The following is a 144,179-nucleotide window of genomic DNA, read 5'->3' as shown; positions in this document are numbered from 1 at the left end:
AGAGTCTGCAGTTATGACTTTAAGAAACACCTATGTGAACTATGAATATTTTCTCTCCAGATGTTATAATAGTTTCATTTGCAACTCTTCAGCTTAAAAACAATAGAAAGGCTTGGGGCACCTGGGTGGCTCAGTTGGTTAAGCATGGGACTCTTGCTATCAGCTCAGGTCATGCATGATCTCATGATCATGATCTCATGGTCATGAGATCAAGCCCTGCACTGGACTCCTTGCTGGGTGTGGAGCCTGCTTAAGATTCTCTCTCTTCTTCTATCTCTTCCCCCACCCCTCAAACACACACACACACACACACACACACACACACACACAAATAAAAAGCCTTCTCATAACCTTAAGATTCTGGATAATTTGTTTAGCAGAAGTATACAACAGAATAGCTTTTGAAGCATAGAAGCTATATCAAAGAGCACCTTAGGGATATACATTTAACCAATATCCTCTTAGTTTTAAGGAAATAAAAAAATTTAAGAACAGGTTGTGCTAAGAATCTAGGGTCTTAGGAATAATAATTAAATGACCACCCTAAAAATATTCTTTAGAATATATTCCCAAATTTCCAACTGTTTACATGTTTAACAAAGTTGTTCATTATAAAAATAAAGTATATAGTATGTCATTCAGAGTTACTAAATACTCCATGTAAATCAATTCAATAAACGAGAAAATAAAATTACAAAAATAACTTTCAATGAGAGAAGGGTGTGAATACATGCATAATTCAATTATATATTGATAAACCAAATATGTGTCTCTCAAAAATGAATCACAAAATGTTTCTAATTACTGCTACATGTTATGCTAATTGTCAAAATTTTTATAGTGTGGTATAAATGACTATGTCTCCGTTATGTCAAAACAGTTTCTGGCAAAATAAAGTATTTAGTAATCAGCTTTTTTTTTCTTTCATTATTCACCAGTCAATATGGGTAAGTAATCCCCACTCATGTGTTACTTAATGAAAAATAATCCTGCTGTTGCTTTATACACTATAGTTTTTAAGATATCAATTAAAAGGAAAAAAAAAGAAACACCTAAATTGTTTTTCTGTCTTTCCAGTGATTAGTTGTGAACATTGATGGCATCTATTGGGTAGAAGAAGTGCCACAAGCTACATAATTAATTCTATTCTAGATTACCTAAAGATGTCATTTTGTTTGAAAGGGCACATTTTAGTTTTCTCTTGTTTCATAAATGCATTCTGCTGTTCTAAATAATGTAATAGCACAGTGTTTATTTTTATATATAATACAGAGTATGCATTTATTTTTAAAAACAAAAAAAATATATAAGATTTATTTCAAAATAAGCATGTCTGAGAATTGTTGGGAAATGAAATAAGTTGCAAAAATACTGAGAATTAACCTTATCATTTACAAATTAATGTCAATTTTAGATTCAGATATTGCATACCTTCATATACAAAGAAGCTTGCAGAACCTTGATGAAAAATAACATGTGATGTATACAGGAAGTACACAGGTTATTAAATTTCTGTTTGCTTTCCTTCTGCTAATCCATCTTTCATTAGGGGGGTCTCAGCCATGAACATAGAAGGGTAAAGAGAGAATTAGTTTTCCTCTACTACCGGTTCTTGATCCTAATGTCTTCCATACAATGATGGATTAATATTACTAGATTCTTATATTCTGTAATTACTCTTGATCTGATTGTCTTGGGCCAAAGTGGTAATAACATACTGTCATATATCACAGATACCCAGAAAAACAGTAACTCCAGGAAATGGCTCACATGATCGCCTCCAAATACCAGCTCCAGCTAATGATGAAAGATTAGTGGGGGCAGTAATTGCAGTTACCAGGAAAAGCACAGAAAACAAGGTTGTTATTTAGATTTAGGTCATTGCCTTCTCCACTGAAGAGAGTCTCTAGACAGTCCGTCATCTTTCTCTTCCTGGCACAGAGAGGGAGACACCCTTATAAACGGGGATTTCCCTCATAAATGTAAATGTCTCTTACAAAAGAGTAACTTCTAAGTTTTCAGAGCTTTTTCTATGTCTGCTGTTCCTTAAAAATAATCAGCCTAAAATAATCCTTATGCCAAGGAGGCATATTTTGAGATGGCAAATTCTACTCCTCTCCATACTCCAGGAATACATAGAAATTTGAAAAGATTTCACTATTATATAATAAGACAAAAGAATAGTTGTAGTGAAATTATAGAAGTAATTATTATTTTACAAATTACAAATTGTTTTTTTACAAATGCATCATAAAGTTTTGATACAGTTATTAATATTTGAGTATTTGAGACTGTAACAATGACATTAATGTTGAAACATCTTTTATAAAAACCATTCACAATTGCCTTAATTTAAAAAATTCTGTCTATATTTTTGAAGATATGCAAAGCCAATGGAAAAATTATAGTTCTGAATTTCAATGCAAAGTCTTTTTACTGGGTTGAACCATATTCTCCAAAAATTCATATTCATCTGGAAACTAAAATGTGACTTATTTGGAAATAAAATATTTGTAGGTACAATTAGTTAATATGATCTTAAGTCCAATTAGGGTGATATAACTAGAATCCTTATTATAAGACCATGTGAAGACACAGACAGGTATAGAGATAGAAACCTATGTGATAGAGTCAAAAATTGGAATGTTGTGCTTATAAAACAAAGGGTGTCAGGAATTTCCAGAAACTACCAAAAGCTATGAAGAAACAAGGAAGGATTCTTTCCTAGAGCATAAGGAGTGAGCATGACTCTGTCAACACCTTGATTTTATTCTCATACCCTCCAAAACTCTAAGATAATAAGTTTCCATTATAAACCCCCCAATTTGTGGTAATTTGTTATGATAACCCCAGGAAATTCATGCAGTCTTCAAATAATATTAAGAAACTATGAACTATCTCTTAAATAAATTGGATGAAAAAGGTAAAATATATCAACCTCACCACCTAAAATAATAGCAATACAACATGACGATGATACTGATTAAACTCAGCAACTTACTACTTAACAGCACTATGTAATACTGGTTTTGAAAATGAAGATTCATTGCAAAATTACGACATCTGTGTGCATTTTAACTAAGAATTCTCTTCTTCTACTCCCAGTTTGTTAAATTTTTATCATGAACGAGTGCTGGATGTTGTCAAGTGTTTTTTTCAGAATCTATTATTTTATCACCATCTGTTTATTGTCCCTCTGTATTGTTAGGGTCGTGAATTTCATTGACCTTTAAAATTGATAAATCTCATAAACTCTATTCTAAAATAAATGAGGCTCAGTAGAATAGACAATGTATCATTGCATTTATTTATATTCCCCAAACGGGTAAAACTAATGTAAACTATTATAAGTCCAAGTGTGATGACTACTTTTGGAGAGAAGGAGGCTGGAGAGGCTCCTAGTTCTCCCTCCTGACTTGTGTTCTCATGATTTGTGTTCCTTCCTGAATATATATTATAGTTCAAAAAATAAAATAATTATGCTTAGATAAATATGGATTAAGCCCCCCAATTAAGCTTTGGGGAAGAGTCAGTAATTCTCACTGAAAATACATAGGTGTTATATTTTATGATGCTTTACATATGTTAAAAATGCATAACCTTATTCATTCCCAAACTGAATATTAATGACAAGAAATAAATGGCCTAATAGTATTTAACTTTGATTTTTAGGACATGATTAATATTGGTACTTGTTGGGGCACCTGGGTGGCTCAGTTGGTTAAGTGTCTGACTTTGACTCAGGTCATGATCTCACTGTTCCTTGGTTCAAGCGTCTGTGCTAACAGGGTGGATCTTGCTTTGGATTCTCTGTCTCACTCTTTCTCTGCCCCTTCCTCCCTCTCAAAAATAAATCAATAAACATTTAAAAACTATATTAATAAAATTGTCATTTCAAAAAAAAATTATTCCTTGACATTACAAAGATTACCAACATGATTTCTCTAGATCTACTTTTGGGAATATTTACATGAATTTTAACTGAAATTAATCAAATTAATCAATAGTAAAATGTTTAGCCATTCAATGAATAAAGGTTCCTAAACTTTTTGAAGAAAAAAATCAATCAAAATGGTTAAGATATGTGAAGTGGTATGGTCCTGGCTTTCCCCTTACCTCTAGCTGTGTGGTGTTAGGAATATTGCATGATCTCTCTGATCTTCTGTTTCCTCATATTTAAAATTAGGGTAATATTAATGGATATTTCATTCTGTCATAGCGACAACTCAATGAGATAATCCATGAAAAACAACAACAGCAGCAAATAGCCTGCCTGATCGAGAATGTAAAATGGATAAAAAATAAACGGAACATTTATTTTTGGTTGTATGTCCTCTATCCACATTGTGATATTATGAGTATAACAATGGTAATTTCATAAGGGACCATCGATAAACATATATCTCAAATAAAATTTCCTCTCAATAAGTAGTTTGATTGCCCTCATCTTAGAGAATATGAGAGGACAAAGACAATCTCGATGCAGAGGAAATAAAAGAAATAATTATCACTGATTTTTGGTCTCAAAAATGTTTTATAGAATTCTAACAGGCTTTTTGATTTCTAAAAGTCTTTCCATTCTATTAATACCATGGCACCATCAACAAATACCGAAAGTACAAAGTGAATAATCATCACTTTACTTTCATAAATAGGCATTAACCTAGTTCTTCAGAATATGAGACTAGCTTAAAACCTTGATTTGAACATTAGGTAGATTTGAATTTCTTATTTTAATCTGTTAAAAGCATCCTTCTAAATTCACATAAAGAGGAAGATAAAATATTACGGATTTGGAGTGCTGGTCGCTATGATAATCATACCAAGGAACAAGGATCATTATTTGATGTACTTTTTAAAAGTGTTTCATAATCAAGGTGGCTAAATATGTCTTAATTTGGCAGAGTGAAAGCTTGGTAGATATGGATTAATGAGCTGCATACAGCATTGTTAGTTTAGTAGCTGGAACTAAAAGACTCACACCTATTTCCAAGAGCAGAAATGATTCTATTAAGAACAACAATCAGGGGGCACATGGGTGGCTCAGTCAATTAAGCATCTTTGACTTTGGCTCAGGTCACGCACTCAGTTTGTGAGTTTGAGCCCTGTGCATCAGCCTCTGTGCTGACAGCTCAGAGCCAGGAGCCTTCTTCAGATTCTGTGTCTCCCTCTCTCTCTGCCCCTCCTCTTCGCATGCTCTCTCTCTCTCTCTCTCTCTCTCTCAAAAATAAACATTAAAAACATTTTAAAAAACCGGTTCTGGGAAGATGGCGGCGTAGGAGGACGCTGAGCTCACTGCGTCCTGCTGATCACTTCGATTCCACCCACACCTGCCTAAATAACCCAGAAAATCGCCAGAAGACTAGCAGAACGGATTCTCTGGAGCCAAGTGTAGAAGAGAGTTCCACGGAAGATGGTAGGAAGGGCAGAGAGGCAGTGAGCACTACACGGACTTGCAGGAGGGAGCCGGGGGGAGGGGCGGCGGCCAGCCAAGCAGAGCCCCCAAGTCTGGCTTGCAAAAGCGGAGGAGCCAGACGGACTGTGTTCGGACAGCAACGGGTCTTGACATCTGGAAGGTTATAAGCTAACAGCTCTGCTCAGAGAGTGGGAAGGCTGGAGGACAACAGGAGGGAGAGTTGTTGAGCCCCGGACGACAGAGCACAGCTTGGCGGGGGGGGGGGGGGGGGGGGGGGGGGGGGGGGGAAAGGCACTCACCAGCGCCATCTCCCTCGCCCATCCCCCAGCCAAAATCCCAAAGGGAACCAGTTCCTGCCAGGGAACTGGCTTGCACCGCACAAACACCCAACACTGTGCTTCTGCAGATCCATCCTTCCAGCGGGTCTGACTCCCTCCCGGTGCCTCAGGGCCACTCCCACAGCGCAGGATCACCAAAGGATAAGCCAGCTGAGCCTGCCCCTCCTTCCCCCATGCACCTTGCCGATCCACCCCAGCTAATACAAGAGATCCCCAGCACCACAAGCCTGGCAGTGTGCAAGCAGCCCAGACGGGCCATGCCACCCCGCAGTGAATCCCACCCCTAGGACAGGGGAAGACAAGGTACACACCAGTCTGACTGTTGCCCCAGCGGTGGGCTGGGGGCAGACATCAGGTCTGACTGCGGCCCCGCCCACCAACGCAAGTTATTCAAGACAGCACAGGGGAAGTGCCCTGCAGTTCCGCACCACTCCAGGGACTATCCAAAATGACAAAACGGAAGAATTCCCCTCAAAAAAACGTCCAGAAAATAACGGCAGCTATGGAACTGATCAAAAGCGATTTAAACAATATAACAGAAAGTGAATTTAGAATAATAGTCATAAAATTAATCGCTGGGCTTGAAAACAGTATAAAGGACAGCAGAGAATCTATTGCTACAGACATCAAGAGACTAAGGAACAGCCAGGAGGAGCTAAAAAATGCTATTAATGAGTTGCAAAATAAAATAGAGATGGCCACAGCTCAGATTGAAGAGGCAGAGGAGAGAATAGGTGAACTAGAAGACAAAGTTATGGAAAAAGAAGAAGCTGAGAAAAAGAGAGATAAAAAAATCCAAGAGTATGAGGGGAAAATTAGAAGACTAAGTGATACACTAAAGAGAAATAATCTACGCATAATTGGTATTCCAGAGGAGGAAGAGAGAGGGAAAGGCGCTGAAGGTGTACTTGAAGAAATAATAGCTGAGAACTTCCCTGATCTGGGGAAGGAAAAAGGCATTGAAATCCAAGAGGCACAGAGAACTCCCTTCAGACATAACTTGAATCAATCTTCTGCACGACATATCATAGTGAAACTGGCAAAATACAAGGATAAAGAGAAAATTCTGAAAGCAGCTAGGGATAAACGTGCTCTAACATATAAAGGGAGACCTATAAGGCTCGTGACCGATCTCTCTACTGAAACTTGGCAGGCCAGAAAGGAATGGCAGGAGATCTTCAATGTGATGAACAGAAAAAAATTGCAGTTGAGAATCCTTTATCCAGCAAGTCTGTCATTTAGAATAGAAGGAGAGATAAAGGTCTTCCCAAACAAACAAAAACTGAAGGAATTCGTCACCACTAAACCAGCCCTACAAGAGATCCTAAGGGGGATCCTGTGAGACAAAGTACCAGAGACATCGTTACAAGCATGAAACCTACGGACATCACAATGACTCTAAACCCATATCTTTCTATAATAACACTGAACATAAATGGACTAAATGCGCCAACCAAAAGACATAGGGTATCAGAATGGATAAAAAAACAAGACCCATCTATTTGCTGTCTACAAGAGACTCATTTTAGACCTGAGGACACCTTCAGATTGAAAGTGAGGGGATGGAGAACTATTTATCATGCCACTGGAAGTCAAAAGAAAGCTGGAGTAGCCATACTTATATCAGACAAACTAGACTTTAAATTAAAGGCTGTAACAAGAGATGAAGAAGGGCATTATATAATAATGACAGGGTCTATCCATCAAGAAGAGCTAACAATTATAAATGTCTATGCACCGAATACGGGAGCCCCTAAATATATAAAACAATTACTCACAAACATAAGCAACCTAATTGACAAGAATGTGGTAATTGCAGGGGACTTTAACACCCCACTCACAGCAATGGATAGATCATCTAGACACGTTCAATAAAGAAACAAGGGCCTTGAATGATACATTGGATCAGATGGATTTGACAGATATATTTAGAACTCTGCATCCCAAAGCAACAGAATATACTTTCTTCTCGAGTGCACATGGAACATTCTCCAAGATAGATCACATACTGGGTCACAAAACAGACCTTCATAAGTATACAAGAATTGAGATCATACCATGCATACTTTCAGACCACAATGCTATGAAGCTTGAAATCAACCACAGGAAGAAGTCTGGAAAACCTCCAAAAGCATGGAGGTTAAAGAACACCATACTAAAGGATGAATGGGTCAACCAGGCAATTAGAGAAGAAATTTAAAAATATATGGAAACAAATGAAAATGAAAATACAACAATCCAAACGCTTTGGGATGCAGCAAAGGCAGTCCTGAGAGGAAAATACATTGCAATCCAGGCCTATCTCAAGAAACAAGAAAAATCCCAAATACAAAATCTAACAGCACACCTAAAGGAAATAGAGGCAGAGCAGCAAAGACACCCCAAACCCAGAAGAAGAAGAGAAATAATAAAGATCAGAGCAGAAATAAACAATATAGAATCTAAAAAAACTGTAGAGCAGATCAACGAAACCAAGAGTTGGTTTTTTGAAAAAATAAACAAAATTGATCATCCTCTAGTCAGCCTTCTCAAAAAGAAAGGGAGATGACCCAAATAGATAAAATCATGAATGAAAATGGAATTATTACAACCAATCCCTCAGAGATACAAGCAATTATCAGGGAATACTATGAAAAATTATATGCCAACAAACTGGACAACCTGGAAGAAATGGACAAATTCCTAAACACCCACACACTTCCAAAACTCAAACAGGAGGAAATAGAAAGTTTGAACAGACCCATAACCAGCAAATAAATTGAATCAGTTATCAAAAATCCCCCAACAAATAGGAGTCCAGGACCAGGTGGCTTCCCTGGGGAATTCTACCAGACATTTAAAGCAGAGATAATACCTATCCTTCTCAAGCTATTCCAAAAAATAGAAAAGGAAGGAAAACTTCCAGACTCATTCTATGAAGCCAGTATTACTGTGATTCCTAAACCAGACAGAGACCCAGTAAAAAAAGAGAACTATAGGCCAATATCCCTGATGAATATGGATGCAAAAATTCTCAATAAGATACTAGCAAATCGAATTCAACAGCATATAAAAAGAATTATTCACCATGATCAAGTGGGATTCATTCCTGGGATGCAGGGCTGGTTCAACATTCACAAATCAATCAATGTGATACATCAGATTAATAAAAGAAAAGAGAAGAACCATATGATCCTGTCAATCGATGCAGAAAAAGCATTTGACAAAATTCAGCATCATTTCTTAATAAAAACCCTCGAGAAAGTTGGGGTAGAAGGAACATACTTAAACATCATAAAAGCCATTTATGAAAAGCCCACAGCTAATATCATCCTCAATGGGGAAAAACTGAGAGCTCTCCCCCTGAGATCAGGAACACCACAGGATGTCCACTCTCACCGCTGTTGTTTAACATAGTGTTGGAAGTTCTAGCATCAGCAATTAGACAACAAAAGGAAATCAAAGGCATCAAAATTGGCAAAGATGAAGTCAAGCTTTCCATTTTTGCAGATGACATGATATTATACATGGAAAATCCGATAGACTCCACCAAAAGTCTACTAGAACTGATACATGAATTCAGCAAAGTTGCAGGATACAAAATCAATGTACAGAAATCAGTTGCATTCTTATACACTCATAATGAAGCAACAGAAAGACAAATAAAGAAACTGATCCCATTCACAATTGCACCAAGAAGCATAAAATACCTAGGGATAAATCTAACCAAAGATGTACAAGATCTGTATGCTGAAAACTATAGAAAGCTTATGAAGGAAATTGAAGAAGACATAAAGAAATGGAAAAACATTCCGTGCTCATGGGTTGGAAGAATAAATACTGTTAAAATGTCAATACTACCCAAAGCTATCTACACATTCAATGCAATCCCAATCAAAATTGCACCAGCATTCTTCTCGAAGCTAGAACAAGCAATCCTAAAATTCACATGGAACCACAAAAGGCCCCGAATAGCCAAAGTAATTTTGAAGAAGAAGACCAAAGCAGGAGGCATCACAATCCCAGACTTTAGCTTCTACTACAAAACTGTCATCATCAAGACAGCATGGTATTGGCATAAAAACAGACACATAGACCAATGGAATAGAATAGAAACCCCAGAACTAGACCCACAAACGTATGGCCAACTCATCTTTGACAAACCAGAAAAGAACATCCAATGGAAAAAAGACAGTCTCTTTAACAAATGGTGCTGGGAGAACTGGACAGCAACATGCAGAAGATTGAAACTAGACCACTTTCTTACACCATTCACAAAAATTGACTCAAAATGGATAAAGGACTTAAATGTGAAACAGGAAACCATCAAAACCCTAGAGGAGAAAGCAGGAAAAGACCTCTGACCTCAGCTGCAGCAATTTCTTACTTGACACATCCCCAAAGGCAAGGGAATTAAAAGCAAAATGAACTATTGGGACCTCATGAAGATAAAAAGTTTCTGCACAGCAAAGGAAACAACCAACAAAACTAAAAGGCAACCAACGGAGTGGGAAAAGATATTTGCAAATGACATATCAGACAAAGGGCTAGTATCCAAAATCTATAAAGAGCTCACCAAACTCCACACCCGAAAAACAAATAATCAGTGAAGAAATGGGCAGAAAACATGAATAGACACTTCTAAAGAAGACATCCGGATGGCCAACAGGCACATGAAAAGATGCTCAACGTCGCTCCTCATCAGGGAAATACAAATCAAAACCACACTCAGATATCACCTCACGCCAGTCATAGTGGCCAAAATGAACAAATCAGGAGACTATAGATGCTGGAGAGGATGTGGAGAAATGGGAACCCTCTTGCACTGTTGGTGGGAATGCAAATTGGTGCAGCCACTCTGGAAAACAGTGTGGAGGTTCCTCAAAAAATTAAAAATAGACCTACCCTATGACCCAGCAATAGCACTGCTAGGAATTTACCCAAGGGATACAGGAGTACTGATGCATAGGGGCACTTGTACCCCAATGTTTATAGCAGCACTCTCAACAATAGCCAAATTATGGAAAGAGCCTAAATGTCCATCAACTGATGAATGGATAAAGAAATTGTGGTTTATATACACAATGGAGTACTATGTGGCAATGAGAAAGAATGAAATATGGCCCTTTGTAGCAACATGGATGGAACTGGAGAGTCTTATACTAAATGAAATAAGCCATACAGAGAAAGACAGATACCATATGTTTTCACTCTTATGTGGATCCTGAGAAACTTAACAGAAACCCATGGGGGAGGGGAAGGAAAAAAAAAAGAAAAAAAAGAGGTTAGAGTGGGAGAGAGCCAAAGCATAGGAGACTCTTAAAAACTGAGAACAAACTGAGGGTTGATGGGGGGTGGGAGGGAGGGGAGGGTAGGTGATGGGCATTAAAGAGGGCATCTTTTGGGATGAGCACTGGGTGTTGTATGGAAACTAATTTGACAATAAATTTCATATAATAAAAAATAAATAAATAAAATTTTTTAAAAAGAGTATATTGATAATGATGAAAAATAATAAAATGAAAAAAAGGGTAATAAAATAAACAAGTGAAAAAAGCTCATAATTGGGGAAACTAACTTTATTAAACCAATTTTATAGTAACAACAATAAAATCATGCAAAATTAAAAAAACAACAATCAGGAATTTTAGTACTTTTCCTAATGAATTTGTTATACCTATTTAAAACTATGATGTTTTTTATTTCAGTAAGATCTACTGACAACAATGCATCAGTTTGGATGATTATATAATTAATACTAAATTTCAATGAATAATTTATGAAATGTTTTTAACTTTGGTCTAATTAGTCTCATTAAGCAGCAGTTGGACAGAATCTTGAAGTTACTGAATTGCTCTAAGTTAAGAAAAATACCTTAAAAGAAAATTCCCTTCTATTAGTTGATGAATTTGTGGCAAAGATTGGTAAGAAAAGTACACTGACTAGAAGTTTTATTTTAAAGACGTAAAAAATATATAAAGATTTCTAAATACAATACAAAGATTTTATCATATCTTTTTTCACTGATATTTCCCAATTTTTAGCATTTAATGACATTTTTCATATACAAACAAATGCACACACATACGATATCATCAGTTGGTCTTTTTCTGAATCATTTGACAGCAAGTTGTTAATACTTTAGTGTTTTCCCCCAAAACAAAGACATTCTCCTAATCGTCCTCATGTAATCTTCCAATTGGGGAAATCAGTGTTGATACATACTAGTATCCAATCCACAGACCGCATATGTGTTTTTCACTGGTCCCAACAAGATATTTTCCTTTATGGTTCAGTATACCATAAAGTACAGATTATATTTAATTGTCCTTTCTCTCATTTTCCTCAAAATGGAATTGTCCCTCAGTTTTTTTCAATTTTCCTGTACCCATTATTTAAAGAATGCACACCTATTCTCTATATCAAATCTTTCAACTTGGATCCATCCAATGTTTCTTCAATACAAGAGTTCTGATGAAGCCATGCTTCTTTTGCAAGAATATCACCAAAATTATGCTGTCCCTGATGCATCATATCCATGGACACTGGTGACCTATCTCATCAGAAGTGGTGTTAACCTTGAGTATTCAGAGGCACTTGAGTGGTTCAGTCAGTTAAGCATCTGATCCTTGATCTTAACTCAGGTCATGATCTCACGGTGTGTGAGATCTAGCCCCTTTGTGCTGATGTCACAGAGCCCACTTGGGATTTTCTCTCTGCCTCTCTCTCTGCCATTCCCTCAAAATAAATAAACTTAAAAATAAACAAATAAAAAAAATCTTGAGCACCTGGACATATTGGTGTTCTTCAGGTCTTTTCACTAAAATGTTACCATTTTCCCTTTTGAAACTGAATATTATTATTGTGGGGGAAATATCCTAATATTAAACCAATTTCCTGTTCTTCAGTTCCTCATCAAACCACCCACGCACCTTGGCCTCTATTGACAACTATCATCTAAATCAATAATCACTGAGATAATTGCCAAATGGAGATTTTCTATTTCAGTCATTTTTATACATATTTCTTTCAATTGGTATTTTGCTAAAGAATCTTCCTTTAAATTTATTATGGGCTGAATTGTGTTATCCTAAAATTTCTTGTTGAAATCTTAAGCTTCAATATTTCAGAAGGTGATATTATGTGTGGATAGGATATTTAAAGAGCTAACTAAGTTAAAATGAGTTCATATAGGTGAGTCCTAATCCAATGTTACTGAGATTATATCAATATATAGATACTGTGTATACACACACACACACACACACACACATACACATACTACAGATAGTATATATATGTGTATATATATATGTATATATATATACATATATATATACACACTCATATATATATATATACATACTCATTGAGTATACATATATATATATATATATACACACACACACACACACACACACACACCAATATTATACAGACATTTCACACAGGGAAAATTAAAGATCAAGGGAGAAGACAGCCATCTACAAGCCACCAAAGAGAGAGGCCTCAAAAGAGACCAACCTTTCCAATACATTAATCTCGTACTTGTAGCTTCTAGAATTATGAGAAAATAAGTGTTTGTGATTTAAACCACCCAGTCTGTAATACTTTGTTATGGCAGCCCTGGCCAACTATGAAATCATTGATTCTTATTTTATCCAATGGAATTAAATCGATTAGTATCATTATTTATTCTGATGCTTAACTGAAACCAGTTCCCTTTCAAGGCAGTTCCCTTTCAAATGAGTTTTGACATGTCTCTACTGTTGCTTAAACATTTCCTTTAATTTTCATTTCTACTCCAGTCCTCCAGATTACTTTATAATCTAGATAAAAAAAAAAAACTTGTTTATCCACTGGACTACAAAATCTTTTTAATTTGTCCCTTGAAAAATAGGCACCATTGATGCTAAAGAGGCTTAAATGGCATGGCCCCTTCTCTGTCGATTTCTAAGTAATAGTAAGTGAGATGTGCCTTTCTTTCTTAAACCCAATCTCTCAAACACTTACCTATTCTTTTTTTTTAATGTTTATTTATTTTTGTGAGACAGAGAGTGAACGAGGGAGGGGCAGAGAGAGAGGGAGACAGAGGATCTGAAGTGGGCTCTGTGCTGAACAGCAGAGAGCCCGATGCGGGTTTGAACTCACAAACCATGAGATCATGTCCAGAGCTGAAACCAAGAGTTGGACATTTAACTGACTGAGCCACCGAGGCACCCCAGATGCTTACCTATTCTAATTATCATTAAACTAATGTTCATTGAGTGCCTACTATGTTAAAGAAATGATGGCAGGAACAGTAAAATATTATTACTTATCTCAAGTTGCTCACAGTTTTGTGGAGAGAATTGAAATAGAGTCCCAAGATTTGCGGGAAGAAACAAATACAGAAAAATAAGCAATGCTAAATGCTGCAGGGAAAATAAGTGGTATTAAAAACTTAGACATGTCCTTGAGGATAATTTCCATAGTCTGTCTATGGTTTTCATATATCATGTTTTATTTTTGCTTCCTGTCTGTGTCTTTCAGTCTTCCATTGAATTAATAAAACTTTTGTTCTATTTTTTCCTCCTTTCCTTGTTTGACATTGTGGCAAAGAGAGCTGTTGTGCTGGCCTTGTGCTGCAGTAACTGTTCTCTTCCATAGTAATATATCCTCCGATGTTTAGATAAGTGAACAGTCACCCAAAGACCACAGTGCAAGTCTATGTTACTGAGCCATTGGACTAAAGTCTTGCCAAGGAGACTGAAGCTAAAGCATCTTGTGCAGGCTTCCTTCAAAGGCAAATGAAGTGCCCTGTGCCCCATCTCTTTATTTTTCCTTCCCTAATTCTTGCTGGATGGACTATAGTGTACATTTGGAAGTGGACCCAATACCTGAGGCCATAGGGTGAATTGAAAATCCTGGATATGGAGGACAAGAGAGAAGGGAATTAGTTCCCTGGGGAAGGAGTAGAACAGATCCATCAAAGAGCTCTGAACTGTCTAACTGTAGACATTCATATGAGAAAAAGAAATATCATCCTTGCTTAAACCATTGCTATTTTGAGTTTCTTTTACTCTCAGCCAAAACTAATCATGGTAACACATTTTAAAGAACATATGAACATATCTCTCAAAGCAAGCCACCTCACTGTGATTTTACTTCCTTCTATCACTCCCACCCCATACTCTACGTCTAGCTACTAGATCAGTAGAAAAACATGTATTCTTTTAAATGTTTATTTGTACAAAAATGAGCTAATTTATTTGTTTAACATTATGTGTGTGTTTAGTCTATTTTCTTTCTTTCGGTTCTATCTATTCATCTTTAAGGAAGTACATTTTCTAGAGACTTTCAGGGAGAGTCTGGTGGAGTTAAATTTGTTAAGTATTTTACTGACTGTTTTAGTCATCATTCAACTTGTGGGGTACAAAACAATTTGGAGGTGGAATTTACACAATCATGTTTTCCTTTAAAATTTTTTTAGAGGGGCACCTGGGTGGCTCAGTCGGTTGGGCATCCGACTTCGGCTCAAGTCATGATCTGGTCCGTGAGTTCGAGCTCCGTGTCCGGCTCTGGGCTGACAGCTCAGAGCCCGGAGCCTGTTTCGAATTCTGTGTCTCTCTCTCTCTCTGCCCCTCCCCTGCTCATGCTCTGTCTCTCTCTGTCTCAAAAATAAATAAATGTTAAAAAAATTAAAAAAAATAAAATAAAAATTTTTTAGAATCTGCTCATTGTTTTCTTAATATTGATGAAACTAATTGTGAAGTCAGTCTGATTCTTATTGCTCTGTAGGTAACTTACGTCTTCACTCTGCTATAGGATTTTCTATCTTGAAACAAATTATCACAATGTTTCAAAATAGGCAGGTTTTTTCTTATAATCTGAGGATCCTTTCCTTCTTAACATTGTAGGACACTCCCAGCTTTCATGTCTTCCATACCTGCATTGTTATCTTTATATTTATTCTCTACTCCAAAATTCTGCCAGAAAGAGGTTAGCACCTCTGTATCTCGTCTTACCACTTTTCTTCTCCTATTTACTTTGCATTTTATCCCAGGATGCTACATGCTGAGGAAATTCCTCCATCTAATTTTCCACATCATTAATTTTTGTTCAGCTATATGCATTCTACTACTTAACCCACGTATTGATTTTTTTAATTCAGTAATTATATTTTTCATTTCCAAGATCTCCAATAAATTCTTCTATTAACTGCCAATTCTTTACATTGTAGATGCGGCACCCTAACTTAAATCTCTGAATGAATTCATCGCACTTACTTTCAATATCCATTTTTCTTTGGGCCTGAAAATTTGTTGCCTCTGATGGTCCTGGCACACACCTCAATGATTTGGTAGGTATTTGCTCAGAGCTCATTTTTGCAGTTGAGAATACCCACAAGAGTGTGTGCTGTCATTCCTTGTGATTTCCACTTGGTGAACAGGAATAAATACTTCTGGTTCGTGTGTTCAGGTCTTTGAGAGTAAGAAATGGATAAGATGTCTGATAGGATTCAATCTCAAAAGCTATTCTTTGGTCTTAATATCTCACAACATTTTCAACCATGCAGGGACAGTTTTTTCCACAAAATTGGAAAAAAAAACCACTTCTACTATTTATGGACTATTTATACTCCAAGTGCAAACAGCCCTTCTCTCAATCAAACATATCTTTTTATATATTTATAAACCACTCCTGTTAGGTAACTTTCAGAACGCTTTCACTGAGACCTCACAGAAACTCATAGACTGGATTGTGTGGAGAGTGATTAACTTTTGAAGAAGGGATGGTTAAATTTCATGACAAATTGATTTCTTTTCTTATGACAATTTAGCTACTGGATGAAGTGTAATGTTTTGTCGAACACTCCACATAAAACAAAAAACAAAACAAAACAAAAACAGGCAAACTTAAAAATGTGCTAATCACCTAATATCCCCCAAATGAAATCAAACTCCTACAACATTAGTACTTTAACACGCTATAAAATTTCCTCTCACATTGCAAGTACGAGGAAATTTCAAAACACCGATGAACTAAAGATTATTCGCTAACATCAACAGCTGTTCTTAGGGAAGAACATGGATACATATATATATTTTATCAGTATACACACTGGCCTTCATGTCTCTGACATGTTTTGATGAGCAGGTAGAATTAATGCCACATACTTCTACAGTAATATTACAGTTTGTAAATAGTCCTTCCTTCCTCATTGCACATACACAGACTTGACATTTTATCTATTTATGATTTTCTGTGCTTCATCTTGCATTCTTTCTCTCCTTTTCCAGTGAGATGAAAATAATGAATAATGAATGATGAATGAATGAAATGAATAATTTCATTTTTTAAATGTTTATGTATAAATTCACAGAAAGCAAAATGTACACCATATATATACACACATATATATACACATATATATATACATACACACACACACACACACACACACACACACAGGCTTTGATGAGTTTTGACAAGTATATAAGTCAAAGTAACCAGCACCACCTCTCCTTTACCCCAGATAGTTCTCTCATGCATCTTTTATTGTCAGTGGGCTGCACCCCAATAGTCACTATTCTGATACCTACCACCGGAGTGAGTTTTATCTGCCATAGCCTTATGTAAATGGCATCACAGAGAGTGTATTTTTCCTGTGCCTGGTAGTTTTGCTAAGAATACTGATTTGAGATTAATTCACATTTTGCATATAATAGTCATTGATTCTCATTTATTGCTTAATGATATAACAACACAATTTTTTACTCATTCATGTATTGATGGACATTTGTTTTGCTTTGTTTTGTTTTTTTGTTTTTTTTTTCCCAATTTTGGGTATTACAGATATAGCCACTATGAATTTCACATAGAAGTTTTTGTGCAGATGCGTGTTCTTTTCTCTTGGGTAAATATACTGGAGAATTACTGATCAAATAAGTGTATGTAACTGTATAAGAAATTGCCAAACTGCCTTCCAAAATGACTATTTTACTTGATTCTCCCTCCAGCTTAATAACATTAAACATCATTTCATGTGTTTGTGGTCCATCAGGATCTCTCCTTTCCTACATTATCTACTCAAATATTTTGTCCATGTTTATATATTATTTGTTTTACATTTTTATTATTTAATTGTAAGAATTCTTTATAGATTCTGGATTGAAATCCTTGGTCAGATATATATCTTGTGATATTTTCCCCATGTACGTGGCTTAGCTCTTCATAATTCTAATGTTGCCTTTTTAAGGTATATTTTTAATAATGTCTAATTCATATTGTGTTGTTATTCTTTGCCTACTCCAAGTCTCAAAGGTTTAATCTTTTGTTTTCTTCTAATTTTTTAAAATAGTTTTAACTTTTAAATTCTGATCTACGATCCATTCCAAATTAATTTTTCTCTGCAGTGTAAGGAAGAGTTCATGTTTACTTTGTTTTTGATATGCATTTTCAAATGTTCCAAAATCATATGCTATAAAATCTACTATCCATTACTCATTTTCTCTATTATTCATCTACCTGTATGTGATCTCCACCTTGTTTTGACTGCTGGAGCTATACAGTTAGCTTTGAAATCAGATTAGTGCAAGTTCCCCTCCACCCTTTTTCTTTTCAGATTGTTTTGGCTGCCAAATCACTTATTTCTGTTAGTGACTTTTCTGTAGATTCTTAGTATTATTGTCTTTTGTTTATAAAAACAACTTTACTTTCTTTTTCCTAACCTTTATGACTTTATGCTTTTTTGCTAGCCTTAGTTGTTGGTTAGGATGTCTACTACAAGACTGACTAAAGTCAAGACATTAGACATCTCTGCCTGGTTTTGGATCTTTGGAGAATAATGTTCAATATTTCACTCTTAAATATAACATTAGCTGTAGGTTTTTCATAGATGGTCTTTATCAGATCAACTAAGATCCTTTCATTATTAATGTAATGAGACTTTGTATCATGAATTAATGTAAACTTTGTTAAACACATTTTTCTATGCCCACTGAGATTATATCATTTTTTCCTGTTAACATATTCAATTACATTGATTTTTGAATAGGAAATAAGTCCTGTCTTGCTGGGATAAACCGCTTTGGTCATTTTAATAAATATTTTTATGTGATACATATACTTTCTCTATATATTTCTTTATATAACCTATATACTTCTCTCTGTGTGATTTCTCTCTATATGTTTTTAATACATATAATTTCTGGATTCAAGTCACTAAAATTTTGCAAGTTTTTACATCAAGATTAATAAGAAAGTTTAGTCTGTGCTAGAAAAATTCATCTGTAATTAGCTGTGTTCTTTTTTTATAATAGCCTTGTCAAGTTTTAGTATCAAAGATATCCTAGCCTCATAAATAATTTAAAAAGTGGTTTTTTTTTCTTTTCTATTCTGAAAAAAAAATTGTTAGACTGGCATTTTTTTCTCCATTAAAATTTGATAGAGTCAACTAGCAAACTTAACTTTGCATGGGCTATTTTAGTGGGAAGATTTTTGATAATACATTCAGTTTTTCTAATAAGTATATGGCTATTCAAATATTCTAATTATCCCATATAAGGTTTGGCAAGTTGCACCTTTTAAGAAAGTAGTCTATTTTATATAAATTGTTAGATTATTGTCACAAGCTATACTTAATATTTCCTTATTATGTTGCCAATATCTAAATACTTTCTCATGGTGTCCTTTCTATAATCCCTGATTTTGATAATATGTGTTAATCTATTTTATTGGTTAACATGGCTACAGATTTTTCATTTTTCTTAATCATTTTAAAGACCCACTTTTTACTTGTTTACATTATTATTTTTTTCAAATGACTTGATTTCTTCTTTTTTTAAATAAAGACTTTCATTTACTTCTGTTGGGCTTGTCATCCTTTTTTAACTTCTTTAGGTGTAACCTCAAAACATTAACTTTTAAACAGTTCCTCTTTTCTAATAGTATTATTTTATTTTATTTTTTTAATGTATTTATTTTTGAGACAGAGAGCGAGCATGAATGGGGGAAGGGCAGAGAGAGAGGGAGACACAGAATCGGAAGCAGGCTCCAGGCTCTGAGCTGTCAGCACAGAGACCGACGCGGGGCTCGAACTCACGGACCGTGAGATCATGACCTGAGCTGAAGTCGGACGCTTAACCGACGGAGCCACCCAGGCGGCCCTAATATAATTATTTAAAGACATACTCTGTTTTAGATACCTTCCACAAATTCGGGTATGTTGTGTGTTCATTGTCATGAGATTAAAACATTTTCATTTTATCTTTGCAGTTTCTACTCACACCCACAGTTTATTTAGAAATGTTTTTCTTAAAGTCAAAATATTTGGTTATTTTGACATAACTTTTGTTTCTATTTTAATTCCACTGTAGACAGAAAATCTATTCTGTATGGCTTAAATCCTTTTAAATTATTGAGATTGTTTTATGGCCTAGCACATAGTAAATACTTACAGTTAGGGTTTGCCATATTTCTCTAACTCAATGGGACTTGAATTCCACAATGCATTGAAGTGAGCAGGAGCTGAGATGTCTGGTCTACTCTCTCAGCTTTGTAGTGGTTCTTTCCCTCTCTGATTCTTTGAGAACTTGCTCACCCACACACAATTCTTGGATCAGCCACAAATTTGGGAGTTTTTGTTTAAGGTTATGGAGATTGTCTTTCTGTGGTTCCCTCATTGCTGGATTATCTCTATTCAATTCTCTCCAAATCAGTGCTCCTAAACGCCATTCTCTGACTCATTACACCAAAAAAAAGACTCCAAATTTCTGCTTTATTTCTAGCCACTTTGTACCACAGAAACTTGGGGTGCCGTCAGAGCAAAGGTTTTGTAATCATAAATCACCCCATGTGATACTCTCCTTTCAAGGATCTAATTACATTCTGCCTGCTTGTAATCTGTTGTTCATTCTACTTAAAGCCTCTGAAAGGCTTTCAGTTTATTGTTTATAATTTGTTTGGAGTTCACAATGATTATTTGAGGTAAGATTAGTGTGGTAAATACCACTTGGCCTTTATGGAAGCCAAAACTTCCAAACTGAAAGTATCTTCTACTTGTCTAAATAATAAGGATTACAAGTTTTGAGCAATGATAACCTTCATTTTCATTCACTACAAAATGTTTTTAGGGGTGCCTGGGTGACTCAGTAGGTTAAGCATCCAACTCTTGACTTCAGCTCAGGTCTTGATCTCAGAGTCGTGAGTTCAAGCCCTGTGTTGGGCTCCATGCCGGGCATGGAGCCAACTTTAAAAAAAAAAAAATGTTTTTAAACCTACTTGAAGATTATTTGGCCTTTACAATTCTTATAGGTTTTTCCTTTATATCACTTCTCAAATGTCCTAGGTGAAATAGAAAGTCCTCTGAAATGTGTGTGTGTGTGTGTGTGTGTGTGTGTGTGTGTTAATCTTTGTGATTCTCTTATTTGGTAAGTGCATTAAACCCATGTAGAAATATTAGTGTAACTGTGGAAAATCTTATCAAGCAAATACTACGAGTTAGATATCCCATGGATACGTAAGGAGTGGAAATCTGTTTGAAATCTCTATGCAGTTCTTGTGGTAGATGACAGAAAATGACAGTGTTTTGAGAAACCAACTTGCAGGTCAGGAATAATATTTTGCATTGGAAAATAACAAAATCTCACTCATGGAACGTTAATGACACTTTCTTAGGTAAGAAATATCCAAAACAATGTCCTTAAATCAACAGTTAAAGCTTTTTTTTTAAAGCATAGCAAGACTACTTTCAAAATTGAAAGACTACATATATGGCAGATACTTTACTAAGTTACAGCATCCAGTTAGAGATTTAGCAAACTTGATTTATTTTTTTCAAGGTGGGGCCATCTTGTAGAATAATAAAATAATTTATTTCATGACATCCACAGAAATAAGTCTAGATTTTAGGGTTTAATTAATAAATTTAAGCTTACATGATTTCATTTTCTGTAGGTTTACCTTTTGCTGTTTTGATTATGACGGTGAACTGTTTTCTGCATGATGCAATAAAATATAGAATTCAGATGAATACTCATTCAAAAGTATAATAAGATTTCTAACTAATAACTAGAACATAGCAATAAAGGTCAAACATTTACTATCAAAAATGAAACTTTTAAATTTCATATATTGGAAAAAAAATGAAACTTTTACTCAAAATCTCTGTTCTTGATAATTCCTAGTCCAGGTGGGAGGTCTATGTTAATTAAAATTTTGATGTTTCATATCTCTGAATGATCACTACAATTAAAAATGCAGATAGGAAATAAAGATAGGAATAAAAATTTGAAAATGAGATGTCATCTAGACCACTAAGCAATCACAAAGACAGTTAATAATCAGTTTTCTGGAGATCAGAAACCAGTATGGTTCATGGGAAATTAAGAAACTTTTTGTTTTATATTCTCAATATGCTTGAATTTATATACTGAAATCTAGAGCACAAACCATCCACTACTTTGTTCTAAAAGAACAATCTGACAAATTTATATTTAAAAAGTGAGACAAAAATAACTTTTGTTTTTCATTGCAACATTTAGCAATTCGGCCATAGTTCAGATCCTTACTAACACAGTATTAACTAAAAGTGGATTTACTATGAAACTAATATAGTATAAGCTTCAGTTTTTACAGGATGGGCTCTTACAATGTGTTCACATGTTCATCTAATTTGCAAAACTTTCAAATGTGAGTTAATTTATTTGCAATAGATTAACACTATCGTCTTTTTCTACTTTGACCTCTCTCTTTATCAGTCATCCTCTCAGATTGGTGTTAGGCTACAGGACACTTCAGGCATCAGGCTTAAAGTGATGTTGAATAGGGGATAAATTTGATTTTAGATTAGGGTGAGTATTTCCTCTTATATAAAAGTGAAGATAATAATGCTTTTCATTGCTACATTATCACTCATTGGAAGAAATAATTTATATATAAATACATATATAGTATATATATATTATAATTATAATAGTATATATTTTATATTATATATTTACTATATATATAATATATATTAACATTGCATGATTGATGATTGCTATATATTCCTTTACAAACAACCAGTGAAATAATATTATAAAATTACAAGTATTACTACAAAGAATTATATTTCTAAAACAATAATATACTATTTATTGACATGTATTCATGTATTAATTATAAAATGATGGCATTGATTTGCCTCAGCTTCAGAATGTTTTAAGGAACGAAAATGGCCAAGAAAAATCAAACCATGGACCACCTAATATTCCTTAACATAAAGCATTATCATCCTTGATATTACTGTGGTCTTCTTACCCCTCCAAATTAGCAACATGATTTATGCACTCTTTTAGATTATATTAGTTGCTACTTCCAGACTCAAAATGGAGGCTGAAGTAGTTGAAAAATAATACTGAGTACTAAAAATACTGTTTGAAAACCTGAGATTTTTTTTTTCAAAATGGGTCAGCAAACACAATTCACCTTTTAGTACAAATGAGTGTTGGAACTGTTCCCACTTGAGTGACATTAGCATTATCTTTGACTGTGATGATAATTAGATCTGTGTTCTATCCTGAGGTCCTACATCTGGTAAATTATTTTCTTGACTGAGTTAGATTCCAGTGTCAGCAAGGACAACAGAAGGCATTCCATGCCTCAGGGAATCTCATCTGGCCACTTCTCTTTGACCTGTGAACTCCTACACAGTAGTGTCTTGTACTTGCACCAAGCTGCCCAACTGTGTTTTAGATCCATTTGTGACCTTTACTAAGTCATTGAATATGAATAAGAAGTTAACAGGGGCTCTCATATTTATAGATATGTAACCGGTTCATTGCATAAGTGACTGAGATCATTTATACAAGCGTTCATTAAACTATATTTGAGAATATCTCAATTCTTGAGATTGAGAAGGGATAAATTTAAATATGATTATTAAGAGTAAATAAAATGACAGAAAGAGTTATCTAACTCTATATTCATATAATAGACTATTTACAGAAAATATAAGGTTTTCTATGGCTCCTCTATACCTCCAGAAGTTTGCCAATATTATAGTGAGATCCAGAGGAATTGATTATTTATCCATGATCTTGGCAACATCCTTGGGAAGGACAAATAATCAGCTCCTCTGGATCTTATTGTAATATTGACAAATGTTTGTTTTATTTTTTTAATTGAAAATGAGTGGAGGATATCTTTCTATTATCTATCTATCCTCTATCTATTGAATATAATACAAACTATGGTTTCCAGAATTCCTCAATAGGCTTTCAACACAATAATTTGTTCATAGATATGCCACGACCAGTAATATCTGAACAAAGGATTCACTTAATACAAGAGGCTGCCACTGAATGGTCCCATGATAGAGTATGAAATGGAGAATCCAACTGCTAAGTATAATGGACATTGGATTGGTTCTCTTAAAAATATTACTCAGGGGCACCTCGGTGGCTCGGTCGATTAAGCATGGGATTCTGGCTCAGGTCACCATCTCACAGCTCATCGATTCAAGCCCTGTATTGGGCTCTGTGCTGACAGCTCAGAGCCTAGAGCCTGCTTCGGATTCTGTGTCTCCCTCTCCCTCTGCCCCTTCCCTGCTCACACTCTCTCTCTCTGTCTCTCTCTGTCAAAAATAAACAATTTTTTTTTAATTTTTGCAAAATTTTTTTAAATTTTGCAAATCCTTTGCAAAAACAGACACTTTATTTGGATAGCCAACATTTCTTTCTCATGTTCAGTACCTCCTCCAGAATTAATCCACATTTTGGAGTCAAAAACAAGTTGTAGTATTTATAACACATAAAAGTCATGTCTAACTAATAAATTTCTTGAGTCATGAAGCATTTGGGGCCATTTCTATGATGAAAAGCCCGAATGAAATGTTAATTAGAAAGAGATAAAATACTTCTTTTGCTAAGACCCCCAAATACAAAGTTAGGTAAACAATATATGACTAAAACAAAAAGAATATATTAGAAAATATAAAAATAAAACATATTGTTTTAAAAAGATACCTGTCTATGTGATTCTTCCTGCTACATTATAGAAAGCCCCCACTAGCAATGCTGTGATTAATTCAATTCACAAAATATTTTTGAACATTTTCTATCAGCAGGTAGTCTGCTAAGTAAATTTGAAGTATGATTATAAAGTAATTACTATAAATTATATCAAAAAAATCTTTAGTCAGACCCTTAACCATTTGAAGCATGGAGGCAAGTTCAGGTTAGTCATCTTGGAGACAAAGATCTTTTAAAAAATGGGGCTAGGCGCCTGGGTGGCTCAGTCGGTTAAGCGTATGACTTCAGCTCAGGTCACGATCTCACGGTCCATGGGTTCGAGCCCCGTGTCGGGCTCTGGGCTGATGGCTCAGAGCCTGGAGCCTGCTTCCAATTCTGTGTCTCCCTCTCTCTCTGCCCTCCCCCCGTTCATGCTCTGTCTCTCTCTGTCTCAAAAATAAATAAACGTTAAAAAAAAATTAAAAAATGGGGCTAACAAAGGATAAAAAAAAAAAGATAACAGACATCAGAATAGAAGTATAGGCTACAATTTTGTATGTATTTTTTTCTATTTGATAATTTTGAAACCAAAGAAAGTGCAGAGTGGCTGCTGGAAAACTTGTTTATTATTGGCCAAGCAATGCTGAAAACACATGTTTCAAATATTGCACATGTGGTTCCATAATAAAGGAACTAACCCAATTTCTGACAATTAAGAAAATTCAAATTGTATTATTCCTCCACAGAAATAATCAGGTATGATGGGAAAACAAAAATGAAAGGATGAAATAGTCTAATACAATTTAAAATGGTTTCTGTACTTTGTGGTCCATGGACAATGGATTGAAGATTTCCTGGAGGTGTTACCTTTTCTCTGCATGAACTTTGGGAATTAAGGGGGGGGGCGCTGATGAACAAAATCTTACAGATACTATTTAATGAATAATAATTTATGCTTTGTTGCATCATTTTTTTAGCAATTGAAAAATTACTTTTACCATAACAGTAGCATTAACATTGGGTAACATCCAGAAAGCATCTCTTAACCATTGACGTTCTTATTCCTCTAGATTAAATCAACAAGCAGAATCTAAATAGTTTGTTTCTTAGAACATTAGAAGATAAAATAATAAATATGGATGAAACATTTTTGGAAACATTACAAAACAAAGGGTTTGGTTGATTCATGTTTTAGTTGTAATCAGCAGTTGATTGGGGCAGGTTGCAAACTAGCTAAGTGGACAGATGGATTCTATCCACCTTCTACTAAGTCCTTTGTTGTCCTTGTACTTTTCATGGGCAATCACAAGCAATTTCTCCTTGAATGGTATTGTTCAAACCAGATAATAATCTCTCTAGTCTACTCCATCTGGATATCATCTTTTATTCTCTTAGAAATAGACAACACCATTTTTATTAAAATCTTCACTAAGTTTCACCAGAACAAGTCTGTCATGATATAATGTCTATGATATAGTAGAATCTAAGTTTGTCCTAATAGTACAGAAGAAATATGGGCTTTATATGCCAACCGGATGGAGACCAAGTCACCTGACAACCACTAAACATGTGTATTAAAATGACCTAAAAAAGAGTCCAGGTCATGAGTAACTTTTGATTGCTCAATAATAGCCCTATGCAACAGTGGTATCTCCACATCTTATATAATTATACTAATTTTGTCTTTGGGGCCCAAAGCATGACCCAAGATTGGAGCAAACTTGGAATAACAAGCTGTTTAACCAAGATTTATGACAGGACCTACGAAAGAAAATACTATATTGGGCACATAACCTATATGGTTCCTCTAGTCCACCACTACGGTATGCAATGATCAACTTCTCTGGATTAATCTTTCTTTTATAGACATATAATAAGATCTTGCTCTATATACAGAAATTTATAAAATGTCTTCTGACTTAAGGCCATAAGTTTCCAGTGAATATAGATCTACAACAACTAGGATTCTCATATAATTGCATTACTCTCTTCTTCCAAGCTAATATCACAAATTCATGGAGCCTGAGGCCCCCTCATATCTGCTAGGAATAAAATATAGCCCTACCAGCTACTTATATCACATAATTATTGCTGGCCTTTTTTAAAACACCCAGTGCTCATCCCAATCAGTGCCCTCCTCAACGCCCATCACCCATTTTCCCCTCTCCACCACCTGATTGCTGTCCTTTTATAACATAAGCAAGATAGGAAAAAATCTCATAAAAGTCAATAACCCTGACAAAACTATTGACAAAGGGACAGGATATATCCTGCCCGATGACTCTCCATATAATCTCCCTACATTGAAGATCTCCCATATGTTCGAATATCCATTAGTTGATTTACTTTAATTTAGTGTACTTGTCATTTACATTATAAAGTAGTATCTGATTTTCTCCTAAAAAATAGATAATTCAAGTAGACATTCTGAAAGATAAATGAAATTTGCATTATGAGATGCTGAAAATCTAAAGCTATGTGAGAGGTAAATTACAAGCCTTAAACCTCCTTGCTATAGAAGAAAATTCTCTCAGTACAGTTAACCATGCTTGTCATATATTTGCCCTGGAATGACCATGCTACCCTGCAGCAGAGAATGAGAACCATTATATCAAAAGAGAGGGATTATAGCAGCTGTTCTGTGACCTCCGGGATAATCAGATAAGCTGCTCCCATTTAACTCTAGGGGACAAAGGGATGAAGTGTCCTAGAATTAAACTGAAAAGAATCTTAATATCAGGCCTGTCATCTAGGACAGAAGACCCACTTTGTCATATATGATCTTCCTCTGGGGGTGGGGGGGCGGCAAGGGACAAGTAACATAAAGTCACATTATTGAAATTTGTATTAAAATAAAAACAAAGGAGAAAAAGTTCAAGATGCATAGTTTAGTTTTGAATCCAAGATGCTGTTGATTATAAGATACAATGAGACTACCAAGATAACAAAGCAAAACCTTAAAGGTGCCTCTTAAAGGCAATGAACTATGGAAGCCAGAATGGCTGTGTCTTGCTAGAAATCTGTGGTCAGTTATAACATTCAATTAAAACTTGTGTTCATCAGGTCCCTTCTGCATTCATGAAAACAGAAGAGTGAACTGATGTTTTTTCCTACATTAGACAAGAGAGTCCTGAATATAATGAAAATAGGGACTCACTCACCTGACATCATAGGTCTGACTTTTCTGAAGGAATCTGTTACCGTAATCCAGTTTGGACATCTTGCATAAATAGCAACTGACTCATATAGAAAGCATGACACTTGAAGTATTTAAGACACAATATACTATTCAATAAATGATACTTATTCAATCACAAATATTTGGAGAAAAAAGTAGCTCTTTATACGTACAAATTAGTTAGATATTTACTATTGATATAAACGGGAATGGACATTATAAAACAAAAAATTATGACTTTTTATATTCTCTTATGGGATTAAAGTATAGCACAAATTCATTTTACTGTGTTTTCTGTATTTTTCATTTTATGTTGGATAAAAACAAATGTTTCAAGAAAAGTAGCAAAATTAGTCACACTTCAGACGTCTATAGCCCCAATACAAAAGAATAATTTTTTCTTTAATCAAATAAAGAGAAGACTGTAGGAGTATATAAGAAGTCTTTTGACTTTCTACCTCTGTATAAAAAAAAGATGCTTCATAGTATTTATACATCTGCAGGGGTGGTGTCTCTGAGTGAATTCCTAAGCAAAAACTAATGAGTGTTGAATTATCTGTCAGATGGAGAGAATCATACTGATTATTTCATATAACCAAAACTATCAGACTGAAGTTTTTAAAGCTGAAAATAATATAATTATATAGTTCTCTACTGAAGACTATTCAAAACTTATTTTACATTTCAATCAATTATATAGTTTAGGAAAATCTTTCACTGCTCTTTCACAACATTTTTTAGCTTAAAAAATTGTATTATGTAAAAAAATGCGAAGAATGACCCACATGAATGGGTCTCTGGATTACAGTCTGTTGCTTTCTAGAGTGGTCAGGATCTCGATACATTTGCTACTTATTTTGTCTAAAATATATGTTTCAAATTACATACTGTGGTCACTCCAATACTTGAACCATTTTCATTTTTATAATAAAAAAAGAATTTTTACAATTAAATAATTTCTAATAAAATTATAAAAGCAATTGTTTTATCGATTCATTTTTAATCTACATAAAATATAAAATACCTAAAAGAAGATGAAATATATATTCAAAATGATATTTAATTTTTCATATTTTCTTCTCTTGTATATTTTTCCTGAGATGAGTTATTATTTTGACTCTAGAAAGGACAAGAGAAGTCTTCGTCACCAGGATATGTCTTCTCTAAACTTAGTAGCAACCTACCTGCATTGTTGCCAAAACCATTACATATCTCAATCAAGGTACTTCTTCTTAAAAATCATATAATTACCTGTTATTCTAGATATTAAAGTTTCTTGGAGATTTTTTTTTTTTTTTGGAGAAACATCACTGTCTAGACCCCACACTACCAAAGTCTGGACCTCAGCACAAACTGTATCCTGAGTCTCTGGCCAGCCATTAAATTCCATGAAGTTTAAATAAAGTATATAATGTAAGCAAAGGCTTCAATAATTAAATGGAACTATGTTACAGTATGTTTTGAAAATGACAACTTATTTTACTGTTCGCCTATAGATTTAGAAATCTCTGACTTCCAGTTTTAGTAAAATATAAGCAAAATGGCTGTTGAGAGCTAATACTTCTGGGTGTTTGCTATGTAAATGATGGTCTTCAAAACTCCTTACCTGCCCTCCCCCCAAACACTAGGAGACGGATACCAGTATTATGCCTGTTTAATGTAACAGAAATGAAGAATGCCTCCAAGAGAGCACAGCTGATTAATTACTAGAGCCAAGGCAGTATGGCTGCACTGTAGGCACCATGCTCTTAGGCAGGGTACTAGAGCTGATTTTTCAAGGAAGACAGCAGAATAATTTATGTGAAGTCCTGGAAAACTGGGCTTGTATATTCTTTTTTCTCCAATTGTAATGATATAAAATATACAACATTAACTAGTATTTGCTAATATAGTTATGTCACTTATGTTACTTAGTGTCACAAAATCAGATATTTATTAAAATGTGTAATGAATCTAGCTAAATGCCTTTTCAATACAAGTGCTTACCAGAGAAATATTTTGGTTGTTCAGTTCACAGGTTCCCTTCAGAATTAGACAATGTGTATTTCCCCAGATAAGAAAAGCTTTGTAATTCTCCACTTCAGTAATTTTCTCCTGAGCTGCAACTATGTCCAGTCTAAGAATAGAGTGGTTAAGCCAAATTAGTCATTCTAAGTGTGACTTTTTGTTACTTGATTCTGAAAGGTGTGTAGAATCAACTGAAAAGAGAGTAATTAGGAGAATTACCAAATTCTTCATCTGCTATGTTCCTAATGGATTCATACATCTTCCTTCTCCAATTTTCCCTTCAACTCTTACTTTATTTTTCTATACATCAGTATATAAGAACTCCCTCTCTTTAAATTGCTTGGGATATTTGCACACAGGTAAATAACGTCCATACAGTGTTGTTTACTTTCTTGAAATGTCATCACATATTGCAGAAATGCTTCCGGCAAGGCATATTATTTCTGAAACTATTTAGAAGAAAACTGATGTGATGAATCAAATATAATAAGTGGCTTCACACGTTGTGTGATATAATTATTTCAAATTAGAAGAATTATAAATTGGGTACATTGGTTTTCAGTTGAGCAAGAATATTCTTTTATTCTTCAATCAAGCAAGTAATATACTATAATTAAATAATGTAATAACATAAATGTTTCAATTTCCAAATAGAGAGGAAGAGAATGTAAAATTTGCCTGAAAGCTAAATGGGCATTCATATTCCAAGAAACTGTCACATACTACCCACTGTCTGAGTGGTAGGAAATAGTGTCTTGTCTCTTTCCCTCTGAGGAGTAGTTTGGATTCAAAGAACACCACCATTTTGCACATATTTCCCTTCTTTCCATCTTGATTCTTTGGCTGTTTCCTGCAGGAAACCAGGGATTATATCAGTGAGGTCATCCTATTAAATCACATTAAATAGAACAGTGGTTTTACCATTAATAATGATTACTGATATGTTTGATTCCATGGACTTCATGTTCAATAAAACAACGTGTCTCCAGTTAAACTAAATGTAACAAGTGGTCATTAGCATAATTTTTAAAAAACAAATAAAAATATATACTGTGTAATCAGAGCACCTGATATTTTCCTACAGAATGCATAGGTCTGTTTCTTCTGACAAGACTGCTATCTCCTTATAAGCAGGGACCATGTTCTTGGCCACTATATGCTCAATAAACACTTGGCAAATTAATGAATTGGTATTAATAACTTTGCTCTCCTATCATTGTGTATTCTTTCTCCCAAGTCCTTTTTTCTGGACAGAATATGTATTTTTAAAGGAGGGCTCTTACTGAGTAAAAAGACAGTGCCCACAGCAGATAGAACAGTTCCTACCAATGTGCTAGTTAAACTGAACAAGTTACTAGACTAAGTCTCCCTTTTATACCTAAAAGATGGAGAAAAAAAATATTTATTAAATAGGATTACAAATACCATTAAAATAAATAGCACTGGAAAATAGTGTGACATAATAGACATCCAGTGAATGTTAACAGTCTTCTGAAGTGTTTCTTGTTTTTCCTTCATTAAAAAAAAATTGCTTAAGAGATTATTTTTCATAATACGCTGGTCACTGATAACACTCCAGACATTCTAAAAGTAAGCTCAATGTTTATAAAGTACACATGGCCTTTGTCTAGTATTATGGACAGAGTATGTGTGCTCCCAAAATTCCCACGTGGAAATCTTAGCCCCAACTTGATGATATTTCGAGATGGGGCCTTGAAAGATGGTTATGTCCTGAGGAGGATGCCCTCATGAATGGGGATGAGTGTGCATATAAGAGAACCCAGAAAGTTCCCTCCCCTCTGTCATTTGGAGAGACTGAGAATAAGGCCATTTATGAACTGGGAAATGAGCCCTCACCAGACACAGAAACTGCCGGCACCTTGATCTTTGACTGCCCCGTCTCTAGAACTGTAAGAAATATTTGTCATTAAGCCACCCAGGCCATAGCATTTTGAGTGTGTGTGTGTGTAGCAGCCCAAATATATTGATAATGTAGCTTCTGTCATGCCTTCCCAACAGCATTGTCTTTTGTTTTCAAGATAATAAGGACTTTATTTATTTATTTTTTATTTAAATTCCAGTTAGTTAACATACTGTGTAGTATCAGTTTCAGGTGTAGAATTCAGTGATTCATCACTTACATACAACATCTAGCTGTCTTCTTAGGAACTGTTCTTACTAAGAAACTCTAGATTGCTTTAATATTAAACACTTCCCCTTACTAGGCTTATTTATGTATACTAAATATTCCTATTACACATGCACCACGGATGTGCTGTATTCTGTAGTAAACAAACCCTATACATGTAACAATGTATAATTTCATACTGTTTTTAACCCATTTGGTTAGGAAAGCTCACTTATAACTAAATCCAACTTTGGGGAATCTGAAGTGAATGAATGGGAATGTTGGCATGATTAGAAACTCTGGGGAAATGCTAGAAGACTTCCCTCTATTACACTGTTTTCTACATTCACAACTACTGAAAAACAAGAGTAGCTCCTGTTGGATTTCTGGGAGCTGTTGATCCCATTTTTTTGCAAAGTGATGATGATACGAAACGTTAGCAGTCCCTAAAGCTTAATCATATATTTGTGGACGCTTTTATAATTTGGAAATAATCTCTGAAATGTCCAACTAAACCTATATCCAAAGTTACTCTGATGAATAACTTCAATTAGCTTCTGAAATACAAATTTGTGTATTTTTATAGTGAAGCAAGTTGAGAAAACCTTATTTGGAGGGGCTTATGAGGCAATAATGTGCATCAAAAATAGCTAACAGTATCAGCAAAAACAGTTATTTTACATTTACAGTAAAACTAGTTTTCTATATATAATATAGATGTCTTATGTTGCTACTGGGTTTTTTCCTTTATTTTTTAAATATCAATGAAATGAATTATGAATTAGATATTCTTTCTTCCCATCTATCTATCTATCTATCTATCTACAGAATAGGAGAGGCCCTGTCTAATCAGAAGTTGATACAGTGACTAAAATGCTTCATCCAACTGACAAGTGGAGCATAAAGTTAATAGAGAGAAGCAGTAGAAAGAATTGCTTACTTTACTCCCTCAGTCTGCTGAAGATGTGAAACATCTTTGTCCCCAGCTTCGAATTAAGCCAATCAATCCTTTCCATAACAATGCTGGCTAATGTTGGGAGTGGCAACATATTCCATGTCTCTTCCAAGTAGTCTATGCATTAACAGTCCTGTACCTACACTACAGTGCAAGGTCTTCCTCTTTTATTCCATACCCTTGCGCTCTGTATTTCCACTCACTTGGTTAATGTTTCCTTAGCTATTTAAATAGTATACAGCTGTGAACCCACAAAGCCACAAGAGGAGCTAAAAATACACTTTAACTCAGAGAATGGAAATACATGGAAAAGGAAATAGCAATAATGGTATGTCACAAAATATTCGGATTTGATACTATTCACAGAGCAGAGAGAATTATTTGTCCAGTTTAAATGGAGCTATAGTTACTCTGGCTTTTTAATTGATGAATTCAAGTTTTAACTGGTAAAGTAAAAAAAAAAATACACACACACATATATATATATATGGGCTGAAAGTCAATTAATCCTCTCATTTCAATTAAAGATAGTTGTACACATTTTAAAATGAATAAAAGTTTAACGTAAAACATTTGGAGAATCCTCTGTTAAGCAAAAAGTTGTATTAACTTAGGGAAAATTCAAAATTCCCAAAAGAGTGTAAAACACTCTCAAGTTTTTCACCACAATGCGTATTACAATACTACTAACTTTATTCTCTATGCTGTACTTTTCATCCTGTGAAGACATTCTTAATGTAGCTTTTCTAGTATAGTCGAATACGTCTTTATCAAAAACAATCTCACAGTTTAGAGTCCCAATCAAGAATCTCATTATCATGAATGCCAGAGAGCTTTAAACAAGAATGTGTCTTTTTTCAGAGGGTAGAGGACACTCCAAGAGATTGCCTCAATGGCAAACAATTCCACCACCCATGGAAAAAAAAAATATGAAAATGAGAAGAAGTAGCTGAATTGGAAATATTTATCTATGTTTCTAAAAACAACATAAAGAATTTTCTCTGTGAAAGTTATGTCTTTATTTGAGTGAGGGATTTTTACATAAACCCACACTCAAATTCCCAAAGTGACATTTACTACTTCCAAGACATTGAGTTGTATGACTTAATCACTATGAAATTCTTCACCATAAAATGGATAAAATAATGCCTTCCTTAAAAATCAGTTGTAGGATAAAATAAGACAGTGAGTTAAGTCCTTATCATAGGGTCTATCACATACTACAGTCAATGAGAGGCAGTCTACTATTATGAAAGATCTAAAAAGAGGGGATTTTTGTTGTTGTTGTTGTTGTTGTTGTTGTTGTTGTTGTTTCCAGGAGGAGGGTTAAGGAAGAAATGATCTTCTACATAAATGTAGTTGTATTTCTTTTCCAATGATTTGAGTGGTATCTCATGTAGAAACCAGCTTAACAAACACTTTTCTTAATCAGAGAAAATACAGGAGAGAAAAAGAGAAAAAATGAGAGAGAGAAAGAACACAGAGACCAAAATAAAATTCAGTAAGCTATTAATGATAAATGGCCAACAAGAGATCTTGGCTTAAAAATAAGTTCATGGATATTTTCCTGGAAAGGCAATTTGTTTGCCAAATAATTATGAATTCATTCTCCCCTTGGATTACAAAATTTGTTAATTTTCTGCTTAAAAGAATCAGAATATTAATATGAAATGCATGCTTTGAGGATTAACTATCAAAGTCGCTACTAATTATTGAAATTAATCAATGGCTAAGGGACTATGAAGATTTCTGTTGCCAGAAAACATTAGCTTTAAAAGCATAAACTGCTAAGAAGTTTATGATGACAGTTATTTATTAAAGAGTATTTGTAGCATTGTGTAAGTTCATTTTTACTTTGATTCAAAGAGCAAAGCATTTTAACATAAAAGTTATTTCATTACCATGAACTATTGGGCCTCTGAATAATTTTTAAAACCTATTGACCTTCTGGTTATTATATATATGTTCTATGCTAGTTCCATTAATATTCAAAGTACTACCTAGGCTGTCCAGTCTCTAATATTCATTGACTAGATGGTACTACTAGATATTAAGCTCATTTCTTGTCTTAGCTAAGAAAAAATTATTCCTGGAACAACACTTGGTTGATGATTCTTGTTTCTGTGCATAAGGAAGTTACCCATTAAAATTTGTTTCTTTATTGAAAATGCACTACAGTGCTAAATGCACAGTAAAATTCTGACTATGTAACATAAAATTCATGATATAAATTTGAAACTATTAGAAGAAATTAGCTAATGTACACATGGTAATTACCTGTTTGGTTGAATTATGAATAATAATCTTTTCTCTACTATCTAAATTATTATAGTTCTTTTTTTTTAAGAGAGAGTGTGTATGTGACAGTGGGGGAGGGGGCAGAGGGAGAGAGAGAGACAGACAGACAGATGGAGAGAGAGAAAAAATCCCAACATGGAACCTGATGCAGGGCTTGAGCCACCCAGGTGCCCCTAAATTATTATATTTCTAACTAAGGTCTGACATTATATTTTCTTCTGAGGATGTGATACATGAACAGCTTTGTGAAGGTGAACTTTGCAAATGAAACACCATGTCTTAAACCATGTGAGCCTATTCTCTAGATGTCAACTGTTTGGACTGGACAGGTCATCACTGGCCAATAATTTTAGTCCAGTTAACAAAGTCTCTTCAACGTCTACCTCTGAGTAGTGTCCAGATTTTATCTTTTATGCTGCCAATCAAAGAAATAATACACTGTGCTGGGAACAGCTGGTTAAGGTCAAGAACTAAATTTAGAATCATCCGTATATCTTTAGGAATACTACATTTGTGATTTATAGTATATTGATGTCTTTAAGCTTTGATTTTCTGATTCCAAAATGTTAATAACAGTGATATTAACGTCACAATGTTGCTATGGTAAGTAAATAAGACCATGTAAGTTGATATGTTTCATATGAAATTAGCATTCATTACATACCATACATTTTCTTAATAAATATAATAATGCTAAAAAAGGAAACAGACACTGAGGACCAACATTTTGAGGTAGCAGGAGCAATGAGTAAGCCAAGATTTGGGCTGGAGGAAGTTGTTTCTGGAACAGAAACAGTGGAAGAGATGTGATTTGGGTGAGCTCCATAATGGTGAACTTAGAGAATCAAGAGCGACTTATCTTCTGGAAAAATGAAAAAAAAATTCACCATTTTGTCTGATGTACACTATGGCCTGATCTACATTCTATAGCCAAAAGAATTTGCTGTGTGTCTCTTAAAATGTATCTATTTTTTCAGTACTTTCTATGTATCCATGTAATAAATGCCCATTATGTAAGTCAATCAGTCACATCTCCGCCTTCAAAACATAGCCCTCTGTCTCTTTAATAGTCATTTAGATATCGCTTCCTTTTGAACATTCTTACCTATATTTTATTTCAATATTTTTCAAAGTCTTATTCTAGGTAATTCTGTACCAAGGCAATTGAAATATTAGTTTGAAATGAAGATTCCTGGGGTCATACCTCTGTATTAAAAAACAAACAAGGAGCACCTGGGCGGCTCAGTCGGTTAAGCTTCCAACTTTGGCTCAGGTCAGCTCAGGTCATGATCTCACAGTTCATGAGTTCGAGCCCCACATCGGGCTCTGTGCTAACAGCTCATAGCCTGGAGCCTGCTTCTGATCCTGTGTCTCCCTCTCTCTCGGCCCCTCCCCTGCTCATACTCTGTCTGTCTCAAAAATAAATACTAAACATTAAAAACATTTTAAAACAAAACAAAACAAAACACCACCACAACAAACCTCAGGGATTGAATCTCAAAGTCTGAGGCTCTACTTTCCTATCCACAAAAAACTAAATACCAAATTATATTAGATTTATAGTTTTTATTTCCTTCAACACTTAACCAGTAATTTTCAAATATCCATTTGGGGTTATTTGAACCAATTTCTATGAAATCTGCATTTGACTAATCATCCTAGGTAAAACTGAGGGAGCTTTCTATAGATCACAAATGGAAGTAATTCTTTAACATAATTGTTTTGTATATTAACCATCTGATAATATCCTAGCTTGAACTAGGATGTAAAAGCTTACTATGATTACAATTTTCACATGTTTTTTTTCCAACTAAAATGTAATTTCCTGGAATGCTCGGTCTATGTCTTACGCCTTTTTTGTACAATCTGTAGAGACCAATAAGGTACTCTTCTATACTAAGAATTGTATGAAAGTAGCAATTGATAAAATTTCTAAGATTGCTAGCCCTCCTAGAGAGTAGGAAAATACTCTGTCCCTATGACAAATTCCTGAACACTCAGCAAGTATAGTGAAACTTCTCTATGCTAAATATCCTATCTAAAATCTGCAGCAAGAATAAAAAAATTAAAAAATTAAAAATAAAACCTGCAGCAAGAGATATATAAGCATTTGTATATGTGCCCTACATATGTGGACATAATAACCAGCATGGGAAGAGACAGATATAAGACAAAAGTTATGTCAGTTGAAAGAGGAAAGGAGGAAAGGAGGAAGATGGTTTCTAGTAAGTAATCCATGGATGACCTTGATGATGTTATCGTGCATAATAAATAACATAGATATTTGCTATTCATAGACAGTGGTTTCAAGTACCCTCTCACCTGCCTCAGAGGCCTTATTCTGTTCCACTCATTTAGTGATTTATTAATGCACATCCACACATATAACAAATATCCAACCCACATATATAAAATGCAGTCTGCACATACTGAAAAGAATTTTAAGCAAATTGGAAAGTTTCCTATTTTATCACGAGTATTTAAGGTTTGTCAAGAAAAAAAATTACTCACTTGACCTTATTTCCCTGATATTTACTTTGTTTCATTTATTTAAAACAAAATCCCTCAACCTGTTCATTCTGTTCATATGTAATACATTTTATATGTTTATTTGACTGAAATTAAAATACCACTTTTTATTGGAATGACAACTGAGTGACAAGTGTTAAGTGTCTTCAGGGGAAAATTGTTTAACAAAAACATATTTTGAAATTTCCTATTGAATCAATCATTATTTCTAACACTAAAATTTTCATAGAAATGAAAGATGGATGAGATGGTGATAAAGGCAAATAGTTTTTATGATATTACGGGGTTTTGCCTGGTTTTGTACCATGTTTGACAAACAGCGACATCTGTCTAAAATCTGTCAATATGATGGATGGGAAGCATAAATCACATTATCTTATGTCAACACTCCCCTCAGAACAATATTTTAACATAAATTCAGTGCTATGTCATGAATATGACCCTTGGGAATAAAGAGAGAACATATAACATTCAGCTGGATCCTATTTACATAGTTATTTTCAACCTCCTTTGACTTAGGAAACTTAAACTTTCAAACAAAATCTCAAAGACATAAAATATATTCCATACAATTTGAGAACTGTTAATATGCTCTCAAAGAGAAATTTTAAGCCTATATGCTAATATTAAGTGCATATCGATAATGACATTTCTAGTAAAATTGTGTTCTGAAGGTAATGAAATTAAAGCAGTCAATGGATAAATTTAGAGTTTTGGCTACAATTTATTTTGAATGCATTTATAAAAGTTCATGAAATTGTCATACCTCCTTGACCCCAATTTTAGAACTAATGATTTCTGGTAATTTATAAAGTATTCCAAAACATCACAAACCTCCTGACCCCTGAAGCATCACTTCACATGATCCAATATCTTCTCTTATTTTGAACTCTTAAAGAGAAATTTACCAAGGTTTGTAATTATATTAATTGTGCCCTAGATGTGTTTGGGAAAAACATTTTCTCATTCTTCACTAGAACAGTCTTTTCTAAATGGGTGAGACAACCAGATTTTTATTTGTTTATGCAATGTTTTTAAAGATTTAAACATTGACAATTAAACCTTAATAAAGTTATCCAGAATTTTGACTGAATTTTTTGCTTTGTCATTCTGTGCTACGATGAGATGGTCCTCTCCTATCCATGTGCTTAAAAGAGTCAGTCCTAGACTACTTTTGTGTTAGAGGTAACACAGCCCCTTCATGCTCCTACTGAACTCAAGTTTTTCACTACATTGAATAAATCAATTGAATTGTCTTTCCCCCCACAAGTAACCATCTTATCTAATGAAGTTTCTTTCTATTGCTTTTTAAGTCTCTTCCGGTTATCCTGAAGCAGAGATTAGCATGGCATGCGTCTCTAATTGTTGTTCTGTCTAAAGGAAATTACACTCAATTGTCATGACACAAATTAAGGAATATTCTGGTAGTTTCAACCACAATATGATGAGTGGAACTACCACAAATATGTGCGCCAAAGCATTACTATTGTTATTTTTTGTCCTTTTATTTTGTTTGTTCATTACTAAATCTTCAGACTTAAATTGCATTTGCCAGAAAGAAAAAACAAAAGTCCACTTCATTTAGCACAGAAGAGTTTTAATGTCATTCTGCCTAATCATTCATGCAAAGAAGAAAACTTTGTTGTCAGTGGCTGTGATCACAGCAAATAATTTAGACCCTCAAACTCTGTTTTACCTCACGATACTTGTCTATTTAACCTTGATAATCATTCAAAATTTATACTGAAATTGGCTCCTTCTGAAGAAAATAATAATTTGATTAAATTCAATAATATGGTAAGTTTTCTACAACAAAAATGAAGTTTTGATTCAACTAATTTAACCTTTATTTTACTTTTTGCTTCTCTAATAGATATTTAATATTCGTTGTCACGATTTTCATCTCTAAAATCACAACACAGGGAAGATCATAACGATTAGGTAAAAATTAATTGTATGTCATATATCATTATATAGATGATAAGTCTATCAGTCCTCACAGCTTTGCCTAAGAATGGTGAGTGACTCCGACAAACTACCAGACCAATCTGAAATTCCCAGGACAAGACATACATTAGGTCAGGCAGGACTAGCCTCTATGATGGATCGTCTATTACTCCAAGATGAATGCAACCATTCAGTTGCATTCATCAGGTTTCAAGTGAGTCTAGATGTTCCCTTGATGTCCTTATTGAAATTCCCAATAAGGCTGCAGTCACTCACTGAACCATAAAGGTGGCAATAACCTTGTATATAAAAAAAATAAGATATTGGGAGACATAATAATATAAAAGGGACAATCTGTATATCTTTGTTGAAATTATTTCTTCTCATTTCTTCCCAAGATAAGTAAGAATCAATAAACAAATCTGGATATAATTTATAGAAATATAAAACCAACATGTTCTTTCAAAATAGTATCCTTGAGTCTTTTTTCTAATAAAACATTTATTGCTTTATAATTGACATACAATATTATATTAGTTTCAGATATATAAGATAATGTTTTGATATTTTTATACATTAATAAATGATCAGCTCCATAGGTCTAGTTACCATCTGTCAGAAATGTGACAATATTATTGACTGTATTGCTTATGCTATCTATGTATTACATTCCCATGACTTTAGTTTGTAACTAGTATATAACTCTTAACCCTCTCATAAATATAGAGTATAGGAAATATAAGTGAACAGGGAAATACTCTTTAGTAATAACTATGAATAGCATCAAATAGATAGCCCATTTTTTACTATGTAGAAAGCAATTCAAAAGGAAAGGTAAATTATTTTTTAAATGAAGGAAATGTAAATGCTATATATCCTTGACCTCTACCCCCAATTCCTCATTGTGCCCTACCCGCTCCATGTCTGAAGAACATGCATTACAGGAAAGTTACAAGAGGAATTATATCATTATTTATGTGGAAATGAAGTCAGAAAAAATAGAAATCCAACAAAATGTTTACAAAGTAACTCATTTGTGTTAAGGGTGATATTAGAGGAAGCTATATTTTGAGCTACTTGATAGGGTGAATAGGTTTGTCCAATGTGTTCTTCCCCTCCCTGGGCATAATTTCTGGGTGACTTATTATCGTAAGTAACTACCTGTCTTAACAACCACTGAATAAGCAGTGTAAGGAGCTCATTCAGTAGCTAGAAGGTTGAGCCAAGATAATGACATATTCAAAATGAATTCCAATATATCTTTTGATTTAAACTGTTAGTAAAGTACAACAGCAATATGTTTCTCAGCTATCTAGATGGTTTCAAACAATGTCTCTAGGTTGAGTTAATGCAGAATTAGAAAGGAAGCCATTCCTTTTCTTTTATTTCTTGGTGACCAAGGGGGGGGGGGAACAGTTAATATTTGACTTTATTGCCAATATTCTAATGTTCTAATCTGTTGGTAGTATTCATTGTATTTCATGGTGTGTTAGTGACAGTATGTCTAGCATAAACCCTCAGGTTGTAATATATAATTTGATTCATTGCCATCAGCTGCAATATCCCTGAGAGAATTTTCATTGTCCTAAAATTCAAAGAACAAAAATCTCAGGAGAATGTTTTGTTTCCTTTATGCATTCAGCATTGAGGGAAGGATAAAAATTTTGAGAGAAAGTTATCAGTTCTTTCCTTTAAACATGGCGGGGAGGGGGCACTGCTTGGATAAAAGCTGATGGTTCTATGAACACTATTTATCAAAATCAAGTAATTGTGGACAGCTCATTGCTGACTTCCACAGCATATCTGGATTTAGAGTAAAGATAAGCCCTATTAGGGAGAACAGCATTTGAAGAGATAACATTTCTTACAATTCTGCTTAACAGGAAAAACAGGATGTCAGGTGAAGTAAATGTAAAGTATTCCCTTCAGCATAAAAGCTGAAATAACAAATAAATCACTTTAGGACTATGATTCTTATGATCAGTATCACTAGAAGCCATTTTATCACCCTCTGAGTGGCAAGATCATTGTTACTCTTATCAACTGCTCACAGAGTTTACATGAACAATTTATTAAAACACGAGCAATTTAAAAGTCTTAAATTCTTGGCCAAAGGGTGAGGACATTGTCATGTTAGGGCACTGATGTAAACCAACTGCACCTCAAGGAAGGGATCAAGAAAAAAAGCATTGTATTTCTGTGGAGAGGGGAGGGGGGAACAGGCACATGTGCTCTACTCCGAGCTCTTCCAGGAAGGAGTGGGAGTACTGAACAGACTACACCACCACAGAGTAGCATCACATTCATCTCCAAGATGAAGACTTAATCAGAAGCACAGCACAGAGCCAAAAGCTAAGAAAGTAGGAATAAAAGAGAAAAGAAGGGGAAAAAAACCAGAAAGAATAGAGGAAAAGAGTGGAGAGAAGACAAAAGAGAAGAGAAAAAAGAAAGAATCTTGGCAAACATCCTCACCCAAAATGCATTATCACTGATCAACTTGACTGTAGAGAACTTAGAGTAACTATATGAACCATAAATCTCAAACCCAGCCCAATTTTTAATTAGATTAACTTTCCTCTCCTCACATATTAAAAGCCTAATCAGAAAGCATGTCCAGTCCTAGGCATAAAACTGTTTAATTGCATCATCAAAATTCCCTCATCTTGGTCCTATAAGATGATATAATCACAGGAATGAAATCCCATAATATTCACAGACTCAACACTCAAAGAGAGAATCAAAGAGAGAGAATTATGCAAAGATGTGAGTCATTCCTGGACCATGTAGAATTCCACTGGTCACAGTATGCAAATCACCTGCATCAAAGTCCAATGTGCAATAGATACACTACTAACTGGTTTCCATTCCTGTTAATGACAGAACATAGTAAGGGTAACTGGACTCCTCCTTTACATACTAAAAATATTGTGGTCAAGCCAAATTTTGACCCAAAATAATAATCCTTGACTCTTGTGTAATTCCCTGGATCTAAAGATCTAAATCCAAAAAGAATTTCATGAAAGATAAGGAATCATAGTCATTTTTGTTTTACTAATTGAATGGCAATCAGGTGATTCCTATAATTCAAGAATGGAGTAGTTATTAAGCATTGCAAAATTAAAGATTAATCATCAGTCCAATTAACATCCAAACTCTTAGTCTTAGTTGAAATAATTTCATTGCACATTTTGAATTTGAAGCCATGGCTACTGCATATGGCATTTGCAAGCTATTACTTTGTCTATATAACTGCTAATATTTAAGATCTTTTTATGGTGAAAAGCAATTTAGAAGCACTCTTCCACAAGAATGTTCATTCACATTTTATTGATAAAGGTAGATAGTATGCTGAAGGGAAATTACTATATCAGCTGATGAAGGTACATGACAGGCATAGAGTCAGGCTTTTAAATCTAATTTTATATATAAGTATTATATGAATTTTTAGATGTAAAATATCATAAACAAAAATAAAAAATATTCAATCTATGTTCAGAGAATAAAGGGGCATTTTTCAATTGGAAGGATCACAGAAGGCCTCACAGAAGAGGTGGCTTTAGTAGAAATTTTATATAGTGTGATTTGTATAATCAGACAAAGAAAAAGAAAATTCCATCTAAAGGGCACAATATGGACAATCCAATAAAGAAGGAGGGCATAAATTATAATTGGAAAATAGCAATTTGACTGGGAGTAGTAATAGGGGATTATTACTATTGTTTATGTGGAAGACAATTTAACCACTACTTTCCCAAGGAAAGATCTAATGGAAAAGACAATAAATGAAAGTTCTAGATATTGGTAAGGTACAGAAAGTATAGTTTGAGAATACTCATTATTCTTTGTAATAACAGGCTCATTTTTTTTGGAAAGCAAAATTCAGTAATTTTTACACAGAGTTAGGAAAGAGGATGGATTTTTGAGATAGAGGACAGGGTGAAATTTATGAAGTAACTATTTTTGGAATGTCAGCCATCATTTTGCAGTTAACAAAGGGATTTCTGAAAAGCAACAAGAGCCAAAATATGATGAGAGAGTATATTTTTCATTGTATCTAATAGAGATGCTTTACTTTTGCTCCCTCCAAAGTCCAGTCATCTAAGATACAGTGAAATAAAGCAGTAGGGTTTTACCCAAAGGAAGTGATTAGCTCTTTCAAAAGTAAAAACCCTCTGAAAGGCATATTGAGTGGGAAATCATAATCAAGTTCATTAATAATTGAGTCTAATGGAAGGAGGTGGCTTGATAATATCAAAATAATTTTAAATAGTGCCATAAAAATTGTTGCTGTGAACTTCAAAAGAAAGGGTGTTTAAATACTAAAAGGGTTAATGGTAATTCCAAAGAATGAATGGGAGACATAGAATGTATCAACTCTTATATTTTATCTTAAGAAATGGTGGTGGAGCAGGAAAAAACAGAATATTTAATCATGTGTGCTGCATGAACCGCAGAATCAGTATGATAGGAATTAAATGATGAAACAATTAGCAAAGCATGGTTCCTGCCCTTTAGTAGTTAAAGACAATGAGGATTCTCTAATCACAGTTTAGATGGGAAAGGTCATGGCTTGTATATGACAAATATTTAAAGGAAAGTTTAAGTGAAAAGATACAGAATAACATAACAAGGACTTCAGAGAACGATGCTTCTTAAGCAAGATAAAAAAGTAATTTGAGAGAAAGCGAGCAAAGCCCACTTTCAAAATAATCAGCCTAGAGTTGCTGATAGCAGACTGGACATAGTATCTTATATACTTACCGTCCAAATGCTGAATTCATTGAAAAATCTCTATATGCAAATTTTATAGTATGTTTGCCATTGAATATCACCTGGCCTTAGAAGATCCAACAAACTCTTTGAGAAGATTCAAATAATAGTACAATGAACTGCAGAGAGCAGATAAAATTTACTACTTTTTCTAAGCAAATTTCCTATTTTAAAATCATCCCTACAATCTGGAATTGGTGATATCTTAGATGGAATTACCAGGAAGAATGGGAAAGATTATATTCCACTATGTAAAGAAAGGATGACTGTTGGAAAAGGGATAAATAAAGGTAAAATATATTCCTTTATATTTCTTATTTAAAAAAAAAATTTTAACGTTTATTTATTTTTGAGACAGAGAGAGACAGAGCATGAACAGGGGAGGGGCAGAAAGAGAGGGAGACACAGAATCTGAAACAGGCTCCAGGCTCTGAGTGGTCAGCACAGAGCCCGACGCGGGGCTCGAACTCACCGACCGTGAGATCATGACCTGAGCCGAAGTCGGCCGCTTAACCGACTGAGCCACCCAGGCGCCCCTATATTTCTTATTTTTAATTGCTGTAAAAGATATTTTTGTGTAAAGCAATAATAGTAACAATGTTTACTGTTTATAGTACATGTAAAAGTTAAACGATGTCACAAGGGGAAGGAGGAAGAAATTATGAATATTCTGTCATAAAACAAATCTGTACTACTGGAGTGATTCACTTTTTTTTAATTAATTAATTTATTTTTGAGAGACAGAGAGAGACTGAGCACAAGTAGGGGAGGGGCAGAGAGAGAAGGAGACAAGAATCCGAAGCAGGCTCCAGGCTCTGAGCTGTCAGCATAGAGCCTGACACGGGGCTCAAACTCACAAACTGTGAGATCTACCTGAGCCAAAGTCAGAGGCTGAACCAACTGAGCCACCCAGGCACCCCAAGTGATTCACTTTTAAAGCCCTTGTAAACACACGTTTAAAGACTAGTCTGTATCAACTATAGAATGCCATGTAAAAATAGTTAAACCCATAAATTTCATCTTTACCATTGAAAGAGCAATACAATAGAAGAGCTCCTTTTTCAGGGTTCACATGGATCCAAATTCTAATATAAATTTGACTTTTAAAATATAATTTCTGTAGTTGCATTTTATATGACAAAAATGCTAATATATTTTATGTTATATAGTCGTTATGATCATTTCTTACACTGTATTTATAGAGGTTTACTTTTCTACTTCTCATAAAATTTTATGTACATGGAACCATGTCAATATAGAGAGAACAGTCTAAAAGCAGTTCTTATTTGAGAGAATTTTGTCATCAAATTGCAACCTTTTAAACTATAAATATCTAATTTGAGAGCACATTTTGTAAGATACTACCAATAAAAGTCATCTATCTGTAGTATTAATAAGTGCTATACTTTATAATAAATTACACAGAAAGTATGAGTAAAGAGCTGTAGAACTAAATGCCAATGTGTTCTTAGATAAAATTCATGATATATGTAATTACAGAAAAGCAAACATCAAAGATAAAGTATCATCACTGTTTTAATTACCATAAATATGTTTGTAATTACTGGAATTTCTGAAATATTTTGTACAGAGAAAGGATTATTTTTAAAAGACATTTGAAGGAATATATAGAATGTCACAACTTCTATAAATTACTTAAAATTCAGTGAAAATGTTTATCCCTTTAGAGATATATAAAATAAGTTATATTATGATGTAATATGCAGCAGTATAATATACTAGTACATAACAAAATAATATAATTCATAGCCTTAAAATGAAAATTTTATCATTGATTCTCTCAAAATCGTTTTTAAAAACTGACTGCACCTGAGGTATTACTTAAGAAAAAACAATTAGTGTTCATATGCACATTGTATGTATGCATAACACATACATTTATTATAGACTATATAGTGTTTTCTCTATTATGAAATGCAAATCCATTGGTTATATAGATTATACTGCACTATAGAATCTGTTGAGGCAACACAAGTGAAGATGATAAAGATTTGACCTTAGGACTAATCTTTGAGGACAAAGAATTTCTTAGCTACTGGGGAAGATACAACCCTTTAGGATCACCAACAAATATTGTTTTCCACAATTCTTCAAGAAAACTGATAGTATTTCTAACTTCATAAAAATTTTGTTCTATTTCATTAATAGATAATTATATTTAGTGAGGAGACTTGAACACCATTCCTTCAATTATATCTGTGCAATCTCTGATAAATAACCGCCAGGCTTGTTTTTTTTCAAATGAATGAACATCACTATTTTTGCTTTTTTAATGAAGGAAAATGAAACTTTACCCAGAGGGATTCAAGCACAAATGTGTATCAGAATTTGTAGGTTTTCTTTTAAATTATACCATCCAGAAATATGAAATTATACTTTATGGAAAAATTATAAAAGATGATTATTCCTATTTTCCACAGCTAACTTAAAAAGTACAAAACAGAGTAGATAAAAAAATTGATCTTTTAACCAGTGTGCATTATTCAAAGATAAAAGAACCAACAAAACTCAAGTAAGCAGTTTAGCATAATTTTTTTTGCAAAATTAATGCAGCAATAATATGAAGAAATAAAAACAAATCATGGGTTAAAAAATAAATATATAAATCAAGGGCAATAGTCATATAAGGTAAATGATAATTTTATATGTTCTTTGATACTGATATAGAAGAATGTAGAAATGTCAAATTAGAATCACAAGAAACAGATTTTACCCAGTACAAAGTTGACTAATAATTTCAGAAGCAGTTCATTGTGCTATTTGAGCCATCACCCAGTCATATTTAATATATTTAATTTTTTCATATATTTGAATATATGTATATATATGACTAGTACATATGACTAGTACATTCATATATTTGAATATATGTCTATATATGACTAGTACATAGAATGTATAATGCTAGTCATTTTCACTTGTTAAATAATTATTTTAATTAGTATATCATATAATTTAAAAATCAATACTTAAATCAATAATTAAATCAATACTTAAATCAATACTTATATCAATAATTAAAAAATCAATAGCACATCATAATCATTAGTATTTTTTAACATTTTGTTGAGTGAATTAGGTTAGCTTTTTGAACTCTTTACACAATGGGGCGTCTGCCTCAGTTGGTTAAGTGTCCAGCTTTGCTCAGGTTATGATCTCACAGTTCATGAGTTTGAGCCCTGCATCAGGCTCTGTGCTGACAGCTCAGAGCCTGGAGACTGCTTCAGATTCTGTGTCTCCCTCACTCTCTGCCTCTTGCTCTCTCTCTCTCTCTCTCTTTCAAAACTAAATAAACATTAAAAACTAAAAAAATAAAATAAAATAAAAAAGAACTCTAAGCAATCAATATTTTTATTTTGCTTATGTTTGCACACTTTTAAAAAGTGTCATTTTGTTACAAATACAATATTCATTTCTCTGAATTTGAAATACAGACTTTAACAAACATCTATCAGTATAGTTCCATTGTATTGATTCTGATATTTTATATTTTCTAGAAATATATAATGAAAGTTTTGTTTCTGGCTTCTTGTAAACCTTTAGATATACATCTAATTGTATTTTAGTTCCTATTGCTTAAACTTCTTTTTATTCTTCCTTTTCACTTATAAAAAGTCCCTTTTATATTTAAAAAAAAAGCTTTTTTTTTTTTTTAACCTAAGTTGGCCTTATTTTACTAATTTGGGTCATTGCATCCATTTCTGTCAGTTCAAACAGACCTTTTCTTTCCCAGGTGAAGTGGCACTGAGCAGACATCAGCTAATATGGACATTTTTTCAGGTCAGTCTTTTCTCTGAGACCAACTCTATAAAATGTCCTCAAAATTCATCGATGCTTTAAAGAGTCCGTACAATGTCTGTGACAACATTCTATAAAAAATAGTCCACTTTTATATCCGTGTTATTTTATCCAAAATTAAATCAACATGTAAGTTAATTCCTCCAAAAAATATCTAAAACAAAAAATATATTAGAGGTATTATTACCAAGTAAAATCACTTTTTCTTCCCTCACTTGCTTATTCAACAAGTATGTACTTAATCTTTTCTGGACTTTGAGTTACATATATGCACAAAAAGATGAACATGTGAAGTGTGCTCTCTGGGATCTTGGTCTAACAGCTAGGATTAATATTCACAAGCATATATACAGCAGGTTATAAAACATAAGAGAACAATATATATTACCTGTGGGAACTGATCCACAAATGACAGGGATCAATACATTTTCTGTATCTTTCAGATTTTCAGTGTATGGCTCAAGTCCCTATATACACTTTCAGCAGGCAATCATGTATATCCCCATTACAGAACTCCTTTGATATAAATAAAGAGACTGAAGTCATGATTTGGTATGACAATACTTTGGGATTCCCAAAGTTAATTTATAAATTATAACCAAAGTATTATTTTGCAACAAATATTGGTCATAACTGAGTGGCAATACCATGGGGATCTTAAGGAATGTGCAGTAAAATGAGGCAAAAAGTCCTGGCAGTAACAGTGATTAATTAATAGCCTTAAGAGCATATGGCCAAAAGTTCTAGTCATACACGTTTCTTATATTGTTCTCTCAGTGCATAATCTCTTTTGCAGATTGCTTTTTCCTATCAATCCTCCTTAAATGTTATTGTTCTCAGCCTTCTTCCCTAACTCCCTTCTTTCGGACTCTGCTCTCTGTCCCTTAGGGAACTTGCCCACACAGATACTGTGGTAAGTAGAATAAAAAATGGCCCCCAAGGTTCCTGCCTCCTGGTGTGGGCCAGACCCTTCCCCTTGAGTGTGGGCCAGACCTGTAAGTAACAGGACATCACTCCTCTGAGTAGATTATATAGCCAAGGGGATTTTGAAGACATATTTAAGGTCTCTCATCAGTTGACTTCAAGATGAAAGAGATTCTCCTGCTGGCCTTGTAAAAAGAAACTAAGCTGCTAGAGACAGGACCATGTAGAAGGAAATGGAGGATGGCCTCCTGGAACAGACAGCAGGCCCACTGACAGCTGGGAAGATAGTGGACAATTCAGTCCTGCAACCTTCAGAGACTAAATTATGCCAACAACCAGGGAGATTAGCAGAGATCCCTGACACTCAGGTGTGACTATAGCCTTGGTAACCAACAACTTCTTTCAGCTTGGATAGAGCCTTGATAGAAACGCTGAGAGAGAACTCAGCTGAGGGCTGCACAAATTCTAACATACAGAACTATGAGATAATAAATGTATAGTTTTTAAGCAGGTACATTTTTGAGAATGTGTTTTTCAACATAGGAAACTAATACATATAGCTTTAATTGTAGGCCCAAACCTAATGAATACCCAAACTAAGAGGCCAAAGATCTCTTCAGAGCTCCAGAATAAAATCCAATATTTTTATATCATCTCCACTTGGATGCACCAAAGGTGGTCAAAAACTAAATGTCAAGCAGAGGTCTGTCTCATCTCCAACTGAAGTCCGCACCTTGTTTCTCTACTCCGTAAATAGTTCCACCATCTACCATCAAGCCAGAAATATAACAAGGGAGACATTTATCATGACACTCTTCCTCATACCTTATGCCTGTTTAAACATGGACTCCTATGCATTGTCCTATTTTAACATTTTTTTTTAAATCTAACCACATCTTTCTATCCTGCTGTTATATCTTGTTCAGGCTGATATCAGGGCTCACCTTGTAGTCTTGCTATATAGACTCCTATCTTGTTTTCCTGACCATTTCCTGTGCCTTGTCTTATGCTTTCTACAAACTGCCACTAGTGTGATATTTCTATGATGTAAACATGAATCCCTATTTAAAACATGACGCTTCCCCAATATCTTCAGGAAAAAATACAAATACCTTAATATAAGTTTCTTTTTTATTTTTATTAACTTGTTTTATTTTTGTTTAATTTACATCCAAATTAGTTAGCAGATAGTGCAACAATGATTTCAGGAGTTATAAGTTCCTTTGTGATCTTGCTGCTATATTTCTTAGTCTTCATATTTTGGCAATATGTTTCCCCATCCTCTTTATCCATACTTTTTAAAATGCTATGTCTCTTTTGCTTTCAGAAGTTAACCATGCCAATTCATTTTCTGTACTTCGAGGACTACATTCGAATGTATATATCTTACTTCATAACAAAGCAGAGTATTTCTTAAATTACATTGTTATTAACTCATTCTATTTTATTATAAGAGTTTCTATAAAGTAGCACCGCACTGACAGTCTCTGAAAACACTGACCATGCTGATTCCAATTTGCAGGACTACCTTGGTAGTCTTTCCTTCTCTTTCAGAGTTCTTCTCTAATACTGGCTGACCCCTCCGTCCCTTTCCCTTGGGGTACACTCTATTACCTGGTGGAGGTCTTCAATACAGGCGACTCTATGATCCAGCGCTATCCCACAGTAAACCACACTTGCCAACATCAAGCTCATCTAAAAGGCTTGCTCTCAGAATGCTGTATTCTAGAAAACTACTTTCTAAATGTGTCATCATAGGGTATCAGTTATATACCGCAATGCCCTAAAGCTCTCAGTGGCATTTGGTTGTAAATTGAAATGCTAATTTACAGTTGTTAAAACTAACAAAAAAAGCATAAAAAGAAATTGATCAACTGCTTTAACCCAAATATGAGAAGCTGTCAAAAAAAAAATTAGTAGAAAGAGGCCTGGTCACAAACTGGATGAATTTGGTTAGCTCTTGTAGTTACTGATTCCTATAATTATTCTTACTCTGTACAATTTATTTATGTGTAATGCTAGCATCAGAGTAAATAATCTCTATATAGCTTTAGATGTGCTATTTATCTTTACAACAATGGGCCTCACAAAAAGCCTAAGCCTGAGAGATGTTTTGATCATGGAGCCTTCCTGACAAACCACAATTCATCTCATTCCAGCCACCTACTGTGGTTACCCCAAGTTCATATATGATTTGTTAGTTACTCCATGTTAAAAATGACATCTGTTGAAAATACCAAACTAGACAAAAGGAAAACACCTATGAAATCGACCACTTCAGTTATTTGATTCATTATACTAGATAGAAATAGAAGTCTCATGTGATCTAGGACATATTTCCTTCCCTTTAGACTTAAAAAAAATTATGAAACCTTCTTCCACCACAGAAAAATTGCCCCTCAGAATAGGAAGTAGCACAAAGTGATATACTCTGGTGATCAGAGAAGGAGAATATATTTCATGCATTTTCTCACTGTATTAACTCCAGTCAGCTCTTCACAGTCACATTCAGTCAATAATCATTGGATGTTTACCATTTCTATGGCCAATTCTGTGAAAGGTGCTGAAGCCAGGAGGCACCTGTACATAGCAGTGAATAATGGATAGCAATGAGAGGCTGCTCGGGGGTAACATGGGAGAAAAGAAGTACATATTTTTATACAAAAAAAATTCTACCCAAAATGATTAATTCTCAAGCTTCCAAGAAATTTTATTTGGTACTAAGCTCTATAAATCATGAATTCCTCCCAAGAAAAGTTTTCATCATTCAGTTAAATCACTGTTGAGAGATTTGCTTAGAATTTATCATTTAGATCACAGCTGAAAAAGTAAATAGATTTAAATCCTTTGAATCTGAGTGGAACTGCATATGCAAGAGTTCTTTTCTTGACAACTTGTTTGCATTGAGTGTGTAGAAATGATTTGCTATCATGTGCTCACAGTCAGATAGCTGCAAACACAGGTTCCTAACCAGAGGCCACAGTAAATACCACGTGGGGACTTACATAAAAAGTAATCACTAGGATGAACCTGACACCAATATGTATTTTTAATGGTTGTTAACTGTATGTATACAATTTTGATTTGGTTTACCATTAACATCTTTATAAGAAGAATTTTCAGTTATATGAATTAAAACTTCCTGGGAATGTTTTCTGTTCTCTTATGCAATATTGAATTATTCTGTTTTGCACAGATTACATCCTCATGACTCTAGTGGTCTCTTAACCAAATGACATATACTAATGTAATCAGTTATATCTCCCTTATGCAAAAGCTCATCTACTCTCATGGAATCCATTCCAAGCACAGTTAGAAAAAAAAATCTGCAAGAGATATAAAGTATTCTGCATATATTCTGTTCTTAATCAACAAGAATGTCTTTAAAATGAAGAAAATATTTATACTTCATTAGTGCTTTCATTACCAGGGTGTGAATGAATTTTTAATACTGGTGGCAACAGATTCTCTGGCATCTCCATATACATTACTTTTGAATTATACAATTATAGAATTTGTTTAGTCGAAAAACACTTCAATATACATTTATAGCTATCTAAACAATTAATCTATGATTACAGAAATAATAAGTCTACTGTATGACTATTTTGGCATTAAAAGTATAGGAGAATATTTTTATAATCTTTAGTGGTAAAAGGATAAAGGTAAAAGATTGATGCATTTGACTCCATGTAAATAAGAAAGTAGTTTTTGAAAATAAAAGTGTTATAAACTTAAAAGACAGAATTTAATTTTTTGGCTCCTGGTAATCTATTATAAATTAACAATGCAAAATTATTAATAACATTATTTGTCTGTTCTGTATAAACTTCAACCCACTATAAATTTTCACAGAACAAATTTAAAGTTTTACTTCTCTTTCTACTTTTTTTGCCAATGAAGAGAAAATTATACACAAATGTTTTACAAATTGTTTTAATTTTGCAGTTCATGATGCCAGGCACATATAACTTTGGAACAGATGGGGGCCTTGTTGCTTTTGACTTCTCCTTTAGGGGGTCTCTGGGGTCTGTAATGTCTGTGAATTTGCATATTTGTATACACTGTGAAACTAACACTATGAATTCTCAAGTCATAGGTATAGGATAAGAGATTCAAATAAGTGTATATTAGACTTATAATATGACAAGTTTGAAAATATTTCAAGTTATTTTTATATAATGGACTTATTACATAGTAAATTTGTTTGTACACAGTGCTCATATTACTGAAGAAAAATGAAATTAAAGATCAAGATGCTCCGCAGTGGTTATTGGTTTCCACAAAACTAAAATTTACTGAACAATAATTTAATTCTCTATGTTGTGTTACCCATGGATCTACATACAGAATAACAAAAATAATAATGTCAGTGGGTTGATTATGTGGAAATTTGTGATCAAAGATGGTTTACACATTCAAGTCACATTATTTTTTGCAATATTCTAATAAAATTATTTATGCAAGGATTTTACTTCTGTGTTCTTTCTAGCCACATGATATATACCGTGTCCAAAGTTACTTAAGGTATTTAAATGTGTGTGTTTGTGCCAAAATTTTAAGAGTAAATATTTGTCTACAATAACATTTTGAAAATATTAACGTATGTAAAAAACAACTGGTCATTCCATAAATGATGGAATACAAAGCATGTGTCAACTCTTTTGCTGAGAACTATCAGAAGAGTTGGACTTCAACTTAAAAAGTATATTTATCCCAGCGCATGAGAAGGCTGCCACATCCTGTAGAAGAATAATGCAGGAAAGTAAGTACAGCACGCGGAACTGCTGGACAATCACTGGGCACCTTCTCATTCTAAAGGCATGACTGAGAGGCTGAGAAGTGAGCAATCTTTTCAGTAAACTCACCATACTGACAAGACAAAATGCAGGGCCAGGAAGGAAAATGGTACCTGGCAAACACCCAAGACCTAAATGATACTTGGAATAAGGAACTGCCTCCCATTTTCCCATGATCTAAATCCTAGATTAGTTTATCATGATGCAAAAGTGTTTATGCCTCTAGCCTAGCTACCTGTTAGAAAGCAAGTAAATACTTTTTGGAATAAATATTATCAAAAGCCACAAATTATCAAAACAATTTCTCAGACAAAATGAGAAACACACAGAAAGACTAGAACAAAGAAAATGACTAGAAGCCAAGAAAACAGAAAAAAAAATGTTTAAAAAATTATCTAAGCCTCTAGGTAATGATGATATTAAACACAGACTTTAAAGTATCATGCTTATATAATTAAAAGCTTTATTTATTTTTTTTAAAAAATCAATGGAATTCATACACTGAAAAAAATAGGTTCAACATTTAATACTTAGGATCAGCACCCTTGAAGAAAGAATTTAATCATCTTGAATATAGACCAGAAGAAAAAGAATAGATTTAAGCATGAAGAGAAAAAAGTAAAACCATAGTGAGTATTATATGTAAACAATATGTGAAAGGAAACTGTTTCCAATAATTATAAGAAACTGGAATCTTAGAAAAAGAGGAGAAAGTAAGGATATACAATATCTTAAGAGAATGGATGACGGTTTTCCAAAAGGGATGAAAAACATCCATCTTTGACTTCAATGTGTATTCCTAGCCCAAGGCTTCATAAATATAAATAAAGCCACACTAAGGAACATCATTATAGAACTGCTGAACACACAAGCTAAACAGAGAAGGAAATATCTTTAAGCCGGCAAGAGGACATAATCTGAAAATTATAATAAAGGAATAAAATGATATTGAATACCTATGGCAATAGTGTAATAGCATATTCTATTCCATCCTTAGTGCGATTTATATCATATTTTACATACATATTCGTTGTAAGTCTCACATACAACTTATAATTTGGATGTAAACAGTAAATTGTCATTTAAAGAAATTAAACTTTAAAAATAGTTCTCTATATTTTCTCACACATTTATATTTTCCAGGGATCTTTATTACTTTCTAAATCTGGGTAAATCTGGGTTTAGACCAGGAATGATTTCAGCTTGAAGAACTACATTTTGTATTCCTTGTAATGCAATTCTGTTTGGCGCCATACTGGTTTTCTATTGCTACTATACAAATGACCACAAACTCAGTTGCTTCAAACACTCATTTATTTATTTATTTTTTTTAATCTTTCATTTTTTTGTTTTTAATGTTTATTTATTTTTATATTAAATATAATTTATTGTCAAATTCGTTTGCATACAATACCCAGTGCTCATCCCAACAGGTGCCCTCCTCAATGCCCATCACCCACTTTCCCCTCTCCCCCACCCCCCATCAACTCTCAGTTTGTTCTCAGTATTTAAGAGTCTCTTATGGTTTGCCTCCCTCCCTCTCTGTAACTTACCCCCCCTTCCCCTCCCCCATGGTCTTCTGTTAAGTTTCTCAGGATCCACATATGAGTGAAACGTATGATATCTTTCTCTGCCTGACTTATTTCACTTAGCACAATACCCTCTAGTTCCATCCACATTGCTACAAATGGCCAGATTCCATTCTTTCTCATTGCCAAGTAGTATTCCTTCGTATATATAAACCACATCTTCTTTGTCCATTCATCAGTTGATGGACATTTAGGCTCTTTCCATAATTTGGCTGTTGTTGAAAGTGCTGCTATAAACATTGGATTACAAGTGCCCCTATGTATCAGCACTCCTGTATCCCTTGGGTAAATTCCTACCATCAAACACTAATTTGTTATCTTACACTTCTGGCTTCAGAAGGCCAAGTTGGCTTCCCTGCAATCTCTGCTAGAGTTGCACAAGGCTAAAAGCCAGGTGTCAGGCAAGCTGTCCTGTTCTCTGGAGACTCAATGGAAGAAACTACTTCCAGACTCATGCAGAGTCCAGTTCCCTGAGGCTGATATCTTCGTTCACCCTCAGCTACTAGAGGTGTCTCTCTGGTTCTCGCTTGAGACCTTCTTCATCATTAAAGAAGCAATTCTATATTGAATCCTTCTCTTTTTTGAATCTCTCCAACTTCTCCTTCTGCCTCCTTCTGTAGCTTTTAAAAACACACGTGATTGCATCAGGTACACCCATAAAATCCGAGATAATATCCTGAGTATAAAATCAGCAAAAATCCCTTTTTCCATGTAAGGTAATATAGTTAAACTTCATGATTAGGGCATGGAAACACAATTCTGCCAACCATAGAGTTGAAATCTGTCGTTAAAAAACAAGTTATCTGAACATGTGTTTATATTGCCTTCATTTTTCAATGAATTTTCACTGGATGTTGATAAAGTGTGTAAAATTGTTGTTGGTACTTTAAAGATATCATTCCACTCTTTTCTAGCCTTCATTATGATGCAAATTTAGACACCATGTGTATCAATGTTTCCCTAAATGGAAATTTTGTTTTCTCTGGATGTATTCAATATTCTCTGTTTCTTTGCCTTTTACCAATTTTACTATGATGCCCCTTGGCATCTTTGTATCTATGCTATTTTGAGTTTGGTGAGATTCATGCTTCTATATGTTTTCGTACTTTATTATATGTAGTAAATTGAGGTGATTATTTCTATAAAACCGTTTTCCACCTTCTTGTCTTTCTTCTCAATACTGTCCTTCACTGATGCTCTATTCCTTTTCTTTTTAATTATTTTTTATTCGGTGTTCTGCAGATTGAAGAATATCTATTGATCTGCCTTCACATTTACTGAAGCTTTTTTCCAATATCATCAATCTGCTATTAATATCATTATAGGTACATCTCATTTCACATATTATACTTTCCAGTTCTTAAGTTTATATTTTTATAAACTAATAATCTTCATATAATAATCTATCATTATTTTTCCTTGAAGTGTTTGCATACATTTAACATAGCTGTTTTAAGGCTTTGTCTGCTAGTCCAAAATCTGGCTCATCTCAGCATTTGTTGCTTTAAATCATGGCACATCTTAATCTGTATTTTTTTTTTAAGTTTGGTAACTTTTAATCGTATGTTCAATATTAGGGATGGAATGTTTTGTCCAAATGGTGGTGGAAAAAACCCTGAATAAATGTGTAGAAAAACATGAACCTTTACACCTACTTTGGATGATTTATAAAAATGTGTAATAGATCAGAGACCTAAATGTAAATGTCAAACTGAAAAGCTTCAAAGAGCAAGCTTAAAGAAAACGTCTTCACAATCTTCACATAGGCAGATCAGTAAGAAGACAAATAATGGGCAAATACTTGAACAAGCACTTCATAAAAGAAGCTACGCAAGGGCCTATGTTAAATGCTCCTTTCACATCATTAAATCAGAGAAATGTAATGGAAAATGCAGAGATAACATTACAAGCAGGAGGATGCCTAAATTTCAAAAGCTGTGATACTACATGTTGGTAAGAAAGTGAACCAACTTGATTCTTACTTTGCATTTTTGAAAATGTAAATGTGTTAATTATTTATAAAAACTGTTTGACATCTTATAAAAATGAATACATGCAAGGGCTCCTAAGTGGCTCAGTCGGTTAAGTGGTCTGACTTCAGCGCAGGCTTGTGGGTTCGAGCCTGGCGTCAGGCTCTGTGCTGACAGTTCAGAGCCTGGAGCCTGCTTCAGATGCTGTGTCTCCCTCTCTCTCTGCCCCTCCCCCGCTTGACTCTATCTGTCTATCTCAAAGTAAATAAACATAATAAAAAAATTTCTAAACTGAACACATGCCTACTCTCTGACCCATGAATTCCACTTCTAGGCATATAATTTATTTTCTTACTTTAAGTCATAAATATGAGTGACACATCTAGTAACAAAACTCCATACTTCCTAAAGCTACTTTCTAGACTTTCTACTATATCATTTTATTTTTATTTAGTTTTTATTTATTTTAGAAAGAGAGAGAATATGTGAGTGGGGGAGAGGAAGAGAGTGGTGAGGCGGGGAGGGGGACGGAGAAGGAAACAAAGAATCCTAAGCAGGCTCCATATTCAGCATGGAGTCCAACACCAGGATTGATCACACAACCGTGGGATCATGACCTGACGTGAAATTAAGAGTCAGATGTTCAATCAACTGAGCTACCCAGGTGCCCCTGCTATATCATTTTAATGTACAGACTCAGGAGTATAAATTTTAAGACTTGCCTTTGATCTGAAGTACACAACTTTTGTAGATGTAACATCTATCGATATTTATTTATTGTCTTTACTAATCAATACTATTTAAAAAAAAACTTAGGATGATAATCAAATTGAAGGCATATTTTGTAGAGCTTCAATGAAACAAAATAACAGCTCAACAAAATTTTTACATAATTTTTAAGTCTCTAGGGCAATAAGGAAGTATTTATTTCGACTATAAAACACAGCCAAATACAAATCATAGCCGATTTCCTTACAATATTCTTTCTAACCTATTTTCTTACTCTCCCACACCACAGCTGCCCATTATTTTTCTCCTTTTCTAAATCCTGAAAAGTATTTCCATCAATTAAGCCAAAATAGAATTCCAGTTCCTTCTCTTTGTCTTTGTCTCCGTCTGTCTGTCTCTCTCTCTCTCTCTCTCTCTCTCTCTCTCTTTCTTTCCAGCATTCTCCCTATGTATGATTTTAATCCTCCTGACTTTGGGTCTCTATGCATTTTCACTCACCTACTCTTTCACTTAATGATGGGCATAATGTGAACCCTGGAAGTTTTCATGGTATCCATTTTTTTCTCTAGTAATTAATGGAACCCAATAAGCATAATTCAAGATCTAATGACAAAGACTGAATTAGCAATGTACTTCTAAGCCAAGTCTTAACACAGATAGTAGGAGTTTCTGGGTGCTCCCAGGAAAAGTTTCCCATCTTCTCAAAAGAGATCCAAGAAAGAGAAGGGCATTCTATGTCTGCATACACTTGCAAATGCTGCAGCCATGTTTCCTCAATATGGGGGAAAAGGAAACAGGTGAGGATAGTAAGCAGAAGTCTGAGTAAATCAGTCCTAACATCTGCCTGCCAATGGACCACCAATTCCTATGTTAATTAAGAAACAAACAAACAAAACAAACAAACAAAAAACAAACAAAAACTATTGTTCAAGCTAAAATAATTGAAGGTTATTGTTTGTAATAAAATGCTTCTTAGTGGAAATAAGAGATCACAACAGCTTAAGCATCATTGAGCAGCAGGATATATTTCTACTAGCTTTTGATTTGAGGTACACAACTTTATTTTATTTGAGAGAGAGAGAGAGAGAGTGTGTGATTTGGGGGAAGGGAGAGAGAGTGTATATGGGGTAAGACCATAAGATTCAAGGAAAGACAAGGGGGAATGATAAATTCTTTCATGAAAGACTGGAAGAGTGGGGAGGGAGAGACAGTAAAAGGTCCTGCATGATTTTGTGTTTCAAATACAATAAAAGTGATTAGTTCATTTAATTAAATAAATGATAAAAGTTTGTTTTCTTAATCATCAAATGAATACCAGAATTATATATTAAATTAATATAAAAACTGTACTCTTCAAACATTTGACAGTTTTTAAACAAATTTTAGCTTCATTTTATATAATCTAAATATTCACTTGTAGTTTTACTATTTTCTCCCCAAATTGATAGATATCTAAAAAGACTCAGTAACAAGTCTTTAATTTACCACAATTATGTATTAATGAAGAAAAATCAACCTATCTAAATTAACCCATCTTTATTATTCAGTGGCTAGTGTGCAGTTTAGATGTTTCAAAATGTGGTCTCCTAGAACAAGATAAAACTAATTATACTTGTGTGTTAATGGGCAAATTAATTTTATGTGGTCAATATTGTTTTAAACCTCACACTTAATTATTTTACAGGCACCAGAGTTTTCTAAAGGGTGTGACATGCTATATCTTATTTGACTTATGAAATTTTGGAATTATTGAATTCTCAAGTGAACCTTTTAAGAAAATACATTTTGTTTAATTTTGCTGCATTTTTGTTATAATTGGATTGTGTCTATACAAGAAGAAAATGGCGAGTTGGAGTATATAGTTGCTATGGAAGAAATCAAACCTTTGGCTGCATGCACTTCACTATTTTCTAATTGCCTGAGACCGACTTACATATTTAGAATAACAGAGTCAACCATGCATTTCACAAGCATTGTTTACATTAGTATGTTTGTATTTATCTAGTAGGCAAAATATTCAGATGCATAGATATCCTAATTTTAAAATGGGTATTTGATCTCAAGAACATGTCACATCAATTTATTTCCTGGAATTTATCATGATCATGTATTATATTCATGGGTTTTATTATTTTGAAACTAAAAAAAGACTGAGATTATAAAATTATGATAGTAACTCAAAATGTTTGTTTACCTTTCCTCCCTCTCATCTTGGCAATGATGGAGTAAGATGGACTGAATTTGGCTTTCTGTCTTAAAATGTACTTAACTGTGTTCAGACAATAGACAACAGGGAGCACAGGGCTGTAGTACTGAGAAAAGGAAAAATGAGGTGAACCTAAGATTGTCCAGGCTTCATGCCAGGAGGCATATTCTGAATCACAGGGCAGGAAAGAAGATCAATAGAGTGTGGCAGTCTTAGTAAATTGAGGAGACACAGATCAGGGTTCATAGATGTAGCCGCAGGTGGTGGGATAGAGATCTAAAGAGAGGGGAAATAGTCAAGAAAAGAACTTCAAAAGTCTGCCTTCCCTTGAATCTTTATTGAATATTAAGATATTCATATATAGGATCTAACTCCACAGGGTGATGCAATAGAGTGACTAGCTGGGAGCTGACTTGTTCCCAGAAGTCACCTAAGAGCTGGGAATTATTTCTGCCCCCATCAGATCACAAAGGCTTCAGTAATCAAATACAACATTTACTAGAAACTCCAGAGGGTCATGCCTAAGTAATGAAGATAAATTACTCAGAGAGTAAATGTTATTTTAGACAATCTTAATAAAACATTAAAATAAGCCTCAAAATGATCATACAGAACTAAAAGTAACTTAACAGCCAACCAGAAAAAAAGGACGAAATATGTATTAAGGAAAGTCTAAGAAGTTCAAAAGATGTTCAACAACAATAATAAGTTACTAGACACGCTTGGAAATGGGAATATGTGAAAAATAACGAGAATAGAAAGAAGTCCAAACATGACAGAGATGGTAGAATAAGCTAACACAATAAAAAAGCTATTAAAAGTAAAATCAAGATTAAAAAAATACATGAAGATAACGAGGAGGGAAATGTAACGTAAAAAAGATCCAGAGGCGCCTAGGTGGCTAAGTTGGTTGAGTGCTCAACTCTTGATTTTGGCTCAGGTCATGATCTCATGATTCAGTTCATGAGTTTGAGCCCCGTGTGGAGTTCTGCACTGACAGCATGGAGCCTGCTTGGGATTCTCTGTCTGTCTGTCTGTCTGTTTCTCTCTCACACACACACACTCACAGACACACAGACACACACACACACACACACACACACACACACACATTAAAAAAGAACTTTTAAAAAGGATCCAATTCACTATCTAAAATAAAAAATATTTTTTTAATTTAATGTAGCCCCACTTGCTATATTTGCTTTTTTGCTCATGCTTATAGTGTCATATCCAAGAAACCATTGCTAAGAACAACGTCAACAAGTTCTCCCCTATGTTTTCTTCTAGGAAATTTACAGTTTCAGGTTGAAAGTTTAAGTCTTTATTTTATGTTTATTTTTGCATATAGTATAAGGATTCAATTTTACTTTTTTGCATATGCATATCTAGTTTTTCCAATGTCATTTGTTGAAAAGACCATCCTTTCCACATGTGTGTTCTTGGCAACTTTGTCAAAGATCATTTGACCATATATGCAGGGGTTTATTTCCGAGCTCTATATTTTTTCCAGTGGTCTGTATGTCTGTCTTAATGCCAGTACCATATTATTTTCATTGTTGTAGCTTTACCAACCTAAGCATCCATTGACAGATGCATATATAAAGAAAATGTGTATATACATATATATACACACACATATAATATATACGTGTATATGTAAATATTATATATAAATGTGTGTATATATCTATATCTATCTATATCTATATCTATATTTCAGCTTTTTAAAAAAGATGGAAATTCTGTCATTTACAACAACATAGATGAACCTGGAGAACATCCTACTAAGTTAAATAAATTCCATCACAGAAGGACAAATACTGCAGGATTCCACTTATATGAGTTATATAAAGTAGTCAAACTCAGAAGCACAGAATACATTAGTGGTTGTCAGAGCTGGAAGCTGACAAAATGGGGAATTGTTATTCAGTGGCTATGAAGTTTCAGTTATGCTAAATGAATAAGTTCTACTGTTCTACTGTTCAACATAGTATCTATAGTTAAGAATACTGCATTGTGCACTTCAGAATTTGTTAATAAGGTGGACAGATCTCTGGGGTGCCTGGGTGGCTCAGATGGTTAAGTGTCTGACTTCAGCTCAGGTCATGATTTCATGGCTTGACTCGTAAGTTTGAGTTCCACACTGGGCTCTGTGCTGACAGCTCAGAGCCTGGAACCTGCTTCAGTTTGTGTGTCTCCCTCTCTCTCTGCCCCTCTCCTGCTGGTGCTCACTGTCTCTCTATCCTCAAAAATAAATAAGCAACAAAAATAAAGAAGGTGGATAGATCTTATATTAAGTGTTTTTATACACACACGCATGCGTACACACACACACACACACACACACACACACACACACAAAATCCAAAATGAAAAGCAACAACTAATGGGAAGAAGGAATTTCTTAAAGTCAGATATACCTGTTATCTTAATTGTGGTGATGGTGTCATGGGTGTTTGCATGTCCAAATTCATCAAATTTCACACATTAAATATATGCAGTTCTTTTTATGTCAATTATAACTCAGTAAAGCTATTAAAATTAAATGAATAGACCAAAAATTCCATTGAGTATGATTAATAGCATAGTAGACTCTGAAGAATACATTATTAATAAACTTGAAAGGCAATGGAAATTATTCACATGGAGCGTAAACAGAATGAAAAGAATGAAAAGTCTGAGTAATCTGTGGGGCAACAACATGTAGTTGTACATATGTGTAACTGAAGTCCAAGAAAACAAAGGTAGAAAGATAATTTTTCCCAAATTTGAATCATAATCAAAACCATAAAATCTATTCATCAAAGAAATTCAACAATATGAAAACAAAATAAACAAAATAACAAACATAAAAATTAACATAAGTTTCTGATGAGAAATAGAAACTACCCACTCCAGAAGGGATGGCAATATTATCTTTAGGGATAAAATTAAGAATTTGTCAATATAATGCATTTGTTATTCTTATAGATATCAATTTGTTTTATATCCAATTAAAATATATTTTTAAATGAAGAGAAAAAGGCTCATTCTGGATGATCAGTGCTAAGGAAACTTGTTGCCAGCAGACTTCCACTATAAGAAATGTTAAAGGAACTTTGACAAGAAATGTTAAAGACAAAAAAAAAATGATAGCAGAAAAAAAAAACATGAATTTATGCAAAGAGAATACGATAAGTAGTAAATGTTTGGGTAAATACACGCAAAAGTATTATTTCACTTCTTAATGTTTAAAAGATAATTACATTTTAGCAAACTTTTAACAAATAATCCAATTAAAATGGACAGAGGACCTGAATACACAGACATTTTTTCAAAGAAATGTACAGATGGCCAGCAGACACATGAGAGGATGTACAACATCAGTAATCATCAGGGAAATGCAAATCAAACCCACAGTGAGATATGACCTTGCACCTGTCAAAATGGCTAGAATCAAAAAGACAAGAAATAACAAGTGTTGGCAAACATGTGGAGAAAAAGGAACTGTTGTGCATTGTTGGTGGGAATGCAAACTGGTACAGCCACTAGGGAAAAAAGTATGGAGTTCCTCAAAAAAAATTTAAAATGGAATTACCATATGGCCCAGTAATCCCATCTACTTGAGTAGATTCTATCTACCCAAGGAAAACAACAATGCTAATTTGAAGATATATGCACCTTTATGTTCATTATGACATCATTTACAATAGCCAAGATATGGAGCAACCTGAGTGTCCATTGATAGATAAATGGATAAATAAAATGGATAAAGAATACACCCACACACACACTATATCACATTTTCTTATTTTCACATACACACACACATACATACATATACACATACATACATACATATGGTGGAATAATAGTCATAAAAAGAATGAGACATTGCTATTTGCAACAACAAAGATGGACCTAGAGGGTGTAATGCTAAATGAAATAGGTTAGATACAAAAAGGCAAATACCATATGATTTCGTTCATACGTGGAATTTAAGAAACAAAACAAAAAAAATGAAGAACAAAAAGGATAAATAAAAAACAGACTCTTAAATAGAGAGAACAAACTGTTAGCTTCCCGAGGAGATGTGGTATAGGGATGGATGATACAGATAAACGTTACAAAAAAAGAAGAAATAAATATAATTGTTTTCTTTTAATAAATTTTAAAATAGCAGTGTGTTATAGAAGATGTATCATATGCAGAACTAAAACTAATCTCTCTTAAACAAAGAGCACAAGGAAAGGGGGAGGAAATATATTGATATAAATACTTTACATTCAACGTAAAGTGGTATAATATTATTTGAAGGACTACTGTGATAAGTTAAAGATGCGTAGTTTAAAAGTGATTCTCCTCTTAGAGACTCTGGAAAGGAACTCAGTCATGCCAACATTTTTATTTTACCCAATGATACCTTTATTGGATTTCTGACCTAAGAACTGTAAGATAATAAATTTGTATTGTTTTAAGCAACTAAAATTTGTGGGGATTTGTTACAGCAGCAAGAGAAAACTAAAGATATTTCAAAAGATCAATTTAGCACAGAGGAAAGTTAAATACCTTGAACTTACCTTCCTCCTTTCCTCAGGTCTCCTGCTGGTTCTTTGGTTGACCAAAAAAGTAAAGAAGGCTGTGGATATTATCCATGCACATCACACTTGCAGGCACAGATCTAAGAGAAAAGTGAGAAGCAGATCTATATTGTGAGAAAACACCATAGATAGAAAAACTCTTCCTCTCTCTTAAAACTTAAGTAGGCTTTCCATGGAAAAGAACAGAGAACCTATAAATGGACCCACAAGTGTATGGCCAACTAATCTTCAACAAAGCAGGAAAAAGTATCCAATGGAAAAAAGACAATCTCTTCAGCAAATCGTCCTAGGAAAACTGAACAGTGACATGCAGAAGAATGAACCTGGACCACTTTCTTACACCATACACAAAAATAAATTCAAAATGGATGAATGTGAGATAGGAAACCATCAAAATCCTAGAGGAGAAAACAGGCATCAACCTCTTTGACCTCAGCTGCAGCAACTTCTTACTAGAGATGTCTCCAGCAGCAAAGAAAATAAAAGCAAAATAAAATAAAAAGCAAAAAATAAAAAGAACTATTTGGACCTCATCAAGATAAAAACCTTCTGCACAGTGAAGGAAACAATCAACCTAGGCAACCTACAGAATGGGAGAAGATATTTGCAAATGACACATCTGATAAAGGGTTAGTATCCAAAATCTAACCCAACACCCAACACCCAAAAAACAAATAATCCAGTGAAGAAATGGGCAGAACACATGAATAGACACTTTTCCAAAAAAAGACATTCAGATTGCTAACAGACACATGAAAAGATGCTCACCATCACTCATCATCAGAGAAAGACAAATAAAAACCACAATGAGGTACCACCTCACACCTGTCAGAATGGCTGGTCAGATTTAGTGAGGATGCAGAGAAAGGGGATCGCTTTTGCACTGTTGGTGGGAAGGCAAACTGGTACAACAACTGTGGAAAACAGTATGGAGATTCCTCAAAAATTAAAAATAGAACTAGCTTATGACCCAGCAATTGCACTACTAGCTATTTATCCAAAGGATACAAAAATGCTGATTCAAAGGGCCACATGCACCCCAATGTTTATACCAGTGCTATCAACAATAGCCAAAGTATGGAAAGAACCCAAATATCCATTGACTGATAAATGGATAAAGAAGATGTGGGGTGTGTGTGTGTGTGTGTGTGTGTGTATGAATATTACTCAGCAATTAAAAAGAATGAAATCTTGCCATTTGCAACAACATGGATGGAACTAGAGTATATCATGCTAAGTGAAATAAATGATTCAGAGAAAGATAAACATAATGTGATTTCACTCATATGATTTCACCAGATGAACATAGGGGAAGGGAAGGAAAAATAATATAAAAACAGAGAGAGGCAAACCATAAGAGACTTTTAAACACAGAGAACAAACTAAGGGTTGCGGGAGGAGAGGTGGGTAGCAAAATGGGCTAAGTGGGTGATAGGCATTAAGGAGGGCACTTGTTGGCATGAGCACTGGGTGTTCTATGGAAGCGATGAATCACTGGGGTCTACTCTTGAAACCAATACCACACTAAGTTAACTAACCTTAACTTAAATTAATTAATTAAAAAATACTTAAGCAGGAATAATCTTCTTAATATACTAGAAATAATATCTCTATAGAGAATCTTTCTTTTCATGCATTTTGACATCTTTCAAATAATATTAACTTGTCTATTGACAAAATGAATCTATTTATTTAGGAAAAATATCTTGCGTACATAATTTTACATGCCATACTTTATCTTTATATCACATAGCTATATGTCTATATGGTATTAAAAATGACAGTCTTCCATGATGATTTCTGAAATTTGTAATGTAAAAATCATTGAAACTTTATAACAGGTTTAAATGATTTATGTCACACATTTCATCACATATGTCAAAGACTTTTGACTGTGGATTTAATATTTATGGTATTATATGTTATATCATACTATATCATATCATGTTATATAAATTATATTAAAATTTTTCTTGTCTTTATAAATTTGTTTCCTGGGTTTTCATTTCTTCCCAAGTCTTTTTTATCCATTGATTTTTTTTTCTAATTTGCATCTTCTGAACAGACCATATGTCTTTCGTAGTTGATGTTTTCATTTATGTTAAAACAATTTTTTTGGTGCATAATCCTTTCAAGTCTGTCATATGCCTTTGAAAGCTTCATTAATTCTTTTAGGCCACTAGCAAATTACTACTTCAGTGCACCAAATGGTCCCCTTGTCCCCTAAAATAGTTTATGCAGCTTCAAAAATAGTCCAACTTGCTCTCAAAAAAAATAGCTTACTGCGGAAAGGCTGATGGTGAGAAAGTAAAGCTCAATTGATAGAACGTTATTACTTGCCAGTGATTCAGTCCTCTCCCTCCTAGGTGGGAGCTGAGGAAACTCATGGTAGGATCCATGAAAGTCTCCATGTAAACAGTGAATACACATATTTGCCAAAGAAAGCAGAATGACATTTACTTTCATAAAAATAGATGTGCAGGTGTCTGTATAGAACTAAGGACAGAAATCATATGGAGGTTTCCCTAGGCTATGCAATGACTTGCATACTGTTACAGCAACAGATGCTTTTCAAAAAATGATAAAAATGAAAGGTATTTACATTCAATAGGGTTGAGGTAGCTCCAACGAGTCAATTTTGAAGGAGTCCCCTGTGATAAAGTGGAGCAATAAATAGAATAAATTATGTTTCAACAACATAAGCAACACAATTTATTTTAAACAGTTGAATAAATAAGTTTGTTGTGTTTTTACATTAGGGAAGAGATTCTAAAATATGAACTAATAGTTGATCACTCAGAGATATTTGTCCTTCAATTGCTAAGGGCATTATTTTTTTAAATTTTTTTAAGTTTTATTTATTTATTTTGAGAGAGAGAGAGAGAGAGAGAGAGAGAGCAAGCATGAGCAGGGAAAGGGCAAAAAGAAGACAGAGAATCCCAAGCAGGCTCCGTGCTGTCAGTGTGGAGCCTGACACAGGGCTCAAACTCACAAACCATGGGATCATGACCTGGGCCGAAATCAAGAGTCAGACACTTAAATAACAGCCACCCAGGCATCCTAACAAAGGCCATTAGTTTTAATCATCAAAATATTCTTTCTCCAAATATTTATTGAGAGTCAATAGTATTCAAGTTGATATAACTGCAAACAAAACAAATGCATGTATCTGCCCTAAAGAATCATCCTGAGAGAGAACATAAACCTTTTATATTACAAATATAATTTGAGATAAAAATGCTAAATACTGTTATGCTATTCTCTAGATGTATGATATATCTGTTGGGCCCACGTGGGTTATCCTATACTTTTAGTCTACTGTTTTCAAAATAACATTTATTTTGTTACAAAAAATTACTGACAACTTTGATTTGTAATAATAAGAAAAACTCTTTGGGTGAATAAGAAAAAAAAAAAGTTTCGTAGAAGTTTCCACCACTGATTAACAGAAATTATATGTGTTGAGTTGCAATAAGACAGGTACCATATATGAGTGTTTGACATAAAGACTAATTACACTTTCCAATTCCTACAACTATGTCTCTACAATCTAATGAAACAATTTGTAAATTATGCACAGCTCAAGGTTTTCCTCTTCAGTTATGTTATCTTTCATTGTATGTTTGTCAGTCTGTCTGCCCATCTATCTATCTATCTTTTACATATTTATGGATAAAATGGATTAAACTTAGCATACTATATTATAATTTTTGGCAGGATATAAGAGAAAGTTGAAACATATGATGAAAACTCAGATTTGAATATTATCATGACATCCTTGAAGAGGTGCCACATAATTACATAAAAGTGACCAAATGCTTCATACTAAATTGTGCCTTTTGTTTTTTCACTGATATATATATATATATATATATATATATATATGCTTTTATTTATTCTTGAAAGAGAAAGCACATGAGTGCATGAGCAACGGAAGGGCAGAGAAAGAGGGGGAGACAAAATCCCAAGCAGACTCTGCACTATCAGCTCAGAGCCCAATGTGGGGCTCAATCCTTTGAACCATGAGATAATAATCTGAGCTGAAATCAAGGGTCAGATGCTTAACTGACTGTGCTACCCAGATGCCCCTGAATAATATATTTTACATATTTTTCCTAACAGCTCTTACTGACCTACCTCATTTATACTGAAAGTAGCAGAATAAGGATGTACCATAATTTACTTAACTAATTACACTAGATAGGTGGTTTTGTTATATCAAATTTTTACTATTGTTTTGCATTTAAGCAATATTAGTAATAAGTATGCTTGCACATGTATTCAGCAAATGTTTATGGGTATATTTTATAAGTAAATTTAATGTGGCTGTTTTATTAAAAGGTAGAGGTAGGTAAATGTTTCGATTTGAGTAAATAATGATAAATTACTCTCAATAAACTTTACACCATTTCACACATATTTTAGCATTATATAAAAATCCCTGCTTCCCCAAGACCTTGGTAATTTGACAATCACCAAAATTAATTTAGTTTGATTATGAAAATTCCTGAGCCCATGGTTATTTGCTTCTTCCCCAAGAAACTTCTGATATTATGTCAGAAATATGCTACCAGATAAACTTTATGTTTAAATCTTTTATCTTTATTAAAAAGTGGTAACAAAAAATTGAAGAAAAAAAGGAACCCAATTAAAAGCCACACGAGCAATGAAATGCACAAATATCAAAAGCCACCTTGGGGTGCCTGGGTGGCTCAGTCGGTTAAGCGGCTGACTTCAGCTCAGGTCACGATCTCGCAGTCCGTGAGTTCGAGCCCCGCGTCGGGCTCTGGGCTGATGGCTCAGAGCCTGGAGCCTGTTTCTGATTCTGCGTCTCCCTCTCTCTTTGCCCCTCCCCCATCCATGCTCTGTCTCTGTCTCAAAAATAAATAAAACGTTAAAAAAATAAAAAATAAAAAAAAAAGCCACCTGTAATCCCAGCCAGATTATTTCATCGTGAGTTGGAGTTTGTAGAGTAGGTACTGGTGATTCAGTCAGCATGAAGCTCAAAGTAAGCTCTAGTGTGGAGAGTACACATATTGGGGGACCAGACGTTGGAATGGCTGTGATTTATATGTCAGCACTGACAAGAAAAGGATAAGGTGTCTTCCTCTCAATGACCACTCTTCCTTTCTTCCTTCTTTCATTTTTTTAAATATATTTTCTGGCTTCACACCAAATACATATTTTTTATACATCATCTGTCTTTCATCTCCTTTTCATTTCAAGCTTATTTCATTCTACTTTGATAGTATTATCCACACAACCACCCCCTCTATACTCTTGCAGAAAAGTAGATTATTGAAAGATTAGTCCCATGACATTTCAACTGATTCTACGAATCATTTCTTTAAAAGAAAATAATGACAACAAATAATAGTTGTCTTTTGCTCACTACTGCCTCAGAATAGCTCTTTTTGGTGAGGGTGAGTTATATATTCAATACACACTTAATTTGACAAGATCAGAACTAAATTGCTTTTCTGAGTAGTCCTGATTACAGCATATTGTGCTAAACTATTATGTCTAACTGTGTAATCAAATACACTATAAACTGTCTTTTCTCTGAAGCATGCCAATGCCATACAAAAAGGAAGTGGATAAGAAATACGCAGGTACAAATGCAAGCAGTTTACTTGGGAAACACACACGTGATGTTATACAAGGCATTTCTTCCAGAATCTGATCAAATAAAGCTTTAAACACACAGCTGGGCAGACAAAGCAGTGCATTACATTAGCACAGTATAACGAAACACCACAAAGACAAATAGAGAAGTCATCTCAAAACCTAGCAATTTATGCAATGTGTGTGCAGCTAGATAATGTAAAGTACAATTTTTTGACAACAGATCTAATGGAGTAATATTACAGGCATCCACAGCATATTCTACTGTGTCAATTCTCCAGAACTAAATCAGGACCTCTTTTGAATGAGAATAGTAGGTACTTCTGTATTCACTGAGAAACAGTCTAAGACTTCAATATTTTGGTTTAAGTACATTCTGAGTGCCTTTATCTCATAAAATGCCCCCATGAATTAATTTGGTTTAAGCAATCTGTACAGAATAATGAGAGCCCTCCAAGCCAAGCTTAATATATGGCAGTGTCCTCATGAATTGTTTTCATACATGTTAAGAAGAGCAACCATTTGTGATCTCCAAAGATACTAAAATAAAAAGTGTATAATTACAGTGTCTACTTATTACTTCTTCTTGATTAAATGAATATACCTTTGTTTTTAAACTATATATGCAAATGTAAATCATGGCCTCTCTGGGACAAGGTCACTGGGGGTAAAAATTGTACCTAGAAATCATGTAGAAATATAACAATTATTTTACAGAGACTTTCCAGTGGCCTACAATGATGCTACATCATCTCCAAGCATAGGGACAAGAAAGTATGAAAAGTTTAAGAGTACCACTGCATTGTTGAAAGAGAATGGTATAGAGGTAAATAAAACTGATATCTATTCTATTCTATTTTATGGTACAAAAATCACTCCACATTTCTAGATCTCAGTTGTAGTCTTCTAAATACCGATCATTTCTTAAGGTTTTTTTCCCCCTATATCTATGATAATTTAATTTTATACCTAACTCCAAGAATGTGGACATTTGGATAAGCATCCCTTTTTATTTTTTTTTAATGTTTTATTTATTTTTGAGACAGAGAGAGACAGAGCATGAGCAGGGGAGGGGCAGAGAGAGAGGGAGACACAGAATCTGAAGCAGGCTCCAGGCTCCGAGCTGTCAGCACAGAGCCCGATGCGGGGCTTGAACTCACAAACCATGAGATCTTGACCTGAGCCGAAGACGGACACTTAACTGACTGAGCCACCCAGGCGCCCCAGCATCCCTTTTTATTATCTCAAATAATGACAAAGACCACACTAGGAGTAAATTTTATAAAAATCCTTTAAAGTATTTAATGTTCGAGACTTCACTATCATGCATTAATTTATTAAATAACCTATTTTTAATAGCCTATGCTGTCACAAGACAAAACTGAAGTGGACCTTTTCACTGTACATTAAGTAGATTTAACTTTTCAGAAAAAAAATTGTAAATACAAAGATTTGAACAGATGCAGGACTGATAAAAGTGTGGGTTCAAGACATAAAAGAAAACTGCCAGTCTAAATTATTTAGACCTAGTAAACAAACAGGCAGGCGTTTCTTAATCTTCAGGCTGTTAAGACTAAATCAATGCATATCTTATAAAGATGAAAGGCCTAATTAAAAATAGGTACATTTCATTTGTAAACAAAAGAAAACAAAATAACTACTTAGATATAAATCTAACAAAACATGTACAAGATTTACATGAGGAAAACTACAAACCCTGATTTAAAAAAAAAAAACAAAAAACCAAAGATCTAAATAGAGAGTTATTTCATGTTCATGGATAGGAAGATTCAATATTACTTGAGATGACAGTTCTTCCCAAGTTGATGTATATGTTCAACACAATCCAAATCAAAATCTCAACAAGATGTTTGTTGATATTGGCAAACTGATTCCTAAGATATATGGAAATTCAAAAGATGTAGAGTAGCCAGTCATATCAAAGAAATGAAAAAAAAATCTGAGGACTGTCACTACTCAACCTCCAAACTTACTATAAAGCTACAATAAGCAAGACAAAGTGGCATTGGTGAAAGAATGGACAAATAAATTAATGGGACAGAATAGAGAGCCCAGAGAAAAAGACTTACACACATTTAGCCAACTGATCTTTGGTAAAGGAGAGGAGACAATTCGATGAAGAAAGGATGGGCTTTTCAACACATTGTGCTGGAGCAAGTAGACATCCACATGCCGACCACCACCACCACCATCATCATCATCATCTAGACACAGACCTTCCTTTTTTTTTTTTTTGTACAAAATTTAACTCAAAATGGGTTGCAGACCCATTACTGTAAATGCAAAACTATACAAATTCTACAAAAGAAGGAAAACTAGGTGGCCTTGAGTTTGATGATGATTTTTTTTTAGATATACGGTGGTGATTCATAAAAGAAAAAAATTGTTAAGTGGGACTGTATTAAAATAAAAACTTGTCCTGAAAATGACAAAATGACACTATTAAGAAAATGAAAGGACAAATCACAGATTAGAAGAAAAAAACTGCAAAATATATTTGAAATAGGGGCGCCTGGGTGGCTTAGTAAGTTAAGTGTCCAACTTTGGCTCAGGTCATGATCTCACAGTTAGTGAGTTTAAACCCCACATCAGGCTCTGTGCTGACAGCATGGAGCCTGGAGCCTGCTTCGGATTCTGTGTCTCCCTCTCTCTCTGCCCCTCCCCCACTCATGGTGTGTCTGTCTGTCTGTCTCTCTCAAAAATAAATAAAAACATTAAAAAATTAAAATATGTATAAATTTGAAATAAAATCCAAAACAGTGAGAACACCAAATGTTGGCCAGGGTATAGAGAAATAAAAACCCTCATTCATTTTGTTGGGAGTACAAAATGGCATAGCCACTTTTAGAAGACGGTTTGACAATTTATTAGAGAGCCAAACATATAGTCTTATCAAACAATTCACTAACAGTGGTCCAAGGTATTTACCCAAGTGAGTTGTAAACTTATGTCTACACAAACACCTACATGCAGATTGTATATAGCAGGTTAATTTATAATTGCTACCAAGATGTAGGTGACTAATTAAACAAACGTATATATGGTACATCCATACAATGGAATATTATTCAGAGATATAATGAGCTATCAAGATACAAAAAGACATGGAGGCACCTTAGATAAATATTGTTAAATGAAAGAAGCCAGTGTGAAATGGCTATACACTGTGATTCCAACTATGTGACTTTTTAGAAAAAGGCAAAACTACAGATACAGTGAAAAGACCAGCAGTTGTCAAGTTTTGGGGCAAGGGAAGGAGGCATGAATAAGTAAGAGAACAAAGGAGTATTAGGGCAGTGAAACTACTCTATATAATAATGTAATGGTGGATACATGACACTATGCATTTGGCAAAATTCATAGAACTGTACAGTACAAAGAGCAAATCCTCATACAAACTATAGACTTTTGTTCATAATAATGTATCAATATTGGTTCATCAGTCGCCAAAAAAAAAAAAGTATCACACTAATACAAAATGCCAATAGCAAAGGAAACTTTCTATGTGGGGAAAGAAGGATTATGGGAACTCTCTGAACTTTCTGCTCAATTGTTCTGTAAACCTGAAACTTATGTAAAAAATAAAATCTTTTTTTTTTTAAATATGTGTGTCCTATTAAGAATTTTAGTAGGAAAACTAGCTCAAAGCACAACATATAAGAATGAGCAACTATCTAAGGAGTATGTATCTAGTTTTTAAAAATCTAAAACAGGAAAATCAGAGAAACTCTAGGAACATTTACCAGACTATAGGCTTTTGGAATACAAGTGATGTATAACTCAGGCTTTTCCATTTAGAGTATTTTCTGTGTGAATATACAGAAGAATACCACAAAGGGAAAGAAGGGATTTATACTCAGAGAACAAAGCCTTGAGAGTTCATCACCTTCGTGTATATCTTCTAACAGTCGAAGAAACTAAATATGTCATGGATTATTCAGATCAACACTTTGAAAATCAATGTACTCCCAAAGCTTATGTCCCTCTTCTGAGTTTCCCTAGGGTCTGTACCAAAGTAACATTTGATCTCTTGAATAAACAGATAGTCTTTGTTTGTGACTCCAGATCAAAGCTAGTACACAGATGGGGAATCTCATGGGAAAGGAAGTAGAAAGAATCTGTGGCTCATACTAAGCTGGCTATATTTTTCTGACTTCCTAAGTGTCTATAAAAAGCTACTAAATCACCTGGTTATCGACATGACTGTGAGAAAAATACTTTAGATATTTTTCACTGCATTTTGCTCTTGGAAAAAAAATTTAAAAATGTTTACGTTTTATGTTTTCACAAAAAATCTTCTTTCTTGCTATCCTCAATAAGCATAATCTTTGTTTTTTTTTTTTTTCATGTTACCTTGACTACAGGGAGGTTACATTGGTGTATGTTATGCTGATTGAAAGCACATCCTAATGTCCCTAAAAGTGTGCCATTGACTTATCGATGACAATTCTGAGTCTGCCTTTATCCAAAATTGGTAAAAGACAACCCATTCTGTGTGTGTGTGTGTGTGTGCATGCATGCATGTCAATGGGTGTATATTGCTCAGTTGATTGCATTCTAGCTAGCTCCATGCTTGCTTGTCATCACCAAGCATAACACAAAATAAAAGGCACTTCCTAAACACCACAAAATACAATCAGGTGGCTACAAGAAGAAAACCACATAAATAAGACACCGTGGGCTTCCTTGAGAAGAGTGTTGCTATGAGAAAATGTGTTTTGTGCTCTTGAAAGCACACGGACAAAATGAACTTTTAGAATACAAGTCATTCAGGGGAAGGGACCGCCTGGAGGTAAAATTCTTCTAGCATGGTGAGAGGAAAAGATTACTCTTAAATCCCAAAGCTAGTTATGTCTGGTGTCTAGATCACCTGCCCTCTAGTTCACTGCTCTTTCTACTACATTTTACTGCTTTTGTTCTTGGCTTCTCAACTACCAAATCAAATTTGACAAGTCCCACTTAAGGTTACCATCGCAGATCACTAGCGTTCATTTCCCTAGCACCTTGAATCCAAAGGAAAATAGAATAAGGAAAGTAGAGAAAAAAATAAATCCTTGGGTTCAAAAGAAAGTGCAGAAGGCCATGCCTTTCCCAGGGCTACAGATATCATTAATGTATACACACAGTTCTGGAAAAAAATAAGCACTCTGTGCTACTGATGTTATTAGTTTCCTGCTCAAACTGTGTGTGTTGATGTAACATTGCTGGTCATGCCTTTGTCTTCTGATGTGCTGTTTCATTTTTAGATTACCAAGGTTTTAAAGTACTTTGGTGGCAAATTAAGAAACAATTTTGAGTATGTGCTCTTTTTTTCCATATAGAAAAGAGACTTGAGACAGTAAGAAGACTTACTGTGACGCACCTTGCTGTCTCTAAGAAGTTTTTACTTTCTTTTCCATTCAATTTGGTACTATTTCTTCCCCCACCATTTGATTTATGGAGTCTTAAATCCCAATAAAGGGTCTATCAATTCTGTCTCATTTTTGCATCATCCTTAATTCACACAAAGGAGAGAAATTATTTTAAAATAAAGAACTTCTATATTGTTTGGCGTAAGTGTTTATGGAGGTTGATATGTTGCTTAAATCCTTATACAAGGCAATCTACATCTACCCTGTACGTGAAATGGGGGTATGATCAACTCATTTTAATTAAATTGTTACCTTTTGTAAATCAGGAATAATAAATTTTATTAAGGAGCAGATAATGTTGAACAGTGTCGGCTACATAATAAGTGCAAAGTAAGTACAACCATTGCTGTTTTGTTGTTGTTCTTATCAATCTGGCCATTCACCATCTGCCCCTCCAGATTCATTGTATACCCTTCTCTGCTCTGTTTCATGCTCTGCGAGGTTGCTCTTGTGGAATGCCTCCTCTGGGCACCCACTTTCTGGCTTTCTGTTGATTGCTGCCCATGGAGGTACTGCAGGATGTTAGAGGACAGAAGGAGAGAGCTATTGAGGAATTTATTGCCTCCCCTTCTGAGCTGCCCTATAAAGTGGCTGATGACAGTTATCTTGAGTTTTGGCCCCTCTAGGTGGCTCATCATCTATGGTTACAACTCTTACTCAGTTCTCTTACCTCCTTGGCTCCAGGTCAAGGATGCTTCCAGTGTTACTAGCCTCTTCATTATCCCTTGCTGGTTCCATTTCTTCTTTCAATGACTCTATAAATAATCCTTCATTAAACTTTCTTCAGTCACGGCTTCTAAGTGTGTTATGTGTTCTCAGCTAGGAAAGTGGATCCTAAAATAGTAATACCAATTACCACCTCTGCCATCACATCACCAACATCACTACGAGAACATTACTAGGGATATGAATAAAACTAGTAGTACTGTTCCTATTACAATTACTATTATTACTGTTATTACTCCTGCTGCTGCTGCTGCTGCTGTTACTATTACAGTAAGTAGAATAATACCAGCAATGATATTAATGTCACCATGCTGCAGATGAGGTGATAGCACAAATTATACTTATTTACTTCTCTGAAGGAAAGAATTACAGCACCACACCTTTCAAATTTAGGGCATTCTTCTCTTAGTTCCTTTTATTTTTCTATACTGCCCAAAGACAATTTCCATTTACTTTCTTCTTTAATAACTGCCTAACTTTGACTGACCTTTTAAATCTCTATCCCCAGAACCATGGCTCATTCCACAGAAGAAAGAAATCATCTAACACATTAGTTTCATACTCTTATTTACATGACAAACCGATCAAACAAGTTAGGTGGTAATATAACTGTAGACAGAAAATCATCATAGGCAAGAGAATAACAAAGATATCAGACATTCTCAATGGCAATAAAGTGTGACAGGTGTAACAGACATCACACCCATCACATATTCTTTCTGATCAATTTACTGTGGTTTCATCAGGACCTGTCTTATTTCATAAAAATAAGGCCAATTTAAGAACCGAATCAAACACTTCTATAATTGAAGTCATGAAATAAAAAAAAATTAAAAAAGCAGAATCAGACCTATAAATACAGAGAACAAACTGATGGCTGCCAGAGAGGAGGGGGTGGAATTATGGGCAAAATGTGTGAAGGGGAGTGGGACATACAGGCTTCCAGTTATGAAATAAGTCAGCAATAAAAGGCACAGCACAGGGAATATAGTCAATGATATTGCAATGTGTTATATGGTGACATATGGTAGTAGTTACACTTGCGTTGAACAGAACATAATGTATAGAGAAGTTGACTCACTATGTTGTACACCTGAAACTAATGTAACATTGTGTGTCAACTATACTCAAATAATTTTTTTGAAAAAAGATATTAGCTTTACAGATAGCAAAAAAGAAAGAAAGAAGAAAACAGTCATGAGAAGACTACATTGTGTAAGTTATCACTGCCACAGGCCCTACCTCTGTGTATTTGCCAAGAATCTTGTAGACGGCTGAGTGCTGGTAAATATCACTAGCTGGGCTAATGCTGCGGGAATTTTGATCTCTTGAGACACTGGCTGACATTTTATCATACCGTGAACATTCTCTTTATTTAAAAATGAAACACATTGTGTTCTTCAATGGCGTGAATTCTTCATACTATTTTCATATTTTCTTTATTTTAAAATTGTTTCAAAATAGATCCCATCCAAAAACATCCAATTTAGAAGCAAAATGCCTTATTTACACATATCTCTTGAGCTAGTGATATTGAATTATCTTATAACTCCATTGTCATTTCCACTAACTTTTAAAATTCCTATATTGTGTTAGTTCTAAGAGGCATTGACACATATCCCTTAACAACAAACTGACTCATGTTCAAAACTCATTACCTCCTAATGCCTAATAAAAATGAGCACTATACGCACAAACAAAGAAATTTTTAATATTAAAAATCCTCAGTCCCACAGACTCCACAGTTTGACCTTCAAAACCAAGGTAGTCATTGATACAGAAAAAAAAAATCACAGGAAGCAGTGTTTCGATTGTCATGCCTGCCTCATTCTATTTGGCAAGTTTAAGTATTTTATTATGCTACACATGCTTCTTTTTATATGGTCGTAATTGTGAGAGGCATGTAAATGACAGTCTCAAAATGAGTCTTATTTTGGAGTCTTGTTAGTTTGAAGCAGCTGTCAAAATCTCCCTTCTCCAAAATTATGAATTCCATCTTAAAACCTCGCCTGCACATTTTTTGGCAAATTGTGTTTCCCCTCACTTTTATTTATGGGCCCTCGTGTTATACTTCCTCATTAATTAATCTGTCTGGCCCTATCCCAATATTCTCACAGAAATGCTGTCAAAAGGAAAAGACAAGCCCTCTTATCTCAAAGTAGGTGATCCTATTGTCGTGCAAACAGACATTTACATAGACCAGCCCCTTTTTTATTTTACTCTACATCCTTTCTAGTATCACCCCCCTCTCTCCAGCACCTCGAAACGTTCTTTTCTGAACCAATAATAGACTGATCATCAAAACTAGACATAGCCCCTTCATTCAAGGAATTCAGCGTTTAAGGTAGGTAAATCATCAATCACATAATCTCCCAAATACATACAAAATCATAACTAGAGCAAATGTAATAAAAAATAAGTATCATATAACAGAATGCAACAGGGTAAACTGAGCTTATCCCAAAGTTCACGCTAGACAAATGCAGACAACATAGAAATCTCTGTAAGCCACAAAGACAACGTGACTCTCTTTTGCCAAGAGCATTGGCAATGCAATAAAATGTGTTAAACAAGGTAGCAATGTGATCGGACTTGTCATTTTACAATTTGACTCTGGTTTCCATTCGGAGAAATGCCCTAGAACAGCAAACGTGGAAGTAGAACACTTAAGTGACCATTCTTAGAAGCTAGGTGTTTTGTGTGTCTGTTGCTTAATTACAAACCACCTCAAAATTCAGAGCAACCATTTTGTTAAACTCACAAACTCTGTGGGTCAGGAATTTGGATGGAGCACAGGGAGTAAATACAGCTAAGGGTGACTCCTGAGTTGAAAACTGAACTCGTTGGAGGCTTCTTCACCAACATCTGGCATGGGATTACTTGAAGGCTGGGCACACCTTGGATGTTGGCCAGAGCAAGTACACACGGCCTTTCTATCTGGGTTTGACTTCCTTATAGGACGGCAGACTCTTATCAGTTGGACATCTTACATGGGGGCTCAGAACTCCAAGTGTGACTGTTCTCAGCAAACAAGAAGGAAGCTGCAAGGCCTTTTATGACCTGCCCTTGGAAGTAACATGGCATCACTTCTGCCCTAATCCGTCAAAGTGTTCACAAACTCAGCCAAATTGAAAGGAAAAGGACAAAAATCTGCATATCTTAATGAAATGAGTGTCAAAGAATTTGCAGCCCTGTTTTAAAACTTGTGCAAAAGTAATAGTGTGATGCTGAGATTTAAGAAGTTAATATGATGAGAGGCAGCTGGGTGGCTCCGTAGGTTAAGCATCTGACTTCAGCTCAGGTCATGATCTTGCAGTTTGTGAGTTGGGGCTCCATGTAGGGCTCTGTGCTGATAGCTCAAAGCCCGGAGCCTGCTTCACATTCAGTGTCCCCCTCTGTCTCTCTTTCTGCCCCTTCCCCACTCATGCTTGTGCGCACTGTCTCTTTCTCTCTCTCTCTCTCTCAAAAATAAATAAGCATTAAAAATGTAAGAAGTTAATATGATGAGAATAGGGTATATTTGAAAATATTAGAATGCTTCTATGATGTAGTGATGTTCCTGAGTCAATCCTGGCATAGATGTTTTATCTCTTTTTCTTATGCAGCCATCTTAAAAGTTTAGAATTGAATCACTCCTTTCAAAGAATCAACTTCATATTTGTTAGTTTTTTCGATTTTACGTTTGTTTTCTCTTACAGTTATTGTTATCCTCGTTATTTCTTCTTCTTATAATTTTCAGTTTGTTTTCTAACTCATTTAAAGTAGGTGCATAGAAATCTGACTTTAAGCATTTCTTCATAATTAAAATATGTTTTGAGCTCTGTATTTCTCCTTAAGCACTATTGCAATGGCATCCTTTAAGTTATGATATCTAGTATGCCATTTTCCATTCATTTAAAATATTGTATCATTTCCATTGATCTTCTTTGAGCCATAATTTTTAAGTCTATTAATTTCCAAATATATGGGGATTGGTGCTTATTTTTCTATATTAACTTCTAGCTCATCTTTACTGTGATCAGAGAAATACTCCATATTTTATCAGTGTTTTGAAATGTGTTGAGACTTGCTTGATAGCCCACCATATGGATAATTTCTGTCAGTGTTTCATGGGCACTTAAAAAGAATGTGTGCTCTGCAATTGTTGAGTTTAATTGTTATATATGGCAATTAAACAATTTTGTTTATTATGCTCTTCAAATCCTCTGTATCCTTACAGATTTTTTACGCTGTTCTATTGATTACTGAACCCTACTGGTTTATTTCTCTTCTTAGTCTTAGAGACTTCTGCTGTACACATTTAAAACCATGACATTATGTAAAATTCTTATATGTTCCTATTGATTGACACTTACATTATCTTAAAATCGCTCTTTTTTTAAAGTAATGCTTTTTGCCTTCAGTTTACTTTGTCTAATATTTAGTATAAATCAATTTTGTGTTAAGGTTGGCATTTTTTCCTCATTTTTATTGTCAAATTTATATATTCATCTATTTTCATGTGATTATAATAATTAGCATATAATTTTATTTTTATCCCATATTAAAAACTTCCTATTTTAGCTATATTCTTTATTCTGTTATATACTGATGAATCGGAATTTAGGCCAAGTCTTACCACTTGCTTTGTTTTATTTTGCATTTGTTCTTTTTCCTCTCATTAAAAAGAAAAAAATTCTTTATGGGGTGCCTGGGTTGCTCACTGGATTGAGCAACCAACTCTGGATTTCAGCTCAGGTCAGGATTTCACGGTTCATGAGACTGAGCCCTGCACTGGGCTCTGTGCTGTCAGTGTGGAGCCTGCTTGGGATTCTCTCTCTCTCTCTCTCTCTCTCTCTCTCTCTCTCTCTCCCTCTTCCTCTGATCCTACCTTGCTTGCATGAACTCTCTCTTTCAAAATAATTAAGAGTAAAATTTTTAAATTACAAAAATTCTTTAGGATTCATTTAATTCATTTTTTTCTCATTCCTTTAATGTATATTACTCACCTCTTAAATAATGTAGGATCTTAGGACACATAACTCTAATTAATATTCTCTTGCATTCTGTTCACCTATTTCAATTCTATACGTCTAACATGATAAAATGTTATTGTTTTGTTTTATGCAAGTAAAAAATCATTTCAATTTACACACATGCTTATCATTTTACAATTCTTCATTTCTACTTACATCTGGGATATGGAATCTTAGATGTTCCACCTTCCCCAAACAAATATATTTCCTATGGGGTAGCATTCCAACTTGACAGTTATTTTCTATTGAGTACTTTAAATAGCATTCCTTATTTTCTGGTTTACATGTGTTTCTCTTACTAAATGAGCTATATGCCTTACTTTTAATCTTTTTATGATAATATGTCTTTCTTCTTTGGCTACTGTCATAACTTCCTTTGCCCTTTGGTTTCAGGAGACTTGCTGTAATGTACCTAGATTTTTTTGCATTTCTGCTGCTGTTTTTCCCCTTTTTCCCTGGGGTTCTAAACAATTCAGAAAAACTCTCAGCTATTATTTCTTCATGTGTTGCTTTAAACCCATTCTCACTCTCCTTTCCTTATGCACTCAGATTGTATACGTGTTAAAATTTTCTTGGATCCAGATTTTCTTGGATCCAGATTGTCTACATGTTAAAATTGTCTTGGTCTCCTATGCTCTTTTATGTGTTTCCCTCATTTCATCTTTCTGCACTTCAGTATATACATTCTCTACTGACTTATCTTCTAGTTGGCTAATTCTTTATCATTCAGATAGGCTTTAATATCAATTATTGTTTCTTTCATTGCTGGATATTCCATTAGATTTTGTTACACTTCTGAATTATTTCCTGAAATTCCCAACCCTGTCATTTAATTTCTTGACAACTTAATTATATATATTTAAAGTCCTGCCATATCTGGATATACTATGGATTTGTCTCTATTGTCTGTTATTGCACGTGCTCTTTGATCAATTATTATCTTTTTTGTATATGTGGGGTTTGTCTTTCAGATAACATCAATGAAAGAATCCCAAGATATCCTCTCCAAAGAGGACATAGTTTTTCTTCTATAAAGCAACCGGCCATAGACAAGCTTACCCATATACAGTTTGCAATAAATTGAACTTGGCCTTGGTGTCTTTTAGGACTGACCAATTCTTCAGTTACCTTCATCTTTTTTGTGCCCCTTTATGGCCCAGTTGAAAGCTTGGGGTGGTTATCAGGGTCCATGATGTTAATGGGTCATCAACACCATGATTTTGCTGAAGGCTCTATTCACTCTTTAGATTTCTAGTCTCTGATTTGGATCAAATGCCTCAACCAGAAAAGCCATACTGAATGTTGGGATTATTTGCTGGACTTTCATTCTTGCTGAGATCTTGGTGTCACAATCCTTACTTCCTGGGAACTTCACATAGATATTTAAAAACAATTTTTTTTCTGCTTTCCTAGTTAATCTCAGCAGGGGAGTTGGTTAAAAAGATGTTTTTTACCATTTCTGGAAGCAGAATTTTCTCCCTGCTTCATTTTTCTTCATAGGTTTGCCCCTGGCAGAATATTAGAGATTTATGCATTTACCGGCTGGCTCCTTTCACAATAACTCACAGAGAATTAATCGGCTTGTTGCTTGTTTTCTTCTTACTCCATGCGATATCCATAGGTATGAGAACAGTGGCAGTCACATATGAAGCAGACAATACACATTCATGAAAGCAGAATGCAGATAAGAGGTCAGAATAAGAGATGCTAATTTTGGAAAGCATTGAAGTTTCCTTCTCTTAAAGAGGCTTTATCACGCATATGCACATTCTGTAAAACTCTGCTTGATCAAGTGGACCAACAAGATATCTGTGCTTGAAGAAGCAAAAATAACACAAATTATGTGTGTGTTATTGAAATTTGTGATATTAGTGTGAAATCATGTTGTGTACATATAAATATAGATCATACTAACACTGCTGATACATGCAGTGAGTTCTTATATTTCAAAACTTAGAATCAGAGATACCAGTACTTATAGGGTAAAAAGGCTAGCACATACATAATAATATTTTTAAGTGAGTATCATTTTACATGACATTGCATTTCTCAAATTTTTAATTACAAATACAAATAACAATTAAATTTCTTTTTGAAATTATGCTTAAATAATTTACTAATGTAGGCTTAATCTTAGCTATGTGTTCTCCTGTAACAATCAAAGTGTTCATTTTTTTTAATTTTAATATTTACCACTTTCAGTTTTGACTTTTTAGAAATAATTTAAATGAGGGAAAATTATAGCAATTTGAAATCATGCTAATTTTGACAGAAACAGCATTGCCCCTAAGGCTCTCCATGATGAAATGACAGTAAGATCAAAGCACTATCCAAACTGTGCCCAGTGAATCTGTCTTAAGCAGCATCAATCAAATAATAAAGTACAGATTTAAAAAATGTCCCAAAACGCATCATGTCTTTTATTATCATGGAGAGATACATGGCGTAAACCATACTATTTATTCTTCCAGAAAAACTGAGCAATAATTCAGTTAAAATATTATTCAGGAATACTTAAAATTATTTTACATAATGCCAAATAAAGCACTAGAATAAAATGACAGCAGTTACATTTTAGTAAAAGTAAATAAACAAATAATAAATAAATAAATAAATAAATAAATAAGAATCCAGAATTTAGGACACTAGGAAAAAACAAAAAGTAAATCAGCATACATAGGAAAAGGGAATTTATAGAGTTGAAAGCTGAAATAATTGAAATAGCTCTTATACTAGATTTGAGAAATCAAAGAATTATTTTCAAAAAAAATAAATACAGGGGTCCCTGAGTGGCTCAGTCAGTTAAACATTCAACTCTTGGTTTTGGCTCAGGTCACGAACTCAGGGTTTGTGGGGTCGAGCCCTGAGGAGTTGGGCTTTGTGCTGACAGCTCCAAGCCTGCTTTGGATTCTCTCTCCTTCTCCTATTCCTCCCCTGATCATGCTCTCTTTCTCAACAAATAAATGAATGAATAAATAAATAAATATAATTCTTTTATGGGTACCTAAGAAATAATTTTAAAATACACAGTAAAGGGGCACCTGGGTGCCTCAGTCAGTTGAGCATTGACTTTGGCTCAGGTCATGATCTCACAGTTTGTGAGTTCGAGCCCCACGTAGGGCTCTGTGCTGACAGCTCAGAGCCTGGAGCCTGCTTTGGATTCTGTGTCTCTTCTCTCTGCCCCTCCCCAACTTGTGCTCTGTTTCTATCAAAAATAAATAAATGTAAAAAAATTTTTAATAAAATAAAATACAGTAAAAATGAAGATAGACAAAAGAGTACAAATGTTATATGTTTAAATTTATATTTTAAAATCTATGTGAAATCATACTTTTGTATGGACTTTTGAAAGTGTCTCAAGAAAAGATAAAAAATCCGGGCCCCCCCAAAAATCCAGGATTTGTGTCTTAATAACTTCAAAAAAACTACTAGAGCTAGACGAATTCATGAATTCATGAAGTAGAACATTAGCCCTGTGACCATGATGTAGGCAGAGTCCAGAAAGTTATCAAGAAGAAGGTTAGTGTAAAAAGGAGGGACACGGAAAATTCTTATAAGAAACTGGAATAAAGATGACATGTGTAACAAAAAGTTTAACAGAACCATAGCCTGCAGTAACGTGAAAAATAGAAAATTTCCTTTAGATCTGGTGGATCTGTCTAAGGAGATTTCCAAGCAGAATTTTAGCTGTGTATGGTAGCAAGAAGTATAGAGAGATAAGGTAATGTTTGAAATGTTTGACTTTAAGTAGAATTTAGTCAAAACATAAAGAAGCCAAGACTTGTTGAGCTAGAAAATAATGTTTTTCACTGCATGTCTTTCCATACAGGAAGAAAAAAAAATAGTTTTCATAAAAGGAAATAACATCAGAGCAAAGGTAAATTCCAGGATGCTGCTACCAAAACATAATCCCAAGATAACATTGACATCATTGGGGTGGGGGGGGGGGGGATGATTGTAAATGCTTTGTTAAGACATCAGAAAGATATAAGGCAGTGCCTTGTAGACCATATCATCTAGGCCAGGGGTCAGAAAACTTTTTTTTTCTTTTTGAAATCACCAGATGGTAAAATATTTTAGACTGTTGGCCATATGATCGCTGCAACAACACTTAATTGTCATTGTCTAGAAAGCAGACACAGACAATACAAAAATGAATGAGTGCGGCTGTGCTCTAATAAAACTATATACAAAAAACAGGTGGCAGGCCAAATTTAGTCCACAGGCCAAGTGTGCTAACCCTGAGCTAGACAAAAAGGTATCTAAATTTCATAAGGGAATTCCTTCTAGACTTCATCTAATAAACCAAAAGACCTTTAAGAATCCTAAAGTTTCCCAGTATCACCTGACTCTCATTCCACATCAGAGAAAGGCCTGTGTCACAGAAATGTCAGGGTGTTCCTCGTGTCCAAGTCCCAGTATTATTCACATACACATAAAAACCACATTGTTTAAAAGAGAACTGTATTAGGAGATGTGCCATTATGTTGTGACAAAGGTGGCTCAAAATGAAAGTAGTTGTCTTTTCTTCAACCTTTTATACTTAGGAAGCATATTGGGAAATCTCAGCAACAAACAGAAGTTATTTCTAATGAAAAAGGAAAATGACTCAGAGTCAGAACCGAGCATCAGAAGGTAAAACCAAAACCATAGAAAACCACCCTGAGGGGAAAGGACTAGGACCTAATCAAGGGACTGGTTCAAATAACTGGCTGTCAGGAACCAATGACTTCTACTGTACATCCCATTCTTCCGATTTCCTAATGGGAATACCCAAATGAATGCCTGCCTCCACATTACATGTTGAATGTAGGAGGTACAGGTAATTTGTCTCTTTAGCTCAAAGATTTTCAGATAAAAGGACTTGTATGCTTGAAGCTTTGATCTCAAGGAGCCTCCTCTATACCTTGACGTAACTGAGATGATGAGATTCTAGACTTTTAGCTGAGGCTTGAACTTAAACTGATGATGTACTAGTATGATCTATTGGGGCATAGAGTGCATTCACTCTAAAATACATTTTAAAATACAATAAATAAAATACATTTATTTTACATGTAGAAAAGATGTGAATTGTTATTATCAGAGGAAAGACTGTTTCAGATTGCATTTTGCAAAGAGGACTTCAGTAAGATATCTTATTATACATAGTCTTCTGCAAAATGATCCTGTGAGTCTCTAAACAAGAGTCTAACTCTCCGTACCACTGAATCTGAGTAGGTCCTGAGACTGCTATATAATATAATATAATTATAATTTGCTGCAATATAATGCAGCAAATTATGTTGTTTTACTTTCAAGGCTGTGCTTCTGCGTGGGCCTTTTGGAATATTGATTTGAGGATGCTCTTTTACAACTCAGAAACCATATGTTGAGAAACTCAAACCAAATGGAAATGCCATTAGTAGGTACCACATTTGCAAACCTAACTCAAGTCTGAGTCAACGTTCAGCATCAACCACCAGCCATGCTAGTTTGCCATCTTGGACATTCAAGACCAATGGAAAGTTTAGATGTCTAAAGCCACTATCTGATGGAAATTTTATGAAAATCTTAAATAAGAATTGCTTAGCCAAGCCTAGTCAAACTATAGAACTATGAGACACAATAGTAAATTTTTATTTAAAGTTATCAAATATTGGGCCAGTTTGTTATGCTGAAATTGGTAATCAGAACATATAATTAATTCATAGACTGCATATTATTATATGGCTCAAAACCTCAACCAGATTATTTTAAGTATAAAACACTAGTTATCAACATTTTTAATGCTGTTACTATATAGGTCATCATCAAAGTCATTAAAATGAAGATTATGAGTTAGCAGAAAAAAAGAGATCATAGATACTAGGTAGTCATTTGAGACAGTATGTTCAATTACATGTGATGAAAGCTACAGCATTGGTGGTTAAATAGAAACCATTATCAGTCATCTTTTTGCAATTAAATATTACTTGACAAATATTTCCCTAGAGTCAGAGAGACTAATGGTCAGAGATTCCATCATTCTGCCATATAAAAAGTGTTTAGACCTTAAATCAGGAAGTTTCATTTTTTGAGATTCCTACTCTCAGTAGCGTGATTAATTTTCATGATACCATATCTTTGACAGGTTACCGAAATTTGTGTACTTATGATAATTTGCATCAGCTTGTTACTGAAAAATAACATAAAAATAAATAATCAAAGATTTAAATGAATTATGCTTCTCAAAATATTGTAACAAAACAGAGAATGTAAATAAGTGGTATTCTGTACCAATAGTCAACTTTTTAATAGTCTTATTTTCAAAAGTTGATAGATCTAGAAAAACATCTCTCACATTATCCATTCAGAAATGTTGATTTTTTTTGCCTTCTTCCTGATACCAAGAAATATAAGTTCTTACTTTAAAAAATGGTTATATATATATATATGGTTTTATATATATAAAACCATAATGTAAACAACACAATCTTCTAAAATTTCTCATTCTCTTCAGGACAATAAGTATATGTACTTGCTTAATTCTGTCATTTGTGGGACTTTGAAAAAGAGTTTTAGAAATACTGATATACGGCAAGGTTGGAGAATAACAAAATACCTGTTTCATTAAAATACAGAAAATATGGGGCACCTGGGTGGCTCAGTCAGTTAAGTAAGTGTCCAACTTCGGCTCAGGTCATGATCTCATGGTTTGTGAGTTTGAGCCCCATATTGGGCTCTGTGCTGACAGCTCAGAGCCTGGAGCCTGCTTCAGATTCAGTGTTTCCCTCTCTCTCTGCCCCACCCCTGCTTGTGCTCTGTCTCTCTCTGTCTCTCTGTCTTTCTCTCTCAAAAATGAAGAAATGTTAAAAAAAATTTTAATAAAATAAAATACAGTAAATACAAGACAGTAGGAATGGTGATAATCTGAAAAAAAAATTGAGGGTAAATTACTAAGGCTCTTGCAAGTCCAAAAAAATTAGAAATTTTTCCAACAGATAATAAAAAGCTATTTTATAATGTATTTTGGGAAATGAATTTAGGAGGCCAGAATATTGTCCTAGTAAATTTAACCTGAGGAGATTACGCGAGACACAATGTTAAAGCACACTGGAGAGGAACATACTAACAGCAGGGAACTAGTACCTAAATCAGTATAGACACACTATTGAAAGGAAAGAGAGACACCCCTTGATGACCTTCTCCAGCAATGCCTCTGTCATCATTCTCTCAGGGGGAGCCAAGATGGCGGAACAGCATGGAAGTTTTTTTTGCATCTTGCATCCATTAAATATAGCCAGATCAACACTAAGCCATCCTGCACACCTAGAAAACTGATCTGAGGATTAACATAACCATCTGCACAACCTGAACCACAGAACTCAGCAGGTACACGGCGTGGAGAGGTGAAGTGGGGTAGAGAGAAGTCGCAGAGGACAGGGAGCTGTTTTTGCTTGCGGAGAGAAGACAGAGATGGGGGGGTAGAATGCGGGAAAAGCACCCCCCCCAAAAGCAGGTGGAGAGAAAGTGAAAAAGTGGAAACAGCTACAGGGACTGAACTAAAAAGGGAGAAAGGAGAAAGGAGAGGGTTTAAATTCCACAAAGACTTTATAAACAGGGGGAGGGCAGAGTCTGAAATTCTGCAGCTCAATACCTGGTGGTGTTCTGGTGGGAAGGGCGAATCCCAGGAGTAGAGTGAAGTCCAGGGTTCCTCAGGCAACACAGGGAGAGGCAGTTTCCCTGCTCAGAGGACATTTGGTAGAGGCTTGCAGCCCGCCACAGGCAAAGGCCCCAGTGGACCCCAGAAAACAATCACATTCACAGGTGCTGGAACAAGGTTGTTACGAGTGAAGCCTGGCGCCAGATGTGTGTTGTGATTTTCCATAATCCCTGAAACGGTGCTGCTACACGATGTCGTGAATTTTTTCTGGGACAGACTGGCACCCAGCCATAGTCTCTGGTCATTGGCAGCCACACGGTCCCGCAAACGTTCCTGGGTGCGGCCAGCACTGGGCCATTGCTCAGTGAGACATTCTCCCAGAGGATCTGAGCGGATCAAAGCTGCAGTCCCTCGGAAGTAGGGGGTTGGGAAAAACAGCCACATCTGAGATAAAAACTCAGGAGGGAGGTGCCTTCTGGCAACCTGCAGGCATGGTCATGGACAGTGCAAAAGTGGGTAGCCAACGGAAGCCAAAGACAAAGGACAGGTGTGCAATCACTGGTCTAGGAGAGCACAGAGTTCTGATACTAGACTGGGTAGCTGGGTGATGCCACTTTCACCCCTCCCACACATGTACATACACACTTACAAGTACAACAATCCACTGCAGAAAACTAAGCAGCGCCATCTAGTGGAGAATGGAGCTGTTACACTAAGACCCGCCCAACTGGGCCAACCTCACTCTTCAGGAACACAAATGTCTCCGCCTGCTGAATTGATGGACTATAAAGTGCTTCATGGTTTGACTTCTAGGGGAAAACGATGTAATTTCAATCATATTTCAGTCTGTTTGCTGGTCCATCTATTCAATTTTATTTTTTTTTCTTTTTCATTTCTTTTCTTTTTCTTGAATACAGAAAGAGAAAATATTTATTTTTATTTTCAACTTTTATTAAAAATATTTTTTCTTTAATGTTTTTCTACTATGTTTTTACTTTTTTGTAAATTTTTCAAATTCTATTTTACTTCCATCATTTCATTTTATTTTATTTCATTGTATTCATTTTTTCAAATTTTCAAATGTTTTCTTTCTTTTTTTCCCCTTTTTTCTCTAATCTATCAAGCCCCTTTCAACACCCAACCAAAACACACCTAGGATCTAGCATCATTAATTGATTTCTGTGTGTGTGTGTGTGTGTGTGTGTGTGTTTAATTTTTTAATTTTAATTTTTTTAATTTTAATTTTTTTACCTCATTAATTCCTTTTCTTCCTTCAAAATGATGAAATGTAGGAATTCACCCCAAAAGAAAGAGCAGGAAGAAACGTCAGCCAGGGACTTAACCAACACAGATACAAGCAAGATGCCTGAACCAGTATTTAGAATCACAATAAGAATAATACTAGCTGGGGTCGAAAATAGATTAGAATCCCTTTCTGTGGAGATAAAAGAAGTAAAAGCTAGTCAGGATGAAATAAAAAATGCTATAATTGAGCTGTAATCTTGAATGGATGCCATGGTGGCAAAGACTGAGGAGGCAGAGCAGCAAATCAGTGATACAGAGGACAAACTTATGGAGAATAATGAAGCAGAAAAAAAGAGGGAAACTAAGGCAAAAGAGCATTATTTAAGAATTAGAGAAATCAGTGACTCATTAAAAAGGAACAACATCAGAATCATAGGGATCCCAGAAAAGGAAGAGAGAGAAAAGGGGGTAGAAGGGTTATGTGAGCAAATCATAGTGGAAAACTTTCCTAACCTGGGGAAAGACACGGGCATCAAAATCCAGGAATCACAGAGGACTCCCATTAGATTCAACAAAAACTGACCATCACCAAGGCATATCACAGTCAAATTCACAAAATACTCAGGCAAGGAAAGAATAATGAAAGCAGCAAGGGAAAAAAAGCCCTTAACCTACAAGGGAAGATAGATCAGGTTTGCAGCAGACCTATCCACAGAAACTTGGCAGGCCAGAAAAGGAGTGGCAGGATATATCCAATGTGCTGAATCAGAAAAATATGCAGCCAAGAATTCTTTATCCAGCAAAGCTGTCATTCAAAATAGAAGGAGAGATAAAAAGTTTCCCAAACAAAAATTAAAGGAGATTGTGACCACTAAACCATTCCTGAAAGAAATTTTAAGGGAGACTCTCTGAGGGGAGAAAAGATGAAGAAAGAAAGAAAGAAAGAAAGAAAGAAAGAAAGAAAGAAAGAAAAACCAAAAGCAACAAAGACTAGAAAGGACCAGAGAATACCACCAGACACTCCAATGCTACAAGAAACATAATGGCAATAAATTCATATCTTTCAGTACTCACTCTAAATGTCAATGGACTAAATGCTCCAATAAAAAGAAATAGGGTAATAATGGATAAGAAAACAAGATCCATCTATATGCTGTTTACAAGAGACTCACTTTACACCTAAAGACACCTTCAGACTAAAAGTAGGGGATGGAGAACCATCTATCATGCTAATGGTCGACAAAAGAAAGCCAGAGAAGCCATACTTATATCAGACAATCTAGATTTTAAAGTAAAGACAGTAACAACAGATAAACAAGGGCATTATATCATAATTAAGGGGTCTACCCACCAAGAATACCTAATTGTAAACATTTATGTTCCAAATGTGACAGCACCCAAATATATAAATCAATTAATCACAAACATAAAGAAACTCATTGATAATAATACCATAATAGAAGGGAACTTCAACACCCCACTTACAACAATGGACAGATCACCTCATCAGAAAATCAACAAGGAAACAATGGCTTGAATGACACACTGGACCAGATGGATTTAACATATATATGCAGAACATTTCATCCTAAAGCAGCAGAATATAAATTCTTCTCCAGTGCACACGGAATGTTCTCCAGAATAGATCACATACTGGGATACAAAAAGCCCTCAACAAGTACAAAAAGATCGAGATCATACCGTGCAGATTTTCAGACCATGACACTATGAAACTCAAAATCAACCACAAGAAAAAATTTGGAAAGATAACAAATACTTGGAAACTAAAGAACATCCTACTAAAGAATGAATGGGCTAACCAAGAGGTTAAAGAGGAAATGAAAAAGTACATGGAAGCCAATGAAAATGATAACATCATGGCCCAAAACCTCTGGGATGCAATGAAGGTGGTCATAAAAGTATATAGCAATCTAGGCCTTCCTAAAGAAGGAAGAAAGATCTCAGATACACAACCTAATCTTACACCTTAAAGATCTGGAAAAAGAACAGCAAATAAAACCCAAAACCAGCAGAATATGGGAAACAATAAATATTAGAGCAGAATCAACTAGAGCAGAAACCAAAAAAACAGTAGAACAGATCAATGAAACCAGAAGCTGGTTCTTTGAAAGAATTAACAAAATTGATAAACCACTAGCCAGTTTGATCAAAAAGAAAAAGGAAAGGACCCAAATAAATAAAATCAAGAATGAGAGGAGAGAGATCACAACCAACACAGCATAAATAAAAACAATAACAAGAGACTACTATGAGCCATTATACGCCAACAAAATGGGCAATCTGGAAGAAATGGACAAATTCCTAGAAACATATACACTACCAAAACTGAAACAGGAAGAAACAGAAAATTTGAACAGACCCATAACCATTAAGGAAATCAAATTAGTAATCAAAAATCTCCCAAAAAACAAGAGTCCAGGGCCAGACAGCTTTCCAGGGGAATTCTACCAAACATTTAAGGAAGAGTTAACACCTATTCTCTTGAAGCTGTTCCAAAAAGTAAAAATGGAAGGAAAACTTCCAAACTCTTTCTATGAAGCCAGCATTACTTTGATTCCAAAACCAGCCAGAGACCCCACTAAAAAGGAGAACTATAGACCAAATTCCCTGATGAGCATGGATGCAAAAATCCTCAACAAGATATTAGCCAACCGGATCCAACAATACATTAAAAAAATTATTCACCACGACCAAGTGAGATTTATACCTCAGATGCAGGGCTGGTTCAATATCTGCGAAACAATCAATGTGATCAATCACCATCAATAAAAGAAAGGACAAGAATCACATGATCCTCAGGGCGCCTGGGTGGCTCAGTCAGTTGAGCGTCCGACTTTGGATCAGGTCATGATCTCGTGGTTTGTGAGTTCGAGCCCTGCGTCAGGCTCTGTGCTGACAGCTCAGGGCCTGGAGCCTGCTTCAGATTCTGTGTCTCTCCATCTCTCAGCCCCTCCCTTGCTCATGCTCTGTGTCTCTCTGTCTCTCAATAATAAATGTTTAAAAAAATTTAAAATAAAAAAAATGTTTTAAAAAGAATCACATGATCCTCTCAATAGATGCAGAGAAAGCATTTGACAAAATACAGCATGCTTTCTTGATAAAAACCCTCAAGAAAGGAGGGATAGAAAGATCATACCTCGAGATCATAAAAGCCATATATGAAAGACCCAACGCTAATATCATCCTCAAGGCGGAAAAACTGAGAGCTTTCCCCCTAAGGTCAGGAACAAGACAGGATGTCCACTCTCACCACTGTTATTCAACATAGTATTGGAAGTCTTAGCCTCAGCAATCAGACAACACAAAGATGTGAAAGGCATCCAAATCATCCCAGAGGAGGTCAAACTTTCACTCTTCACAGATGACATGGTTCTCTATATGGAAAACCCAAATGATTCCACCAAAAGACTGCTAAAACTTTTCATGAATTCAGCAAAGTTGCAGGATATAAAATCAATGCACAGAAATCAGTTGCATTCCTATACACCAAGAATGAAGCAACAAAAAGAGAAATCAAGGAGTTGGTCCCTTTTACAATTGCACCAAAACCCATAAAATACCCAGGAATAAAACTAACCAAAGAGGTGACAAATCTACACACTGAAAACTATACAAAGCTTATGAAAGAAATTGAAGAAGACACACAAAAAAATGGGAAAAGATTTCATGCTCCTGGATAAGAAGAACAAATATTCTTAAAATGTCAATACTACCCAAAGCAATCTACATATTCAATGCAATCCCTATCAATATAACACCAGCATTCTTCACAGGGCTAGAACAAACAATCCTAAAATTTGTATGGAATCAGAAAAGACCCTGAATAGCCAAAGCAGTCTTGAAAAAGAAAACCAAAGCAGGAGGCATAATAATCCCCTACTTAAAGCTGTATTACAAAACTGTAATCATCAAGACAGTGTGGTAATGGCACAAAAACAGACACTCAGATAAACGGAACAGAATAGAGAACCCAGAATGTACCCACAAATGTATGGCCAACTAATCTTTGACAAAGCAGGAAAGAATATCCAATGGAATAAAGACAGTCTCTTCAGCAAGTGGTGCTGGGAAAACAGGACAGCGACATGCAGAAAAATGAACCTGGACCACTTTCTTACACCATACACAAAAAAATTTTCTTACACCAAACTCAAAATGGATGAAAGACCAAAACATAAGACAGGAAGCCATCAAAATCCTTGAGGAGAAAGCAGGCAAAACCTCTTTGACCTTGGCCACAGCAACTTCTTACTCAACACATCTCCGGAGGCAAGAGAAACAAAAGCAAAAATGAACTATTGGGACCTCATCAAAATTAAAACCTTCTGCACAGCGAAGGAAACAATCAGCAAAACTAAAAGGCAACCGATGGAATCAGAGAAGATATTTGCGAACAACATATCAGATAAAGGGTTAGTATCCAAAATCTATAAAGAACTTCTCAAACTCAATACCCAAAAAACAAATAATCCAGTGAATAAATGGGCAAAGGCAAAAGACATGAATAGACACTTCTCCAAAGAAGACATCCAGATGGCCAACCAACACATGAAAAAATGCTCCACATCACTCAGCATCAGGGAAATGCAAATCAAAACCACAATGAGATACCACCTCACACCCATCAGAATGGCTAACAACAACTCAGGCAACAACTGATGTTGGCGAGGATGCAGAGAAAGAGGATTTCTTTTGCACTGCTGGTGGGAATGCAAACTGGTGCAGCCACTCTGGAAAACAGTATGGAGGTTCCTCAAAAAATTAAAAATAGAACTACCCTACAACCCAGCAATTGCACTACTAGGTATTTGTCCAAAGGATACAGGTATGCTGTTTTGAAGGGACACATGCACCCCAATGTTTATAGCAGCACTATCAACAATAGCAAAGTATGGAAAGAGCCCAAATGTCCAGCAATGGATAAATAAAGAACACACACACACACACACACACACACACATACACACACACACACACTGGAGTATTACTAGGCAATCAAAACAAATGAAATCTTGCTATTCACATGTACGTGGATGGAACTAGAGGGTATTATGTTAAGTGAAATTAGAGAAAGACAAATGTCATATGACTTCACTCATATGAGGACTTTGAGACACAGAACAGATGAACACAAGGGAAGGGAAGCAAAAATAACATAAAAACAGGGAGAGGGCCAAAACATAAGAGACTCTTAAATATGGAGAAGAGAGGGCTGCTGGAGGGATTGAGGGAGGGGGGATGCTAAATGGGTAAGGGGCATTAAGGAATCTACTCCTGAAATCATTGTTGCACTATATGCTAACTTGGATATAAATTTAAAATATTTTTTTTAATTTAAAAAAAAAGAAAGGAAGGAGAGATGGAAGGAAGTAAAAGAAAAGAAAGCAAGAGAAGGAAAAGTGAGGAGAAGGGAGGAGAGATGAGAGGTCAAGAGATAGAGAAGTGAGAAAACGTAGGAGGAGGGACCAAAACAAAATACAAGTTATTTATTTATTGGCATGCTACGGTTTCAAAAGTTATTAGAACATACATTGTTCTTTGGGCAGCTGTGGCAAGCTTATTTGCAAAGCAGAGAGATTAGGACTGAAATTAATAACAGAGTTAAAGGGGCACCTGGGTGGATCAGTCAGTTAAGTGGCCAACTTCACCTTGGGTCATGATCTCGCGATCCGTGGGCTCCAGCCCTCCGTTGGACTCTGTGCTGGAGAGCCTGGAGCCTGCTTCGGATTCTGTGTCTCCCTCTCTCTCTGCCCCTCCCCACTCACGCTCTGTCTCTCTCTGTCTTTCAAAAATGAATAAACATTAAAAAAAATTGTTTTAAATGAAAAAAAATAAAAAATAAAATAGTAGAGTTAAGAAATCCAAACTCCATCTTCATGTTGCCTTTTAGTTTGCAGCACCTGGAAAATACGTATGAAAAGACTTACGCTGAGTTACTAGAGTCTTCTGGAATTCCCCTCCAGTTCATTAGCTTCTGCATTGGTCTTTAGCCTGCTTTAGCCTTAGTTTAACTTCCTTGTCCACTGTAGATATGGTCTCTCCCCTTCAGTCCCAGTTCTTAGTATACTAGCTTATCTTACTGAACACTGTAGCTCTTTCATCAAGTGTTTTCCAGGATCAGAGACTTTGTCACCTGACTAGCTTCTTCCTCTGCCCACATTTCACCCCAGGTATTTTCACTATTTGCATACCCTGGACTTTCATCCCCATACCTGGGAAAACATGCTGTGCTTCTCTCTCAGTGTGCCACCAATGCCATCAGTTTCTCCTATATTAGAACTTTAGATCCCTCTAAAGTTCTATGGGACTATGATTTGGTTATTTTCTCTACTGTTTCTGAGTATCTGTAGTGGGCACTACAAGAAAATCAGGATAAATTATGAAAGATATATTGTATTCCGTTGGTTTTTAGAAGCTCAAAGATTTTTTTTTAATCCCATTAGTGGAAACAATGTAATTTGTTAAAACTAAACCTAGAAAAATAAATCTATTCTCAAGTACTACTGTAGTAATCTATTAAAGTACAGCATGTCTGAAACTTTTGCAGTTCTTAGTAAAGTATTTTATTGAGGATAATGAAGCACTTGATGACAGTCTGCTATTTCTTATGACTATAAACCAAAATATGTACATTTTTGGAAGCATGAACTGCACAGTATCCCAAACAATGCAGATCTCTTAGCAATACAAACATAGCATAATGTAGAATCTTCCAAAATTTATTTCAATGAAATCTAAAATAGTAATGTCTATCAGATAGATATAAGTATTTCAACATTTCAATTTCTGATGTTTTATTTTCTCAAGCAATAATTGGTTTATGGAGATATTGCTAAATACCTGATACTACATAGCTGAACCATAAAATTTCACAAAAAAACCTAGGTTTTTCATTCCAATTATTGCAAAGATATAGATTGGATTAACACCTATCATGATTATATTTTTGATGAAATATATTCAATATTAATAAATGCTCAAGAAAATATGGCGAGTGAGGATACTTTATGTTTCTGTAATGAAATTTAATTGATACCCAACTCATTCAAAATGGGATTTCTTATCAAAATGGTTAGCATAAACATAATAACACAAAATTTATTCAACATATCAAACTACAGGCCAGGATGATGAGTTGGAATCATAAAACTTGTGACATTTATGTCTATATAGACTTAATTAAAAATAAGAATGTACTATGGATATTGATATATCTGAAATTTCTTCTCTTGTTTTCATTTCACAAGAGACTGCAGTAGGGCTGAAGTTGATTTCTGCCACTATAATGGGGGTCACAGTTTCTGTGTCACTGGTTCACAGAAAAAGAGCAGAAATGCTTTGTCACTTGCTATGTTTATTTCCTGTAAATATTTTTCTTTCAGGAACTATTGAAAAACCCTACCTTTTTAAATCACTTTTGAAAACTCAACATTTGCTGATTATAAAGTTACAAATTGGAAAACTGCTCAAAATGCAGAGTTATCAGTTTTTCCCTCCAAGAGTAAATCTCATCAACACAGAGGAAGAGTTACTGTTTACCAGATGAGGGCAGCAGAGGGACATAATACAGGTAAAAGAAAGGCCATGTTGGGTTGTCAATAATCCTAATTTAAGAATCTCAAATGCAGAAGTCCAGGCACTGTGAACGTATGTAAATGAGAGTTTGAATCAACAGTGATAGTGTCTAGAAATAGCTTGGGAAGGAAAGACTTTAGCCTTCCTTCTACCTTAATCTTTATTGCCCTATCCTCATTTTTGGATATGAGCAATTTTATTAAAATTAACTTTATAGAAGGTTCTATACAAATACTTCTTTAGATTACTTATTACAAAAAGATTGCTTTCCCTGCACAGCAATTATAAAGCTGCCACCACTATTGCCCATTTTAGGAATTGCCATATATTATTTTACAGATGCTGTGGGAGCAATACCCAGGCAAAAAATTAACTCAAAGATCAGAAGAGATTAGAACAAACTCCATATAACTGATCTACAAATGAATTTCTATTATTTGGAGGGCTACAGTTGCATTTAAAATGTCTTCACTTTTGGAAAAAGGACATGGTAAAATTAAAATACGTATTTCAATTAAAATCAAGATGTATCATTTGGAAATATCTTCTTCTATTGTGTAGGTTGCCTTTTAGCTTTGTTGTTCCCTTCACTACACAGTTTTTATTTTGATGAAGTCTCAATAGTCCCAATAGTTCATTTTTCCTTTTGTTTCCCACATCTGGAGATGTGTCTAGTAAGAAGTAGCTACGACCAAACGGGTTGCTGCCTGTTTTCTCCTCTAGAATTTTGATGGTTTCCTGTCTCACATTTAGGTCTTTCATCCATTTTTAATTTATTTTTGTGTATGGTGTAAGACAATGGTCCAGTTTCATTCGTTTGCATGTTCCTGTACAGTTTTCCCAACACCATTTGTGGATGACATTGTCTTTTTTCCATTGGATATTCTTTCCTGCTTTGTCGAACATTAGTTGACCGTATAAGTGTGGGTTCATTTCTGGGTTTTCAACTCTGTTTCATTGATCTATGGGGTCTCTTTTTGTGCCAGTACCATACTGTCTTGATGATTACAGTCTTGTAGATAGTTTGAAGTCTGGAATTGTGATGCCTCCAGCTTTGCTTTTCTTTTTCAAGATTTCTATGGCTATTCGGGGTCTTTTGTGATTTCCCACAAAATTTAGAATTGTTTGTTCTAGATCTGTGAAAAATGGTATTTTGATAAGGACGATATTAAATCTACAGATTTAAATCTAAGATTACTTTGGCTAGTATGGATATTTTAACAATATTTCTTCTTCCAATCCATGAGCATGGGATATTTTTCCATTTCCTTGTGCCATCTTCAATTTCTTTTCATAAGTTTTCTATGGTTTTCAGAGTACAGATCTTTTACCTTTTTTGGTTAGGTTTATTCCTAGGTATCTTAGGGTTTTTGGTGCAATTGTAAATGGGATTAATTTCTTGATTTCTCTTTCTACTGCTTCGTTATTAGTGTATAGACATGCAACAGGTTTCTGTGCATTGATTTTATATCCTGCAATTGCTGAATTTGTGTATCAGTTCTAGCAATTTTTTGGTGGAGTTTTTTGGGTTTTCTACATAGAGTATCATGTCATCTGTGAATAGTGTTAGTCTGACTTCTTTCTTGCCTATTTTAATGACTTTTATTTCTTTTTGTTGTCTGATTTCTGAGGCTAGGACTTCCAGTACTATGTTGAGAAATGGGCAGAAGACATGAATAGACATTTTTCCAAAGAAGACATCCAGATGGCTAACAGACACACGAAAATATGCTTTACATCACTCATTATCAGGAAAATACAAATCAAATCCATGAAGAGATACCACCTCGCACCTGTCAGAATGGCTAAAATTAACAACACGGGAAAATAAAAACACAGGAAGCAGAAAATGTTGGCAAGGATGCAGAGGAACCCTCTTACACTGTCAGTGTGAATGCAAACCCGGTGCAGCCACTCTGGAAAACAGTATGGAGGTTCTTCAAAAAGTTAAAAATAGAACTACTCTATGATCCAGCAATTGTACTACCAGGTATTTATCCAAACCAAAATGCTGACTGGAAGGGGCACAGCACCCCGATTTTCATAGCAGTGCTATCAACAATAGCGAAATTATGGAAAGAGCCCAAATCTCCAACGACTTGTGAATGGATAAAGAAGCTGTCGTATATATACCAATGGAATATTACTCAACTATCAAAAAAATGAAATCTTGCATTTGTAATAACATGGATGGAGCTAGATTTTATTATGCTACGCGATGTAAGTCAGTCAGAGAAGGAGAAATACCATATGAATTCACTCATATGTAGAATTTAATAAACAATACAGATGAACATAGGGAAAGGGAAAAATGAGAGAGAGAGAGAAAGAGAGAGAGGAAAATCATGAGAGACTCTTAACTGTAGAGAAGAAACTGAGGGTTGCTGGAGGGGAGGAGGGGAGGGTGGGCTAAACGGGTGATGGATATTAAGGAGTACATTTGTTGTGATGTGCACTGGGGTGTTATATGTAAGTGATGAATAACTAAATTCTACTCTTGAAACCAATATTACAGCATATGTTAAGTAACCAGAATTCAAATAAAAGTTGAAACAACAAACAATAATAAAAATCATTCATCAAACCATATTTACTTGATAAATATTAGTAAATTCTTCCTTCCATTTTCTCACATTGTGTTACATTGATCTATCTCATCGCCTACTATATTTCATAATACATTATAAGACCTGCTTATATAGCTGTTTACTATTACTAATGTATTTTGGCATTTTATTTTCTATTGTTTTATGTTTTTCTCGAGATTACTTTAGAAAGATTTTGTTTTGACATTTTTCTTGGGGATCCTGGGTGGCTCAGCTGGTTGAGTTGACTGACTCTTGGTTTTGGCTCAGGTCATGATCTCATAATTTGTGTGTTCAAGCCACACATTGGGATCCATGTTGACAGTGAGAAGCCTGCTTAGGATTCTATCTCTCTCCCTCTCTCTGCCCCTCCTCCCCTGCTCATTCTCTTGCTCTCTCAAAATAAATAAACTTTAGGGGTGCCTGAATGGCTCAGTCAGTTAAGTGTCCCACTTTGGCTCAGGTCATGATCTAGGGGCTCACAGGTTTGAGTCTGCCCCCTTCCATCAGGCTCTGTGCTGACAGCTCAGAGCTTGGAGCCTGCTTCACATTCAGTGTCTCCCTCTCTCTCATGCTCTGTCTCTCTCTCTAAGATAAATAAACATTTCAAAAAGAAGCCTTAAAAAATAAATAAAATAAAACTTTTCTTCTCCCTTCCCCCACAACAATAACAAGATACTGGAATTTTTATCTCATTTGTATTTTACTAGAAGTTAATAGATTCTAAATTTATTCAAGTTCATCTTAGAAATCTCTACAAAGAATGCTCATTTTTCTATATAAGTTACACTTTCATCATTAAATTACCCTATTCTTATTATGGAGAATTAAATTTTTATTATCTTTCAAATTCCAACAAAGATTTACTAATATATAAAAACATTTATTGGTATTCAAATTATTAGTACATACCTAATCACTTTAAAATATTTTAAATAGTTATAACGCGTTGTTTATTTTTGTATGCTTTCATTTTGGCAAAATAATGTCTCATTTTGTGACTGATGCTGTAATAATTATGGTTCATACAGTGTTGCACAACTAGTTCATAAATGTCCTGGAAGTGATTACGCTAACACTGCTGGTTGCCGCCTAACTTTCATTCTCCCTTTTCTTCACAACAACAATAATCAGCACCACCAAAAAACTTGATTTTTTTCTTTGCAGTGATGTTAAAAATAATCAATTTCATGAATTTCCTTGCAGCTGGAATTGGCTATGTAACTCAGTTTGAATCCATAACATATATATTGAAAGACGCTGTTGGGGACTTCTGAACAAAGGCCTTTAAAAGTAGGTAAATTTAGTTTAGACATACCTCTGCTGTCTTTTGCCCTTCCCCCTTTTCTCCTGTCTAGATTATGGAAGTAGCATCCAGAGGGTAAATTGTTATATGAGGGGATTTTATGTTCTTATAGCTAAACACATTCTTGATTGACACAGATGTTATTCAATCATCTGGGCTCAATCATTTGTCTCTAGAATTTGATGGGTACTAAGATAGTGGATTAAAAATATGGATTTGGGAGCCATTTACATTTATTTTTATGTATTGCCATGGTTTTTATTTTTTTAAATGTTAATTTATTTTGAGAGAGAGATAAAGAGAGCATGCACGCAAGCAGGGTAAGGGCTGAGAGAGAGAGGGAGAGAGAGAATCTCAAGCAGGCTCAGCATTATTAGCACAGAACCCAATATGCGGCTCGAACTCATGAACTGTGAAATCATACCCTGAGCTAAGATCAAAAGTCAAGCACTTAACTGACTGAGCCACCCAATTGCTCCCTCTGCTATGGTTTTTAAATTATTGAAGTTGATGAAAAGAGCAAGATGAGAATAAAGAAGAATCTAGAACACTGACGGCTATGGTTCAGATCATGAAAGTGTGTTGTACGGTTCATAACTCATAGATATATTGCTCATAAACTCATTGCTATTGATATCCATAGGACTTAATCCTATTTATTTTCTTAAATCTTATTTTAGATGTTTGTTTAAGAGAAAAGTGGAAAACATAAGTTGGAAACATCAGATACCATCAACAGTTCTGAGAGGTAGTGGAACAAGAAGCAAATAAAGAAATAAGTAAAAGAAATGGGATAAGAAAAATAATTTCTAAGACAAAAGAAGTCACAGAATGTATGAGTGTTAACAGCAGTGGTCAAGTACAGGAGTAAACATTAATAATATAAGGAGTAACAGGAGAGCATTGTTGGAAATATGTCCTGAGGATGGAATCTACTACACATATGTTGGGAATATCTTCAGATAGGAATATGGATAGTTATTCTGTAGTGACAAGATGAATCCTGAGTATGTGAGTATGCATGCTGGTACAGGCTGATGGTAATCTATGTGTCCTGGATTAAGTTCCCTAGAAGCAGAAACTAAGGTGGCAATTCTTGTACAAGTAGTTGATCCAGTAAGTACTCATGGGAGGAAAACCTATGAGGAAGAAAGGCAACTGAGGTTGATCCTCTTCTGTTGGTGCATCATTGGCTGAGGGTCATTTGCCAGTGATGTCAGGGGGCTGACCTCCTGAGCACTTGTGTAAACTCCTGAGCACTTGTGGCAAAGATAACTCCTGGGGCCAAGGGCAACTGTCTGGAGAACTGTACGGTAATAAGTAATTAGCAGCAATACTCACAGCAGCTCGAGATTGGATGCATCTGGGCAAGTACAACACTATGGGAATAAGTTTCTGATTATTTCAGTTCTCTGAAGTAGAAGGCAAGGTTAATAAAAGAAAATGTAAAAGGAGGTGGTAGATATTTGAGGCAAAGAGATAGGATATAAATTAGTCATCTAGAACATTGGGAATGTGATTGGACAAGATATAGTAAGAGCCCACATGAGCTTTTTAGTCATGAATATAATGTAAGACAAATCAGTAAGTCTTTATAGTGCTTTTCTCCAGCTAGTCTCACTTAAAGAGTGGCTGTAGCTGTGTGTTCAGAGTTTGCGTTGAGTCAGGTTTAACCAAGGTTGTGCATTTTCTGAATTAATATGAATAAGAAAACAGGGTACAAGGCAATTGACAATATATATTCAAAGGAGTGATTACATTCATTTAATATAAAACTTAAACTGGACAGGAGAGGATGAGAGAACTTCAAAGGCATAGAAATAAGTGAAAGAAAAGACCATCAGTACATTAGCAATCTTATTGGAGTCAAATGAATGTTAGGAACAGCTCCAAGAGAGGGATGTGTTGTACCAGTCAAGGTTGTCCAGTAAAGCAGCAGCAGAACCAATCAGGTGTGTGTGTGTGTGTGTGTGTGTGTGTGTGTGTGTGTACCGGGGTAGTAATCATATAAATCTAAATCTGTAAATAAATGACCTTGAACAACATGGGTTTGAACTGCATGGGTCCATTTCTATGTGGCTTTTAAAAGATAAATACAGTACTATAAATGTATTTTCTCTTCTTTTGATTTTTTTTCATCACATATTCTTTTCCGTAGCTCACTCCATTGTAAGAAAACACTATATAATACATATAACATATAAAGTGTGTTAATTGACTATTTATGTAGTAGGTAAGGCTACTGGTCAACTGTAGGCTTAATTTTTGGGGAGTCAAAAGTTATTATTGAATTTTTGACTGTGGGGGAGTGTCATTCTCTCCAAACCCTCCATTGTTCAAAGGTCAATTGTATATCTAGATCTATCTAGATCTACCCATACATATCTATGGATACCTATAGATTTATCTGTCTATATCTATCTATATATTTAAGTATGTTATAGATAAACAAACAAATATACACTTGATAAAAGAGAGATAGGGATTAATTTTGAAGAATTGATTTACGTTATTAATTTCCAGGCTGACAAGTCTGAAATTCATGGGGCATGCTTGCAGAATGAAAACTTTCTTGGGAAAGAGCTAATACTGAAACTTTGAAGCAGAATTTCTTCTTCCTTAGGAAAATCTCAATTTTTCCTTTAAGACCTTTCAACTGATTGGATGAGGTACACCTACATTATCAAGGTTATCCTTTACTTAAAGTCAACTGATGGTACATGTTAACCACACCTACAAAGTACTTTCACAGCAATACCTAGATTAGTGTTTGGAATAACAGAATACCATAGTCTAGCCAACCTGATACATAAAGCTATCACATGCATGAACTTGGAACCATTCCAAGGTTGCAATTATTATTGGTAACTTTAGAGTATGATGGTAGGTAGTGGTGAAGCTGGGATTGGGAACAAGATCATTGATCACCAAAGAAGATCAGTTTAAGAAACCAGGTTTTGAAAGGATAAGTGAATACTGAAATTTTCAACAACTCATACAGAAGTAGTATTGGAGAGTCTGATACTGAGCCAGAAGTCCCAAATCATCTATACGTGGGAGGAGTAACCCAGGGGTATAGAATGCCCCAATTTGAGGAAGCTTTTCAACATGTAATTATCTGATGTTCCAAGCTGGGGATCAAATAAAGTAACAACTCAGATCTGCAATAATTAGAAAATGTGATTTGCACTCAGTCACCTATTCTGATTTCATACTTCCTGTTCAATTACTGAACTCCCTGTTTGACCCAATTCCCAGGCTGCAAGTCAGGGACAGGACTCTAGTCCCTTCGGAAAGTGGTCAAAGATAATAAATTAAGGTCTTATTCCTGATGTAATCTTAGGAGCTAAGTTCTAGTACAAAGCAGTGATCTTACCCCCCCCCCCACATACACACACAGACACCAAGATTGTTTCTAAAACTAGGAACAACATTCAGAAATGGACCGGTACTCCTGCTCCTCCAAAATTTCCCTACTTAGTTTTGGCAATACAGTAACATGCCAGATGTTCACGCCAGACATACGGACTTTACATAAAGAGTAACATTCACTTTCACACCCTACGTGGGTACAGGTTGATTGATTGCCAAACACTGAATATTTCTCAGGTTTGTTCACCTGTCTCCATCTCTGTAACTGCTGTTCTAATACAAACCGCAACTATTTTTTGGATATACAGCAATCCTTTCATGTGTCTTCAGACCTACTTTACGCTAATTTATTTGAAAAGTACAAAGGGTACTGTGTTAGTCCCCTGCTTAAAGTCCATCACTATTATTTTTGCTTTTAGCATTAAATCCAATGTTAAAAATTTTATGACTTCTGCCTCTAAACAAAATTCTGCTGAACAAAATTGTGGAAGCAAAGATGATATTATCTGAGTAGTTTACAAAAAAGGAAAATGACATTTAAATCAGAAAGGCACTGCTGAGATACATTTGGGACCATGTGTATTTGGAGATGAAGGAAATAAGTTAGAAATTAGAGAGATCTAAGAGACAGTATGAATTATGTTTGAAATGGCCTCCTAGTGTAAGCAGGGCATGAGTACATTGCAATCCTGGATGTATTTCAAAAACTGATACAGTTGATTACTGATAGAATTTTATTTTTATTCATACATTCTTGAATCTCCTACTTGTAATTATTTGTCATGTTAAAATTAAACATAAACAATGGAAACTATAATGTATAGTATTAATGAGGGGATTTTACATTGAGTAGAAAGCTATAATACATAATTTTTAATTTCTACTTCAAATCATAAATATGATACAGTCTCTCAGAAGTGTGACACAATTCTTTAAATGCATCACTCAGTAGACAAACCATCTCCTTACCTTGTCTTGAGTTCTGTGTTCATATTGAATTGACTTCCTACAAATTATCAAACACTGGTCAACATTGTCCTTGGAAAATTCAGTTATGATATTACAGCTTTTACAAACTTAATTTAGGAGAGATAATCCTTAGCAAAGAATTGTCCAAAAATATATTATTTATAATGGACTTTATGGCCAAATCAGTCTTCTACAAATTAAAAGTAAAAACACATGTTTTGTTCAAGGATAATTTTTTTCCAACCAAACGTATGTCTCTTCAGGTGTAAAGTTCATTTCAGTAAGTTACCATTTCAAGATTTTTGCATAAGTATTTTCTACTGAGAAAATGCAGCATTGAGTTCAAGGATATTAGTGGTTGTCTCTTCAGCTAATCTTCCCATGGGTTTAGTTACTCCACCAAGTCCTAGTAACCCATCCAGTAAGATGGGATTGTAATTCCACTACATCCTTTGATTTTCAGACCTGAGGGAAGTGATAAGAAAAAACAAAACAAAGAAAAAAAGAAAAAAAAGAGATAAATCCAGAAGGATGCTAAAATAAGTTCATCATGTGTTACCTAACAGAAAGGATGTGGGTGAAACAGTCTTTGCCATGAAATGTGTACACATACTTCCATATTTTAGATAAATTTTGAAGTAAATAGTAGTGACAAGATTAATAACTGAAAATGTAGTATCATTCTGGCCGTGTCAAAAGCAAGAGGATGAATTTAAAATTCTAAGTATTACCCAGTTTCTCAATTTTTCTTAATTGGGTAATTAAATGGAAATACAATCAAGGAAAACGGAGTCACATTTAGAATTTTAAATTCATCATTTTACTTTTTGCAAGGCTGGAGTTGATACCTCTCTCTCTCACCCCCCCCCCCACACACACACACATACAGACACACACACACATACATAATCATATTCTTGATTACTGATATATGCACAAGTAAATCTAGAAAATATTTACAAGACTAACTAACCTACTTACTTTTTGTAAAAGTTCCTTTATGTTTTCTAAGTCTTAGAAAATCCATTAAACGCAGTCAAAATTAATCTGGAATCACTAAGGGGGAAAATTTTAAAAACATCAGAAAACTTTTATTGCTGTAAATTTTCCTGTATTGGCTCAAAATATTTTGTTACTAATTATATCTATAATTTACGTAACAAAACATTTTGATTTCAAAAGTCAACGTCGGGTCCAAGACTTTTATCCCTGTCAACGGTATCACAATCTAATATTAATGTGCTTCACATAGAGATGTTTATCTAACCCCTGGAGTCAGCTCAATTAAGTCTTGGTGTGAGTTAATTTCTGTTTATTGTCATTTTCTCCCCTACAGTTATGATTGATTTAGGCCAGTTATATTTTGAATAGATAATTTGATTACTTTTATAATTCAATAAACACATAGGAAAAATAATTGAATGAAAATTTTCCATTGCAAATAATACTTATCATAAGCATTTAATGTATTAACCCTAGCAACAAGACCCTAAATCTAGTCTATCAATCATCTGAGTTTTTCTTTTTTAAAGAAGTTATGCTTTAGATATCAATTATATTTCAACAAGAATAAATTAAAAATAAAAAATATAAAAAAGTTATGCTTCCACTTGTTTCACAAATGACTTTGTTTTACCAATGTAGCTTCTATACTAGAATTGATGCATTTCACTGAAAATCATATTAAGCTTACCTACATCCCATTATGTTTCTCAATATTTCTAAACTTTTCATTTTTCTTTGGAACAATGTATCCTTTTTAATGTTCATATCTATATATTATAAAAATATTAATACATGGTTAAGAAAATATCATTCCAGGTTTTAAACACTAACATTATTTTTGCTATATCAGACATAACAGATTTAAAACATAAAGACTTAGAAAATATTTTCTCTACCTTACTTCTTTTTTTAAGTTTATTTATTTGAGGGGAGGGGCAGACACGAAGGAGAGAGAGAATCTCAAACAGGCTCCACACTGTCAGCACAGAGTCCGATGCCAGGCTAACTCATAAACCATGAGATCATGACCTGAGCTGAAATCAAGAGTCAGACATTTGGGGGCTTCTGGGTGGCTCGGTCAGTTAAGCATCTGACTTTGGCTCAGGTCATAATCTCATGGTTCCTGAGTGAGCTCCAGCCCCGCATTGGGCTCTGTGCTGACAGCTTGGAGCCTGGAGCCTGCTTCGGATTCTGTCTCCCTCTTTCTTTGCCCCTCCTCCACGCATGCTCTGTGTCTCTGTCTCTCTGTTTCTCTCAGACGTTTAACCAACCGAGCCATCCGGGTACCCCTCTCTACCTTGCTTATTAGGTAGGCAATATTTGCAAGGACTTTATGTTTTTGGTCCCAATTTCGTTTTTATATATATCTCCCCCCCAAATAGTAAAATCTACCAACTGAGATAATTATGTGTCAATTACCATAATGTAAATACATCGGATCTTAAAATACATTTAAGTGTTTCCATTTTCAAAACCACAGCTGAATAAAAATTCTTTGGATTTTGAGGGCTTTTTTTTTTGGTAAATTTTTAAGGATAATTACCTAGAACAATGTATCAGGTGATTTGCCCATGATACTTCTCTATACTTTGCGACTAATGTTACAGGTAGTATACATAGTAGAATACAGATGCCCACAGTATATTTTCAGCTACTTTCATTTGCAAATGGTTGCTTTCTTATCAAGGTATCACCATATGTTAATATTTTTATTTAATTTTAAGGTACTAGTAGCCTGAAATGTTAGGCCTGCATTTGTACATTTTTAATTCCTTTAAAAACCTGAATTAAACTGTAAAATGATGCTGTGCTAAACCATATTTGATATTTACCCAGGATCCCACCAAACTAAATGAGACAAACTCATATGTTACCTATATGATACTTTCAGAAACAGTATAGGCTATGTTCTACCCTTTTCAGTCCTCCACAGTTAATTATAATCCTTTCTACAATGGTGTACAAGGGCCACTCAGAGGACTAAAGACACACATTTATTATAAGCGTATTAACAGAGTATATGGCAAGCACCACACAAAATATGAATCATGAAATGCCAAGTCTGGAAACTTGCCTTCTATCAGTATTTAAAGATTTCAGTTCCATCAAATATAATTCTCATTTAAAGTTATGCAATAATCTACTTTTATATCCATGATCCCTCTCAATAACTTAATTTTTAATAATTTAATATTTACAAGAGCTCTTGGGTTTCCTAATAGTCTGTCTCCTTTTTTACTGATGGGGTAGAATATAAGTACATTAGTTTGACCCCAAATAAACCAAAGATTGAATCCCTATGTCTTTTAAAAATTATTTTTTAGGGGCGCCTGGGTGGCGCAGTCGGTTAAGCGTCCGACTTCAGCCAGGTCACGATCTCACGGTCCGTGAGTTCGAGCCCCGCATCGGGCTCTGGGCTGATGGCTCGGAGCCTGGAGCCTGTTTCCGATTCTGTGTCTCCCTCTCTCTCTGTCCCTCCCCCGTTCATGCTCTGTCTCTCTCTGTCCCAAAAATAAAATAAACGTTGAAAAAAAAAAAATAAAAAAAAAAAAAAAAAAAATTATTTTTTATAAGCATGATCTTGAAAATGCTAAGTTAAACTACTAAAGATTTCAAGAAAGGATTTGTGTTAGTAATTTTTCGATTTTTGTGATTTATACACATGGCAACATAATGATTAAAAATGAAAAGAAATAAGCATTAAATAAGCAAATATACACAAAACCTAGAATTAGCATTTGTCAGGAAATTCAGCCCAACAAAGCCTAGGAACAATCAACAGAATCAATTTTTCTCAAAAGACTGGAGTCAATATTCCCTATTTTAATTTTATTTTTCATTTTTTAAAAATTTACATCCAAATTAGCATATAGTGCAACAATGATTTCAGGAGTAGATTCCTTAGTACCCCTTACCCATTTAGCCCATCCCCCCCTCCCACAATCCCTCCAGCAGCCCTCTGTTTGGTTCTCCATATTTATGAGTCTCTTCTGTTTTGTCCCCCTCCCTGTTTTTATATTATTTTTGTTTCCCTTCCCTTATGTTCATCCGTTTTGTCTCTTAAAGTCTTCATATGGGTGAAGTCATATGATTTTTGTCTTTCTCTGACTAATTTCACTTAGCATAATATTCCCTATTTTAAATCACTGCCTAGGAATCAAAGGCTGAAAGAAGGTGAATTGGGAAATTGTCATGATGCAATTGTGAGATTCACAAATGCAAAACAGGAGGCCTAAATCAGAAAGAAGTACAAGTAACAAAAATTAACCTGATATGAAAGTAATTTTTGGAAAACTATGTAACTATGTATCAAGAAACTATGTAAGAACTTTGAAAAGAAATATTGAAATAAAACGTACGTGGATGGAAGGGGAAATGACAATTTACATTAGAGGCAATTATTACCAAAGCAATTGCATAGAGAAACCAGAAAATGAAATAAAAAATTGTTTTAAAAGGTAATTTGAACTCCCGGTTGTTTTTTTTTTTTACTTTCCTATCTCAAACACTTGAGGCTCTTTTGGTTTTTATTTTATTGTTTTTAATTTTAACTCCTGTATAGTTAACATACAGTGCTATATTAGTTTCAGGTGTATAATGTAAGGGACCCAACAATTCTGTACATTGTTCAGTGCTCATCATGGTAAGTATACTATCCCCATCACCTAGTTCACCCATCCCCCATTCACACACGCCCCCCCCCCCACCCCGCCCCATAACCATCAATTTGTTCTCTATAATTAAGAATCTGGTTTTTGGTGTGTCTTTTTTTTATTTCCTTTGTTCATTTGTTTTGTTTCCTAAGTTCCACATATTAGTGAGGTCATATGGTATTTGTCTTTCTCTGACTGACATTTTGCTTAGCATTAAACACTCTAGCTTCATCCATATTGTTGCAAATGGCAAGATTTCACTTTTTTATGGCTGAACAATATTCCACTTTCCTGTGTGTGTGTATGTGCACACACACTCATGTATACCACCTCTTTTTTTTTTATGATGAAGACACGAGTCTTCTGGCTTTTTTTAATGTTTTATTTATTTTTGAGAGAGACAGAGCATGAGCAGGGGAGGAGCAGAGAGAGACACACACACAGAATCTGCAGCAGGCTCCAGGCTCCAAGCTGTCAGCACAGAGCCTGAGGCAGGACTCAAACTCACAAACTGTGAGATCATGACCTGAGCCAAAGTCAGACACTTAACCAACTAAGGCCACCCATGCACCCCCCACCTCTTATTTATCCATTTATCTATCAATGGACACTTGCGTTGCTTCCATAATTTGGCTATTGTCAATAATACTGCAATAAACATAGGGGTGCATATATATTTTTGAATTAATGTTTTCATATGTTTTGGGTAAATATCCAGTAATGGAATTGCTGAATCATAGGGTAATTTTATTTTTACCTTTTTAAGGAAACTTCATACTGTTTTCCACAGTGGCTGTACCAGTTTACATTCCCACCAACAGTGCACGAGGGCTCCTTTTTCTCCACATCCTCACCAAAAGACGTCTCTTGGGTTTTTGATTTCAGCCGTTCGACAGGTGTGAGGTGATACCTCACTGTGGTTTTGATTTGCATTTCCCTCATGTTGAGAGATGATGAGCATCTTTTCATGTGTCTGTAGGTGATTTGGATGTCTTCTTTGGAGAACTGTCTGTTCATGCTGTCTCCCCATTTTGTAATTGGATTATTTGTTTTTTGGGCATTCAGTTATATAAATGTTTTATGTGTTTTGGATACTAACCACTTACCACATATGTCCTTTGCAAATATTTTCCCCAGTAGGTTGCCTTTTAGTTTTGTTGATTGCAGCAGCTGCTTACTTTGATATTGTCTTGTTTATTGTTGTTCTTGTTTCCCTTACATGAGAAGAAATATCTAGAAAAATGTTACAGTCCATGTCCAAGCGTTTACTGCCTGTGCTCTCTTCAAGGATTTTTATGGTTTTAGGTCTCACATTTAGGTCTTTCATCCATTTTGAGTTTAGTTTTGTGTATGGTGAAAGAAAGTGGTCCAGTTTCATTTTTTCACACGTTTCTGTCCAGTTTTCCCAACACCATTTGTTGAAGAGGCTGTCTTTTTCCTATTGCATATTCTTGCCTCTTTTGTCGGATTAATAGAGCATATAATTGTGGGTTTGTTTCTGGGCTTTCTATCCTGTTCTATTGATATATGTGTCTATTTTTGTGCCAGTACCATACTGTTTTAATTGCTACAGTTTTGTATTATAACTTGAAATCTGGAACTGTGATAATTCCAACTTTGTTTTCAAGCTTGTTTGGGCTATTTGAGGTCTTTTGTCATTCTATACATATTTTAAGACTATTTGTACCAGTTCTGTGGGGGAAAAAATGCTATTGGTATTTTGGAAGGGATTGCATTAAAACTGTATATTGTTTTGGATAGCATGGACATTTTAACAATATTTTTTCTCCCAATCCATGAGCATGAAATATCGTCCCATTTGTTTGTGTCGTCTTCAATTTCTTTCATCAATGTTTTATATTTTACAGAGTGCAGGTCTTTAGCCTTGTTGGTTATGTCTATTTCTAGGTATTTTATTATTTTTGGTGCAATTGTTAATGGAATTGCTTTCTTAATTTCTTTCTGTTTCTTCATTATTAGTGTATAGATATGCAATGGATTTCTGTACATTGATTTTGTATCCAGCAACCTTACTGAATTCATTTATGAGTTCTAGTTGTTTTTTGGTAGAGTCTTTAGGGTTTTATATGTAAAGAATCATGTAGTCTGCAAATAACAAAAGTTTTACTTCTTACTTACTAAGTTGGATGCCTTTTATTCCTTTTTCTCATGTGATTGCAGGGGCTAGGGCTACAAGTACTGTGTTGAATGTAGTGAGAGTGGACATCCCTGTTTCGTTCCTGATTTTAGGGGCAAAGTTCTTTCTTTCCCCATTGAGGATGATGTTCTATGAGTTTTTCATATATGGCCCTTATTATGCTGAGGTATGCTCCCTTTAAACCTACTTTGTTGAGGGTTTTATCATGAATGGTTGTTGTACTTTGTCAGATGATTTTTCTGCATCTACTGAAATGATCATATGGTGTTAACCCATTCTCTTATTGATGTTATGTATCCCAAAGATCGATTTGCAAATATTGAACCACTTGACCATGGTCAATAATTTTTTTTAATTTACTTTCTATTTTTACTTTCAACATGTAAATAGGTTAAAAGTTTTCACTCTTGTTATTGCAACATGAATAAAAACAGAACAACTAAAAACTATTTTTTTCTTGGACATATCAGAGAAATGATTCTGTGGGGCAAACTGCCACCCTGAAATCTGAGATAGGTAAACTGAGAAACCCACAGTCAAAATATTCTTATCTGGAGCAGATGCTGCTAGAGCCATAGAGTGATAGGAACATTTGAATGGTAATTGTGACAAACTTCTGGACACCAGTGTGTAAATGAGAAATATTCAGGCCTGAAGTCTGGCAAGAGCCTCTACACTTTCATGGTGATATCAAGAAATACATTAGGCTTTCATGGGGAAGACACAAAAAAGAGTCCCTTGCATCTATGATGGAGCAAACAAAGAGTAATCCTTGTGAAATGCACCCAGAGCTTTCTCCATTAAAAAAGCCTTCTCTCCAGGGGAAGGGGGTTTACTATTGATTCATCGCAGTACTATGACAGAAGGGCATTTCTCCCATGACAGCCCCCTCTAATCTTTCTATCCCATCAAAAGGAGAGGGAAAGGAAGCTATACAAGAAGAAACACAGGTAAATGTAACAGACAATAAACACAGGACCACTTTAAGACTGATATTTAATTGGAAAATTACAGAAAACTTGCTCTCCACTACATTTCACCATAATATCAACAGGGCTTCAGTATAATAAAAGTGGATTGTAGATGAAAGAGTCTATAATCTCCAGAAAAAAAACAACTTAATTTTGGAGAGAAGCGAGAAAAAACAAGGACAGTACAGGTAATTGAAACCGCCATCTTCTACACCTACAGCAAACATTAAACAAAGCCCAAAGCATAGCCATGTTAACATAAATCCTCCACTAAATGTGTTAGTTCCAATTTCTTAATATATCTCTGGATATTAACAACTTACAGAGCATGCTAAAAGGCAAGATAAAACAATCTGAAGAGACAAAGCAAGCATCAGAACCAAACTCAGATATGACTTACATTTTGGAATTGTCAAATAGGAATTTAAAATAATTATGATTAATATATTAATGATTCTAGTGGAAAAAGTGGGCAACATGCAAAAAGGGGTGGTAATAAAAGCAAAAAAATGAAAACTCTAAGAAAAAATCAAAGGGAAATCCTAGATCAAAACATTACAAGAGAAAAAAAAAAACATTATAAGAGAAATGAAGAATGACTTTGATCACCATTAGATTGGACATTGCTGAGGAAAGAGTCAGCGGTCTTCAAGATATGTTGACAGAAACTTGATATTGTTTAAAAAAAAAGAAAAAAGTAAACAAGAAAAAAATTATCCAAGATCCAAGAAGAAATAAAAAAGAATACAGCAAAAGACATATATAAGGTAAAAATGGCAGAGAAGTTACAAAAATTAATGGCTGACACCCAACCACAGACACAGGCAGCTCAGAAAATACCAAGTAGGATAAATACAAAAAACAAATGCAACATGTAGAAATATTTATAGCATTGCATATACACATGGGTTACTATACATATGTGTATCCCTTTGAGAGAGCCTAGAGAACAGTGTAGAAGCAACAAACAAATCCAGTGCCCAAATCTTGGTTTCCAATACCATTCTACAAAAAATAAACCAGAACTTCTTGGAGAAGTGACAGATCCTTCCACTGGTGCAAGAAATATGTGTCTCATGCCTGGAACAATGTCTTATTTCAAAAAAAATTTTTTTTAATTCTCCTCCTCCCAACACAAAGCCCACAATGATATACTAATTTGAATAACTGAAAAAAGAAATCAATGGGGCAGAATAGAAAAGGCTCATGTTCATACGAATTCTAATTTACATAGATACTCCTTTCTTAAGATGATGGAGCATAAATCCCCACTCCTCAAGTGTATGCTACATACAGTGACTTTTTCTCGAGTAGAGTATGGAAAAGGAAAATTTAAAAATAGTAACTTTACAGTAAACTGACAAACACTATGTCAAGCTATGTGATCAAGGTTAACATCAAAAGTGATAAATCATATTAATATATGGTATCATTGACATGATGTGATAGGAATGGCACTTTACCTTTGTGGTGTTCCTTCCAACTTAATTATGAGAAAAACATCAGACAAATCCCAATTGGAGGCCATTCTACAAAATACCTAAGCAGTGTTCTTCAAAACTGTCAAGGTCAGCATAAATAAGAAAAGCTTGAGAAAATGTCACAGCCAAGAAGAGCCTAAGGGCACATGGCAAATAAATGTAATGCGATATTTTGGAATGGATCAGGGAACAAAAAATGGTCAGTGGGAGAAAACTGAGGAAATCTGTAGAACATAAGGACTTTTGTTAATTATAATGCATCGATATCCATTCATTAATTGTGACAAGCATACCATACTAAAGTAAGCTGTTAATAAAGAGAATGGGGTATGCTGTATATAGGACTCTTAGTACTATCTTCGCAATAATTCTCTAAATCTAAACTTTTCTAAAATAAAAGATTTTTTTAATTATACAAAAGAAATTAAAGAGCTGGTTTAACTCTTTTCCAATTCTTACATGATTAAATCCTAGTTTTGAAGGGAAAAAGATCACTTTTTGTATTCTTAAAACCCCCCTTGCTTTCATCACTGTTTTTTACTTCATTCATCCGGTCCTTCCTTTACTCTTATGTATTCTTTTCCACAGGTCTGTGATACAATTCTATTACAGGTGACCTGATTTTCAATGTGCTTCCAAAACAGCCAGTGCAGACAGATTAGTATTGGACTCTCATTCTGAAAGAGCTGCAGTGTGGTATCCTGGGATTGAATTGGAGGCAATCACCAAAGCCTTTGGGTGAAGAAGAGAAAAAAGGAAAGAAAAGAAAAAAAAATCTGTTTTCTGAGTTTATAAAAAAAGGCAGGCTGAATCCTATGACTTCAGAAACTAGAGAAAAATAATTTTAGCAATCTAGAGAAAATCTTAACACTAGAGAAAACATGAGTTAATTAGAAAACACTAATTTTAATGCTAGAAAAAAATTTAATAATCAGAGTTTACTTGCTTTGAGAAAATGAGCAATGTTACTTATTTTGAATATTGCCAATCATAAAAAGTTTAAAAATGGTAGTTTCACATTTGTCCTCTGAAATTAAAAACACTATTCAATAGTTGCAAACAGAAAAACACTTTATAATGTTTCAATATTATTTCTATGTATCCACTTCTATAAAATAACAACCCAACTACACTGAGCCAATAGGCCAACGTTAATCTTTGAGTACCAGGAGAAAATTAGATATGAGGAATTTAGATGTTTAGGACAGCAAAGGGAATTGCCCTGGGGAAGGAGCCAATCATATCAACTCTAATGTCCATGGCTGACCAATAGTGGGTAAAGAGGATTTGGCGGTCACACAGCAGAAAGACACAAACCAGGTCACAGAAAATCTTCCAGATACACTGGTGACTTCCTTCTGGCTACTCTGTGCAAAAGATTTATCAGTTTTAAAACTGTATTTCTCAGTAATTTTTTTAAAGTTTATTTATTGTTCTTGAGAGAGAGTTGGGAGAGAACAAGTGGGGTAGGAACAGAGAGAGAGGGAGACAAAGGGAATCCCAAGCAGGCTCTGCACTTGTCAGCACAGAGCCTGAAGTGGGGTTCAAACTCATGATAAGATGGTGACCTGAGCCAAAATCAAGAGTTACACTGAGCCTTCCAGGTGCCCCTATTTCTCAGTATTTTGAATTGGCAGCTAAATGAAATATCTATTCTTCATTTATTTTGTGACACCATGAACACTAAAATTTCCACTGTGGTGTATTTTTTAATTAAAAACAAATAAAGGAAAAAAGTTTTAAAAAATTATATAAGTCTTATTACAATTATATCCTTTTTTTTCTTTTTACATATTTTGGATTGAAAAGAGATGTGTATAAAAACAAGCTTAGCCTCTTATGTAGTGTACTTACATAATCAGTTTTTAATGTGTGACAATGCATCTCTAGCAATTGTCACTTATAAATCAATTACCATTTCCTGGTAGAAAGTGGACACCTTTCTAAGTAATAGTTTTTACTTAAATCAAAATTATTTAAGCAAAATTTCAAAGCTTAATTTGAAACATAAACTTAAAAATCCTGCCAGTGTATGAAATTCCCAAATGGTTTTATTGCATGAGAGAAATTCAAGTTTTAAAAAGAGATACATTATACTTCAAATAAAATTCCCAGAAAAAAATGTATATTTTGTTATAATCTTGGTTATGGATGATGCTCATTGGCCAACAATTAGGAGTTGTTTTGTTCTTTTATTTTCTTTGCATACTTACCCCAAGTCCTCCTCCCAAAAGAACGATGGCCTAACCTTTTCCTTTGTTGCTTTTAGTATGGGGCTACTAGAATATTTCTATATATTAAATGAATGTTTGCCATTAGTGTGCATCAATCCTCCATTTTTCTTCTTTTCTCTCATGCTATCTTCTATTTTTCCCCTATCATTCACTACTTCAGTTATTTTGAAAATGATCTATTTAATTATCATTCTAACCCAATTTGAAAATTCTATGAAATTTTCAGTGTTCAGTTAGCTTACATATTGTTGATAATATTCTCCATGGACACAGCAATCTCTCTCTTTTAAAATTTCTAAGTCTATTTTTGTCTTCTTTTCTTTCTGTTTGTCATATTTGTTGCTTTTAAGTTTTGTTTCTCTAAGTGGAGATGTAGTAAACTAATGATAACAGAAGACAAGTCTCTATCAACCTTTCCCTTTTTTTCTATTCCATTAAGACTCTATTTTGTGTTGCCTCTCTATCCACTAAGTGACCAAGAAAGTTGCAGCTACTTTTCAAAGGAAAAGAACCTGTGTTTACAAGACTGCTCAAAGAGTGCAAGGAATGTGGGGGAAAAAAAGTATTTGATTAATTCTAACTGAAGCTTATTGTTATTTAACCCATTAGGAAATGTTTAACATTTAAAAACAAGCAATGAAGCAATGTCAGGTGACACTTTACTTGAATGGTTCAGTTAATTTTTCCTAAGTCGTTCAATTAATACAACAGTACTTTTGGAAGCTTTATATAGACACTAACAGAGAAAATTTCTCCATTGTTCATAATATTACTGTTATTCTCTCACTTTACTTATAACTGAATCTTGCTCACAGAAATTTATGTGGGCTGTGTATTTTTTAAACATATGTAACTGTAATTGTGGCCAACTCTTGCTGTGAAAACCACTAGAATTGAAAATTTTAATGATCTCATGGTAAATTCTTCCAACTGTTAAACACCCAGTGATGGTAATAAAAATGAAACCTCATTCATAAGGAAAGTCTAATAAGCTCTACTTTCCACACCCAATACATAGATCCATTACAATGTGTCAACTTATTCACAAATCATCGTTTTCAAAAATTTACAGAAGCTCCTACTTAGATTTCAAGATGTTAAAGGTATTTATCTGTTAGCCATTCTACAGTAACTATACTATTCTTTCCATGAAAGAACTTGAATGAAATATTTCCTTTTGATGCATATTTTACTGTTTTAAAGTAATATAAACCATTTTTCCCCACCTTTTGGTCACATAAACTCTAAACACTCCACATTACTTATCTAAATTAATCCTTACGGCCCTCATGAGGAAGGTAGCCATATAATTTATCATTCATTTCAAGATCTAAAAGTAATTTAAAATATGTAATAATTTATATACTTTACAAAGAGTTTATTTTGCCTTTAAAATATTTAAAATGATTTTAAATACTTTAAATAATTATTTCAACAAATATTTTTGTAACACAAAACTCATCAAAGACATTATATCCACTCAGGATTCTTTTGAATATTTCCCTAAAACTTAAGTAGGGCAAAATTGAAAATCTTCTTGATTTAATTCCAGTCTGATACAAAGAATGAGTTTAACTTATCAAAACTAGTATCTTTCAAGTGCAATCATACGAATCCAGAATGAATTCTCATTCTTCATTTAGTTCATATATTGTTTTCATAAAAATACATTTCAAAGTCTTATTTGATTTATTTCCAGAACAATTGCAATTCTCAAAATTCATCAAGGCCTAAAGCTTGGGAGGTATATACTTTGACTACCATAATTAAAAATTCCCTAGTGACTTGGAAAAATATATATATATTATATATAGGTATATAAGTATATATTTATTGATATAAAATATTGATATATTGATATATATATTTATTGATATAAAAATATATTTATATATTTTATATATTTATATGCTTATTGATATAAATTATATACATACATTATATATATTATATATAACATATGTATGCAAAAATCTCAAGAACCCATAATGTAAGATTCTTAGGTTGATTTAAGAAGCAGTTTATCTAGGGGCACCTGGGTGGCTCAGTCGGTTAAGTGTCTGACTTTGGCTCTGGTCATGACACCTCAGTTTGCGGGTTTGAGCCCACATTAGGGTCTGTGCTAACAGCTCAGAGCCTGGAGCCTGCTTCAGATTCTGTGTCTTCTTCTCTCTCTCTGCCCCTCCCCGGCTCATACTCTGTCTCTCTCTCAAAAATAAATAAACATCTTTTTAAAAAAAGAAGTAGTTTATCTAAGTTTTAAACTTTAAAAATCTGATTAATGATGAGAAGAAAACACACAAACTGCTTTCATAATATTTTGTTTATTTTCCACATCAGTATTGTTATAAATGTTGTAGGTCATTAATATGTAGGTCAAAATATTTATAAATCTCATAAAGCTTCTATATTTTTATAGTTTTTTTAAAACTTATCAGTATTTTAGGACAGTTTTAGATTAAGAATAATTGTGAGGATAGTGCAGAGAGGTGCAAATATGCCTTATCTAGTTTCCCTTATTATAACATCATATATTACCAAAGTATATTTGTTAGGGTTAGTAAATAAATGTTCATACATTATAGTTAACCAAAATCCATATTTTCTCCAAAGTTCCTCAGGTTTTCTTTGGTGTTCTTTTTCTGTTCCAGGATCCCATTCAAAATGCCACATAACATTTAGTTTTCATGTCTCTTAAAGCTTTTATTTTACATTTTCTCAGCCTTTCCTTGTTTGGATGACCTTGACAGTTTTGTAGAGTACTGGTCAGGTATTTTGTAGGATATATTTCCATTGGGATTTGTCTGATGTTTTCTCATGACAAACCTATGGCTATATGTTTGTGGAAGGAAGTTCATCACCAAATCTAAGTTCACTTAATTTTTCTTATATGCTTTCTTCAACAGGTTTTATAGTTTGGGGTCTTATATTTAGTTGTATGATCCATTTTGAGTTAATATTTTTACATCTATTTACTTATTTTGAGAGAGAGTGCACACACGTGCATGTGTGAGAGGGGTAGTGGTGAGGGGGAGAGAATTTCAAGTAGGCTTCACACAGACCCCAACACGGGGCTCAATCTTACAAACCATGAGATCATGACATGAGGTGAAATCAAGAGTCAGATGTTCAACCAACTTAGCCACTCAGGTGCCCCTTGAGTTATTTTTTTCAGAAAAAATGTAAGATCTATATCTATGAATTTATGTATTTATGCATAAAATATGAATATAAATGTCCAATTATTCTAGCACAATTCATTTACAAATCTATCCTTTCTCCACTGACTTGCCTTTGCTCTTTTGTCAAAGATCATTTGACTACCTTTATGGTTGTCTATTTCTGGGTTCTCTACTCTGTTAATTCTGAGCTACATCTATTCTTTTGCCAATCTCTTGCTGCGTTGATTACTGCAGCTTCATAATAAGTCTGGAGAATTGAGCCCTCCATGTTCTTCTTTACTATTTTTTTCAGATAGTCCAGGTTACTTGTCTTTTCATATAAAACTTAGAATCAGAATGGCAGCACCTAAAAAATAACTTCCTGGGATTCTGATTGGGATTGCATCGAATCTATAAATTCAGTTGTGAAAAACTGACATCTTAACAATGTTGAGCCTTTCAATTTATTATGTCCATTTATTAACATCATCTTTGATGTCTTTCATCAGATTTTTATTGCTCTTTACATATGGTCTCTGTATACTTTGATACATTTATATCAAAGAATTTTATTGGGTGGTATGGAAAATTATTTATTTTTTTAACTTTCACATTCTAATTGTACACTGCTGGCATATAAAAAAAGCAATTGACTTTGGTGTATCACCTCATTTGAATGTAATGAAGAATTGGTTCAATGCTAAATAAGTGAGGTATTGAGGTAACAGGCACAAGCTGAAACTGTCCTAGATAAAACAAGAAATATATATTTACTTTATCTGTGTTTATTCTTTTTCTAAGCAAAACTACCTTTAGTTCTGGGCATTTTTTACACAAAATAGTTCCTCATATCATCCTATTATTCTTTCTCTCTTGTGATGAAATCCAATTGTGAGTAAACGTATTATTTATTTGTTTGTTTGTTTATTAGAGAAAGAGAGAGAGCATGAGCAGGGCAAAGGGGGAGATCAGGACCTGAGCCAAAATCAAGAACCAGATACTTAACTGACTGAGCCACCCAGGTGCCCCAACTGTGAGTAAACTTCTTAAAGTACAGCCCTCAAAATGAACTACTTTACTCTAAGAGCTATAGGACCAAAATAATTAAAACAGAACACTACCCATTCCTCCCCATCTCTACCCCTGTGCCATCCTTGTTATAAGAATATAATTATATCAATGTAGTCTAAGTCCAAATCAAGTTTTGGGTGACTCCAGTTATCTCTTGCTGTTGTAGAAACCATGCTCAAATTGATTGTCTAAATATAATAAATTATTACTATTTGTCATGGGGACTGTTACTGCTTGGGATTTCACATACGGTTGGAGTCAGATGGTAGCTAAGACTGAAGTCAACTGGAGGCTCTCCACTAATATATCTGGTGCCTAGCCCAGCTGGTCATCCCTTTCTCAAAGTAGCTAGCTTGGACATCTCATTGCATATTCATCCCAGGGTAGTCAGATTCATGTGGAAGTTTGCTTCGTCCAGGGTGAGCATTCCAAGAGACCAAGGCAGAACCTGCAAGGCTATTTCTGACCAGCCTCAGAATACATCTCAATGTCATATCTGATGCCCCCTATTAATTTATAAAGAATCACAGAGCCAGCCCAAATTCAAGTTTGAGACACCTATTCTAGTTGGGAGATCCCAAGAGTACTGAGAAGCATGGTTTGTTGGGTAGCCATATTCAGGTGAATTTGTTTAAAAAAGTTTGTTTCAGGTGGTATGTCTTGATTATAGTTTTAGTTTATACTCATCCGACTTCTAACTAAACTTGCTATTTTTGTATCATTATGCCATTAAAACCTGCTTCTACCTTGATCATTTATGCTGTGCTTCTCTCCTCCTCCTCCTCCTTTTACTTTTGTTGTTTTTGTCTGCCCATCACTATCCATTTTTAACTGTAAATGCTTACATTTAACTCATCTTCCTAGCCTACAGATATATTTTTAAAAGCTGAGTTTGCATCCAGAATATTGGTTATTGTTTTCAAATCCATGTCTGAACAAATTTAGTGAGGATGTTACCAAAGTTTGCCTCGAATTCATAAAGATATGGTAAATAAAACATTTAGGAGAAACTCATACAACATGTCAAAATGACCTGAACTTAAGCTTTGTTGATTGCCCTTTGGTTATACTCATTCACCCAATTTGCCATGCTGTGTACATTTCTCCATTCTATGCAACAGGATATCATGTGAGTATCTGTCAGTTTGCTGAAAATCATTTTCACTCTGTCTGCAGAACTTCTCTGAGTTTATAGTCTCATAACCATATCAAAAAAGACAATTGAACTAGCCTAGTGTGACTTATTTAATGAGCTTATATTAGTTCCTCATCATCACCACTCTCCTTTATAGGTGTTCCAACACTGTTCTTTTATTAATAGACTCTGGAAATTATTCAAAACTGGCATCAAGATCTCTAGTTTGCAGAATATGCCTTCTATTTGGCCTCAAAGCTTAAATGCCTTTGACTGTTTCATTTTCCCTACACTTCTCTACTAATTTTTAATGGTGAGGACTCTGCATTTTAACTGCTATATCTTTTAGTGCCTCAGAATTTAATTCAGACTGTGAAGAATATAAAAAATAATGTAATTGCTCCATTACAATTCCCCCCTCTTTGTTTGGATTTGAATTTCATTCCTCCCAATAGCAAGTGCTAAATTTTCTATTCCAGCGTTACTCTTTTCTTTAACAAGAAAAAAAAGAGAGACAACAGGAGTGGAGGAAATTGTTTTTTCCTCAGTGTCATCATTAGCATTATAACATATTTCTCAAGGAGTGAGTTGACAGCTTTCTGGCTCTTCTTCCTCTGAGCATAACTGAAATCACTTTTCTTATCCTTTGTTAGTTTTCTTTTTTCCCCATAAATGCTGGTTCATTATTTGGGATGTGACTGATTCTTTAATTATATTCTTTTCAGGTTTTATACAAAAAATTCAATCTGAGCTTAACATAGAGTTCTTTGTAAAATCACATCAAACTCTTTGGGTAGTTGTTTATTGTTTAAACCTTGCTTTTTTTCCATCAAGCAGTTAAGGTGACTATATTTCAATACCTTCCAAAATTCTTTTTCAATGGATTCATTTGTGATTGTGCTGTCAGAATTACTTTCTTCAAAAACTTCTAGTGCTGTTCCAGCACTTTCTCATTTAGACACTTAGCAGGTTGATATGCTTTCCTAAAATTTGGAGCTATAATTTTGTGTGACTCCTGCTTGCTGACCATTCTCTGACAAGATGGCCAAATTCCTCTAAGGTCAGCATCAATTTAATATGACCAAGTATATCTCCTCTCAATCCATACCTAGAATCTCATGGAGAGGTGTTTTTTTGTTTGTTTGTTTGTTTGTTTTTGTTTTTAGTTTATTTATTTATTTTGAGGGTGGGGGGAGACAGAGCGGGCTGGGGAGGGGCAGAAAGAGAGGGAGAGAGAATCCCAAGCAGGCTCCACACTGTCAACACAGAACCCAATGCAGGGCTCGAACCTGTGAACTGTAAGATGATGACCTGAGCCAAGATCAAGAGTCAGATGCTTAAATGACTGAGCTACCCAGGTGCCCCTCATGGAGAGTTTTTTATGACTAGTTGACAACAGAAAAAAAATCATGTTTTACAGATATTTTTCCATCATATTATGTATGGAAATGGACAAGTACAGCATTTCAGTTTGATTTAGGCCAGAAAGATGGTAAAGATGTTAAATTCCCTGTGGACAGAACTTCACGCAGGACATCTTTTTGTTCACTTCCTGGAAGAATAGATGGCCATAAGTATGGATCTACACAGTTAATTGTATGGCTGGCTCATCAGGAACACAGAACAAGATTGGAGCCAAGAGATCCTGCAAGAAGTATGTGACTGGACATTGAAAATGTGCCCTCAGGGTAAGGATATATGCTTCCTGTTTGAATGTTCCCAAAGGACAACCACTGTAAAGGATGTGATTTCTCTGCCATTAGTGCTTGCTCATAAAATTCATGACCAAAAAAAAAAAAAAAAAAAAAAAAGAGACCATGGTAAAAGAGATGGAAGTTAGGCATTTGCCCTAATATGGACTTTTTTTCACGAAGGCTGCCACCTGTCAACACAGCCCCAAACTGAGTTTCTAATATGATATTTTTCCCTGAGGAAACAAGCCAGTGATCTGATATTAGGCACATTTTATTGAACTTCCATTATGGAGGGACAGAGATGTATCTTTTTTAAGTTTATTTATTTATTTTGAGAGAGAGAGAGAGCGAGAACACAAGCATGAGCATGGAGAGAGACAGCTCAGCGCTGTCAGCATGGAACCCGATGCGGGGCTCAATCTCACAAACCATGAGATCATGACTTGAGCTGAAATCAAGAGTGGGCCACTTAACTGACTGAGCCACCCAGGTGCCCTGAGATTTATCTTAATCAGAAAAATATGAATTTACCTCACCTACTTTTGACACTTTTGTCAACACCGCTACGCATGAATCTTTTGAATGCCTTATTATTATGGTATTCATTTATTGGCCATTGGCTCAGTAATACTGTGTAAAAACACAGTGGCTTGAAACAATTTTTCATTCTCTCATCAGTTGGGGGTCAGCTAAGGTAGACTGAGCTTAGATGGACTTGGATTCAACCTATATGTTGGTTCCAGGTCTGCACTGCATGTCTTTCATTGTATTTAGATCAAACCTCCTAATGTTAACAAAACTGCAAATTTTGCATATACAACGATATCTAACTTAATTCACAGTAAAAGATATGAGGCAATGGGTGCATATTCACAGGTCTTATCATGTCTATTCACATTCTCGACCAGCTGAAATCTAGAATAAATAATAGATACATGTAATGATCATTAATAATACTAAAATCATCAGAAGAAAAAGTGATATACAATTTATAGTAAAATTATCAGGCTAACCCACTGGTCTCCTTCTAAATGTAATGTAATAGGGAATACTTAGCCATCATTAGTGAAGTAGTATTTTTGCCTAAATTTTGAATCTAAGTGTAATAAAATCTCTATATCTTTCTACCAGTTTATGAGAAAGAAAAGGAAAAGGACCAAGTCAAATGATGCCATTAGAAAAACACTGAAATCAGAATATGAAAAATGCAATAAGAAAAATGATGTGGTTTCCTCATGAAATGAAAGGCACTTGGAGGGGGTGTGGTAGCGGAGAGGCAGAGGGATAAGCCCTGATATAAATGTTATCAAAGACCCCTGTATATATTTAATCAATAGGGATATGTGTACCTACAGGAATATTATCTTCCCTGTGTTGATTTGAAATTTCCCTTTTATCATATGCAACATGCTCTGTACACTTGTATTTATTCAGTTTTCCCAGTTATTCTTGTTTATTTTTATATCCTACATTTTTTTAGTTTTGTTTTTTATTTGTTTGTCTGTTTGTTCTTTAATCAACTTGTTGAGGTCCAGGAGAAAAAAAAAAAACTCTTCACTCCTTTATGGGAATTGTATTAAATTTGCCTAGTAATTCAGAGATAAGTAACATTTTTTATGAGGATCATTCTTGTTCAAGAACATTGGATGTATATCCGTTTGATAAAATTTATTTGATAAAATTTATTTTTTGAGAGCATTTAAAATTTTTCATGAGACATTTTTTATAGTTAAATTATTTATTTTTGGCCTTTTTGTATTTCATTTACTGTAGTAAATGTCTCATTTCCATTATATCATCTAACTGTTAGTATATATCAAAATTTCTTGACCTTGGCATAAATACTGCCATTTTAGCCTGGACACTTCTTTGTTGGGGAGGTGGGAGCTGTCTGTCCTATGCATTGTAGGATGTTGAGCCACAGCATCTCTGGATGCCATTCACCAGATGTCAGTAGCACCCTCAACCTCACTCCTACCCTGTGATACTCAAAAATGTGTCCAAATGTTCCCCTGAGAGAGAGCAGCAAAGTTGCCCCCCACCATAAACCACTGGTAGATGTTAAGATGATAGATATTTATGTGTTAATTTTATATCCTGCTATCTTACTAAATCACCTCATAACTTATCCCTTTGTATCATTGACACTGTTGGGTTTTTCAATGGCAAATAAAGTTAATTCTTATCTCTCTAATTTTTCTATCCTGTTTCAATGGGTTGTGGAACATTAGAGTGCTTGCTTCAGCAGCACATATACTAAAATTGGAACGTTAAATAGGAATGAGGATGGAAAGAGTTTGCTTTCCTCCTGACTTCATCTAGAATTCTTTTCTTCTTCCTTCATTAAGAAAGATGCTGTTTTTCATATATATGATATAGAAGCAACAAGTAATCATCTACTGACTTATAAATTATTTTTTCTCATCATAAATAGTGTGTAGTTTCTCAGTTTAAGGGTAAACTGTCCTATTCCTGCAGTAAAGAACCATTTCCCTATAATCTACAGTGCTTTTCTTTGTCTCTCACCTTCTGCTTTTTTTTCTATCTTGTTTTATTCACCTTCAACATTCACTTGCTTATTCCATCATGAGGACAAGGGACATCTCCCCTTCAAAAATATCTTCTCCATGAAATAGCATCATTCAAAGACTGCCATCTCTTTTACAAGTTTCTTTGTTAAATCACCAACAGCCAATACTTTCATCATTAGATCACAGACATGCTTTCAGTATTTCCACTCATGGAAGAGGCTCCTTATTCTGAAAATAAACTCTCATTGATGATATTTTTATTTTCACTTTTAGGGTTCTAGAGTACTACCCTCTCTTCTCTGTTTTAGTGTGACATATATGTCTAATGTGGGCCCTGTACACAATCTTATAAGTCTCAGATGTGTTTCTTCATTTACATGTGAACAGAAGCTGATTGTCACTGTCTCCTAGAAACATGGAATCATAGTCTATGGATGATTTTATATTATCTCCTTTTTGACCTGTATGCATGTTAGAAAGATTAATAGATTAAAATTCAGGCCAACACTATTATCTTAGGGAAATCTAGAAAATATTTTTTACTTTGAAAGGTAATGAATTTTAAAAAATGTTAATAAACACATAAAGAAACTAAATACATAAGTACTCCACTAAAATTATAGTATACATCTTCCAAATGACCACAAGGGGAAGACATCAAACACAGATTATACCACACAATCTAGTCAACAGTTTACCACACTCAAATATCAGTTCTGAAATATTTATAAAATGAGAACAAAGTCATTAACCAAATCAGTGTTAACTTTTGATCACAATGTGACTTCCAGACAAATACGAATTCACGATTAACATTTAAAATGATAATAAGAGATAACATCACAAAGAACACAAGCACTGCAAATCTTTCTTCACTAACTAAAAAAGCATCAAAATTTATAAAGCAAAAATAGAAGGAAGTACAAAGGAAATTCAGCATAAAATCTGTAATAGCAAATCTTTACTGACTACCATAAATTCAAGTAAGAAACACTGCTTCCAAATAACATAATGCATTATTCTAGTAAAAAATATAAATCAATCTTTAAACCATGATGACAGAGATTAGTTTCAGATGACATAAAATATTTATAAAAATTAGAAGCAAACCTCAATAAATCTGTTAATACAGAAATATTAGATCCAGTGGTAGTTATCATTATGCTGATCTAACAAAAACTGCTAGTATCTTCCCCAAGACCAACCCCAAAGAAAATAAAGACTGAAACACCAATTGAGAAGAAATCTTTGGGGAGAATTATTTGTCTTTTAAACAGTTCAGCCTTAGTGAGAGTGGCTTTAGCTCACGGCAGAGGTGAGCAGGAACCACTCTAACAAGATAAAAAAAGGATCCTATGATATCACTTCTCGTACCTAATGTTACATTATCTTGGAACTCTCAGTGCCTGATGCCACACATATGGCAAATCAGACTTCTGGGGTAGGTAGGTATACCTGGGGATAAAATAAAAACTGGTTTGTTTAGTTGTTAGAAAAAAATGTGTGACACTGACCAGTCTGTGAAACTTGCTTGCCAAACACAAGTTTTCTGAACACTTATGGCTGATAAAATACAATCCAAGGAGTCCTTCCCCTCAAGTCTGCTTCTCTCTGGGGGTAGAAGGTAATGCCTTAAAGTGACAAATTGTTTTCTTGGTTTAGAAATGTATTAACTGTACTGTCCTCAAGTCTGTACATTTCCATGGACGGTTCATTCTCAGTTTGAGTTTGGAGCTGACTCAGATAGAGGTCTGATGTTAGCACCTTTCTTCGTGTATAACTGGACACAGTTGCCAATATCTTCAATGGAAATAGGCCAAATAAAATGACCAAAATAAAGTGAGTCGAAGAGGTTCAACTATTGCAAATAAAAGAATAAATAAAACAAATAAGTCATTCCATCAGAGGCAGAAATGTTAGAATAGGTGGATCAAGGATGTAAAACAATATACTAAAAGTTATGAGACAATATCAGCAAAATGAAAGTAAAACAAAATTAAGGAAATAAAAAGAAGAAAAAAATCAGTTGCAAGGAATATAGTAGTTGAAACTAAGAATATAACACATGACGATGAAAGGCAAGACATTTTATCCTTGAATGGTATTTGTAACTCAGCCACAAGAGGTGTTGACCCAGCAATAAGCTAAAACCAATGGTTTTATGCAATCTTCTAAGCTACTGGTGTCTCAGAAAAGAATGTTTTGTACAATAGCAAGTTTGCAACAGAAATTGTAAATTTAAATAAAAACTTGAAGCTAACAAAGATAGAAGTGTAATAAACATACATGAAGAAGCCTATGGGGAGAAAAAAAGAAACAAAAGGGAGAAACAAAAACTTTCAAGAACAAAAGTTTATAAATGTTCCCCTGGAACATAAAGGCTAATACAAAAATGACAGGTCCAAACAGTGCTTTCTGTGTGATGGCAGGATTTTGGAGGACCACATGCAGGTTATTGATCATTGCTCCAATACACCAGCTTTACATGTGCTGCTTGCATAGGTCTTAGTGCTTGAGTTATTAACTTGCTGGATTAGCAAGTGGAGTCAATTATAGAATGAATACATCTGAGAAATAAATTGGTCCACTGGCAAAGGAGATGGAGAAACTCAAAGAAAGAAGAAAAGGATAATTGCAATAGCAATGAGAATGTAGCAGAAATAGTAAGCATAAGGAAAATACAAATAAAAAGGAGAAATATTTGAAATAAAAATAGATGTAAACTCATCATATTATCAAATAAAACTAAGAGTATCCATAGAAAACAAAGGGAAATAAGAAGAAAGAGCCCACAATTTATACTAAAATTTAAGCATATCAAAGACAAAGAATTTCAAAAGACTTCAGAGAGAAGAAAGAGATTGTAAGCAGAATGATAATGTATTTTCATAGTAGCACTGGTTGCCAGAAGAAAAAAAAAATAGTATTTTCAAAATATGAAAGGAAAAGGTCTTTGAATAACAATTTTATAACCAGCTAAACTATAATTCAAATATGAGATCATGATGAAAATATTTTCAGATATAAAGGAATAGAAGCTTCAGAAGTTTGTAAACAAATACTACAATTTTGAACGAAGTACTTAAAACTAATTCAGGAAAAATACACTAAAAAATAATCATAAGCTTTAGGAAACGAGTTTTGTCTTCAAGAAAAAAAAATAATAATAACTAAGACAACCCAAAAAGTAAAAGTGAAAATAAAATATATCCATAATAACCAAGGGTTTGCATTTCAGATATCCATCTGGGGTACCTGGGTCAGATAAGTGCCCCACTCTTGATTTAGGTTCAGGTCATGCATGATCTCATGGTTATGGGAACAAGTCCCACATCTGGTTCCACACTGGGTGTGGAACCTGCTGAAGATGCTTTCTCTCCTTCTCCCTCTGCCCCTCCCCCACTCATGCACACTTGCCTGTGATCTCTCTCTCTCAAAAATAAATAAATAAATAAATAAATAAATAAATAAATAAAATTCAGATAACTATCAAAATGATGTCAAAGGGAATAAGAATGGATATTAAAGAAATAGAAGCCACACACACACGCGCATTTATGTACATAAATAAATGTATAAGTATACATTTATATCTTTAAATTTGTTACCTTCTAAACAGAAACCCAATATGTTTTTCCAAGTACATTCTATCAAACTTTCAAGAAATAATCTCAATTTTTTTACAAAGTCTCCCAGAAAATAGAAAAGAGAAAATATGTCCCAATTCATTATTTGAAATCAGCCTCGCCCTGAAAATAAAACCAGAAAAATAAGTTAACACCTGTGTGAGAGGTTGCCTATTATAGAATGAAACACTGAGGAAAGCCACAGAAAGAAATGAGATTTCAGGAAATTAGCGGAGCCCTATCTCACCACTGGCAGGAGGCACGGGATGAGGACTGCTGTGCTCCAGAGGTGAGTGTGACTATGAACAAGTACAATCCATGAAAGAACTAATAGTTGTGCGATTGTCATCCACGCCCATGAGCTAAAAATGGAGTCTCGATAGAAAAAGCATAGAAAATAAAGTTTGTCTCTTATCCTCTAGTCCAAATCCTCCCAGAAGAAGACATAAAAGATCCTGAATAGAAACAAAATGAAAGGCCACACAGCCAAGAAACACAACCCCATTCGCTGTCCCAAGATGAGTTTTTGAGCTAAGGCCAGAACTGAAATCATGAGGGGGAAAAATCTATGTAGAGGTGTATATAAAATATATATCTTCAACTGAATAGGATTAGGTTTTTAATGACTAAATTTTAGGCAAAAATAGATTTCCTCTTATTGATAAAATTAACTAAAATATAAGAGAACCTGGTCAAAATATTACATGGCAAGGGAAAGAGGTTTAACCTTAGAACATTAGAAAACTGATGAGAGAAAAGTTTTCTTCAGTTATTTATGCATGGCATTATGACTTCTATGGTAGAGAAAAGCTATGAATTCCCATTAACAATTCAAGATAAGGTTTTTCCTGTATTCATACCAAAATTTACTGATAAATTTCTTTATTTTAGTCTTTTTTTAACCAAAATGTAATAGTAATATGAAACGTGGTAAAGTGTATCTATATTTTTATACTACTTTAATCTCAGTGGTAACTTGTCAAATAAAATGAACAAATAAGTTGATGAAACTCATAGCATACTAACATAGAAGCAGCTTATTTTATCCCTAGGAAATATTTATAATAACCTCATTTGGGTAAATTATTGAAGCTTTTATTTAAATGAACTTAATAGTGGGGAAAAATTCCATATCACTTAAACTTATCTAATCTTTTAATTTCTATAAATGTGTATTTTGGCTGAATGAAAACATGAGAAGTGTTAATTTGATGAATGTTAATTTGGTGAAAAGTTTCTAATCATTAAGGCCAGTTTTCTAAAGACTAAAGAAATGGATATCTGATCCATTAATTTAATTTATCTCAATGATGCTAATTGCCATATAAGCAATTCTGTTAATGGGATCAGTATCTGTCTTGTAAAGACAGGAAACAAAATTGAATTGGCATTCCACAGTGTGACATGGAAATCATTCAATTAACCCCAGATTATTGAGCATTTATATGTGCAAGACCCAATACAGAGTCTACAAAAGAGGAAGGTATTTCTAAGTGGTTTATAGGGAAACAAGATTGTTAAAACAATTATAAACAATAAGTGCTTTAAGATTGCAGAGTAGATAGAAATTTGTTATGGAGCAGGAGGTCCAGGAAGCTTCAGAGGACAATGAAAGGTGTTTAGAATGTGGAAATACATACATATATATGTGTGTGTGTGTGTGTGTGTGTGTGTGTGTGTGTGTGTGTGTACACACACACATATACCCAATACCATGATACCAGATAATCAATCAGAGTTCATTTTCAGATGGAAATATAAAATGTTGATTTTGCATTTTAGATATGTTAATATCTTTAGATTTCTCTAGGCATATAATTAATAATTTTACTTTCACTCTTTATTTGTTCATTTTGGGGAAAATTCTAGGCTTAATATTAAAAAGAAAGAAACTGTCAGATACCATTTACTCCCTAGGCTGGATCCCCACATGGGGAATTTTCCATGATCAAATCAAGGCTGTGTTTGGAAGGAGGAATATGTAGTAATTACAGGAGGTATTTCAGGTAAAGGAACTAAAGGACACAAACAATGCAAAGGTTCTTTTGTAGACAGCATAACTTTAGGGAACATAGTCAAAGATAAAGTAAGAAAGGAAATTCAGATTTACATTTTGGTAAGCTTTGAGTAATAGTTTTAATTTGTTCTGACTAAAGGTACTGTTTTGAAGAAAGTACTGCAGTAACAAAAATAGCATTCTAAAAACATTAACGTGGAATTGGGGAGTATAATGGATTTGATGTGGAGGAAATTAACATTTACTGAATTCCATCATCCCAAATTTAATGTTAGGTGTTTTTTTTTTTCCATATGTTTACTCTTCCATTCAAAAAACATTCATGGCCCCGTAAGTACCAAGCACCAGGCTCAGAACTAGTAATGCAGTGATGAGCAAAACAGGCAAGTTAGTCACCCTTGTGGAATTTAGTGGCCAGTGAGAAAAGAAAGGGGATAAGTAAGTAAATGACAAAATAATTTTTAGAATGTTCTAAGTGCTCTGAAAAACATCTAACTGGTAAAATGTTACCAGTGGTGGTCAGCTGGAGTTGGGACTCAGTGTGTAATGGCTAGACACTTTTCCCTGGAAGCAGCACCCAAACTAGACACTAGAGGACAGGGTTTGCTGGGAACCCTTGAGAAAAGCAGTTGAAGTCAGAGTTGTGTGGGCTCACAGGGGTGTGTGAGACAGGGGAGGAGGGAGCAGTGCAATACTTACTGTCGCCCAGATACGTTAATAGTAAGAAAGGGAATCAATTCAAATGGTTATCTGAGTTGATACAGCCAGTACTCTTCACTAAATCCAAACCTAGCTATGTTTGACAATAAAGACTTATATTAATAAGTGTATAATAAATTAGGGTGTCACTTAATTGCACATAATTTACTGTATGGTAATGTTGAGCTGACATAGGTATACTGGGAACACACTAGCATGTAGGAGCTGTTGTTTTGTTTCAGTTTATAGGTTTTCTTTCATTAAGTATTGGAGAATTCCTTACCTAGCATGGCTATGTTCTGATAGAGTTTGTATTTCCAATATTAGTTTATACTATGAAATATATCATACCTATAAAATAGTATAAAAGGGTCTGTGTGTGTGTGTGTGTGTATGTGCAATGTATCTGTGTGGTTTAATAAATAATGGTAGAATCACCACATACCCAATGCTGAGCTTAAGAGAGAACATTAAAATGAGGTTTATAATTAGCTATTTACATGTGCTCTCCCAGTAGTCTAGAGGTTCATAAAAGACAGAAAACGCTCATTATTCACCTTTATAATCACTGCTTTTAAAACAGGTATGACACATCATTTGTGTTTAATAAATATCCCATGAGTATAAGGTACCTATGCATAAAGCTGTCTATGAGATATTTTTTATAAAAATTTTAGGTTTTCATTCAAGTCTATTCTTTTCTGTTCAACTATCTATGTAAAAATAACTTTCTACTGCAATAAGGCAATAGATTTGTGAAATTTTCTATGGCGTTCCCTTTGCTTTAGAAGCCAAGCATAAACTTATTTACATACCACAAGTTTTAAGATTTTATAATTTTTAAAATATTTTTTAATGTTTATTCATTTTTGAGAGAGAGAAAGAGACAGAGGGTGAGTGGGGGAGGGGCAGAGAGAAAGGGAGACAGAATCTGAAGCAGGCTCTAGGCTCTGAGCTGTCAGCACAGAGTCCGATGTGGGGCTCAAACCCACAAAACCGTGAGATCATGATCCGAGCCAAAGTTGGATGCTTAACCGACTGAGTCACCCAGGTGCCCCAGGATTTTATAATTAGAGTTGTTAGCCTTCTCTTCATCATTCAGGCATTAAATGATGTCTTTGTGTTCTTTGTATAAAGATCAAAATAAAATATCCTGAGGTTTTATGTATGGTCTAAGAAGTCAATGTATGCAAAGGATCATATGGTAATATGAGTTAACAGTATACTTCTGGAAAAATAATCTAGTAACAGAAATAACAGGTAGATATTTTGGATACAGCTCCACACACGTCATCTGATATTTGTAAAATTACTATTGGTCTTTAATTGGTCTTTATTCCTTTACCATTTCATTATTTGTCATCTACAATAATTGTGTTACTTTGCAATACATGTAATTTGTGACTATGTTCTCTTATGCTTGTGTGCCTAGTTTCTTTAGCAGATAGGCTACAAAATCAGAGAATCAGCTAGAGACCTTCTATATATCTAAGGTAGGATTATGGTTCCATTTTAATGTTTGTATTCACTGATAAAAAAACACCATCCATACAACAGAGGAGATAAGATGGCTGACAGTACTAAGCTGCCTTCACTAAAGAATGCTGATGGCTGCATTTTTGGCAACCTGGGGCAAGTTTCATGATTAAAAAGAAAGAAAGAAAGCACTCTTATATTTCCACAGGCAATTTAAAAAATATCCTTTGGAATGAATTTAATGGTATACCAGCATAACATTTCACAATATATCTTAAGAGCTACCAAGATCTCTTTTTGTTCAAAATTCATCTGCAAGTTAATTCCTCATGCTTAATTGCTGAAAGCTATTCATAACTAAATGGTTGGTAATGCAGAGAGAGTCACTGTGTTATATGCATAAATCTATCACTTTGGAAAATTATCTCAAAATCCATGAATACACGTATATGGACTTTGGCAGCAAAGCATTACATAAATATTCAAGACATTATGCTGGATATTTATGTTTATAAATATACATTTCATATTTAATGAAATGAGTAAAAATATCAAGGGCTCTATTAACATCTTCATTCCATCTAATAAAAAAACAACAAAGAACAAATGTGCTACAGTAATTAACTGACTTACACTAATCTTATTTTTTGAGACTAAGGCTTGAAAATGCTTATATTTAGATACAACTGCAACATATTAGGGAAGCTAAACAATTGCTATATGAAACAAGGTTCCAAGAGAAAACTAGAATTCGAGAAAACAGTCTACTGGCTGAAGTTTAATATGACCAAATGACCAAGCAAGGAAATGACCAAAGCAAGTAGCAGCCATATTGTGGCACAAACACCTTATTGCTGATCTACTGATTCACTCCATTAGCACAAAGCAGTAGCTGGGCCTGCAATTCACTCTACCTTTCCTCTGGATCATCCCTAATTTTCTCTGACTCTTGGACTAAGTAACCAAGGTACACTTGTCAACACTAAGAAATTAACAAGAGTGCATTACTATTAACCAAACTGCGGACTTTTTCAGATATTACCAGCTTTCCTATTCTGCATTCCAAAAGACAGTCCAAAACACATTAACATTCAGTCATCATGCACTTTAGTCTCCCATCTCCAAAGGTTTCTAGACTTTTGCTTTCTTTTTTTATTTCTTCATGACCTCAACAGTTTTAAAAAGTCTTAGTCATGCATTTTTCACATGTGTGTCTCTAAAACAACCCTCAGTTTACAGTCAGCTAATTTTTTTTTTCATGATGAGATTGAAATTAATGGGTTTTCAAGAACACCAGAGACCTAAAATTCCTTTATCATCATGTCATATCAGGAGTTTAGGATATCAACATAACTTATCACTTGGTTAAGGTAGTTTCTACCAGGTGTCCCCAGTTTAAAGTTACTATTTTTACTTTTTTACTCTTAATATTTAAAAAAATTATTTTAAAAGATTGTTTTCAATTTTGTTATTGGTTTAAACATTTTTTCCTTCATGATTGAACAGGATGTTTTTTAACTTTTTCAGAATCAGATGCAATTTTTCAATGAATACATCAAGATATAGGTTCAAATAAAACTAAATTAAAAACATAAACATAAAAAAATTCCATAAAATAACCACATATCTGATCAATGTTAAAGAGAGAAAGAAAAAAAATTTTAATTTAAAAAAAATAAGAAAAAAAAGAGAGAAAGAAACCAAACAAGGATATTGGGTGATAAAAGGGTAGGAGGAAGAGAAAAAAAAGAAGGGTAAAAAAAAGAAAAAAAAAGGAAGGGAGGAAGTAGATGAGAAAAAAGGCTCTTAATAGTTTATAATAATGTACCCAATGATCAACATGTTATTACTATTTATTCAGACAATCAAATAATCATTTTGCAGATATTTATTTGTGGCCTGTTCTTTAATAGATATATAAATGGTAAAATAAATATTACATAAGTTATATGCTCTGAAAAAAAATTTATCTATACACATCATCAAAAACACCCTGGAAAATGGTCAAGTGACCCTCATTTTTCTCCTTTCCATGTTCTCCTTTCCACACATACACACTATACCACACACACAATGCACACATCATATACAATGATGTGATAATACTGATGTCCCTGAAGAGGTAAGAACAGAATCCATGTAGTGAATACTATGTTCTATCACCTGAATCCCCACTTTTAGGAACTAAGTACTCATTACCCGAGCTGCCTGTTGGAAATTTTGCTTGCCGACACCTCATTTGAGTCCTTCCCCAGATACTGCTTTTCCCCAGGGTTACCATGTTCCTTAAGGACAGTCCGCAACCAAGGCTTACATAAGGCCAGGATAACCATTAGATGACTATGTTCCATGAGGGGGCCTGGAGGAATCTCATTTTCCAGTGTGATAAGGAATGGGCTAGTGGGGTGGGCATCAAAATCTTTAAGCAGCTCAGTGGTAGCTTGTATTTGTTGGCTGGGATTTTTGGTGAGTGATCCTATTATAAAATCGGGTTCTCTGTTAGCACTAGTGATGATGGGGTCCCAAATAATAGAGGCTAGGTGGCAGGATTCATTGTTAAGGAAAAAGCTAGGTAGATTGTGTTAACGAATAGCAAACTTGGAGTGGAAGCTAGTGGAGTCTGACTGGCAAAGAACTAGGGAGATGCTTAATAGAGCACGGGACTCCAGGGAGAATTCAGATGGGCAGCTAAGAAGGATATTGCTCAATCTATACACAATCAAAATAAGTCAAGAAAAAATGATCAGAAGTGACATAGTTGTTAATTCATGACTCACAGCCTAGATCTTCCCCAGAAATTGCCATTGGTCAAAGGGAACTACTTCAATTCCTCCTTAGGAATGGCTCACATCTAATGACTTGTGGAAACAGTACAAAGGTGTGATCTCTTTGCCTCTCTCTTGCTTCCTCCTTCTGGTCAATCTAGCTAACCTCATCGCTTTACAGGTGTTGTTTTTGTGAGGACTCTTCCAATAACCACCAGCCTGTAAATCTTTGGTCTCTAGGAGAACCCGACCTTTGTCTCTGCCTCTTAGAATAAGAAAACTCTATCAGAGACTACGTCATCCTGGGAGTGATTACAACTATTTCTATAACAACACATACAAATCTGCCTTGCAATTAACTCCATATTTTAATCAGGTTCTTTCTGAGGTTATCAATCCTAATTCTACATTCTTGATAATTGTGTTTTATAGAATACATTTTTTAATTAAAAATAATTAATTTTATAATTTATTGGCATCAACTGCATTCACTATGCTTTACCTGATCACTGCTATCTAAGCCAGAACATTTTCATCATCCCAAACCAGAAAATGTCCTTATTAAGCAGTCATTCCTCACCCATTCCCCACTTCCCCCAGCCTCTGAATACCAGTACTCTGCCATCTGTCTCTGTTCATTTACCTAGTCTGGAATTTTCATACAAGTGGAATCATACAATGCGTGGCCTTTGTGCTGGGGCCTCTTTCACTTAGCATAAAGTTTTCAAGATTTTTATTCACATTGAAGCGTATATCAACACCTCATTCCTTTTAGAACTGAATAATACTTTATTGTTTGAATATATCACATTTTGTTTATCCATCTATCTGTTGATGGACATTTGAGTTGTTTCCACACTTCTTTAAATAAAAAATTATACATATATATCTATATATTAAAGTGTACATCATGTTTATATATACATACGTATATATAGTGAAATGATTATTATACTCAAGTTGATTTATATATCTATCTCTTCATATTGTTACCTTTTTTTTCTTGTTGCATAAATTGAAAAGAAGGAGGAAAAAGTCAATACTTTAGGTTTCCTCATTCAGTTTTGGATAGGAACAAATACTCTAGGGAAAGTGATCATAGGAAGACTCTGTGCCTAGGATAATATTTTACTATTATATTTCCTTCATTGTTGTTTTTCAGAAATCTCTTCCTTCACTGTCAGAACATGGGGCAAAAGGACTTGGCTCACTGTCAAAAATCAGTGCCTTCAACTTGCTATTGTCCTAGGGTGTTAAAAAAAAACAACAACAAAAAAAAAACCCTTGTTTTTTAACAATCTAACTAAAGCTTTTAAGCATTTTCTCACCTAGTAGATATGGATTTCAAAATCAATTCCTTTTAGAGAATGTACTTTACAAATAAATAAAACATTTTCTTATGACCCCTTTTAACTTATCGTGTTGCAACCCAAGAGTGAATTATTATTTGAACACATCACTTCTATAGTCCTGCTTCAGGCCTGCTCACCTCCAGTTTTCCATTTGGGTTCTCATCTATCCACAGTCTATCTAGTAGCATTTTATTTGCACTCACTTTCTAACTTTTCCCCCCAATATGTTTTTCTCTTATATTTTAAGCCATGGGTTCTTTCTGATTCTTTTGATGTTACAAGAAATAAAGGTTACATGCAAGGGGATCACTGAAGTTTTATAATGCAGACTCCAGCAAAACAGACACCAAGATTAGGAAAGGTAAGCGCACATACACACAGAGTCGCTTGAGGCCAATAAATTATGACCACAACTGCAGCCAGTATCATTTAAGTACTCTTTAGTTTCTGATGATAAAGCACTAGCTTATCACCATGCTGACAAGTGCAACCCCCTGTGGCCCTCAGCTTCTGTCTTTTCTATTTGTTACCTAGTCAGCCACATGGAATTTAACAGCACACACAGTAAAGTATCTTTCTAAGTAGATCTCAATAAAAGACATGGAACAAAGCTAGTAAGATCTTATGTCTTGTCGGGTGAAGAAATGATTTCTTCCATCTAAGTACCACCTCCCTGTTGCACAGAGGAAAAAACAGACATGAAATTACTATATTGTCAGTGAATGTTTGTATTTATTTTCTGTTGTTATAGAGAAGAACGAAGAAACTCTTTGAGTTTGAATATTGAAACGTTAAAAGAGTCCATATTTAGCTTATAATTTCAGAATAATTGTATAGTTCTGTTTTCTGGTTGTTATTTCTACTTGACAGAAAAAAATTTCATGTCTATAAGAAGACATTTTTCTGTAAGAATTGTTTTTAAGTTAAAAAATCAGTTTTGAAATTAAATGTATGTATATTCCTCCTCGATTATGTACTTTTGGTATTCAAATTAAGAATTATAGGAAAACCAGGATAACAATAGACTGAAGCAAAAGTTTTGGTGCCCAATTAAAGTGTTATTTTGTCAGGTTTAAGATGTTTATCTGGGGGCTCCTGGGTGGCTCAATCGGCTGAGTGTCTGACTTCAGCCCAGATCATGATCTCACAGTTCACAAGCTCAAGCCCTGCATCAGGCTCTGTGCTGACAGCTCAGAGCCTGGAGCCTATTTCAGATTCTGTGTCTCCCTCTCTCTCTGTCCCTCCCCAGCTCATGCTCTGTCTCTCTATCTCTCAAAAATAAATAAAAACATTTTAAAAATGTGTATTTAAAAAAATATATTTATCTGTTGTTCTTAAAGTTCAATAAAACATGTAAGCTGTGGATGTACTTACCATTCTGAATCAGAACATCAATACAAACATCCACCTCTAGTTTGAATATATTAGCTATCAAAGGGACAGAGTATTTTTAATTTTTTTTAATGTCTATTTTTGAGAGAGAGACAGAGACAGAGCATGAGTGGGCGAGGAGCTGAGAGAGGGGGAAAACACAGAATCCTAAGCAAGCTCCAGGCTCTGAGCCATCAGCCCAGAGCTCAAAGCAGGGCTCGAACCCACAGACTGATATCATGACCTGAGCCAAAGTCGGACACTTAACTGACTGAGCCACCCAGGTGCCCCAGGACAAAATGTAATAGATGTAAATATATTCCTCCCTTTAGGAATGTAAGCTTTCAAAGACATATGAGATATCACCATGTGAGGTAAGACACATGCCATATAACAATCTTAAGTAAATATTGCTTATATCTTTCTTCAAAGTGTACTTGAACCTCACATTAATTTTAAATTTCTCTCCATTATTTATAAAAATAAATAATTTGTATCATGAAATTTTTACTTTAACAATTATTTTTTCATCATCTTTCATGCATATCATCTATCATTATCTCAAAAACATATTTAACTACATAAGAGATGCTTTTTCTTGCACTGGTTTCATGTCAGCAGCTTTATTTTTTAGCTCTTGCCATTGGCATCAGGCAAGGGAAATTGAGATAAAAAGTGAAATATATAGATTCTGATGTATTTGCATGAAACTAGATTCTAGTAAGTTTATTAATTTGAATGTATCACTTACAATTTGAATGACAGAATATGAGTCTAAATTTTTTTTTAAATAAGACAGAATTTAAAAAATAAAATAAAATAGAATATTTTCTGGTGCCTGAAGGAAGAAATAATAGAGAAAAAGTGAAGACATGGGTAGTTAAGTGCTATTATTGTCACTTGAAAAGATTTTTTAGAAAAAAACAAGTGATGTTAGTAATACTTTCCTCAGTTTCCCTGTCCATCTGATCATTTCTCTCAGATTATATAATTTGTTCTGACTTGGGCATTAGCCCTTTTCCTGTTTTTCCTTTTGTATAGAAGAATATCTAAGAATCAGCATGTAGGCCAGTCATCATATACAGTAAGTAAATTTGTTCAGGAAGAAGAGACCTACAGAAAGTAAATAATTTTCGTTATCTGCATTACATAGTCAGGTTTCTATGAAAACCTCCTCATGTAAAACAGGGCAATCAACCTACATGAAGGTTATCTTTGAACTTTTTTCTGTTGGTGAGTCTTTAGAGCATCTGGTGGAAGTTCTAAACTTTTCCCCAGGGGGCCATGTACTCAAAAGCCAATATACACAAAATAATCTGCACATAATTCCTGGGTTCACAGAACTTATGAACTCATGCATAGATGCACATTAATTAAGGCCAAGAAAATCTTACTTAATTTAAAAAATACCCATGAATCTCAACACATTTGAGATTTAACTTTACCTTCTTTTTTGAGGAAAACACAACCTAATCGTAGGATTCACAGCATTATGTTACTTCTAGAGTTTCATTAAATAACATCCATCTTTTGATCAAAAACACTCAGAAGTACAGGAAGATAAAATGTATTACATTCGATAGGAAAAAACACTACAAAGTGACCTATAGATAGAAGCAGATATTGTAGTTTATGAGCCACAAACTTTAAAATAATTGATTCATAGTCAAGAAATTAAAATATCAGATGAGAATGTTGACAAAGAATACTAAAATGAATACATAACTATTTCTATTCTTAGGTGAAAGACAATGAGATAGAAGCAACATTTTAAAAGTCATCAAGATACAGATCCGAGAAGAGCTAAATTCTTCAAGAAGGATATAAGAAAGAAAGAAAGAAAGAAAGAAAGAAAGAGAAGGAAAACTAGCTCTTACTTTGGCACATCACAATAAAATTGCTGAAAACCAAAGGAAAATCCTAAAAGAATGCAAGTGGTGTGTATGGAGGGATTATCACTGTCAAAAATAAATCATGCTAATGAACACTAACTTATCAAAAATAAAAATAAAAATAAAAATACATGAAGTGTAGATGACAAAGGAATGACATCTTCAAAATGATTTTGTTTTCAAGGTAATTTTTAAGACTGCTAGAATCTAGAATGCTGTTTTCAGTGGAAACACTCTTTGATGATGAAAATAAAATGAAGATATGTTCAGGCCAATAAGTTAAATAACAACCTGTGTTACCACCAATAGAAAGAAAGTAATAGCAAATGAGAGTACAGAAAGAGAAAGTAATTTAAAAAGAAAGAAAAATGGAAAAGTCAAATATGCCTGCAAATATAAAGAAAAGGTACTAAGATGTATCATGAGATGAAAGAGTCAATAAATATTTTACCACACAAAGGAAGTCAAGGCAAAAGCAGTTAAATGAAACACAAAGAAGAGATAATGTTACTAATTTATAATACACCTGAATAGTCAAGGACAGAGCTAATCTCAAAGGAAACAACTAAAATAATACAAAAGAATATAGAAGCAACAAACTACAAGCAAGAGAATTAAATTCTAAAAACAGAATCAAAATGTCAAGAAAAGAAAGAAAAAAAGACCATTCAGTGGGATAAACAGATAACAAATACATGATTATTTACATAAATAGAAATATCTTTATGATTATACTAAATATCAATGGGCCAAATGCACAAATTTAAATATTAATAGTGTTAATACCACTTTTTTAATCCTAAGAATAGAAAAATATTTTAAATAAAAGAACTAATATGATATACTATACAAACTTTAGCCCAAAGTAAGCCTATATACCTTTGGTAATATTAAATAAAATATTAGACTTTAAGAAGCATTATCAAAATACTAATGGCGTTTTTCAAAGAAATAGAAGAAATAATTCAAAATTTTTATACAACTACAAAAAGTCCTGAATAGCCAAGGCAATCTTGAGAAAGAGCTGGAGACATCACATTCCCTGATTTCAAACTATATTACAAAGCTATAGTAAATAAAACTGTGGTACTGGCATCAAAACAGACATAGAACAATGAAACACAATAGAAAGCTCAGAAATAAACCCACACATATGTAGTCAATTAATTTATGACACAGGAACCAAGAATACACAATGGGAATAGGACAGTTTCTACAATAAATGCTGTGGGGAAAACTGGACAGCCATATGCA

This window comes from Panthera uncia (assembly GCF_023721935.1).
Source record: "Panthera uncia isolate 11264 chromosome A1 unlocalized genomic scaffold, Puncia_PCG_1.0 HiC_scaffold_17, whole genome shotgun sequence".
Classification (NCBI taxonomy): domain Eukaryota; kingdom Metazoa; phylum Chordata; class Mammalia; order Carnivora; family Felidae; genus Panthera; species Panthera uncia.
This window is presented reverse-complemented; position numbering follows the sequence as displayed.